Consider the following 118,255-nt stretch of genomic DNA (forward strand, 5'->3'; position numbering starts at 1 on the left):
AACAGAAGTCCTCAAGTGTCCCAGGCCCGTCCCACCACCGCAGCCCAGGCCTTGGGACAGGTGAGGCAAGTGTCCCCAGCGCACAGGAGCTCCGCTCAGTGCCCAGCCCGGGTCACGGCACTGAGGAGGGCTCAGCCTCTGGCTGGTGCTGCCCTGCGGTGGCCTCGTGGGTCTAGGGGCACAGGGGGACCTGGATCTTTGGGGACAGAGGGCAGACTGTAGCAAATTCTAGAACTTCAAGACAACCAACCCCTCCCAAACGCATCCCTCCCCTGCACACCCCTCCCCTTCTCCCCAGATATCCTCTCCCCTGCACACCCCTCCCCTTCCCTACACGCCTCTCCCCAAGGCACTCACACAGGAGGAAGACTCCCCCCTCCTGTCACCCTCGAGCAAAGACGGGCCACCAAGCTAGTGGGCCCGGCCCCTATATCCTGACAGAGAGTGTCAGGAGGGTGTCAGCTCCCGCCAGCTGAAGTCACACCCCCTCCTCACTCACACTTGCCACCGTCCCCTCCCCGAGTGTTCCCACTGCTTGGAAGGCGGCCAGCCCCTCCCCTGGAGACCTCCGGTGGCCCCAGGGACCCCACGGAGCTTACAGCGGACCGTGCCTGCCCCCAGCAGACTGAGCTTCCCGTGTGCCGGTGTGTGGAACTGCCCAGAGATTCGGGCAGAAGGGCTGGCGGGGTGAATGAGAGCTGGGGGTGAACCCCGCCAGGTGGCAGGCCAGAGGACACGGGGCTCATCGGTATGTTGGGTGGCACCTGGGTCAGCAGGCCAGGGCCCGGGAGGCGTCTGCGGAAGGCAGTGGGAAGGCTGTTCACACAGGAGCCCAGAGCCCGAGAGCTGACCAGGGCAGATTCTCTAATCAGACACCGTCATGTAATTAGGAGACCGGAGGTGGGACCAGAGGTGGGAATAATTACCACTGTGTCAGAAACCCAGACACCAGAGCAGGGAGCAGGGTGCTGTCCCTCCCAGGGCACCCGAGCCCTGTGCTTGGGAACTGAACCTGAACTGAGGGCAGAGGTCAGAGGCAGGGGTGGGATCCCGGGGTGGCAGGAGCTCTGCATTCTGAGGACATCTGCCTCAGCAGGACAAGCAGCGGATACCCCAGCTCCAGCTCCAGCCACGGGGTCACTGCCCTCTCTGGGCCTCAGTTTCCCCCTCTGCAGAGGAGGTCCCGAGTCAGGGCTCAGCTTGCCTGTGAGCAGAGGAACAAGAAGGGACAAGGCCTGGCAAGAGGCCCTGCAGACTCCTGGCCCAGGAGCAACCAGAAGACACATCTGAATTCAAAGACACCAGTAATCTCTGATTTTCTCCCAAGGACCTGGCAAATGACATTTCCCTGATCTCAGCAGAGCCTTGAGAAACACAAGCCAACATCAGGAACATGTGTCTAATTATGACTTTACCCTATGTTATTTTAGTGCCTTTAGAAGAAAATGCAGTTGACGGAGTCTGTCTGACTTCAAAACAAGGATGCTGTTCACGTAGGCCAAGGGCCTGGGGTCCAGAAGCAGGAGACTCGCTGCCCCGGGGAACGCGACATCAGAGAAAGGGCCGGAAGGCTGGCGTCTTGCTATCTCCACAAGCCAGCCAGCTCTCCCGATAGCCTGGAGACACGCGGCGACGGCAGCACCCTGGAAAGCCCGGGTCACGGGGTGGCGGCCACCAACCCACTGGGGCCAAGCAGGGGCTGAGCCCCCACATCGCAGCACAGTGACATCAGCCCAGGCGGCCGTCACGGGTGCTATGGCTGCGCCAAGAACGTTCCAAAAGCAGTTTGCTGAACACCTGACTTCCAGGCAACACAGGACCCTGACAGGCACGGCTGCCGGCGCCTGACTCACCACCCCGGCAGAGGCTGCCAGCACCGACGCCCTTCCGTGCCCAAGACAAAGGCCCCGAAGCACCACCGAGGCCTGCGACTGCACGCAAGCTGGCAGAGAGGCTTCGGGGCCGGCGTCAGGCTCACGCGTCACCGTCTGCCCAGGACCAGACCCGGGCCCATCCTGGCGAGCTCCCTGCAGACGGCGCCCCGGCCCATCCTGACACGCTCCCTGTCGACAGGGCCCAGCAATCTGCAGTCCAGAGATCCACGTACCCGAGAATGACCCGAATAGGAGCCGGCCCTGGTGGCCTGCCTGCTTGCGGCGGTCTCACAGACCCTGGGGGCCACGCATTCACACCGACCCCTTCCTCCTCACTGCCCCCCGCCCCGGAGCAGGCAAGCAGGGTTGCAAAGAAGGCACAGTGAGGGACACGGAGGGGATGTGCTGTGGGCACTTGTGAGTCGGGGTCCCGAGGAACCCCCCCCCCCCCCCCCCCGCTGGACACCACGTGTAGACCCTGGGCTTAGTCACCTGGGCCCACACAGGCCCACCATGTCCTGCCCCTCACGCATCCACTCATTCATTCATTCATTCATCCGATGTGCTGCCACCAGGCTGCGCAGCCCCGGGTGCCGCCGACCCAAGCGGTCAGAGCAAACGCTGCCCTGGAGTTTCGATCCCCGGGAAAGAAAGCACAGAGGACACGAGGGGGAAACATGGGGCAGGGCACGTGCAGGAAGGGAGAACGCAGGGTGGCGCGGGGTGGCGTGGCGTGGAGGGGGACCCTCTCCACCACATAAGGAAGCCCAGCCCGCACACAGCTCCTGCTCAGAGCTCTGCTGTCCCCTCTCCTGTGTCAACACCCCGCCCCAGTCTCCCCACGCCCAGCGCTCCCCCGCCCCACCTCACGAGCGGTGTTGGACTCTGGACGTGCACCCTCTATTCAGCTGGGGGTTCTGAGAACCCTGGTGCCCAGACCAGCCTCCTGGCCGAGTGCACCTCCACAGATGCACGTCTTCCTGGAACCTCAGAACGTAACTGTATTTGGAAATGGAATCTGTGCAATGAGTTAATTAAGCTGAGATCATACTGGAGGAGGGTGGGCCCCGACCCACGGGTGCATGTGAAGGCAGAGACAAGGAGAGTCCCCGGGCGGCCAACCAGCCTAAAGACGCCGGAGTCACTGGCAAGCCGCAGATACCGGAAAAGGCAAAGAAGTCCCCCCACGTGGAGGTCTCTGGAGCAGCATGGCCCTGCCAGCACCGACCCGACTTCCAGCCTCCCAGGAGAGAATACGCTTCTGGAGCTTGAAGTCACGTGTCTGGTAATCTGTTACCTAGGAAACAAATTCAGTGGGTGCCTCAGGCAAGAGCCCCGCCTGGCCCAGACTTGTGGGGAAAACACACGGCTGTATGTGTTTGGGGAATGTTCGTTATTCGGCGATCAGAGCAGTTGGTAACTGATACACATGTCCACCAAAAGAATGGGACAGCATCCGTAGCAACAAGAAGGGAAGAGAAGGAGGGGGGTGTTTAACAGGGAAGGCAGATCCAGGTGGGTCACGGGAGTGCAAAAGGGGGTCTTGAAGATTTCTGGCTGGGGGCCAGGGGAGGTAACGGTCCCTTGGCCTCCTCACCAGGAAAGCTTCAGAGGTGAGCCTGGGGACAGGGCAGGCAGGGCCCATCAGGGAAAAGGGACAGTCAGGGGCTTGGAGAGGAGCCCTTGGACTCAGAGGGACCTGGCCTGCAACGGGCTCACTGCTCCAGCCTGGCACGGTGCTTCGGCGGCATGTTCTCTGTCCCCTCCCCCACTGGTTCTGGTGCTGTGCACCTGGACAATAGGCACGGGGGGTAGGGACACCGGCCAGCTCTGTGGGGCCCACGGTGCGCCTAGTTGGGGACGTAGTCCCCAGCCAGCGCTCCGCGAGGGCCCTGAAGGCAGGTCCCAGAGCCGTCGGCCCACGCGCCCGAAGCGCACAGGGTTTAAGATGCACAACCAGTACTGGTCTATTCCGTGTCTCCACCTAAAGTCACCACCCAGTAACTCACGCCCATTGCACACACGGCAGAGCGGTGGCTGGAAGCTTCCCGTCCCGCTCAGGTCAGGCGTCCGGCCACACCCGGGGGGCCACATCTGGGGGGCACACACGGGACTGGAGCTCCCGTTTCCAACCCCACGAGCCCCAGATCATCTGAGCAGCAGCCGTCATTGGGGTCCGGTACTCTGCTCTGGAGGGGGACATGTCCCCACACGTTTGAGGTTTCTCAGCCCATTTCCTTGGGGTGAGTCCTGAGGTCGGCAGAAGGGGCAGCCCTCCCAGCCTCCCTCCGCCTCTCCCTTACCCACAGCTCGTGCTCTCAGAGCGGCCGAGGGGAAGGGCCTGATAAGGGCACGAGGGGGTGAGCAGGCCCAGCCGTGGTCAGACGGGGCTTGCTGCGGGACCAGGAAGGAGATTTTCTCCTCAGACAACACTTAAGAGCCTTGCGGCCACTGTCACCAAACGCAGACAACACAGAAAGGCGTGATGGGGAAACGCCCAGGCATCTGCACCGTCTCCCGGGCGGCCAGTGCCCTACTCCGTTTTTCCCAGCAGTTATTTTATTGCAGAAACAAGTTTGTCACAAATACCACTTTGTAAACAGCTTGTCTCACGTATGGAGAACTGGTTTCTGTGCTGAGAACAAGACCGTACCGTCCCTTAGGGCCTGGCGGTCCTGGCGACATGGCCACGCTGACCTCTGGCTGAGGGGACTCGGCTGCCACCTGCAGCCTCTGTGGTCTTATCTGTCCCTTCTGTGTCCCGTCCCCGTGATGTGTCCACACCGTGTGCTCTTGTGCGGAGAAGGGGTCCAGGATCCGATTCCATTCAGCCATCCGTTCCTGGACAGGCTCGGCGGACACTGCTGAGGTGTCTGTGAGTCGTGAGCACGGCGGCCACGCCACTAGAGGTCAGGGACAGATCAGCCACAGGACCCAGAGTGCCTGGCGCCCGGACGCAGAGGCAGCACGCCCAGGCTATTGCCCGCCTGTGAGGGGCGCTGGTACCCAGGCCCGTCCTGGGCCCAGAGCTGCCGCCGTGGGGGCCCAGGCCTCTGAGCCGCACATCCACGAGCTCGGGGCCTCTGGCCGGAAAAGCAGCCCCCTCCACATCCTCGAATCAAGGGTTTAAGTCTGATTTCCCACAGTCCGGCCTCCAACCCCGGGCTTCTCACAATAAATACCCATCCTGCTCCCGGGTCAGCCGCCGCAGGGCGGGACCAGGCCTCCTCCCAGCGTCCAGGCTGACGGACAGCAGCGGCCCTGCTCCCCTTAACCACAAGAGCAGGTGGAGGGGAGCAACCTGGGCTCGGGGCCACAGCGGGGAGAGGGCCGGGGGAGCGGCACGGAGACAAAACGGGAGAAGCAGACAGGAGATGTTCCATCCGAGCCCCCGGGAACCGGGAGGGCGGCAAGCGCCCCCCAAGCACGGAACAACGTGGCCGCGTCTCAGGATCCTGACGCCTGCCGGGCGGTAGGTCGTGCCATCCCGGTCGGCCAGCCCAGAAAAGCCCAAGAGCAGCCTGGAAGGAAGCCCGCAGGCCCACTGCCCGAGGTCACGCCACAGCTCATCCTCACGGTGGGCACTGCCGCCGGGTTCAAGGCGATGACAGCAGGGGCGGGTCCTCGGGGCTCACGGCACACCTCCGGACCGGGTCAGAGCTGGCCGCCGCCGTGCAGCTGCATCTGCTGGGCCAGCTGCTGCCCGACGGCCAGCAGGGGGCTGGCCCTGTAGGACGGACTGGCCAGCAGCTCCTGAAACCGGGCCCTTTCTTCCTCACTGAAAGAACGGAGATCAGAGCGGGTCAGCAAACCCCCCCACGCCTCGGTGTGGGGTGTTAGGAACAGGCGTCGGCACCGCCTCCCCTCAGCCACCCCACACTCAGGCACCTGGGGTGGGGCTGGACACTGGAGCGGGCGGGCCAGGCCAGGGGTTACCCCGGGACAGAGCACCTGGGGCCTAAGGGTCACCACGGGGAGGTGGTGGGGGGGGGGGGGGGGGACGGGGCGGCGCTAGGAGGGACTGTACGTGCCCATGGGTCCGGGACACCGGCCCCTCCTCCAGGGAGTGGGCTCTGGGCCCCCATCCCAGCCTTCGTGGGGAGCTGCTACTCAAAGCAGGAGGAAGCTGACAAACGTGGGGAGGCAGAGCCTGCCCGCGGCCTGCACAGGCGGCCTTACATAAGAGGCGCCCTCCCCCTCCCCGCAGCTCTGCCGAATCGGCAGTCACAGTCACGGAGGGGCGGGAGCTCCGCACCCGCCAGCCCGAGACTGGCCCTTCTCGCAGAGGGCGCCATGGCGACAGAGCTGCGATGGGAGACGGGACGGCTTCCTCCGGGGGTGGGGGTCCGGGGCCCCCCGAGTCCAGGTGGTGGCTGCCGCTCTCCCCCCCGCCGGTCTCTGAGCCCAGCCAGCCGCTCTCAGATGCGCCAGGGCCAGCTCGAGTCTGGTGGGCACCCCTGGGGGACGTCACCTCTGCACGGAAACTAAGGGGACCCGGTCCGAAACCTCAGGATGGCAGTTCCAGAAGCAGTCTGGGCAGGGGGGGAATGTGCCACAGCAGGAGCCGCCCGGCCTAGGGCAGGTGGGGGCAGGACAGGCAAGGCCAAACCTCAAGGTGCCTTCCTGGCTGTCGTCAGGGAGACCGTCCCCTCTGGACCGACTGCCCCAGCCAGGTGTCCGCTCCCGATGCCCGGGATGGCCGGGGGCTCTGGGCTCCAACGAGGACCCCCTAAGAGCTGGCAGCGCTGGTTCTGGTAGCTTCCGCTCCCTTTGCTGCCCACGGAAAGGGCTCCCCGGCCCAGCTGGAAACAGGCTGCTGCACGCCAAGCGGTCCGCGGTGCCCGAGCGGACCCGGGCTGGACGCCGGACAGCACGGGGGGCATGACGGGAGGAGAGGGGTGGGAGCGGCGGAGCCCCATTCGGGAGTGGGCCCTACTCACAGGAGCTGGAGCCTCTGCGCGGCACTCATGCGGCTCAACTCGGCGGGCCGGGGCCTCCTGCTCACCCTCACCCTGTTGGGGACACAGAGAAGCAGGTCAGCGCGGGCGGCCTGGACCCCTTCTCACCGTGGGGCTCCCCACAGGACCCAGCGCAGCCCACCTCCCTGGGGAGCCGGTACCAAGAGACACGTCTACGTGGCGGGCGGCAAGAAGGGCGAGAAAACCAGAGCCCAGAGCCAACACCTAAATTTAGCGTCTAGACCAGAAGGCCTCATTCTTTATTCATGTTTTCTGATAAAATATGAATGAAAGACCTGTCTCCTGAGTCCCAGAGAGCACCTGCACCCGCCTCTCCTCTCGCTCACGCTGACTCGAGCGCCCGCTCTCAGGCAGGGCCGCCAAGACGGCCACGTGCATCCCCAAGGGCCCGTCCCAGACTCCGAGCCTACGGCCAGGCTTTCCCGAGTCACCCTCCGCCCCAGGCCACCTCGGCTCTGCTCCTCTCGCTGCTGACCCTGCGTTCACCCAGGAGCTGGCCCCTCGCAGAACGGGCTGGCATCCCAGGCCTTGGGCCCCCCCCCCACTGGCCCCCCCCACCCGTCTATAAAATAGTAAAATCCACTGATGCTTCCCACAGCCCTCCAGCTCTGTCAGCAGAGACACATCTGGGAGTCCCCTCGGTGCCCGTGGGCCAGGTGACCCCCTAGCAAGGTGGGAGGCCAAGATGGCCACCGAGCCTCAGGGCACGGCTAGGACCCTGGTAAGCAGCTCCCGGGGGGAGGCTCCCGTCCTGCGGACAAAGGCAGACAGGGTGAATCCCCAAGGCCATCGGGGTGAGCAGACCCAACACCCCAGCACAAACCCAGCCAACCCCTCAGTCCTGTCCCCTCTGTCCAGACAGGTCCGGGCCTTGGTCTGCTTTGAAATGACCAAGGCAGAGAGCTCGTAGAAGGGCAGACGCTCACTCATGGCGTCCGAGCTTGGTTCTGGCTGCAGACCGAGCAGGGCAGATGGTGGCTGGACTGAGACCACCCCCCACCCCCGGCGGGAATGCTGTGCGGCTCAGAGCACACAGCCTGCTCGCTGCTCAGGTACCCGCACAGGTGACCCCAGCCTCACCAGCACTGCAGGCAGTGGCTCTGGACAACGGCTGACCCAGGACAAACCTTGGGAAAACCACTGTAGCCCTGAAGCCTCAGTTTCCCTGTCAAACAGGCAAATGCTTTCCTGGCAAACTCTGGGTAGCCAGGCCCGCAGTCCCAAGGCAGGTGACCCCCGGCACTGGTGTCCGCCCTTACCGCTGCCACTCCCCTGCCACTCCCCTGCCACGGGTGAGCCCACAGGGCACGCCCGGCCCCCAGGGGCCTCGGAAACCAAGTGTGTGGAAGAAACCCCAAACGACGCCAGTGGGAACACGCAGACTCCTGCGTAAACCCACAGCCCAGCAGGCAAACCCGAGTCCGCCCGGGGGGGGCCCCAGCGGAGCCGTGTTGCCGCCTCTAGCCAGCTCTCCAGCAGCAGCCACCGGCCCGGGGCCGCCCCGGGGTAGTGGCGGCAGCGGCCTCAAGACGTGGCCAAGGCCACCCGGACCCCACGGAGTCCCGCGGATGGGCGGCCTCGCCCCTGTGCCCGCTGGCCCGGTGGCTCGGCTGCATGGGGCTCCCCACCCGGTTCGTCAGAACGGAAAAGACGACCTTCACCTGACACTCTCTTGTCCAGAAGACTGAATTCTAGAGAAGCTAACCTTCCCGAGGAGCAGCAGGACTGTCTACCGTCCGCATGCTGGCTCGTGTCAGGAGCCCTCTGTGGCGCCCATGCAGATGGAGGCTGGGACACGGCCAGGGGCAGGCACGCTCCAAAAGCCCCGAGCCCCGGGCTCCCTGCCGCCATCGCCCCGGGAGGCCACATCACGGATGTGGAACAAGCTTGGAGCGGCCCGGGGCCTCGGTCAGGGTGTCCCGGTGGGTGCCTGGGGACCCCTGCGTTCAGGTCTGGGTGTCCAGGGTGCCAAGGCCATCCCCACAGCACGTCCTGTCCAACCCGGACTCTGGGGCTTGCCCAGGGGGTGGGGACAACAGCAGTCACGGAGCCATCTATGCCGTCCACACCCTCTGAAGTCACCCACTGGGGGGACCTAACCCCAGCGGCACAGCCTCCTCCCGGGCTCCGAGGAATCCGGCCACGGAAGGCCAGGAAGAGGCCCGGACGCTTCCCGTGATGAATGCTGATGGGCTGGGCCTGCTCTTGGCAAGATGGGGCTGGGGGCTCCCGGCCAGGCACAACCGGGCGGGAGGGAGTACAGGGACCCAAGGCAAAGCTTGCGGCTGCGGGCGGGGGGGGGGGGGGGGGGGGGGGGTGAGCGCCATCACCTGCGCACGCCAGACAGCGCCCCCATCCCGCCCCCATCGGGAGAGGCACGCAGAGCCCTCCTGAGCCCTGCCCCACGGGCCTCTCCCTTGGCTGACCTTGGCCCGGACCCTTTCGCCGTGACAGGCCAAGAGCAGGAACCTGACAGCCCTCAGGGAGTTCTGAGTGCCAGGGAATTGCTGAGCCCAAGAGCGGTCCTGAGGTCCCCAGACTTGAGCCAGTGTCAGGAGTGAGGACGCTATTAGGGCGCCTGGCTGGCTCAGTCAGTGCAGTGTGCAACTCCGGATCTTGGGGTTGGGGGCTTGAGCCCCACACTGCATGTGGAGGTTACTTTAAGAAACAAAAAACGAAGTCCTGTAAACTGTCCCTGCAACTTCACAGGAACACACTGGGGTGTGCACGCAGACAGATTTCCTCGTTCTAGCAGCAAGACGGACGGCAGCCCCTGGCAGAAAGGCTGACTCCAGGGCCGGGAGGAAATGCCCCAGGTGAGCCCGGAGCACGTGTAGACCCAGACAGGAAGGAAGTGCCCGAACAACACAACGCCACCTCCATGGGCGTGTCAGGGGGCACACAGGAGCCACCCGAAGGGGCTCCCAGCGGCCAGAGCCGGATCGGTCCCAGCGAGAGGGAGGGCGTGTTGGGTGACAGCCCACGGTGCAAAACACACACGCACGCGTCCAGACTGACATCGGCAGACGATGCAGGCACGCTCTGGTGCGCAGACTGAATTTCTTCTCCGGAGGAGGATCCCACGTCGTCTACGCGGCTGCTCCGTCCCCGGGGGGCCGAGCCCACCTCCCCACTCCTCGGGCGCGGGCTCCGCGCGGCGACTCCCTTCCGCGGGGGGCGGTGCGGGGAAGGGAAGGAGTCGCGTGGATGGGGACAGCCGGCAGACGCACCTCCGCCGGGTGACCACGGCCAACATCAGCGGTGACAGGCCGTGCCGATGGCACCCGCCCGGGCCGGGTGGGAAGAGGCAGGCGCTTCCCCCCAACAAGCCGCCACCCCAGTCCAGTCACGAGACGCCATCATGCCGCTCCCACTGGGGGACATGCCCCCCGATCCCTGACCCGTCCTCCTCGACACCGTCAGGGTCATCAGAGACACTGTCACAGCCCAGAGGAGAAGCAGAGGGATGGGATCAAGGTCACGTGGTGTCCTGGACGGGGGCCCCAGGAAGGAAGAAGGACATCAGGGGAAACTGAGGAAACCCGAATAAACTATGGGGTTTATCCAATGGCTATTTTAAGTGTATCACTTATATATCAATATTGGTGTTTTGATTGTGTCCAAGGCACCACGTAAGAAGCTATTAACTGGGAAGCCGGGCGTGAGGGACGGGGGAAGTCTCGGTCTCATCTCATCACTCTTCGGTAAACCTAAAACCGTTTCAAGATAACATTTATTCAAACAAACACACAATTCCCTGGTGTCAAGACACACCTGAGGAGGGACCGTGACCCCCCAGACCAGCCGGGGACCTTCCTACACCCAGAGGGCTGAAAACAATGTCAGCCACAGCAGCCGAGGCCACACGTGCTCCCCGCCGGGCCGCCGGCCGGGTGTTGGTGCAACTCCCCGCACCCGGGGTGAGCACACATTTCAGATGAGAAAACTCAACGCGGGGGAAGGACGCGTGACTGGGGCCACGTTTGTTATCAAGAACCAGGGTGAGGTTTGCATCTCGGGCCATCAGCTGTGACGGCCACCCGACTCCTTGCCGGACAGAATGCTCTAGATGCTTCCATCCCAGGAGGCGGCCTGGGAGCTTCCGGCTCTGCAGCCGAGTGGCCCTGAGCACACGGCCTGACACCCCCCACCCTCAAGCCTGTGAGCGGGGAGGGGACAGCAGAGGGACTGGCTTCTCTAGAGCACGCACAGCAGGGCGGCAGGAAGCGCTACCAGGACGTGTGTGTCTCGGACGGGGTACCAGAAGCAGGGGGCACGGTGCCAGGCTGCGTCTCTGGGGAGCGAAGCAGAGGGCACACGGGGAACAGAGCCCAGCAGCGGTACAGGAAGGACCCCCCACCCCCCCACCCCCCCCCCCGCCATGCAGCAGCCCTCCCGGCGAAGCCGCTCTGAGGCCCAAACGGCCGGCAGGCGCCCCTCCTCGACGTGCTGGCCAAGGGAGGCCCCACCACCTGCGGACCTCGCGGCTGGGTCCGTGGAAGCAAGGGTTTCCGCATCAACAACCGGGCCAGGCCCCTCTGGGGCCTTTGCCTGCCTACCCCTCCCCTCCGCCGTTTCTTCTCCCGCTCCGACCCCCGGCCCGGCCTCGCAGCCTCAAGTTCCCGAGGCAGCCGCACACGGACGCTCACCCTGCAGAACGCGGCCGCCGGCCACCGGCCTCCAGCTCCAGCAGCTCAGGGAGGGCGTCTTTCAGGGGCTGCAGGTCCCCCACCACCACCGTGGCCCTCCGTCTCCGCTCTGCCTTGCGCTTCTGCTCGGCCAGCTTTATGGCTTCGATCTCTGGGGAAGAGGAGACGTGAGGTCAGTGAGAGAAGCAGAGAATGAAGAACGGGCAGCTTCCTTCCTGCCGGCACCCTGTCCCAGAGGCACACTTCCTAATGGCAGAATGACGAGAGTGAGCCGCAGGCACGGAGGCCTTCTCCTTCTGGAAAGGGACACTAGCACGGCGGCCTGTGCCTTTTGGGGGCAGGAGCAGGGATGTGCGGTCAGAAGTGGGCAAACGGACGAGGATTTAAACAGCGAGTCACCGACGGCAGGGCCACATCTCCTGTGCTCTCCAAGCGCCTCCTGGGACCGGGAGGGAGGAAGTGCGTCCCCACGTAGGGGAGTTGATATTGTGGGGCCCCAGGAAGCCTCTGCACAGAAGTCGTTTCTAGAAACTGCAAGCACCCGCCTACCAGGGACAAGCCCTAAGGGAGGCTCCATCCACAGACACAGGAGCCGGCCCCCTCCGAGCCCACGGCACTAGGGCGGCGCCGCGCACCCCGAAGTCCCTCGGCTGTCCGGGGCCAGCTCTGAAGAGCCCGCCCCACCTGCTCCAAAGTCAGAGACACGCAAGCTGCCCCCAACCAGGCTCCCAGAGAGCCCAGGGGCCCCTGGGGAGTGAGGCTGCTCTCCCTGGCCCCAAGAGCCGGGCTCCGGGGGACAAGGATGGCCGCCCCTCAACGCCCCGGACCGTCAGGACCACAAGGGGACAGGTCGGTGCTTCCCATCCTGCCAGGGAGAGGATAAACAATTTACTGAGGTCCCATCAAACCAGGCGCCGCTTCTCCGGGAGGCAAACATCCTAGGACGGCTGCAAAGGCCAGGGCGGGCGTGCTGACAGACCGGCGCCGGGACCGAGGGCAGCAAAGCACAGGCCCAAGGCTCCGGGGAAGACACCTACACACGGCTGCACAGACGTTAGCAAATCCGAGTGGAAGTGCTTTAAATTAGTAACACGTGTTAACTAGCTGGAGCGTGTCCAAGGCACACAAGGATGATTCGACGCAGGGACGTCTGCCGGGGGGTCTGCAGCGGTCTGCTTCAACAGAAAGGCCACCATCGCTATAAGAAATGCCAAAAGGAAGATGCAAGAACTTACTATCCTGGGGACACCTGGGCGGCTCAGTCGGTTAAGCGTCCGACTTCAGCTCAGGTCACGATCTCACAGTGTGTGGGTTCAAGCCCCACGTCGGGCTCTGTGCCGGCAGCTCATAGCCTGGAGCCTGCTTCCGATTCTGTGTCTCCCTCTCTCTCTCTGCCCCTCCCCCGTTCACTCTCTCCCTTTTTCTCGAAAATAACATTAAAAGGTTTTTTTAAATTAAACAAAAAAGAACTATCGGCTCACCATAAAAGTTATAATAGAGCCATGAACGGAAGGACATTCTCTAATTTGGCAGGAGATTATCTACCAGAAACCTCATATTCTCTGGCAAAACATCAGAAGCCCCCACTCCAACCCGTCATGCACCTAGGGAGGGTGGGCAGCAGTGAGAACCCATAGGGCAGAGCTCAGCCGGCCCAATCAAGCCACCACAAAGCTGACAACAGACTCAAACTTCAACAGCATTTTTAACTGAACCTATGAAACTAATTCCAAATCTTATTCTAAAAAAAAATTTTTTTTTAATGTTTATTTATTTTTCAGACAGACAGAGACAGAATGCAAGTGGGTTAGGGGCAGAGAGAGGGAGACACAGAATCCAAAGCAGGCTCCAGGCCCCGAGCTGTCAGCACAGAGCCCGACGCGGGGCTCGAACTCACCAGCTTTGAGATCATGACCTGAGCCGAAGTTGGACGCCCAACCGACTGAGCCACCCAGGCGCCCCCCAGATCTTTTTTTTTTTTTTTAATTTTAAGAGAGACAGAGAGAGAGCAAGTGTGCACACTCACACAAACAGTTGAGGGGCAGAGAGAGACAGAAAGAAAATCCCAAGCAGCCTCAGCGTGGAGCCCAATGCAGGGCTTGATCTCAACCAGGAGATCATGACCTGAGCCAAAATCAGGAGTCGGATGCTCAACCAACTGAGCAACCCAGGCACCCCCAAATCTCGTTTTTAAAAGAACTGAATGGTAAGAGTAGCCAAAACGTTTTTTAGAAGAACAAGCAACAAGACAGTGGGCCTCCTGGACACTGAAGCAAACTGTGAAGTGACAGAAATCCCAACAGTGTGGCGTCACCGGGCAGGTGTGAAGGGCAGCCTTCCACCTGCTGTCCCAAAACTAAGCAACAATGAAACACGACAAATAAACAGAAACGTAAAGCCAGAAAACACAGGCGCCAGGCACTGATGTGCACGCGTGCACGCACATACACACGCACGAACACACACACACACACCCCAGGTAAATACAAAAAGGTGTGCGACTTTAATCTTGCACCACCAGCCGGCGGTTACCCCTGTATGGAACTTGGCAGTGAATGCGGTCTTCGGCTTTGCCCGTGTTACCTAAACGGTTCTGTAACTTTTTTACGTGGGGCTGAAACATTACCTTATCCTCAGATTTGGGTGCCCTCTCATTCCAGCCCGGGGGCTCAGGGAGTGAGAACAGTGAATTTAAGGGGGTGTCAGTTCCGTGCCAACCGGCTCAGCACAGGCGCTCCAGGCTGGCAGCTCTTGGCAGGGGCGACCTCGCCGCCGTCCCCACGGTCCCCGCCCGGCTGGCTCTCCCCTGCTTCTGCACTGAGCCCCAGAGTCGCTCCCGTCTCCCAGCCAGAGACGGGGCCGCACAGGGAGGGAGGCAGAGGTGCCTCCCTCCCACCTGGAGTGTCCTCCGAGGCCTGGACCCTGCATGCCCTCTTCTGGCATCGAAGCCACCCTTCTTCCTTCCAGGCAGGTAGGTAGCGGCCTCCCCTCCCCCCACGGGCTCCGCCATCTTTCTACCTAGGCTGGAAACAGCCCCCTTGGCGGATTTCTCTCCAAGGAAACCCTTCCGGGGGTGCTGGGACCCGACAGACCACACACTGACGCTTGTCCCCAGGAACAATCTCACGGCTGGCCCACTTACAAGCAAAGAGAGACAGGGAAAGGTCCATTCTACCAACTATGTGGTCTAGAGCAGCAGGTTCTGAGTGTTTTGGGGGTAGGTAGGAGGCTCCTCCTGCCCCTACGGCTCCCCCTCGGCTGGCTCTGGAAGGTTCCCAGAGACTGACACTCCTTTATCCTAAATGGTTTAATTTAAAACTAGCCTGATGGGGCACCTGGGTGGCTCAGTCGGTTGAGCAGCCGACTCTTGGTTTTGGCTCAGATCACTCAGGGTCATGGGATCGAGCTCCGCACTGGGCTCCGCGCTGAGTGGAGCCTGCTTGAGATTCCCTCTCTCTCTGCCCCTCGCATGCACGCTCTCTCTCTAAAATAAAAATTTTTAAATCACTGGGGCACCTGGGTGGCTCAGTCGGTTAAGTGTCCGACTCGATTTTGGCTCAGGTCACGACCTCATAATTCGGTGGGTTCGAGTAACGTGGAGCCTGTGTGGGATTCATTCTCTCTCTCTCTCTCTCTCTCTCTCTCTCTCTCTGCCCCTCCCCCACTCGCCCAGTCTGTCTCTCAAATCAATAAACTTGTCAGGAGAATGAACAGGAAAGTCACAGTCTGGAAGAAAATCTGCAACACGTGTACATGACCCAGGGCTGGCCTCCCGGACGTAAGAACAATTCTTGGAGCTCAGGAAGAGAAGGCAAAGAGCCTCACGAAACCACACACGACCGGACATGCCGTGCAAGCGGGAGTGGCCGGTGAAACGCCCGGTGGCGGTAACGAGCGCCAACGCCACGAGGAGCGGCTGACACCCTGCCTGGCACTCGGATGCCGCCGCGCCCTGGCAGAGCCGTGGCGCAGGCGGAACGCGCCTCCGCGGCCGGCGGGAGCATAGATGTACAACCACTCTAGGAAACGTCTGGCAGCTGCTTCTTAAACTAAACATACACCTGCCCTATGACCCCGCGTTCCATTCCCAACTACTCATCCCAGAGAAATGAAAACATATTCCACAAAAAGACCTGTGAAGAATGTTCACAGCCTTTTTCACGGTAGCTAAAAAGAGAAAAAGACCAGGTGTCCATCCGTAGGAAAGTGGGCAGCAAAGAGTACATCCAGATAAAGAAATCCTTCTCGGCGACAGAAGGGCACGGGCCATAGCTGCGCTCAGCAGAGAGGACTCTCAAAAACACCACGTGAAGCAAAGAAATCCAGACACGAAAAGAGTACGTCCTACGAGATTCCACGTACGTGACGTCTAGAGCAGTAAAATCTAGGGAGACTCACAAGAAATGACACAGGGGTCACCTGCAGGGTAGTCGAGAATGCGGAGCGAGGGGACTGCGTGGGAAGGCGCACGGGGACTCGCCGGCGACGGTGGCCTTCTGTGTCTCAAAGGGACTCTGGTTGCACACGTGTGCGCATTGGTCACAAATCGCTGCCTGGCCCTTCACTGCACCCAATTTCACCTCAAAATAAAAATGAAAACCCATCAACAGACGCTGAACCGTAGAACTATTTGGGAGAAAGTGTGCTGACGTCTGCCACTCAGGAACGTGCACAGAATGCGGGTGGTGGACAGACGGACAGAAACGGACAGACGAGCAGACGTGGGAAAGAAGTGGTGTCCACGTAAAACCGAGGTGGTGGTTTCAGGTTTCCCCGTAACATTCCCCCTGCTCCCGCGTGACATTTTTCATGACACAATACTAGGTAAGACCGAGTGGGGTGACGTGGGCACCGCCACAGCCCGCCGTTCCTGAACAAAACTGTGAGACAGAAGAGCTAAGTAACTCAAACTCAAAGAAAGAAAGAACAGCGTGTTAGAACGACAAGAACTGAGAATTTAGACCCAGAGAAAGTGGAAGAAACAAGTGAATACGGGAACCGACTCCTGGGACGGAAGAGATCGGAGACGGGAGCAAACACAGGACAGCGACCAGGGGCTCTGATGACGAGGGGCCCGCAGCCCTTCGCTAGTGAGGGCAGAGATCGGACTGGAGAAGATGTTTCACGGGAAACTACAGGTGGCCAAGACCGACCCAAGCAGTGAGACGAAGACACCAACCAGCGCGGGAAGAAAATTTTAAACATCAGCTCAACGCTGCAGCCCAGACACGTGCAGGGTCCCGGTGGCCGCCGTCTATCAGTTTTCCAAATCTAGTACACAGAGGACATTCTGTACGTCTCCGTGCCAGGAACCGTGACAAAGAAAATCAATGAATGAATCACTTCCTTAAGGAACTTCCCCAAAGTGACCAAAAAGTAAAATAATTGTGGGAGAAACAGGCAAATTTCCCTAGAAAATTTAAGAAGTATATTTTCTTTAAAACCTTCCAGGAGGGGCGCCTGCGTGGCTCAGTCTGTTAAGCATCCAACCCTTGATTTCGGCTCAAGCCCTGATCCCAGGGTCAAGGGCCCAAGCCCCACTTCAGGGTCCGCAGTGACAGCACAGAGTCTGCTCCGCCCTGCTCTGCCTCTCTCTCCCTGCCCCTCCCCCGCGCACGTGTGTGTCCAGACACACGCGCTCGCTCTCTAAAGAAACAAAAGATACTTCCAGCGAAAACGAATTTTAACCACGAGAGAATACACAGGGTATCACAAATGATTTTCAAAAGTCAACAGAATCACACTCGAAAGGTGCGATAAGAAACAAATTGCAAAGCAATCCTCACAAGAAAACCTTCAGAAGAGCATCAGTGAGCACTCGGCACCACGAAAAGTAACCCCGTCTTCCAAAAGGCGACCGGTGGGCAGAGAGACACCGGGTGCGGCGAGGCGGCCGCTGGAGGCCCTCAGAGAGAAGGACCGCGCGGCCGCGGCCCGCAGAAAAGTCCGGAAGGTCACCACTGGCGGGAAGGTGACCTCACGGACACCCTGAGTGGCTCTGAGGTGACACACTCACGACACGTGGGATCGCTTGCGTGCTGACGAGCCGACGCCGCGAGGAGCCCAGAGCGGCAGGTGCAGGGACGACGGGGACCGTCTGGGGGGGGCGTCAAGCCGGGAGGCGAGGGAGGTACTTACTCTGCAGCCACCTCTCACGCCTCAGCTTCAGCTTCTCCTTCTTGGGCAAAATGACCCGGGCGTCCGCACCTGGGGACAGAGCACATGGGGTGAGTGGAGCGCGTGTCGGGAGGGAGCCCTGCAGCAGTGTCCTTCTGAGGCCGCAGGCGGGCCTCACCAGCGAACCCTCCCTCCCTGACTCCGGGATGGCCTCCAGGACGGGCCACCGTGTGGCCGTGAGGCCCAGAGATGCCACACAGCTCACGAGCAGACACGCACTTTCTGGCTAGGCAGAAGCCTGTGCCCCCGAGCCGCACGGGCCCCGCCGTTTGGAATTTCCCTGCACAGGCGCTGCTCAAAGCCAAGGGGTCTCAGGGGAGTCCAGTCTAGGCAAGAGGTGGTCCCACATCTTGTCACCAAATCCGGCCACCGTAGTGAGAAAAACCCACTTCTCTTCACACGGCGCCTCCTCTGGGGGCCAGCTGTCCCCTCCCCTGCACTCGCTCCTGCTCCCCCAGCTCCGGGCCTGCCGGCTGTCCCACCACATGAAGACTTCGCCCAGCCTGGCCTCCCCTCCCTCGTCCCCCAGGAGGGCCTGCACATCCCCATTCTGTGGGCTATACTGTGTCCCCCAAATTCACGTGTTCAAGTCTTAATCCCCAGGACCTCAGAATGCACCTGTATTTGAAGACACATCTTTAATGAGGCGACTGAGGGAGAAGGTACGGTGGCCCCAGTCCAACGTGCCTGGTGTCCTCCTAGGAGATCAGGACACAGACAAGCACAGGGACGATGACGAGAAGACTCGAGAAAGATGGCCGTCTGTGCGCCCAGGACAGGGGTCCCGGGGGGAGCCAGCCCTCCCAGCATCTCAACCTCCACACTGCGAGGGAGTAGATGCTCGGCATCTGGGCGGCCTGGGTGTGGTGTCTGCTCCAGCCGTCGGAGCCACCCGCGCGGCCTCCTTCTCGGGAACAACGCAAAGCACCGCGTTGCCACCACCAGCCGTGCGGGAGGCCCGCCTGCCCACGCCCCCCAGGAGCTGCGGAGCCAGCCCTGGAGTTGCCAGGTGCCCAGGCGGGGGCAGGACGGCCCACGAAGGAAGGGGGCAGAGCTGTGACACTCCTTCACTAATTGCCTGAAGAAACCTGCTGCCCTTTAGGGCACATCTCTGGCAGCAACCCTACGAACGGGCCCCGTTTCAAGGACAGAAAACCCAGGCTCAGAGGAAGGCTCACAGAACTATGAGTGCGACCGGAAGGGAGCGTGACAGCTGAGCCCATCGGGCCAGCACCCCGGGGACCACAGTCCTGGAGGGTCCCGGAGACACAAGACTGGAATAAACCCTGAGCCACATGGGCACAGGTGAAGCTTCGCAGAGAGCTCAGATATCACACACGGCCCTGGCTGCAGGACACGAGGCTTCCCGGGTCCGTCTTGCTGACCCCAGGGAGGCCCTCTCCTCCTCGGCAGGTGGACGGGATGGGGGCAAGACAGAGGAGCCCCTGCCCCCAAAGCTACATGCGGGGGGGGGGGGGATGGGGGGTGGTGGCAGAGCTGACGCCACTGGGGCCTGTGCCACGCTGACCAGACGTGGACTCCCAGCTAGACGAAGATGGCCAGCCCGTGTCGGCGAAAGCCACGTGTAGCCCCGAGGGTGTGCCTGCTGGCGTGTCAGGTGGGGCTGGGACTCCCGTTCTCCGGGTCCTTCCTTCTCTAAGGGCAGGAAATGGGCGGGGCCGGGACTTAACCTGGGTCGCAGGACACCCCCCAGAGGAGGGACCTCTCACTGGGTACCGAGCCCCTCAGCCTCCGCATCCTCAAGTGAACAGTGGGGCGAAGAGCAGGTAACTCTCGGCACGATCCGTAGATTTACGACACAAAGCCCGAGAGATGGTTGTCGCCCTTTTGAAACTCTTCCGACCAGGGAGGGGAGGGCTGCCTGACCTGGGGGCAGCAGCAAAGCGCCACTGCCAGGCTCCGGGAGCAGAGAGGACGCAGCCTGCCGGCTCTCTGCCCCACGGCAGGGCTGTGGCGTGTGGGAACGTGGGCTGGAGGGCGCCGGGCCAGGCAACGCCCCACGCTGCAGCCAGGGTCTCTGCCTCGGGCCTGCTCTAAACACAGAGCGGCCTCCAGGCTGGCTCCACTGCCTTGGCCTCAACAGGCCTCCCCAGGGACAACGCGGCGGAGCCCGGGGCCTGTTCCACACGGGGCCGGTGCCGTGGGACACGCACATCTCCCAATTTATCTCCACTCCATGCAGATTTTCCTGCTATGACAGCAGATCCCTGATGCCACTGCCACAACAATCCGGAAACAAGTTCCGTCAGACAGACTTGTCACCTCAGGAACGTGCACAAACCCTGTAGCCCGAGATTCCCGGGAGAATTTAATCCCTTCTCCAAGACTAAGACCCTGCACGCCGTGGCCCTGTGTCGAAACTCCCGGACGTGCTGGAGCTGACCTACTTTTCTCTTCACCGCCCTGACCCCTTACTCCCCTGGGGAGCAGAGGCCCCGTGACTCGTCAGTCACCCTCAGCAGCTCAGAATGGGGTGGGTGTGAGAGGGTGAACAGAGGGGCTGCACGGTGTGGACGCCCAGGACCAACACCGCTCCAACCAGCAACCCCCACCCGTGTTGCGCCCGGCACCGCACCCACCATGGGGTCCGGCCGCCAGGCGCGAGCCTGATGCGAGGCAGGGAGGGCATCTGTGCAGCCTCGTGCAGGCGTCAGGGGCCTCTGAGGGTGGGGGGTAAGACGTCCACACGTCCCACTGACATGTCAAGCCACAAACGGGGTAATGACGGTGCCCACTGTGGGGTCAGGGGGCATCTGTTTGGGGCATGAGCCTGGGCAGCGGAGGCCAAGTGACCCGCACATCCAACAGGCGAAGGCAAGAGGGCGGCCTCCCAAGGAAGCATCTGACGGCGGGGCACGTAGGCAGCTCGCCCTCAAAGGCTCAGGGAGACACCTTCCCCACGCTCCTACAACTTGCTATAATTTGAAGTAACTTCAAAATAAAAACAAGTCTACGACCAGGGAGGACTGACTAACTCGTGGCCACGCTGCATCGGGGCCCCCACCCTGCTCTGCCCCAGGAGCCTCCGCCCGGCGGCCCGTCCCCACGCACTGGGGAAACGGGAACCAGACACACGGGCCCTGTGAGACGGCCGAGCGTGTGGGCAGTGAGGTCCCACAGAAGCCACCCGGAAGCACTGGCAGAGGGCCCCACGCGCCCAGGAGGGACACGGATGCTGCCACACTGGGCACGGGCGGCAGGGACCGGGACAGGCGCCACAAGCCCTGCTCACCTCAGTGTCCCTGCCGGGCCCCCCCACCCAGGGCATCCGGAGGGTTCCAGAAGCCCAGACCCCCAAGGACCGGGCAAAGTCCGCGTTCTGCACTGCGGCTACAGCCTGGACCGAGACCGATAAGAGGGAGGGCGCGGGGGCCGGTGGGCCAGGCGGACGGGCCCTGAGGAGAAGCCGCGAAAGCACAGGCTTCACAGAGAAGGTGGGATCTGGGGCGTCAGGGCTGCCTGCGCAGCCAGAGCCCGAGACCGGGCGAGGCAAGACGGCTGCCCAGGTGCACCTCGGGGTCCCTGGACGCGGTCGGAGCCGGAGCGGAGGCCACCTTGGAGGGTGTCTCTCGGGACTGTAGGAAGAGAGACAGGTCCTGGCAGGGGCGGGGGACCTGGCTCCGTGCCAGCCTTGTTAACGGAGATTCTCAAACACACGCAGGGGAGGGACACTGCGGAGAACCACGAGCGCTCCAGCTGCCCCCACTCCCAGCCACCTCGGTCACTTACGGCAAACCCCAGACACACCCTCTCCGGCAGCGGCTCTGACCCCTGCGCCCAGGTCCCTGCGGTCGGTGTCTGCCCATCAGAGTGTCCCCGGGGCCTGAGCCAACAGCTGTGGAAGGGGATGCCCCTGAACACTGGCACCACGGTCCGTGGGGGACACACCCCAGGAGAATGGGCTGAGATGGGTCTGAGGATGCCCAGGGGGACACAGAGGTGGCCTGTCCGGTCCACTAACCCCTGAAGCCCTCACCGCTCTCCAGTCCTAGCACCAAGCCCCTGCCACGGCCCCACACCGGGATCCCCTGGGCTCAACGCTGGACAGGCCACCCCCACCCCTCTGGGTAAGGACACCTCTTCCAGGCGGACGGGAATCCCAGTCAGGCCAACGGTGGCCCCACGGCATTGCCGAACTGGGTTCTCCTTAAGGACGCACTGACAAGGCCTCTGCCACAGGGGCCAGCGACCCGGGGCACCAGTTCACACCCCCTAGGAACTCCTGCTCCAGATAGAGCCCCAGAGAGCCCCCCAGGGTCTGCTCTGCTCTGGCTCACGGTTACCCCCACCTCACCTCTGTCAGCCTCACTCCTGTGCCGGCGGAGGTTAGAGGGTGAGGCCCTACGGCTGTGCTGTTTCACTGAGGGAGACGCTGAAGCCCAGGGGCAGGGCCTGCCCTGAACCACGCGGAGAGAGCCCGACGAGCACGTGCCGTACCAAGGCCAACAGGCCCGAGTGCGGCATGGGCGTGGGTGGCCCCGGTTCTGATCCTCGGGACGGAGTAAGCAGACCAAACCTCCAGTCGCCTTCTCCGTGCAGAAGCTCTCTGTGACCCACGACGGCAGAAACACCAGCCTCAGGAAAAGGGGGCTGGGTGCGATCACGCCGGCCTCTCTGGTGTCCATTAGGGGGGTTAAAAGTACCGCATGCAAACCTGGGCCCCAGTCCCTTCCAGAGCCACGATCCTGGGTGTGCCCTGACCTCCAGAACCACCTCCGCCAGAGTCAATGCTACAGCTGCCTCTCCGAGGGGGAGAGGTGTCCAGCAGCATCTCTGACGCGTGACAAAGGGACAGCAACTGCACACTCTGGGGCGCGTCGCCCCAGCCTGAGTGCCCACCCGAGCTCACTCTGGCAGGTGCCAAGAACACCAAGGCTTGGGAGGCCTGGCTGGCCCAGGGTGTCCCCGGGACCCAGTGAGCGGTTCACACCCATCCCAAGGCTCAGAGCAATTCTCCGGAACCTAAAAACAATACTGACAACAACCAACCCACCGACCATGCTGAGCACAGGAGGCCTCCTGGCCAGGCGGGTCGCCTCCCCAGCCTCAAGGCAGCAACCTCAGGTACAGACACCATGACTGCGGGCGTCCCGGAGAGAAAGCGCGGGCACAAACACAGGGACAGGCTGCTCTGACGGGAAAGGCTGACGGTAAGACGCACCCTCCTCTGGCAAGACACGGCTCTTTGGGGGAGCGACACAGCAGTCTCCTCGTCTGTAAGAGGGGAACCACCTCTGCGGCACACCGGCCTCGTGGGGGCCAAGTACAAAGTCAACAGAGCTCAGCGAGGAACCGGTGTGGCCGGCCCAGCCACACCCACACGCCTGCACCCCAGTGGCCCGCCTCCGACACAGCCTGCTGCCCGTGCGGGACGTGCGGAAGACGGGCCCTGGGCTCCTGGTGTTGAGTCCGGGGAGGACACGGTTGATGCGTTATCACAGGGCTTCTGCTCTCATGGAATTGGGAGGAGAGTCAATACATAATTAGTTCTCCTGTAAATGACATCAAGAAGCTATTCTCACGGCACCAATGAACGTGTGCAAACGCTCGGGCACAGGCAGCTGCAGGTGTCAGAACCGCTTCCGAGGCAGGTCGGTGAGACTAACCCCGTGGACAAGGCCATCTCGGGACACCGACACTCCCACCACACCTAAGACACAGATTTGGGGGAAATAAAGTGGGAATCGGTCCCGTCCCTCCGTACATCAAAATAAGGTCCCAAGTGATTAAATATATAAATAAAAAACAAAACCATAAAAGTACTGCAAAAGACACAAACGACTACAAAACACAAAGAAAACACCGATTTGACTACATACAAATTAAAAACTTCTGCAACAAATTATGTGAACAAACTCAAAAGGCATGACTGACAGGGGACACCTATACGTAACAAAACAGGCCTCTTCCCTCCTATGTAAATAGCTCTCCTGAATCAATAAAAAAGACAAACAGCCTAAAGAATAAGGTGCAGGAAGAGGCTGCTTATACGGAAACGTGGCTAATGGAACTTCTAAGGAAGCGCACGGTTTACAAACCTGCCCCCACTGCTCCCCCTTCACGTGAGCAGAGACTTAAGTCAGCACCAGCCGGCTCCAACCGGAGGCAGAGGCCCACTCGGGTGCCAAGCAGGAGCTCCCACGGGGCGGCGTCTTGAGAAAGCCATGAGGCGACGTCTACGGACGTTCATTGTCTTATAGGCTCCTTGTGTCCGATCCCCAGTCACCCCAGTCAGAGGCAGCACCAACACCTGGGGCCACGCGCAGGGCCTTGGGATGCAGACCCGGGAGCAAAGGGGCTATGTAGCTCCCAAAACTGGTCACTGGTTTTTTAAATGTCTGTGCATCTGACTCAGCAATTCCACTGCTACATTTTTGTCTACAAAGACATTCACCGGCACCCAAAGATGGGGGACCCGACATCCCCTCACATGACAACCCCAAGAGCCTTGCAGAGGAGCGAGGTCGCCTCATGCTGATGGGCAACCATGCCCGGCACTCAGTGAAGTGAGGGGCCGGGGCCGGCCATGCGTGCACACAGGGTGGAAACAAAGCCTGCGGTGGGGACGGCCGCGGGGAGTCCCCGCACTGAGTCTCCACACTAGCGTGTGCCATGCTCCCAACCCACTAGGGAGGGCAGTGGCATGACACCTACTCTAGGAAGGGAGCCACTGGTGGGCGAGCGCCGTGGGCTCTCCCAGAGGGAGGGGACTGGCCCAGCACCAGGCAGCCAGAGATGCAGCCACGCAGGGAAGGCCCGTGCTCCGCAGCACGGCAAGGCTGGGGCAGGTGGTCACCTATGGATGGTGCAGCTAGATTTCCTTCCCTTCCTTTCTCTCTTTTCTTCATGACTTACACTGCACCCCCATAAGGAGACAGACTTTAAAAAAAAAAAAAAACAGCAAAGATACCAAAAAAAATTGGGGACAAATTGCTCTAATCAAAGACAAAGTGTGGGGAGCAGAGTGGCAAGATTATTAACCAAAGAGGCCGCGTCAACATATTTACAAAAGCACACCCACCAAGTTTTACTGCTAAAGCACCCTTTTTGTTAATGAAAAACCTCTCCCGTGATGAACTCCCAGAGGCCACAAACAGTTGTATACATCAAAAGGGCAGATTCAACACCCTTAGGACCAACTTCTAACATAAAGACGCAGGATAACCTGGCTGTCCCTGCTTTCAGAACTGAAGACCGATGGGCAGCCGGTGGTTTCGGTTCTGCAGCCGCAAAGGGGGCCCCGCCAGCCCGCCGGGCGGGACCAGGACCCAGGGGCAGAGGGGCTGGGGCTGTCTTGCCGTGTTCTCCTCGGGGCAGACTGTCCCACCCCCGGCGTGACCAGAGTACCTCCTGGCTGCTCTCCCGCAACCCCTCACCTCTGCCAAGCTGGCCCATCTCCATCACCAACTCCAGGCCACTGGCAGGAGGAAGCAGGTGGGGGAAACCCTCCAGATAACAAGGCACCAGAGGGACAGTGCGCAGGACGGCTGTATTCCAAGTATGGAGGCAAACAGCTCACAGCCACGGCCCCTTTCTCTCAGGGAAGGAGGCCTACAGACAGCACCCCTACAGTCCAACCTGTGCCAGGCGGTGCCTCCGCCCTGGGACGCTCAGGCCGAGGTCAGTCTCCCTCAGGCAGGGGCTGGAGAGAGGGGACATCGGGCGAGCTGCCCCGAGGGCCACCCAAGCAGCGTGCACACAACATGCTCTGGCCTCCCCTCCACGGTGTACCAGGCACCAGCATGATCCTGAAGTGGGGCAAGGACAGGCCCTGCTGGGGGCTCCCCGCCAGAGACCGCACGCGCCCTCCCTGACCGCGGCCACCACCGAGCCCGCACAGCAGACGGGGGGAAGTCACGGGCAGACAGACAAGCGCAGGCCACGCTCAGGTTCAGCCGTCCCACGTTTATGTGACAGGGCCTCCCTCTGAGCGGTAGGGACGTGAGGACCCATCAACTGGGAAGAGGCCAGGAGGCCCCACCTCACAGATTTTGCCGAGCACCCTGCGGTGGGCCATGGAAAACAGCAGACAGGGTGCAGGTGCCCAAAGGGAGGCGGCTGCCGGGCCCGCGGGCACTGAGCCCCGATAGCACAGGACCATGTGAAGGAATGGCCTCCTCGCAGCCACCAAGGACACGAGTGACAGCACACGGCCACGGCGGGGGCTGCTGCCGGGCTCCACGTGCAGCAGAAAGGCGCCGAGAACCTCAAATAGCTCCCTGCCACCGCGTCCAGAGGGCCGGGGTTAGAAACAGCAGCCACGTGATCAGCAGCATCTCCCAACCCGCCCTCTCCAGCCCCTGACACAGCTGTACCCCAGGGGGAGCGGCACCCTTTGTGACCCAATGACCCCCACATGGCCATACAACTCCACACGCCCGATCGGGTCCAAAGACCACCGCTGGTGGGCAGCACTGTAAAGACAGCAGCCCTCTGCGGAAGGAAGGTTCTGGAGTGGCGGGAGAGGAGCGAAGGCTCTCAGGAGCACCCAAGGACCTGCCTGCAACTGGGCCCAGCTCTGCTGACGAAGAGCCCCAGGACACAATTCCAGAAATCCCCACGCCCACGGCAGACAGCCCTGAGGGGCACCATCCCTCCACACAGGCTGGCCGCCTCTCTGCATGGCCAGGAAGGCCTCCCGCTTGTGTGCGGACAACCGGACAAAGGCATCCCGCCAACCTCACAGGGGGCACCCAGGACCATCCCCAGATGGACATTCCCCCAGGAAGCCTGCCCCGCGAGGTGGGGACCCTGTCCGGACAAAGAGCAGCAAGGCAAGCTCGGCCGAGGGGCCCGCTGGCCCCTTCCTGACATGGGCCAGGCAACATCAGCTCTAACCAAGTCAGTCTGTGTGCATGGGGAGGTCACTCAGGGAGGTCACAAATGCAACACCCCACACGGGGACAGAGGGACAGCGGTCCCTGGCGGCAGATGTAGACTTGAGTCTTTCCTGTAATACACGGTACTTTTCCGATCACGAAGCGCTACCTTTCACAAAAGCAGTTTCAGGGGGAAGCCAGCCCCTACCTTCCAACCCTCGGCCAGGGCTCGGCACGGACGCTCGGTGTGGACTCGGGGCATCCGTTCACGCGCCGGCCCGGCTTCCGTGGAGCCAACGGCTCGAAGAACAGGACGAAGGAGCGCCATCCACAGCCCGGCCCCTCCTGCTCCCCTCAGACCCCAGAGCAGGCCCAGATCTGCTTCCTCCCCCCACCTCTCATTGCCCCCGCCTCCGGTGCATGGAGAGGTCCACTGCAGCAAGACGCTGGCCCCCGAACGGCTGCACCCCACCACCCGCCCACGTGTCTAAGAAGTCCTAAGAAGGTTCAATCCAACAAGCTACTTCGGTCTGATGAACACTCAGCCCGCCATGCTGCCAACGGGCGCCACTACCACAGGCTCCAGGAGAGAGGAGGCAGGGTCACCATGAGCCTCCTTGTCACCTGCGGGGGCCACGCTCTACAATCAGAGCTCTGCAAGGATGAACTCACAGGGCCCCCAGCAGCCCCTCTTGCAGATGAGGGAGCCAGTCACAGACGGCCTCCAGCCACCAGCGAGAAAGCGGCAGGCAGGATGTGACCCGGCAGACTGGCTCCTGACCACCTGCCAAGACAGCAGAGGGAGTTTCTGAAGCACGTGCTGCCCGGGACAAACACTCCGGCGCTACAGACGGCTCACTAGACGAAAACCACCAACACCGACCTGAGGCCGTGCGGAAACGCTCCTGGGCAGGGCCGGCCGTGGGCCACAGCAGGCCAACCCCGCAGCACGCCCCCCGCACGCCCACCCACGAGAACGCCAGGCTAAGGGGACAGCAATCCACAGCTCCCCGAGTGGAAGAGCTCAGCCCCCCAATCCCCCAGGACGACAAAGAGCATCCGACACGGGCGGGTCCTCACTCCTTCCACAGGAAGCAGCTCGGTGCCGGTCGGGGTGGGACGAGTACAGAGCTATCGAGGGTCCCAGGCAAGTGCAGGCACCGCCCCTCACCAGTGCCGTGTGCAAGCGCCCCCGGGGCTTGCGGCTGACCCAGACTAGACCCGGGCCCTCAGCCAGCAGGCACACCAAGGCCCTGCAGCGTGGCTCCTCCTCGTGGCCTGGCTGTGGAGTGGGGTGTGGCCCCTCGGTCCTGGTCCTCTTTCCCACGGACAGGCGGGACCTCGGACCTCAGTCCTGCAGGGTGGCTGCCCGGTTCACTGCAACGGTCCCCCTTCGTTGTGCTGGGGGTGGACACAGCTGCGCACGGACTTACCTGAGTCTACCCCGAGCCAAGCCAGAGACCGCTCACGGGAGGGTGGAGGGGCTCCTTGCTCAGAGGGGCTGTGACCATCCTCGGAGCCCTGGACCCGGTGAGAGTTGTGACCAGCGGGGCCTATACCCTGCCGCGGCTCACGCTGACCCGTGGAGCCCAGGCATGCCGGGGGTGTCCCACGTGGGCTGGGCAGACCTGCTGGCATTTGGATCACCAGTGCTGGGCAACATCGGGGGGAAGGGCTAGGCTGAGGCTCTGAGAGAGGGACCCCAAGAGAAGGCCTGGAGCTGGGCAGGGAGAACCCTGGCAGGAGGGACGCTCCAGCCTCCCAGGGTCTGGCCGGGGCCTGCCCGCTGCTCACTGAGCCCGTGCCTGGCGGGCTTCGGCGTTCAGCAGACGCTCACCACACTACGCCTACCCTGCTCTGGCCCAGCAGAGACACCTCCAAGCACCAGGCCCCCCACCTGCACGGATCTCAGCCCCCACGGCGCTCAGGGTGGGTGGGACGGGCACGGAGGCTCTCGCTGCTCGGCCTGACACAGCCGCGTTCCCCAAGCACAGGAGCTGGATGGGCGGAGGACGAGCTGCGGCCACTCTGGGGTGCTGCTGTGCCCCCCACTCCTCGGCACCTCATCCCTCTCAGCACACGCTGCGCACACAAGTCCTCGCACAGCCAGGCCACGCCCCCCACGGGCATCAGCCAGGTCCTCCCGTGGCTGGCCTCCCACGAAGAGCCCGTCCAGAGACGGGAAGAAGGTACCAGAAATGAAGCGGCTTTGGCTTGTCCCAAAGTGCGGAGGAAGGACAAAGTACACCCACGCTCCTCCTCCCAAATCCCTGACGACAGAGGGAGCAGGAAGCAGGCCCCGCGCCCCAAGGCCTCGCACCCAGGCCCTCTCAAGACCATCCGGGGAGGGCCCTTCCAGGCCACCTCCTTGACCTCGCCCTTCCCTGCTTCCTGTCGTTAAAAAGAACAGGCTGGAGGCAGACGGAGGCGAGAACAGCCGACAGGGGGGCCCTTCCTGCCCCACCCCGTGAGACTGCGGGCCAGCCACCCTCCAGCAGCCAGCAGGCCCAGAGCAGAAGACCGTGCCTCCCAGTCGTCCGCCTGCTCCGTGCACAGACCTTCGGGCCCTGCAGGTCAGGACGCCCCTGAAGGCAGGGGGCGCGCTCCCTGGGGTGGGTGGAGGCGCTCCCGCCCAGGGCCTACACCCCCAACAAGGAACCAAAGAAACGCCTAGGCGACGGCAAAGGGGCTCACAGCCAGCAGCCTGCAGCCACCGCCAGCGGGCGGACAGCGTGCACCGCCTACTGAAGAGCTCCGGGTGCCTCCACTGTGGGCTTCAAGACGGCACGAAGGCCACGAGGGAACCAGACACCCCCTCAGCCAAAGCAGCCCCCAGGCGGCCACCAGCAAGGCCCCCACGTTCCTGGCCTGGGCCCAGGCCCAGAGAGCAAGAACCCCCTCTCCTTGCACGTTTCACATTCGAGGTGGTGCGGGGAGAAGCCATGAAACTTTCTGGGTGGGTTTTGTCACACCCTCCCTCACACTAGAGAAGGAGGGAAAAGTCTTCGGAGGGGAAGCTTTACAAACTCCCTGAAGACGGAGCCTGGAAAGCCCTGGGAATCCGTGCTGGGCGCTCCTCGCCCCTCGGCAGGACCGGCCTCTCGGAATCCGGAATCCGGAATCCGGGCTTGGCCTGAAAAGAGACGCAGCTCTGCCGCCCTCTGCTGAACAGGCTTCACGCCTGCACCTGCTCCCAACTGAAAGCCAAGGTCACAGCACTGCAGCCACGGAGCCAGAAGACGAAGAGGACGGGCACACGTGCTCCGTGTGGGCTTCCCCTGCTCCGGGGGTCCCCGCAGCAACGTCCCTCCACCGCAGCCCGGGGCCGGCCTGGTCCCAGCGCCACCTCCCTACCCTCTCCCGCCACAGACTCGTCAGCCCCCAGAGTGCCTCCTGGCAGCCTGCGCGCCGGCCCAGCGTGTCCACCGTGCTCGGCAGTGATGCTGACATTCTCCCCTCCCACAGCCCTGGCCAGGCCCATCCTCCTCCAGGCCTGCCCCAGCCTGCCTGCCTCGCTGGGCTTGAGTCCCGGGGCCGGCACTGCCCGGCTCAGGCCCCGGACCGAGTACTGGCCCGACACCCTGGGTGCTTGTGTGAGAACACACTGCACTTGTCTCCTGCGACTCTGCAGCACAGAGAACGACACAGCTAGAAACAGGAAGGGCACAGGGTGTCTCGTGCCAGGGAAGGACGCGGGAGCTGGACGCTCACCCCAGACCTGCCCTGGGCCCTCCAAGATGGATGCAGAGGAGCTTCGAAGCCACTTCACGCCCAGACCCACGAGCCCACAGACCCCGACCCCCAGGGCAGAGCCGAGTTCCACCGGGGATGGGGGATGGGGGATGGGGGATGAGGGGGGGGGGGCGCCGTCTGCAGCAGGAACTAGGGGTGGCCTCTGGCTCTACACCACATCCTCCTGCCCCCACGGGGCGCCACAGGGGCCACAGGCCACCACACAGAGTCCAGGGGGTCCCCCACAGGGAGCTCAGCACCCCTGCCTGGAATGGAAGGTGGGCCCAAGGAGGGACAGACTCGGCTCCCCGGCCAGCAAGGCTCCCAAAAGCTCCACGTACAAACAGGAAAGACGCCACCAGCAAAGCACCCACGGGGCCAAACAGGCCCCTTAGTGTGAGCACAAGTCCGCACAAGGGGAGGAGGAGCACGGGTGTGCATGTGGGGCAGGGGGGGCCACAGGCGTGCACGTGGTGGGGACGTACAACAGGCATCTGTCCGCGCCAGGGGACGGACCTACAAGCAGGCCAGGGCTCCTCCCCGAGCAGGCTCGGCCGCCTCCGGACCACACACCCCTGCACGGGGTGGCCTCATGGCCAGAGGCAGACAGCAGTTCTATTTGTGACTCAGCTCAGGGTGAGGGCTCGTGGGAGAGACGCGTCTGCGCTAATCCAGGCCGGCAGACACCCTCGGCCTCACGACCCAGCAGGTGACTGAGCCGCAGCTGAGTCCTCAGATGCCACCTTCCACAGGGCCCGCACCTGCCCCGGGCCAGCAGCCCCAGCTCACACCCGGGGAGCCACGCGGCCCGTCGCCTCCCCGTGGGACCCAGGGCACCGGCCGGAGGGGAGGCGAGGTGACCCGGGCCAAGGTGGAAGAGCCGCTGGCAAAGAGGGAGGCGCGGCGGGGAGAGGCTGGAACACTGCCACCTGTCGCCAGAGGCGGCCGGACACCGCGGGCCAGCAGGGAGGAGCTGTGCCTTCTGCAGCGTTGAGCCGGGCACGGACTGAAACCAAGCGGGGTGTCAAACGCCTCCCGCCTGCTAACCCACCCTCACCAAAACAGGCCAAACAGGACAAAAACAGCACTACGTGTCCCGTGTGCAGATAAGCAACCGAGGCCCAGAGCAGACCCAGTGCCCCCGCTGAGAGCTGCCAGCTCTCCAGGCTCCGGAGCCCACGCTCCGAACCCTCAGCAGCCCCGCCCCAGGCTACCTGCCCACCTCAGGGTCCCCAGGACCCCTGCCTCCCCCTGAGGCCCTCACGGCTCTGCCCAACACACCCCATGCTTTGAGCTCCACACCCACGGTCCAGGCCCTCTCCTGCTGTAAATGTTTAATTTTCTGTATGATTTTAGGACATCTTGATATCCTAAAAATACACCTTTCTGGCTGGGGGCTAGCCAATTCCCATCTTCAGCCTCCTAACCACGCTGGCGCGTCTGCCCACGTGGCCCTGGGTGCTGTGTCCCCGTCTCCAGGACCTGAGAGTATAACACAATCCTAACCACGCTGGTGCGTCCATCCATGTGGCCCTGGGTGCTGTGTCCCCCTCTCCAGGACCTGATAGTACAGCACAATCTTTCCTGAGCTGCTCTCATCTCTTCTTGTGACCACAACTGACTGCCCAGCTCAGAAAGAAAACAAAGTACTTTCCTTCCTTCTCTCCTCCCCTCCTCCTGGCCACCTCCCTTATGGTTTTCAGGTCCCCATCACCCAGACTTCTAGTGTTCCCTTTGCTGAAAGTAACATCTTGCTCTTTCTGGGTGGCTGTGCTCCCTGAGCAGCCGATGCCACCTACGGTGGTCTGGAATGTTCTAAAAAGCCCTCCGACTCAGTGCAAAGGCAAGAGGTAACCGAGTTCTGTCTGCTGAGCAGAAGACTTGCTCAGTGAGTGCAAGGTCCCAGATCTGCCGGCAGGTCAGCTAACACACCAAGGTGCTGCCGTGGCAGGGGCTCCCACGGAGGCCCCCACAGGACTGCAGTGGCTGCTAGGACCCAATCAGGAGATGGCAGGGACTTGGCCATATATAGCCAGTAACCGGGAGGACCAGTCTGGGATCCAGGATCTTCAAGAGGAGACCAGAAAAGACGGGAGGGGCTTCTGAGCTCCTATAATGGCCAAGCGGGAGCCACTGGGCTACTGGCCGGTATGCACTGGAGAGTGACGAAAACCACGTTCAACAGGGCTGGGTGGGGTCCCAGGGCCGCTGGTGCTGGCTGCGGATACCCCTAAGGAGGGAACTCAGCCTCAGCCGGTCTCCCATGCAGGAGAGGCGGGGAGGGGAGGGAGGAGAGAAGTGGGGAGAGGGGAGCGGACCGTGTCCTGCAGGGAACCGGGCCAGCAGTGCCAGAGGGAGGCCCTGCCGTCACCCCACTCCCAGGTGGGGCCACATCATCTGAGCTCAGCAAAGGGAGAGTCCAGCCCCTACACTGTCACACCCCCCCACCCTGCACCATCCGTGAAGGGGACAAGGTGCACCGGCCCCTCAGACACGGGAGCGCTGCCTGGCCAGCACGGCTAACGGAGCCCCACGCAACTCCTAGGCAGGCCGCGGGGCACACCTGCCCAGCAAATGCCACGCTCACCTGACAGACCAAGTGAACAGATGCTCCAAAATCCAGCAGCCAACGATGCGGATCATCAGGGTCCCGTGCCGGTCTACACCTGCACTAACGCTCCGTCCCCACTACTCCCTCTGAACCTTCAGGGCACAGGCGTACAGACGGCTTCTCCCACTCTCTGCCCTGGGTCTCCACCTGGGGCCGGCCCCTCACAGAGACCCCGCTACAGGCAGGCCGGGAGCAGGCGCAGGACTCGGGGTCCCAGCGCCCAGACAGCCCGGCTGACCTCTCCCCCGCAGCGCCCACCTCTCAGGGAGGTAGGAATCTGTGTGCCCCGCGCTTCGGTGGACACGGCTCCCACTGAGACGTCGGTCAGCTGCCACAGGAGCAAAAGCCACACATTCCACGGCTACTTTTCGCCACACCTCTGGGTGGAAGGGAGACGTCAAAGGGCCACGGCAAGTGGCAAGAGCCTGGCGCTCATCAGACAGCAGATCTGTCCGGGCTCGGTCACTCCAGGCTGAGCCTCTGCTACCTTGGGCTGCGCACAGCCACAGCTATGCAGCCACAAACACGACACTCGCTCACAAGGACCACCGTGTGGAGCAAACGAGAAGGTGAGAGCGTGGGCCAAGCAGCCCCGTCCCCCGCCTGGCCGCCCGCCCACTCGGCAGAGCGCTCGGCCGGTGCAGGGAGAGACCCGGTGCCCCAAGAGGCAGGCGGCACGCCGGCCCAGCCCATACGACCAAACAGGCAGAGCCCATCCCAGGGCAGAAGACCAACAGCTTCACGACCACTGGGGGAGGTGGGACAGGGTGGAGGAGAGGCCACAGGGTGGCATGCGGGGGAAGACATCTGTCAGCTCTGGAGGAGTAACTTCAATGTAAAAAAACTCCTGAAGACGGGGCACCTGGGTGGCTCAGCCAGTTAAGCATCCGACGTCTGACCTTGGCTCGAATCATGATTTCACGGTTCCGGAGTTCGAGCTCCACGATGACAGCGTGGAGCCTGCTTGGGATCCTCTCTCTCTCCCTCTCTTTCCGCCCCTCCCCTGCTTGCGCTCTCTCTCTCAAAAGTAAACAAACATTAAAAAAAAAGTTTTAGGGGCGCCTGGGTGGCTCAGTCGGTTGAGCGTCCGACTTCAGCTCGGGTCATGATTTCGCAGCTAGTGAGTTCAAGCCCCACGTCGGGCTCTGTGCTGACAGCTCAGAGCCTGGAGCCTGTTTCGGATTCTGTGTCTCCCTCTCTCTCTGTCCCAACCCACTCGCATTCTGTCTCTGTCTCTCTCAAAAATAAATAAACATTAAAAAAAAAAAAGTTTAAAAATAAAAAAATTTAAAAAATTTTTTTAATAAAAAATAATAAACACATAAATAAAGAAACAAGCAACGTATAGGTTAACCTGAAATTTGCCCCAGCCCACACGTGAGCACATTAAACCCAGCCTGGCACGGTGCTACAAACACCCAGACCTTAGCCGCACATTCTCACCTCTCCTGATGGAAGCAACGCTCCTCGTGTCTGGGTCCAGCTTCTGCACCAAGGCACTGGGGTCTATCTTGGTCCCGGCAAAAACATCAGTGTTCACGAAAGCCCATTCCTAAGAAGGAAAGAAGACGTGAGACTTCCCTGTGGCTCCAGAATGCAAACGTAAGGCCGGACACAAAGCAGGGGGAGCCCTCAAGGCTGGGCCAGCTCCTGCTCAGAGGGCCTGGGGAGGTAACCCTTGCCCCCCCACCGAAGCTGAGCCCGGGGGCCAGTGGGGGCTCAGACCCTGGGGCCCTAAGGCAGCACGTCTTCCCGCCCCCCTCAAACCACCAAGTGGGCTTGGCTCTTGGCGTGCAGACCGTCTCAGACCAGACTCGGGACTGGCAGCGACTAGAAACACGAGCTCCACGTTCAGAAGCACCGGGACAGGAAGCAGATTCCCTTCCGAACCTGCGCCACCTCGTTCTTCCACAGCACTCTCCCCCGTTTCACAGCCACTGCTCCCCCTCAATCGTCTCCCCCCAGGTCAGCTTCCGACACACGATCAGCCCCACACGGAGACTTCAAAACCCTCCCGGTCACTGCCAGTCACACGCTGCTGAGCCCACCTCCCAGGCCCACCTGACTCATTTCGGGTCCCAGCTCCAGGACAGGGACCCCAGAGGGACTGGAGCACTGACCCCCAGGGGAGTCACAGACCAAGACAGGACTGGGGTGAGGCAGAAACTGGCCCAAGGTGTGGGCTTGGCCTGCAGCCCGGAGCTCGCACAGAACACCTGCGAGAGAAGCCCAGACTCGCTCCTCGGGAGTTCTCAGGGTGGGAGGGAAAGTCGGTAAATAAGAGACAGAAAACTCACAGGGGCAATGCTGGAGCCTAGGGGCGGCTGGGAGCACCAAGCAGGGAAGGCCAGCGCGGCAGAGTCCTCCCGCCAAGGAGGAGCCACAGGAGACCAGGGGCAGGGTGCACGCCGGGCCGCCCACGTTAGTGTGCACACGGCCAATCCCCGCTTCTTTCTGCACAGCCATTCAGACCCCGTTCACAGCGGTACTCCACATCCAACTGCTTCAAGGTTTCAGAACTCAACACGACAGGTGTCGATGCTGCGTTGTTCAGACGTCTTCGGAGGACCACAGTGTCGTTACGTGGCTAGGAACTAGGAGTCTACCTACTCCGTGTTGGAGCTCAACAGCTATCCCCTTCGTTCTACAAGTTCCATCAGTTGCTTCTCTCTTCTCGTCTGCCTAGTCTCAACGTTTTCTTTCCTCACTTCTCTTACTTCTACACTTTGAACGTACCTATTTCACAGTCTCCATCTGATAATTCCACTTTCTGCCCTCACGGCATCTAATTCTGATGCCGACTCTCACTCACGGTGGGCTGTTTCCCTCGAACTCTGGCTGTGTCCTGAGCTCAGGAGGATTTTGCCCACCGTGAGAATCCCACCTGGCCTGGCCGGCACAGGGATTAAGAGCCAGGGTTATATGGAACCTCTGCCAGATGGGCAGGGAGAGGGGTGTGGCAGGCTGTCTCCCAAAAACCATTTAACTGAAGAAAACTAAAAATCTCATCAAGAACGGAAAGAATCTATTGGGGCGCCCGGGTGGCTCAGTGACTTAGGCATCCAGCTCTTGATTTCGGCTCAGGTCATGATCTCAGGATCGTGGGATCGAGCCCCATGTCAGGCTCTGTGCTGAGCATGGAGTCTGCCTGTGATTCTCTCTCCCTCTCTCTACCCCGCCTCCCCCCATACCCCCCATCCTGCTCTCTCTCAAAATAAATAAACATTAAAAAAAAAAAAGGGAACAGAATCTATGGCTTAAGAGCTATGCCCTGTTATCCACCCCCACCTTACAGAAACTCCCTTGGGAGCTCTACTCCTGGCTCCCCAGCTCCCAGCTGCCAACGATCCCCCCACCTTGTGCCACAGGCACTAGTCCAAGAAGGTGAGCCAGACGGTGGGGATCCCTTCTCCCGCCCTGCCCCCACCTGTTGGACAGAAGCACCACCTGAGGCAGGGAAGGCTGGGAACAGCAATCCTCACCCCTCATCCCAGCTTCTCTAGGCCACAGGTACTAACAAGCCAAGAAGATGACGAGGGGCCGCCCCCCGGCGCCCACTTGTAGACAGGGGTGTCAACAGGGAGAAGCTGAGGCTGTCCCTGCCCCCCTCCTCGTGTGGGCACAGAGGTCCTGCCAGAGGCGGGACTTTATCTGGAATGGACTGTGGGGACTCACAAGTCTAGGGAGTCGTTGAAAACGCTGGCGATCCAGGCAGACGGTGGGGGTGTCCGTAGCTCCAAAACACCAGCAGCAACAAGGTAAGTACACAGCAGCGCAAGCGGAAGTTCAGCAGAGGCCACATCAGAAAGAGAGGCAAGCGCCCTGTGGGCAACGGTCAACGCTGGAGGCCCAGGCTGCCCCTCAAGGGCAATCAGAACCGTATGGGGCACACGAGAAAGTGCTCCCCAAACCAAACACAACACGGGGCAGAGGCCGACCGGCACAGGGGCCTAGGCGCAGCCTCCGAGCAGACACTGGCTCGGCAACAAGCCGCTGTGGCCCAGGGGCAACTCCCAGCGGCAGCAGCTGGAGGCTGCACGAAGCTCAAGGCTGTGCGGGGCCAGGAGTATCACAGCGAGTCTCCAAGCTGCTAGTCCCTGCTGGGAAGCGGGGCTTCCAAAATGTAAACTCCCTGAACTGTGACCGCAGCCCAGAGCCACACGCGTACATCCAGTGGTAAGAAGCAAACACCTAATGGGACACGGGGGCTCAAGCACAATCTTGGACCAGTAAGCGGCTCAGACAAACCCACCTGGTCAGGCTAAAAGATAAAAACAAAAGAGCATAAGCAGGGAGATGAGAGGCTGCACGCAGACCTCACATAGTCCAGAGCCAGGCCAATAAACAAGTAAAACGACCAGGCAACACCCCCCTCCCCCCCTCCCCGCCCAGTGCTAGGATACTTCACTACGAAGATTAATAAAGGGAGTTGGGACCAGCAGGGGGAGCTGCAGCCCTACTCAAGGTCAACTTGCAGGTCCAATGGGAAGAGACAGACTTGACCTTAGACCTTGCAGGTGGATAGCCTCTCCTATCCCAGCTGGAGGAAGAAAGGATTTCCGTACCCCCACGCCGCCCCCACCACAACTCAGCCAACAAGAAGCGAAAGGAAGCAGAGAAAAAGAACAGAGCCCTACGAAAGGAAATACGAAAGAAGAAGCCTTACAGAAAGATGAAGACAAACAGCCTCGCAGGAAAACGAATGGTCTTAGAGCACCATACTCATGCCTACGGGTGTCCCCGGTAAGTACCAGAGAGACAGAGAGGCAGAAAAATATCCAAAGAAATAATAGCTGAAAACTTGCTGAATCTGAGCAAAACACTAACTGATACGTGCAAGAAGCTCAAAGACTCCAAGTAGGATAAAGAAACTCCACACAGAGTAAGTACAAAGAGAACTACACTGAGACAGGTCAGAGTCACGTTTACAGGCAACGAGAACCACCCCCGACCTACAGGGAACCCCAATACGACGGACAGCTGACCTCACACACAATGGAGACCAGAACATGTGGGATCACATTTCAATGTGCGGAAAGACGAAAGTCAGCCAAGAATCTTACATCCAGCAAAACCATCTTTCAAAAATGAACGTAAAATAAAGAGAATCCCACATAAACCGAAGCCGAGACCATCTGTCGCTAGCGGACCTGCCTTCTGAGAAACGTTAAGGAAGTGTTTTAGGCTGAAAAGGAATGTTACCAGACAACAATCCAAAACAAAACAAGAAGCCTGTTAAAGGTAAACATATAGCTAATTACAAAAGATAACCGTAAGAACCTAAGGTCGGGTTGTAACACGTACAGACACAGCCTGCAGAACAGGAGCAGCACAGCAAGGGGATGAGAGGGAGGCAGTTACACAGCATGAAGGTCCTACCTTTCTCTGCACCGAAAACAGAAACACCCATAACATAAGCCCCACATCAATTGCTAAAGGACATGAAGCGCAAAGGTTCTTTTCGTGACCAAACTCTGCTTAACCCCCCCCAGTCCCCATGCAGTCTTGTCTGCGGTGCTCCGCGAGCCCCTCAGTTGACTTTTCACAATACCAAAAGCACGAGCAACAAAAGAAAAGAAGCTGGACCTTGTAAAAAATGAAAACTTGTGCTTCCAAGGATAATACCAAAAAAGAAAATAAAAAAAGACACCACCTCACAGAACTAGAAAAAAGTATATGCAAAGCACATACATCTGGTAGGTGTTTAGCATCCAGAATATAGAAAGAACTCTCGCAACTCAACAACGAAACACACAATTTCAAAATGGGCAAAGGACTTGAACAGACATTTCTCCAAAAAAAGATCTACAAATAGACAACAAGCTCATGAAAAGATGATCAACGTTATCGGCCCTTAGGGAAATGCAAGTCAAAGCCATGAAATACCACCTCGCGTCCATCAGAATGGCCGTCATCAAAAGCATAGCCAATAACAAGTATTGGTAAGGATTCAGAGGAAGTGAAACCCTCATGTTACTGAAGACAATGTAAAACGGGGCAGCCACTGTGTTAAACACAAAGTTCCATACGACCCAGCAATTCCACTCCCAATGTCCACGGCAGTATCGTCCACGATGGCCCCAAATTAGAAACCACCTTTCCACCAACTCGGGAACGATGAAGATAACGTGGTGTGGCGGAGTAGCAACCATACAATGGGGTGTTTTCACCCATAAGAATGAAACATAAACACACTGCTCTAGAAATAAGGACGAGCCTCAGAAAAAACTACCTGAAAGAAGCCAGACACACAAGGCCACAGCCGGTACTACACCATATACGAAAAGTCAGCGCGGTCAAACCTGCACACAACGGATGCCACCCGCAGCGGCCGCTCAGGAGTCCAGACTCAGCCAGGGCAGGGCCACATTCTCCTCCCCGACACTGGCCCTGGGAGCCAGCATTCACGTGTCAACCGCGCTCAGGAGCCCCGTGGACACCCACGCACACAAAACGGATTTTGGACACAAACAGCTAGCCGCAGGCAAACAGGAAGTGGACTCGTCGTAGCCAGAATGATGGATAGTAAGGATTTCTAGGGGCGACTGGGGGGCTCCGTCGGTCCAGCCTGAGACTTCGGCGCAGGTCAGGAGGTCACGGTTCCAGTTGGGAGCCCCGCATGGGGCTCTGTGCTGACAATGCAGAGCCTGCTTGAGAGTCTCTCTCTGCCCCTCCCCCACTTGCGCTTTTTCTCTCTCTCAAAAATAAACTTAAAATAAATACACAAACATTAAAAAAATAAGTACAGGGTTTCTTTTTGGGGTGATGAAAATGTTCTGAAATGTGTAGGGACCACCGAACTACGTTGTGAACCTAACACTAAAGAAGGCCCACTGAACGGGACACTTCACAGGAGCGAGTTTTAGGACACGTGAACGACACGGTGTTATTCCAACACGGTGTTCGTAAGGGCCAGACCGCGTGTTAAAACGGCAGCTCCGTCCTCAGCAGCTGAGCGTCCCTGGTCGGAACGGAGGTCAGGGCCGTAGGGAAGAGCAAACCAGGCTGTCCGCGCTCGCATTCCGCTCCCCGGGGCCCCGCCAGCCCCCCACTTCCAGGCGGCGGGCTAAGCGCGTGCACGCGCCCGCGGGCCCGCCCACGTTACAACACGTGGTCGGCCGGCCCACCACCACCGGCAGGAGGAAGCGCCGAGGCGAGCCGGCCAGAACCCGGACGAACCCCGAAAACATCACTGAGCGAGGGAGCGGGCCGCGCAGGGCCGGGTACGATGGGCGTGCCCGCCGCAGGGTCCCCTCGGACCTCGGTGCTCAGCCACACCGCCCCGGGGTCCGCGGAGGCCACTCACCTTCGCCCCGACTCCTCCGGCCGAAGCCTGAGCGGGGGCCGCCTCCCGGGCCGGGGGCGCGGGGCCGGGCGCCGCCGGCCCCGCAGGCCTCACCGCCGCCTGGTGCACCCGGGCCCGCAGCCCCCTCACTTTCCCCATGCTCCCGCGACACCCCCGGCCGGCCGGAAACCGTCTGCGCGCGCCGCACCGCCGGCCGGAAGCTGGTCCCGCGCGCCCCCGACCGGGCGGAAACCGGAGCCGGGAGGCGGGGATCCGCGCTCTCCCCGCCGGCGCCGCGCATGCGCCCGGGGCAGGTGTGGGCATTCGCGGGAATCCAGGCGGCCTCGCTAGCACCTGGGAGAATGATGGGTACCGCCGGGTCGGGGACCAAGCACGTTGAAAATACACGAGTGTGTTGGGATGCCTGACTCAGCCTGTTCAGTGTGGGACTCTTGCTTTCTGCTCAGGTCATGATCTCCCGGTTTGTGGGATCAAGCCCCAGGCTTTGTACTGACAGCTGCTTGGGATTCTCTCTCCCTCTCTCTGCCCACGCTCTCAAAAATAAGTAAATAAACATTAAAAAAAAATACATGAGTGTGTTTGCTACACAGCCCTTGTGCCCTCCAAAAGCACCGTGGGAGCAAAACAAGAGTCAGGACAGGGCGAGGGGAGGGAGGGGGGACTAAAGTGGGGAACTGAGAGGGAATATGGTTGAATCTAAGGGCACCCCAACAACCCTTGATTGATCTAGTCCATTTGTCTTAATTAACTTTGATTAGCTTAATTAAGTTAATTAACTCTAATTGAACATTTATTTCGTGTTCACCTTTTTCTACATGGTTTCATTTACTCCCCAGAACGATTCCTTGAGACTGGTGTAACTTGACCATTTAAATGGTAAAGCGATGCCAGATCGCAGGCTGGGAAGCTCCGGGACCAGGACCTGAGTGAGTCCTGCTCTTCTGACAGGCGCCTTCTGCTTTCTGAGCTCAGGGGCTCCCACGTATCCAACCCAGATGGTGCATTCAGGAAAACAACCTCTGGGTGGGTGTGACGCCCATCCTCAAGGAGCCCACTGTGCTGTTGGAGACAGAAAGCCGGCGAATCTAGAGCAAAGTATAGCACAAACCAGGATATGGATGGGGCCACACAGGAGTCCAGACTCAGCCAGAGCAGCGGCCACACTCTGTCTCCCCCCTTCTTCCCCCCCAACACTGAAAAGGTCCTGGGTGCTCGCACTCACCACTCAACCCTGTCCAGGAGCCCGGTGGAAATCCATCCACACGAAATGGATTTCGGAGAGGATTCTGCTGTAGGCAAAGCTAGGTGCCATTTCTCAGGAAGGACACAGAGGTACTCACCCAGCGGGGGTTGGACACATGACCACATGGGCCGCTTAAGGCCAAGATGACAGGATCTGTGATTTACTCAAGGCCACATAACCAGCTGGAATTCATATCCACTTATATATTCCAGGCTTTACTGAGGATATGATGCTCTAGAAAAGGCAAAACCGTGGCAAGTGGACACGCCCTACTTGGATTGATAGCAGGTCCCGTTCAGGGTGGTCTCTGGCCACGCCATGCAGGAGCCAACCTATCCAGTTCCAGAACATTCCAACAGTGAATGAGGCCATTTGTAGATGAAGAAGGCACCTCAGAGACATCAGACCAGAACACACAGGGGTGACTTCATAGTACGGACCCAGTCTGAAGCCACAGAGAAATGTGTCACTGGAAGAAACCCCAGAAGCCCTTCCCAGGCTTAGCATTCCCCACTCTGTAAAAGCCGTCCTGCTATTACCTGCCCGGTGGCCAGCGTGGATGTCTGACCAGCATCTGCCAGACCAGGCTGGTCTAAAGGAGAACCCAGCTTCCTTTAGCTAGAACCTCTTGCCCGGCTGTGAACAGCACTGGTTGTACTTCTGGATGCAGTGGGTGTCAGTCAGCCCCACAGATGGCTTTCTAGAATGTGGAGAAGGTGGCACCCACAACCCAGTCCACACCCATCCAGCAGCACCTACGACTTCTTTCAGAGGGTGTCACGAGAGAAGCCTTGTTCTCTGGTGCCGTGCCACAGGTCCACAGCTGTGCCATGATATAATATGAGAATGCAGAGGTGATTACTGAGGTCATGCGAATGCAAAGATGAGCTCATTGATAAGAGGGCATCGGCACAGGTGAAACTCAGCGGGCACCCGGAGGATCGTGCCGCTTGGCAGTCCGTGCAGGGAGGGAGGGAACGTTGCAGCAGGAGCTCCCTTCTAAGGGTTCCGGCATTGATGACCCAATCACTAACCCACTGGTATCCTCTACATCCAACCCGCCTCCTCTCCTGAGCCGTTGGGAGGCAGGGAGGCCAAGGTTTGGCTCCCGGCTCCAGGGACGCGGTCCCTTGCCTAACCCAGTGGTGATCTTAGCACCCGGCCAGCTCAAGGCCTGAGGGACAGGTTCAATTTTAGGGTTTGCTTTTTGCCTCTTCTGTGCAATGCAAGCTTTCTCGATAAAGGGAAAACAAAGTCCAACAAAATGAATCAGTTGGGAGTCGTTGAGAGTCCTGGGGCCCCTTCTCTCTCCATCTGTCCCATGGTCCCTCTGGATGCCCTCGTCCTATTCGTGCTTTCCACACCCTATCCTGCTATCCTGACGTTGCCATCTGCAGCTGGATCTCTCCATCTCACCTGAAAATGTAGTGAAAATCTCAAAACCGGATTCTTGCTTCTGATCCCAATCTGTCCCTGCCCCAGCAGTATATCTGCCTTCCAACGAACGCTACCCACGCAGCTGCCCGAGCCAAAAAGCGAGGTGTCATCTTCTCTGGCTCCCCCTCTCCCTGCCACATTCAACCCAACAGCCCCCTTCTCTCTACCCCAAGTCCCCCACCCCCACCCCGGGGCTCCTGCCTCTAGCCCTGCTCTCCGTCTCTGCTTGCAGCACCCCTACCTCCCCAGAGGGGCCCCCAGGCCGCGACCTCCGCTCCAAGGCCACCCTGGCCCGCCCTCCCCGCCGCTCCGCCCTTCCCACGGCTCAGCCGCGTCTCCGCCCGCCCCCTCCCTGCGGGACCCGGAGTCTCTGCTTTCTCGCCGACTCGTTCTTTCGTCGCGTGAGGGCGCTCGCGGGGCGTCGGACAGAGCGGAGCTGGGCTGGCCGCCGGGCGCAGACGCGGGGCTGCGGGGACGCGCTTCCCCAGGACCCGCCCTTGGGCAGCGGCCTCAAGACCTCGGGGCGCCGGGGTCGGTGGGGGGGGGGGCCCTCGGGAGGTGCAGGCGGCCCCGCCGCTCTTCGGTGTCCCCCGGGCCCTCGCGGAGGGACTTCCTGGCGAAGCAGCCGGTTTCCCAGACCCCCGGAAGCTGCGCTGAGAGCGGCCCCTTGCAGCTTGGCGCGCGCAGTCACGGCCCTGGGACATGGACTCCTAACCCTGCCCTCGCCACGTGCCCAGGGTCAGGACGTCCTTCCTGGGGTGGTCACGGGGGTGGCCACCAGCCTCCCGGCGGCAGCGCCCCGCCCCGCCAACCAGGTCCTCCAGCTCCTCTCCCCGTGCACTCGGCTCCCTTCAGCCCTGCCTGGCCGGATTGGGGAGGGGGGTGTCTCAGGATGCTGGGGCCTCACTCAGAAAAGGAAGATCCGGGTCGCACGCACCTAGGGAGGTGGCCAGGCATCGGAGCGACTTAGGCAAGGTAGGCACTGATGTGGAGAACAAAGGCTAAAGAAGAAAATTAAACTTCCTTATAACTTCGAGCCATTGACAAGTACTTGGGACGGGCAGAGTGACCTCCCTCTGGGAGTTTAGATGCCTCTATGTTAATTCTTTGCTGGGGTAAAAGGCAACCTTAGTTTGACATTAGCCCAACCTCCAGGATCCTGTAAAAACCCCTTGGAAACTTCCTTTATCTCTAACACACACACACACACACACACACACACACACACACACACACACACACACCTGCCAAAGGTATAGGTTAGCCGTCTTCCTCCAAGCATATGGCCCCTGGTATACATCTGAAGGGTCTCCCGAGTAAGGTTTTACTAGACAGTAAATGACCTTTTCCTAACAGCAGCAAGCCCCTCAAGGTCCTGAAACCTTGCTTCCAAATCCGTAGAGACTACCCTGTCCCTGACCCCCTCCCAACTTGAAAGTATATGATCAGTCACCCCTCACAGCCCCAGTGCAGCTCTTCCTGCCCACAGGTCCTGTCCCCGTGCTTTAAAAAAAACTACCTTTTTTGCACCGAAGACACCTCAAGAATTCTTCCTTGACCCCAACATTTTCTTTTTTTTTTTTAATGTTTTCTTTATTTTTGAGAGCGCGCATGAGTGGAGGAGGGGCAGAGAGAAGGGGACAGAGGATCTGAAGCTGGCTCTGCGCCGACAGCAGGGGGCCCAACGTGGGGCTTGAACTCACGACCCACGAGATCATGACCTGAGCCGAAGTCAGACACTCAACAACTGAGCCACCCAGGCGACCCCCCGACAGTTTCGCATCAGGAACGTCTGAGCCTGTTTACCCATCTCTGCAATGGGGCTGCCAGCGTAGGCTTCTTGAGGAGACCGGCAGAGCCCCAGGAAGCACCTGCCCGCAGCGCACTCCGTAGATTCCAGTGGCCCATAGAAGATAGGCGGCAAACACGTCCTGCTTCTCAGCTCAGGTTGGGGCGTGGGGACTCTTGGTGTCGGGGGTGGGCTTGGCAGGGGCAAAACCCTGCGTCTGACCCCAGCCCTTCCTGCCCGACCTGGGTGCTTGGGGTGACGGGCTGAGAGGGCAGCTCCCTTTCCCTCTCCTCCATCTTCGGGACCCTTCCTAGCATCGGGGACTAGCATGGGACACCCCGCTACAGGCGGGCGGCTGAGACGTACCCCGCTCTGCGCACGGTGGGCTGGATCCACCGGCTACAAATTGGAAGACTAAGGCAGGCTCTGAGTCCCGCCGTCCTCTGCCCGGCCCGGTTCCCCGAGAGGCCCTTCCTGGAGACCCAGGGGGCACGGCCGGAGGGTGGCTGCGTCAGGGCGATGGGGGTCACGTCGGCACTCGTGCACAGCTGCCCCTCGGTCGTACTGCCCGACAGAGGTGACTCGGTCCTGGCGACCCTGGCCCCAGGCGGGTGGGCACCTGACACGCTGGGCGGAGAGCAGAGAGCTGGGTTCGTGGTGGCCTCCACCCCGTGACCTTTGGCTTTGCTTCAGGGACTTCTGGAGTTAAAATGGCCGGTTTGAATCTCTGCGGGGCCGTTTGTCGTCTGAGCATCTCCATAACCAGACGAATTTCCGGGAGTGGGGCACTGGCGCCTCCTCTTGGCTCCTGGACGGCGCGGCAGGTCCCCGACCTGGGCGCCTGTGGGCGCAGCTTCCCGGGGTGGGAACCGCGCCCAGGAACGCCACAGGAAGCTCAAACAGGCTGGGGCCGTGGAGTTCCCGAATTTGGAAACTCTTTGGGCAAAAATGTGTCCGACTCACTGCGTGATGCCGGGGTCGAGTGCAGGAAGTGGTGACGGAGGGGGCGGGAGGAAGAGGCCCAGGGAAGGCGCGATTTCCAGGCCCGCTCTGCTCTGCTCTGCTCTGCCCCGAGGGGAAGCAGTGCTGCCTGGGCCCTCCGGGGGCGGCCCCAGGGCCCTGCACCCCAAACCCTCCAGCTCGGGTTCTGGCTTCTCCTTCCACCCTCTCTCCTCCCCCCTCCCCGGCCTAGGCAACCGCTAGGTTCTCTGCCTTTGTTTCACGGTCTGAGTAACGTAATTTATAGTTAATAGTCTTTTCTGGTTGTAAAATTAATACGTGGCTGTTGTAAACAATTTAGAAAATAGAGAAAACTATTTTAAACAGTTAAAATCCCTTTGATCCCCTTGCCCAGAGGTGCCTCCTGCCACCTTTTCCCGCCGCTTTCTGGGTCTTGCCTTTTTTGACTTGAAATTTTTATTGTTGCTCAAGTGCGGAAAGGGTTAGGTCTCCCTGGTGCCCATGCAGCACACAGCCTAGGGGCTCCGCCCGGCCCGGCCTGCAGCCCATGTGACCTTCAGCGGGCAATTCCCCTTGGGGATGGGGTCACACCTGGGTCAGGGCCAGTGTTCCCTCCCCCTGCTCCACCTCACTGTCACCCCACTCAGTCAGCTCCTGGGTGCCTTGCCAGAATGACATCTCCCTCTCTCCTACTGTCTGTCATTCATCAGCCCCCAGTGGGCTGGGCACCTGGCCCTGACACCTGCCCTGCCCCCGTCTTTCCAGGCTCTTCTGAGAGCTTCAGGTACTTCATCTCAGCGTCCCGAGAGGCGGACCCTTCACCCCCACTGTACAGATAGAAAAGACACCTTTCAGGAACCGGGCGACGGCCATGCAGCCACCAGCCCCGCGGGGACCCGGGACTGCAGCCCAGGCTTCCCAGAGCCCAGGCATGTGGGCCACCACTGCTCCCCTGCCCGGCGGCCTCCAGAAGCAAGACTGACCCGGGGGCCCCACGAGGGAGAGGTGCCGCTATTCCCTTGAGGGACAGAACAGGAAGGAGGAAGAAGACTGCTCCCCAGCCTGCAAGGTCTCCCCAGGTGAAGAAGGGTGAGATCTTTCCGGACAGGTCCTTCTGGGCTCTCGACTGGGGCCCACAACCAAAGGGGAGGGACGGGAAGCAGGTGGACAGAAATGGAGCACTTCATTGGAGTGCTCCCAATGGAGACTGGGAAAGAGGCTCCCAGCCCCAGCCGGATGCCCGCAAGGGTGATGTGGACCCAGGTGGGGCAGGCACACGATGGATCACCACCTCTGGGGTGTGGGGGGAGTTGGGGAGCCACTTGAGATGCCTCATTCTCCCCTGTGGAAGAGGAGGAAACTGGAAACCGGTGGGAGAGGCCAGGGGAGAAGCTTTCTTCGGAGAGGAAAAAGGCCCCTAGGGTTCACTTCAGCTTCAGGTGCTCCCGGTTCTGTCCCCCACCCCCCCCCCCAGCTCTGATGTTCTCGTCAGCCTCCTCCCCAGCACCAAGTGCCTTCTGGGTGCAGGCCTGGTGGGGGCCTGAGGCTCAGAGTCCGGTCTGGGCTGTGTCCCCTGCTGATGATCAGACCACCACAGTGTGTGTTAGTGGGTCACGCAGGCCCCACCCCAGGCCAGGATCCGGATCCAGCAGGCTGGGCGCGGACCAGTGGGTCTGCATTCCTGACAGGCACCCAGCCGAGCACCTAGGCCGGGATTTCCAGGTCCTGGGTGTAGTCCCTCCTCTCCCACACACTGTCCTCTGTCCCCAGAGAGTCACTGGTCTAGAGCAGGGTTCTGCCTGTTTTTGGGTGCAGCTAAGCTCATTTACATACAGATGGTCTGTGGCTGCTCGGGTGCCACAGGGGTCGAGCTTCTGCTGCAGCCGTGCGACCAGCAAAGCCAAAGTCATGCAGGACCTGCTCCTCGGTCACCTTCTCAGGGCCAGGCGCTGTTCTGTGTCCCCACTGGCCTGGAACTCACCCAGGGATGTAAGGCCAGTGATCACTGTCCTCGCTGGCCAGCAAGGGGCCTAGGGCCAGAAGGGGCCGCTTGTCACCCAGCCACACAGCTAGGCAGCCACCGGGTCCTTGTCCCTCACCTCTACACGACTGACACGACACATTTGTGGGGGAGACGGCATTCGGGCTGGACCCTTTAGGATGGGAAATGCAGGGGCAGGTAGGGAGGGCTTCAGAACTGACCATTCAGGAGAGATAACACAGGTGAGTTCAGGGATGAGACAGGTCATTACATTTGGCTAACGCATGAAGCCCTGGTGGCGGAGGGAAATGGCAGCTTTCTGGTATGCCGTGCCCGGGTGGCTCAGTCAGTTGAGCCTTCGTGGTTCATGAGTTCAAGCCCCGCGTTGGGTTCTGCACTGACAGTGCGGAGCCTGCTTGGGATTCTCTCTCTCTCTCTCTCTCTCTCTCTCTCCCCAAAATAAATAAATAAGCTTTTAGAAAAAAATAAAAGAAAGTGAGCCTGCTAGAAACCTTCCCAGGGAGCCTGGCTGGAAAGAGTGTGAGAAAGTTTCTCACATGTTCCTCCAAAATCTCAGCCTGCCCTGAAAGCCACCTTCTGGGGCAGGGCAGGGCCAGGTGCTGCCATGCCCAGTGGCCCTGGAGGCCTCGGTGGCCGTGCCTTCCTCTGTATCCTTCCTTCATGCTCTCAACATTCGGGGAAGCCAGGTTCTCATTTGCACTGCATTTCCAGGAGGAAATGGAGGAAAGAATTTAATTCCTATCTATTACATGCAAAGAAACCAATGCAGAAAAAGCAAATTGTTTCCCCCCAGGTTCAAAAGTTAAAAGGTAGAAGCAGAAAATTCAACAAGAAAAAAATTGAGATATAGACACTCCCCTCAAAAAAACCCACCAAAAACCAAACAAACAACAACAACAACAACAACAAAAAAAAAAAACTTGCTATAATTGTATTGGAAGCTCCATATCGCTGGGAACTTGTCTCTGTCATCTTTTTATGATTTGCTACTTTACGTTTATTGGGCACATGCTGTGTGTGCCTGGCCCTTTGTGGGATGCTTTCACATGTCTTCATTTGTCCTCACAATGAAGGGAAGGGGTGAGGGAAACTGAGACCCAGAGAAGGAAAGGGATTGAGTGTCAAGAGACTACTACCACTCCCAGTGGCTTGTCTGTTGGACCCCAAGTGAAAACTGCTCTCTTAGCTCAGCATCCATGCCCCCAAACTAGGCCCCTGGGGCAAGAGGAGCTTAGAAGGCAATCATGAAAACTGAGTCAATTAACATAGGGTCAGAAGGTGCAAAGTTGCTTTGACAAAGGCAGCACAGACTTTCGGTGAGCACACGCTACTAAAGATGTCCACAACTGGCTATATTTGGCATTGGTAGAAACCATAAACTGAACAGGAAATGGCAATTTGATAAGCATCATAAGGAGAGGAATGACCCTGGGACCTGGGTTAGGGCTAGGTGGCCCCTTTGACCTACTGGAGCCCCATGGGTCAGCCTGGTATTCGTAGCGAAAGGAGAAATTAGATTCTAGGGGCCTGGGAAGGCATTATGGCCTGTTGTGGTGATGAGGATGTTAGCTCCTCACACCCCTGCCCATCCCTCACATCTCTGTAGAACAATAAACAGTTTCATTTTTCATCCAGGCTCAGTACTTTTATTATTCTAACCACGTAAATGTGCACTGCTGAGCCAAGTGGACATTCTAGAATTACATCTTCTTCTTTATGCAACTTTCTGGTTTTCCCCCAGAGTTGATCATTGCTTAACTTTTTCTGGCTCAATTTCCTTTGAATTTAGAGCCAAACTCTTCTGCCCTCCAACAGGTTTTCGGCGTCAAGCCTGTTGGTTAATCTTTCTGTTCTGATGAGTGTTGAGCAGCCCCCTCAAGCTGTCCTTCCTTTAGGTGAGTTAGGAAACCAGGAATGCTTCCCCATGGAGGGAAGCTTGACATGAAGGTAGTAGTTGGGTGGTAAGTGGGGATGAGGGTACCTAGGCCAGCATTCAGGACAGTAGGTGGCTAGAAATGACTCTAACCTCTCAAATATCTTCCCTACTTTCTATGCTCACCTGGCTGCCCCAGCACCTATGTGGCCTGGATTACAGTAAGCATCTCCATTGCCCTGGCAGAATGGCTTTTTGCCCGTTTGTAAGGATCTGTGGGAGATCCAGTGAGAGAACTATCTGGAGCACTTACGAGGGCAAACACTGTTTTCCGCTCTGTTCTTCTCACCCCCACTGGAGCGTGCTTGCCTCCAGCCTCTGCAGCTGTCTCTGCTGGCTCCTCCACCCCCTGCCTCTCCCACAAAAGGAGCAACAGCTGAATCAACATTGCAGAAGGAAGTTACTGGTGGGAAGAAATTAAAAAGAAAACAAAAACAAGGATGGGGGAAAGGTCAGGAAAAGGCAAGAGCTGGGCCAGAAGGAAGTTAGCAAAGGAGTGCAAGATAGGGGGGTGTGAGCTGGGAAAGAGTCGTCACAATCATGCTGTTGACCCGAATGCCATCATGACACCCTCTCGAGGGCCAAGCTTGCTTTCTGCCTTTTGAGTGCCGGGCGGTTCTTTCTCTGGTGCCTCCTCTGATGGGTGGGCCCCAGTTCTCACATCTTGCTCATCACACCCACACAGCATCGTGGGCTGTGGTGCCTGAGCCTCCAACCTTCTCCCAGCATCAGCTAAAATGCTGCAGCCCTGCCTGGGATTCACCATAAAAGGAGCCCGGAACCCTTTGCCTCACATTCTCCATCAATAAAACGTTTCTTAATCTTCGAACTCTCACAAAGGAGCCCCCTCTGGTCCTCTTGGTGCTGTGTGTCGTGCGGATGCTGCTGGGTGGGAAGTGGGGCTGGGGGTGCCCAGGCCAGTAAGGGGATGGAAACATCCTTCCTCTCATCTCTCCCTCCTTTCTACATCACTTGACTGTCCCCTGCCCCCAACCCCATGCCGGGACCACTTTGGCAGATCCCTACTCGTTCTGCCTTATACCACTGTGATGTGCTTGTCCCTGAACTGGACCGTGTCATTCTGGAGGGCACAGGCTGTGTGCTCAGTGTTAGGCCAGCCACCACGACCTCAAAGAGCACCTGAGGAGATAAAGTTGACTTACTGGAAGGTTTGGTGAAAGTGACTGCAAATGGAATGTATTGGCTGACTTAGGGGAGAAAATTATTCCCAGAATTCTGTTGTCTCATCCCTGGCCTCAGCTTTTTCCGAAATACAAAGCCTCGTCTTCTCTCTTGTGCTCGTGCCCCGCAAAGGCCTCCAGAGTTTGGGTCATCATGTCCTTGGTTTCACATTGTTATTCTTTTTTTTTTTTTTTTTAATGTTTATTTCTGAAAGAGAGAGACAGAGGGCAAGTGGGGGAGGGGCGGAGAGAGGGAGACACAGAATCCGAAACAGGCTCCGGGCTGTCGGCACAGAGCCCGATGCGGGACTTGAACTCCCGACCCGAGCTGAAGTCAGACGCTTAACCGACCGAGCCACCCGGGTGCCCCTTACACTGTTATTCCTGAATGGAGAAACTCCTTCACACGAACCCCAGGACTCCCCGTCTGCCGCTTTCCTGCCAGAGCCGCTGGCACCAGGCCCTGCTCTCAAATGCTCTGTGGTGCTGGAGACTGGACACGCCATGGTTTATGTAGCCACTTCCCTGTCACCAGATGTAATTCAATTACATTTTATACCGATTGTGTCCCCATAAAGACACGAATACCTTGTAGTCCCGGTTGTGGCTGTCAGGAAAGGGTGCTTCTGAGACGAGCAAATGGTGTGTACGTTATACATGTAAATACGTCGTGCCATTGCCTCTCATTACCTCACCATCTTTAATCGGTCTTTGCAAATTTGCCCTTGTGGGAAATAGTATCTTGTTATCTTCGCAGTGCCCGCTGAGTCTCTGTTTTGCTGGCTTTCTGTACCTCCCCCTGGCTTTCTTCGCTTCGCGTAATGCTTGGGATTCGTTCATGTCATTGAATTTCTTTTTTTTTTTCTTTTTTTAATTTGAAAGAGACAGAGCATGAATGGGGGAGAGGAGCAAAGAGAGAGGAAGAGAGAGAATCTTAACCAGGCTCCACACCCAGTGCAGAGCCCGACGCAGGGCCCCATCTCACAATGCTGGGATCATGACCTGAGCCAAAATCAAGGACTGGTTGCTCAACCGACTGAGCCACCCAGGCGCCCCATGTCGTTGAATTTCTAACATGTGCATCGAATACCATAAATTTCCCTCGAGGCACTGCTGTACCTATATTCTGTGGATATAATATGTGGTATTTCATTTGATTCCATTCAAAGTATTTTCTAATTTTTTTGAAAAAAAATTTTTTTAACGTTTATTTATTATTGAGAGACAGAGAGAGACAGAGCATGACTGGGGGAGGGGCAGAGAGAGAGGGAGACACAGAATCTGAAGCAGGCTCCAGGCTCCGAGCTGTCAGCACAGAGCTCGACATGGGGCTCGAACTCACAAACTGCGAGACCATGACCTGAGCCAAAGTCGGACGCTTAACCGACTGAGCCACCCGGGTGCCCCAAAATATTTTCTAATTTACCTTGAGGCTTCCATTTCACCCACAGATTACTCAGGAGTCTGTTGTTTCTGGGCACCTGGGAGACTCAGTCAGTAAGCATCCAACTCTTGATTTCAGCTCAGGTCATGATCACAGGGTCATGGGATTGACCCCATGTTGGGCTCCATGCTGGGCGTGGAACCTGCTTGGGATTCTCTCTCTCTCCCTCTGCCCCTCTCTCCAACTTGTGTTCTCCCTCTTAAAAAGAAAAGAAAAAGAAGTGTGTTATTTCTTCGGAGATTTTTCTAAATCTTTCTGTTGCTTATTTTCTGGTTTAATTCCAGTACAGCTAGAGAACATACTGGGCACGATTTCACTTCTCTTCAATGTGTTCACATCTATCTTATGGCCCAGGAGACAGTTCTCCTGGGTGAATATGACACACATACATCCGCGACTGCTGGCTGGAATGTCTTCGGTCCTAACTGCTGATGGTGTTCTCAGATCTGTGTGCTCGCTGCACTTATCTGCCTTTTTTTTTTTTTTGTAGGCTTCACACCCATCGTGGAGCCCAATGCAGGGCTTGAACTCGCAACCCTAAGATCAAGACCTGAGCTGAGGTCAAATGCTGGATGCTTCACTGACTGAGCCACCCAGGCGCCCCTGTCTGCTTTCTATAACTGAGCGCTGAGAGGGGCATTGAAGGCTCCAGCTGTAAGTGGGCGTTCACCCCTTTCCTCTCAGCTCTCTAACGTTTCTTTGTGTGTTGTGAGCCCTGGTGTTAGATGTGTGCCTGTTTACAATCCTTACATCTCACTGGGTTGACCCTTTATCGTTAAGTAAAGCCCCACCGCACAACTGGTGGTTTTCACTGCTGTGACGTCTACTTTGCTCGACAGGCACATAGTCCTTCCCGTTTTCTTCCGATTCGCATTTCCATGGTACAGCTCCCCCTCCCTTCTTCTCTCCCCACCCGCACCATCACACTCAGAGTGCGTTTCTTACAGCCGGAAGAGCTGGGACGTGTTTCAGAAACCCTATCTGCTGCTGTTGGCCTTGCCATCATTATATTTAGGCCATTTACGCTTAATGTAATTATTGGAATGTTTGGATTTGGATCTATTGTTTAAATCTTTGTTTTCTGTTCTCTTTGTTTTCCACTTTCCTTTCCTTCTCCTGCTTTCTTTTGGATCGTAGGAATGTTTCTAGCTTTGCATTTTAATCTATCAGCTGGCTTCCTGACTAAGTGTTCCGCTGGCTGCTCTAGAACTTATAATATGTGCCTTATACACTGCATTATCTACTCAAAAATTAGTATTTTACCACATCTGGGGGAATGTGGTAGAACTTAAAAACCATGCGGATTCCTTTACTGCCATCCTTTTGCTGGTGTGTCACGTATTTTGTATCTTACATGCATGGAACCCTCACCGGACAATGTTATACAGCTGGCCACTGAATAACACAAGTGTGAATGGTGTGAGTCCATCTATGTGCAGATTTTAAGAATCAATACAGTATAGCACTGTAAATGCATTTCCTCTTCCTGATGATTTTCTTAATAACATTTTCTTTTCTCTGGCTTACTTTATTGTAAGAATACAGTATATAAAACATATAACCTACAAATATGTGTTAATCGACTTGATCGACTAAGTCAAAAGTCATACATGGGTTTTTAATTTTGGGGTGGCAGTCAGCACCCCGAACCCCTGCATTTTTCAGGAGTCAACTGTAATTTTCTTTCTTTCTTTCTTTCTTTCTTTCTTTCTTTCTTTCTTTCTTTCTTTCTTTCTTTCTTTTTTTAGAGAGAGAGGGAGACCCAGAATCCAAAGCAGGCACCAGGCTCTGAGCTATCAGCACAGAGCCTGACGTGAACCTCGAACCCATGAACTGCAAGTCAGATGCTCAACCAACTGAGCCACGCAGGCGCCCCGAGGAGTCAACTGTAATTTTTATCAACATATTTTAAAGACCTTAAGAAGAGAAAAGTAGCCTCCAAATACAAAAATTGTATTTACGCAGATATTTCCCATTTCTGTTGCTCTGTCTTTATTCCTAAATGTCCACATTTCTGGTATCATTTCCCCCTGAAGTCTTAAGATTGCTTTTAGAGCTTACCTGCTGGGGACTAATTTTCTTGCTTTGCTTCTGTATGACAATGTCCTTACCTCTCCCTCTTTCGTGGGGAATGTGCTGCCGTGGAATCCAAGGCCAGCAGCCCTCTCCTTTGATCTCTGTGCCACTGTCTTCTGCCTCTGTGGTTTCTGGTGAGAAATTTACAGCTACTCAATACTTGTTCCCCTGCGTGTAATGTGTCATTTTTCTCTGCATGGTTTTGAGAATTTTCTCTTTATCTTTGGTTTTCCGCAGTTTGAGTGTGATGTTTAGGCTTGATTTTCTTTGAGTTTATCCTGTTTGAGGTTTACTGGACTTCTTGAATCTGTAAACTTATATTTTTCAGCAAATTTGGGAAGTTTTCAGCCATTATTTCCTCAAATGCTCTTTCTGTCAACCTTTCACTCCTGTCCCTCTGGGACTCCAACAATGCAGATGCTGGAACTCTCGATGGCATCCTGCAGGTGTCCGGTCTCTATCTTTGCCAATCTCTTTTTTCCTCTTTGTCATTCATACTGGTCTTCAAGTTCACTCTCCTTCTGTCTGTACCATTTTCCTAGTAAGGCCATTCGGTGAATTTTTTATATCTGTTATTGTGTTTCTAAATGTAAATACCCATTTTACTCTTTTTCATAGTTTTTAAATCTCTGCTGAAAATTTTTCACCTTTGTTTTTGTTTCCAGAGTGCTTTCCTTACTTAATGGAGCGTATTTATGGTAGTTGACTTCAATGCTTTATTTGATCATTTCAACATGGTGGTCATCTCAGAGTTGGCATTGTTTATTATCTTTTACCTTACAAGTTCTTGCCGTTTTCTTTGGTATTATTGTTGTTTGAGTACTTCCGGATTGTATTTTACACATTTTCAATATTGCTTAATTCTGGATCCTATCACAATCTTCTCCAACATTGCTCATTTTGCTTTTGCTGGCAGGTCAGCTTGATTAGGGCAGAGCACAAATTCAGAGCCACTTCCTGTGGGCTCTGCTTCCCGCATGAGTTTAGTTCTCAGGCTTTGTAGTGCTATTTGGACCCATCTCACACTTGCATGCCCCTGGGTCCAGTCTTTGACCTTGGGAGTGGTCTACACCATGACTCAATTCTCAAAGCCTTTCCACACATGTCCAACCGAGGGGTGAGCCTGGAACTTGATACAAAGCTTTATGGGATCTCTTTCTTGACCCCCTTCTTATCGCCCACGTGCCCTGGCCTCCAGAGGCCTCCTTCCCTGCTCCTCTGGCCGTCAAGCAGGAGTTGTGACCCTCACCCCCTGCCGCGTGTGTCCTGTGCCTGCGTCACTCTGGGCCACAGTGAGGACAGCAGTAGCTTCTGCTGTTATAGCTGATGCTCCCACCTTCCTGGGAGCCCAGGTTTCGGGCAGGAGTTTGCCTCTGGGGCAAGACCGAGATGAAGAAAATGAAGCAGGACATCTTCCCCTCCTCTCTGCACCCATCAAGGCACTGCTTTCCCAGGCCAGGGGCCAGAGAGGAGGGCTTCTCTTGGCCACGCGCACCGTGTTGTTCTGGGGTGCAGAACACCTCGAGCTAAGCCAGGGGTCCTGGGCGGGGGGCAGGACATTCCCCTCCTATCAGCCTTTCATCAGGGTTTGATTTCTCACCCCAATCTGTCGGAAAATCGCTCTATTTCACCCTGCGTGATAGCGTTAGCTGCGATGAGTGGTAGAGACGGGGTGGAGCGTGCCTGCTTTGTCTCAGCCGGGGCTGGAAGCCGCTGGTGGCTTTTTTCTCCTAAATATTCTCCATTTTGTTTTATTTCCTACAGCTTCATTGGGGTAGAATTTACATGCCAATATTCACTAATCGTAAGTGTATACCGTGATGATTTTAGCAACTTTACGGGGTTGTGAAATCATCACCACAGCTCAATTTTAGCACATTTCCATTACCCCACACGCTCCTCTAGCTCGTGTGTAACCACTCCCTGTCAGTTCCTTTTTAAGAAAATGAAATATCTCAAGACTACAGAAAAGCGTGAAGACCGGCGTCACCGACACCCACGTACCTGCCATCTGAGTCTGCCAGATCTTAACATTTGGCCTTACTTTGCCCAGTAGTTTTTCTCCTCAAAAATATCAAACTGGGGCACCTGGGTGGCTGAGTCGGTGAAGCGTCTGACTTTGGCTTGGGTCACGATCTTGCGGTCTGTGGGTTCGAGCCCCGCATTGGGCTCCGTGCTGCCAGCTCGGAGCCTGGAGCCTGTTTCCGATTCTGTCTGTCTGTCTGTCTGTCTCTCTCTTTCTCTCTGCCCCTCCCCCCACTTGCACTCCGTCTCTCTTTCTCTCTCAAAAATAAATAAACATTAAACAATTAAAAACAAAAAAAAAAACAACTATATAAAACTGAAAGCCTCCGCACTCCGTTGCAGGACCACTGCCCCCTGGGCCCTCAGAGGGGCTGGTGAGCGGGTGTATTGCATCCCACCACACACGTCCTTCTGCAACTCGTGCGTTAAAGAACCTCAGTGTCAAGGTTTTGAATGGCGTCCTGTGGATACATACAGCTCCAGATTAGTAGTTACATCGCTGCTTATTCTCTCCCTGCGTGAGCCCGCCACGGCGTGCTGCCGATTCCTCTCCAGATTTGCCTCCAGTTTCTCAGGGGGCGGCGTTTTCCATCGATGCTGTCCTCTGGTCAGCATCTTCTTTTCTTATACCGTGTCCCTGAATTTGGCCGCCTGTGACTTCTGTGCTTTAGAACATGTTGAGATTTGGGGCGCCTGGGTGGCTGGTCGGTTAAGCATCCAACTCTTGGTTTCAGTTCAGGTCATGATCTCAAGGTTCGTGGGTTCGAGCCCCACCTCTGGCTCTGCGCTGCTGGTGTGGAGCCTGCTTGGGCTTCTCTCCCTCTCTGCCTCTCTCTCTGCCCCTCCCCTGCCATCTCTCTCTCTCTCTCTGTCTCTCTCTCAAAATTAAAAAGAAAATGTTGAGATTTCCTTTGTGGCTTAATACATGATGTGTTTGTCAATTAGGGAGAAGGGCGTCCATTCCCCAAATCCTCCGTAGGCCTGACTTGCATTTCTGTTTCATCTGTTCATTTCTGAGACAGGTGTGTTCAAGATGTTCGCTGCGTCTGCTTATGTATCTGTCAGTTTCGTTCTATGTATTTCGCAGCTATTTTGTTCAGCACAGGAAGACCTGTGACTGCTTTCTGTGTGCATTACAAACTCCGTGCCCCCATCGTTCCTTAAGCACTGAATGCTTTTGGCCTTGAGTTGTATCTTTTGAGACCATTAAAAAAATTTTTTCTTTGACACTTATTTAGTTTTGAGAGACAGAGAGAGACAGAACGTGAGCAGAGGAGGGGCAGAGAGAGAGGGAGACACAGAATCCGAAACAGGCTCCAGGCTCTGAGCTGTCAGCACAGAGCCTGACGCGGGGCTCGAACTCGCGAACCGCGAGATCATGACCTGAGCCAAAGTCAGACACTTAACCGACTGAGCCACCCAGGCGCCCCTAAAAATTTTTTAAATGTTTATTTATTTATTTTTGAGAGAAAGAGAGAGAAAGAGTGTGAGTGGGGGAGGGGCAGAGAGAGAGGGAGACACAGAATCGGAAGCAGTTCCAGGGCTCAAAGTCACAGACCGTGAGATCACGACCTGAGCCGGAGTCGGACACGCAGACTGAGCCACCGCAGTGCCCCTTAAGAAGGCTTTTGGATGGCTCTCAGATATGACATGAAATATTTCTTATCAAATTGTCCATTGACGAGTGTGAGAAGCGGCAGTGGCCCCGATCTCCCGTTCCGGTTCCGTAGGATTTTTGTTTCAGATCGTCGATACTTTCACCGCTGTTTATGAAACCAATAGTTACGTACGCTTCATCATTTCTGCGAATTTCCTTGCTCACTTCTGTGGGCTCACCGCGTACCCCTGCCGGGTTTATTCGACGGAGAGCGTCTTCTGCGCAGAGAGTAGGGAGCTAGGTGTCTGAGTCCTGGCTCATCTGAACATGCCTGGTTTCATTTCTTTGGGAACCTAATCCATTCATGTCTCCTCTCCTCCCCGCCATCCCCCCTCCCAGCCCCCCACCTCGTGGCATTTTCTTGCCCTCTGTTCTGTCCTCCGAGGGCGTCAGAAGCCTCCTGAGGGCACGCAGCGGCCTCTCGCCCGGCCGGTCGGGACCCGGAGCCCCTGTCGCTGGCACGTGCCCCTCTCTGTCCACGGGCCGCCGCTCCTGGGCTCTGGGACTCCGCTGGGTGTGGGCATCGGCACCACGTGTCTCCGTCTTCCAGCCTCCGTGCCGACGCCGGTCCTGCACTGCCCACCGGCTCACTCTCACCCTGGCATTCTGCTCCTCGGTCCCTGTCGTGCTTTTTATTTCCGCGACCGAGGTCTGGGTCCCCGGCACCTCTCCCTCTCGCCTCTCCTGTGAGTGCAGTCTGCGGGCCGGGCCCCTGCCCCTGGGTGCGAGCCCGAGGTCCTCCGTCCCTGCAGGGCACGGCCACGGCCTCGCCCAGGGGCGGGCCCTGGGGGCCACCACGCTGGTCCGCGGCGTGCTCCCCCCTCTCGCTGCCCCTCGCCGGTGGGTGGTGCGTGCACAGGGCAGGGCGAGGGGGCTTGGGCCGACTTCCTGGGACACCCCCACAGGGAGCCCGTGCAGAGCTCGAGGGCTGGGGTCTGATGGGCCACCTGTGGTGCAATCAGCCACTTGCAACTACTTCCTCCAAAGCAGTGGGAACAGGAAGCACTGTGCCCTCACCGCCGTCGGGGCTCGCGGGCCGTCTTCCCCGCGACAGCCCAGCCCGGTAAAGAGCGGAGCCCCCTCCCTGCCCAGCCGGGACACCCCACCGAGGTCGCCAGGGCATCAGCGAGGTGAGGGGACGGGGGGGGGGGGGGCAGGGGTCGCTTTCCTAAAGGGGGACCGGTTGGGCCCGTGGCTCTTCCCCGGGGAGCGGCCCAGCCCTGAGGGGGGGCCCTGGTCCCCGCCACCCACCGTGGGCTCGTCCACTCCAGCCAGGGGGAGCGCTGTGCCCCCCGTGGTCAGAGCCACAAAGAGGCGGGGACGGCTGTAACTGGGGACAGGACCCAGGCGGGAGGACGGGGCGCAGCTCCGGGCCTCGGTCGCTGGGTCTAGGGGCTCTCGACAAACCACACGCACTTCCTGAGCCCCCGACACGGGGGCTGCGAGGCGTGGAGCCCGGAGGAGGCTGGAGGGCAGGCGAGACCCCCCCCCCCCCCCGGAGGGGCCGGGCCGCGGGAGCGCTGGCGGGCCTCGGCTCGCCTCCCTTTTCCTGCCCGAGACCCTCCTCTCCACGCCTCTGAGGCTGGCTGTGGCGGTCTCTCCTCCCGCGGTGTGTGCGGTGAGTGTGAGCGAGAGCGGGGGTGCCTGTGGAAGGGTGAGAGGGTGCACACGTGTGTGCGTGTGTGAGAGCATTGTGTGAGCAAATGTGTGTGTTTATATAAGTATTTGAGTGTGAGGCGTGTATGTGTTGCCCGTGAGGTATGTGAGAGTGTGTTGTGTGTCAGGTGTGTGGAGGTGTGGGGGGTGTGGGTGTGCGTTGTGTGTATACTTGTGTGTGAGTGCATATGTGTACGGGCGTGTGTAGGTATGTGGGTGTGTGCAGGTGTGTGTTGTGTGTGTACTTGTGTGTGAGTGTGCGTGTGTGTATGAGGGTGTGTATGGGTGTGGGGGTGCATGTAGGTGTGCGTTGTGTGTACCTGTGTGTGAGTGTGCATGTGTGTCTGGGCATGTGTAGGTGTGTATGGTGTGTACTTATGTGTGAGTGTGCAGTGTGTATGGGGGTGTGTAGGTGGTGTGTGTGTGTGTAGGTGTGCATTATGTGTGTACTTATGTGTGTGTGCATGTGTGTATGGGTGTGGGGGTGCATGTAGGTGTCGGTTGTGTGTACTTGTATGTGAGTGTGCATGTGTGTATGGGCGTGTGTGGGTGTATAGGTGTGCATTGTGTGTGTGCTTGCGTGTGAGTGTGTGTGTGTGTATGAGTGTGTAGGTGTGTGTGAACGTGGGGGTGCAAGGGGTGTGCACCATGTGTGCGCTTGTAAGCGTGCACGTGTGTAGGTGTGCATGGGTGTGGGGGAGTGTAGGTGTGTGTAGGTGTGCATCTGGTACGTGTGCATTTTCCTGCTGAGGGGTCCACCGCTTCTCTTGGACCGTCAGAGGTCTGCAAGCTCAGGCCAAATGCTGTGAAGGTGTCGTGTGAGAGCTGAGTTTTGGGGACAGACATAGGTGTGTGACTAAGCCTCCCACAGCCAGGCTCCTGGGGGCCTGTCCCGAGGCCTCCTGGGAGTGGGGGGCCTGGAGCCGCGTCTGGGCCCCGGGGTCCCCCTGGATCCCGGCCGACACCGCCCTTCGGTCCCCTGGTCTCACCTCGTCCTGGCTCCCGTCCTCTTCCCCCAACCCAGGGCTGGGGTCCTGCTCTGCCGTCCCCGGCTGGGCTCCCCTCCTTTGGGGGCACCTGGGACCCTGAGTGGGCGAGGAGGAGGGGCAGCCAGGGGCGGGGCGGAAGGCGGGGGGACCCCAGGTTCTGGTGGCAGCGGCCGAGCCCACACCTCAGTGCTACATCCCAGGCAGGCACAGGGTCTCCCTCTGTGGGCACCTGATGTCCAGGTGACTGAGGGTTGTGCTGACTCCAGTGGCCCATGTGGGGTTTCTGTGAGGTTAGGGATCAGCTCCGCCGGGGAGAGGACGGGGTGGGAGGGCTGGGGCGGGCTGCTCAGAATGGGAGGGGGTAGAGTAAATCATTTCCCGAAGGCTCAGCCTCTGGCCTCTGTAGCAACCTGGGTGGAGCTCCCTGCCCTACAGTCGTGGCCGTGGCCGTGGCCATGGCCGGCCTGCCCTGTGCGGCAGCAGGAGGCCCAGGGCAAATTACGGTCATCACCTGGGGCTTTCACGAGAGACGGGAACACTGACCACGGGCCTTGCAGACTGTTCCGAGGATGCCGCCTGCTCTCCGGGGATGGGAAGGACCTGTGTGCACCCCGGAGGAGGCCCCCCACCCGTGACGAGGGCCACCGGTAGTTCAGACTCCAGCTGACTCCACAATCGAATGTATAATTCAAACCCCACTTCCCGGGGGGTCAGGCAGCCAGCAGCGCCCGGCTTCCGCGTGAGCCCCCGGCCCGGGTCCCCGGCGCGGCACAGACGGACAGACACGTGGCCCGTTGGGATATATCCACTTTTTCTTTTCCCGCGAACCTTGAGTTGCCCTGAACAGGTGCTTGCCCACTTTCACCGCTGTGCGGGGCCCACAGGGTGGGCTTCACGGGCCGCTGTCCAGCTGCACAGGTGGACGGGAAGCCCGGCTCTTTGGGTTGGCTACTTGGCTGCTAGCCCGCCGCCTTGGTCAAATGTTTGTCAGCCGGCTGTGACGACTGCCCACCACCTTTCTTGGGACATTTGCCTCTTTATCACTGACTTTTTAAGTTTATTTATCTTGAGAGAGAGAGAGGAAGAGAGAGAAAATCCCATGTGGGCTCCACATGGTCAGTTCAGAACCCGATGTGGGGCCTGATCTCATGAACCGTGAGATCATGACCCGTTTTGAGTCTGTCTTCTTGGTATTTCCTTCCTTAGTTTTATGCTCAGAAGGTTTCCTGACTCAGAGATACACTCTTCTGGTTCTGTTATCATTTTATGTCCCCGAATTCCACGGAGTTTACCCAGCCTCTGGTGTGAAGGAGGCCCCTTCCTGGGGAACCCCCACTTCTGCTCATCCCCTTTGAAGGCTGGGGTGCAACCCACTCCCTGTCTCTGACTCAGCCCCGGGCCACGAGCCAGGGTCACCCTGTCCCCCCCCCCCCCAAGCAGCACCGCTGCCATCTTGACCCTTCTTCCCCAAGCTGCTTGGCGATCATCATACCAAGGTCGTTGCCTTTTCCCAGGAAGCAGGTCCGATCTGTCGATTTTCGTTTTGTTCGCTTTTCCCATTCATGACTTCTGCCCTCGTCTGTGTATTTCCTGCCTCCCTTACCAAAGCTTTCCTGCTCTTTCCCCCACCTCTGCATTTCCGTCCCCGTACGTGCACCTGTCCTCACCTGCAACCAAAGCACATTGGGCATCTGTTTTCACGTCCCATCCTGCACAGAGGGTTTTCACCGCACAGAGGTGGAATTGCACAGAGGATGTTGTCTGCAAATATAATTTTGACTTCCTCTCTGACCTGAGAGGTGTTTATCACATTGTTTTAAAATTTCTTTTTTTAACGTCTTTTTATTTATTTATTTTTGATGTTTATTTATTTTTGAGAGAAAGAGAGAGAGAGAGAGAGAGAGCAAGAGCAGGGGAGGGGCAGAGAGAGAGGGAGACACAGAATCCGAAGCAGGCTCCAGGCTCTGAGCTGTCAGCACAGAGCTCGATGCAGGGCTCGATCCCACGAACCGTGAGATCACGTCCTGAGCCGGAGTCGGACGCTCAACCGACAGCTATCCAGGTGCCCAAAGTTTTATTTATTTAAGTAATCTCTGCAGCCAGCGTGGGGCTGGAACTCACGACCCTGAGGTCAAGAGCCGCATGCTCTCCTGACTGAGCCAGCCGGGCGCCCCTGAGCTCTTTAAAATGTCTAGTTGATACGTGGGAGGGTGTCTCGTCTTCTTCCACATGCTGAGAAACTGGCCCTTGCAACGTGTGCCGTCAGACTTCGCGGGGTGAGGTGGGCAACGGTCGACGTGCCTCGCAGACACTTTTGTAGGGCTGGGGTCCAGGGAGCGTACAGGCCCTGCGTCCTCTGGCCTCACTGCGCTTTCTGTGCCCTGGGTCTGTCCGGAGCCTCCGTGCTCAGCAGGTGGTGGCTCCAGCCGCCCCCGCGGAAGCCAGCTTCTGTCCATTCTGTGTTTTTATAGAACGCAGAAGCGACTCCATATCCATACTCTGCCTTTTGGTTTAAGAAGGCTGGTGCCTGTTTCAGATCCCTGGTAGACATGGGCTTTTTCACCATGAAACAGCTTTGAGTCCGCAGGCTCCGGGGATGAGTACCGCATGGGGGCGGGGGGGGGGGGGGCTGCCTCCCATCTTTGAACTTCCTCGCCAGAGCCTTCCCCCTCCCCCACCCTCCATCACCTGATTCGGGCCCGTAAACCCAGGTCGGTGGGTTTTCTGACCCCACAGGCCTGAGCCGTCCTGATGGCCAGTGAGCCCTGGGGACCTGGAGTGGCCTAACGTGAGGGTTCGTACTTTTGCAAAACCTTCATCTTTTGATGTGATGTGGGCCGGGAGGGAACGGTCAAGAAAGAATTCTTAAGACGTTTTCTGTGCAAGAAGGTGGTTTTATTAAAGCACGGGCACAGGACTGTGGGCAGAAAGAGGGATACTGGGGGCGTCAGGAACAATTGGTTATATACTTTTAAGTTGCGTGGGTAGAGATAGAGGAAGTTTCCGAAGGGATTTTCTTCTTCATTTTTTAAATGCTTATTTATTTTTGAGAGAGAAACAGTGTGCGAGTAGGAGAGGGGCAGGGAGAGAGGGAGACACAGAATCCGAAGCAGGCTCCAGGTTCCAGGCTGTCAGCACAGAGCCCGACGGGGGGGCTCGAACCCACGGACCGTGAGATCACCACCTGAGCCGAAGTCGGACGCTCAACCGACCGAGCCACACGGGCCCCCACACTTTTTTTGCCTTTTTTTCCGCCTCCTCTTTGACGGGAAACCTGATATGACACCAGCTTACTGTCCTGAGTCAGACCCTGTGCACTCCCTCGGCATGCTGCCCGAAGTTTTTTTCTTTCTAATGTTTCTGCTTTTTCTTGTCTTTTACCAAATATGGGTTGTGTTTGTGTGTGAGAGATTGGGGTGGAATGTAGCGTGTCGTTCTTCGGATGCTCCCTGCCCTCTCACCTGGCTGTTAAGGGCTTTACTCTTGCCAAAGGAGACCCTGGTCAGCTGCGTCCACTGGGTGCCTCGGGGCCCGGGTCTCTGGGTCTGGGGGGGCCGACCCTGCCCGTGACTCGGGAGTCACCACTTCCTGCAGTTTGGACCCAGGCTGTGCCAGCAGCCTCCTCGAGGGCAGAGTCCTCACAGCCGTGGAGGGCCTGGGGTAGCTCAAGCTGCCTAGACTTCGGGTTTTGCACCGGAGGGGCTGCGCTCGGGTCCGGGTCCGGGGAGGTGAGGCCTGGGGGCTGCTAGAGCAGGGTGCCCGCGCCTCAGGACTCCTGGCTGGGCCCTGGAGCCTGGGGTCCCCCTCCTTGCCCTGCTCAGCCGGGGCCTCCCACTTGCCCTCCAGCTCCCGAGCCAGGGTCCTGACGAGTCGGGTGCCCATGGGTGCCGGGGTGCACTGGAGTGCTTTCCAAGCCTGCCCCCACCCAGAGCTGCGGTCTCACAGGAAGCCGAGGCAGTGTGCCAGGGCGGCCATCAGGGCTCGGGCACCCACACCCTGTGCTGTAGCGGGAGCCGGGCTGCAGGACTGCACTCAGAGGGGGCCCGGTCTGTGTGGCTCCAGGATGCTGGTCTCAGGCGAGGCCTGGCCTCTGAGGGCCAGTCCTGCCTGCCGGGCAGGTGCACCGCAGCCCCGCCCCCTGAGGCCCAGGGAGGAGGGGCCTCCACCCGCCCCCACCCGCCCCCACCCCCCCCCCCCCCCCCCCCGAGGCTGAGAGGAGGGCTGGCTGCAGGCCAGAGCCACCCTGTGTCGGGGCACCCCGCCCACCCTGCCCCCACCCCACCAGGCTGGGGGACACGTGGGTCCTCCGTGGCCGCCCCCATCTCCTGCAGGCCAGGATCGCGTGGAGAGAGGGCAGCCACAGCCCCCACCCGGCTTCCTGTGGTCAATGTCAGGACATCACAGCCTGTGGGCCGTCTTACCTCTTACCGTAATCAAGGCTCCCTCCCTCTCTGTGGGAGGAGTGTGTCGGGAAAACGGGAACCCAGGTTTACATCCTGCCGCTGGTCTCCGTTCCCCATGCGAGGACCCCAGGAGCTCTCGTGCTGGTTGTTGTGAATGTTTGGGGTCCAGTCTGTGGCCACAGGAGAGCACGTGCCCCTTCCCCGGGGCTGTGGCACGGGCTTGCCCTGCGGGAGCGCAGGCATGGTTGGGCACTTGGGGAGGGTCTCCACCCTCCACTTGGCCTCCTCTTTAGGGGGCCGCTACCCACAGACCGAATGTGCCTGGGGCGGTGGCCAGGTCAGCCCCGGGCTGGTCTGCACTGGCGGTCAGCTGTGGAATTTTGGAGGGGCCAGATGGAAACCGGGACCGGCCTCGCCTGAGCCCCACGCACCCACAGTGGGAGACAAGGGGCTTTCTTTCGTGAACGGGCTTGGCCGCAGTGAACTGAAAACTGCTGCCCGGGCCCATGTGGCCACTGCTATGACCCAGGAAGCCACAGTGCCACGTGGCTTCTGCAATTTTGACCCTGAACAGGAAGGATGGAGTGTTCTGTTTTGACATTTCTGGGTCCTGATCATAATATTGGTGGGGACCAGGGAGCAGGGGCACCTCCAAAAAGATGGGAACTTGAGACTGGACGGGGCTAATACGCACGGGAACCCCGCCACGGGAGCAGGGGAGCCCCGGCTGGTTCTCCGTCACCCAGAGCCTCTGGGTGCAGAGACACGGGTTACAGGGGTGCAAACGGGGACCTACCTACAGGCCGCATCTGAGCCCAGCAGGCAAGGCAGGGACCATGGGCCCTGGGTCAGGGCCTCTGCTGGCCCCGAGGTCACCCTCCTGGCCGGCCACCACCAGGCAGTGTCAGGGGGCGGGGAGCCCCAGGGCCTCAGAGGCCTGCCCTCGGGAGACGAGCCGGCCTTCACGTGACGTTCTGGGTGGGCTGTACTGATCTTTTAACGTTTATTCATTTTTGAGAGACAGAGTGTGAGCCGGGGAGGGGCAGAGAGAGAAGGAGACACAGAATCCGAGGCAGGCTCTAGGCACTGAACTGTCAGCACAGAGCCCGACGCGGGGCTCGAACTCACTCACAGACTGTGAGATCACGACCTGAGCCGAAGTCGGACGCCCGACCAACTGAGCCATCCAGGCGCCCCTGGATGTTTGCTTCTGGTAGAATGCGACCCCCTTCCTGCCTGCTAGCTCCCGATTCCTGGCTCCCCTACACCTTGTTTGCCTTCTTGGTCTGGTGGAAAGACCACGGCCAGCTGAGGATTTCTGAGACCTGGGGCATCGGTGCTTTGGGCCCAGCCAGGATCCGGCACCCCCAACCCGGGGCGCCTTCAGGGGAGGGTGGCATCCCGGCGAGGGAGGTGTTGCCCATCGGGCGGTGGGTTAGAAGGTGCCGGGTCTGCCTTGAGGAACCAGAACGAGAACCTGAACACCCGTCCCCAGCCTCGCCCCAACGACCTTGCATCTGGGAACATCAGGACCCGGCAGTGTCGGGGCCCTGTCCACGCCGAACGTCAGGTGCTGGGTGTTTAAGGACGGCAGGTGTGCGTCAGGAAACACAGAACGCTGGCGGCCTAGGGCTGTGGCCTCGGACAAGGCAGCAGAGGGCTCCGCAGCACCCACTTCCCCTCCCGCAGGGGCGTCTGAGCAGGGCGGCTGGCTAGGCTGGCTCCCGGCAGGTGCGCCCATCATACTGGTTCTGCAGCTGCCAGGAGGCCCCGGGCCAGCCCAGGCTCTGCTCTGAGATCGGCACTCAGTTCACTGAGGACTCGGGCACACGGTGGCCGCAGCCCCCATCCACGGGTGCAGCCTCACACATGCAGCGTGCAGTGTGTGTGTGTGTGTGTGTGTGTGTGTGTGTGTGTGATGGGTGCAGCGGGGGGGGGGGGGGAGGGGTGTCCCGGGTGTGCGCCTGCGTGCACATGTGTCCCTGGAGGGAGGCCCACTCCCTGCTCCTCCCTGGAGGCTGGTGGGCTCAGCAGTGAGCCCCACGCCGCTCAGGCCTCCTTTCCTGCTGCCAGCACAGCCCGCCTCGGGCACTTGGCCTCTCCCGGGGGCTGGCCACCCCGGGGCAGCAGGCACAGGGCCTTCGGGCGCCGCGTCTGTGGGCCAGCCAGCCGGAGAGTCTGGAGAGTGTGGGGTCCGAGGCCCCGTCACTGAGACCCCTTCCGTCCCCAGGACATGCTGTGCCAGCACTTCCCGCTCCTCACCCTGGTGGGTCTGCTCGCCCTCTGGTCCGGTGAGTTCCGTGCAGGCAGGGCCATGCGGTCCTTGCCGGGGGGGGGTGGGGGGGGGGGGGAAGGGGCTCGCCCCTTTCCTCCCCCCCCCCACCCCCCGCATCCTCCAGGGCCGAGTTCCAGCCTTGGAGGGGCGGCGCCCCTGGGAACAAGTCCCAGGAACGGGCCTCAGTCTCCCTGCACTCCCCCTCCCGCGAAGCCTGGTTTCCTCCCACTCCTCCCGGTGCTCCGGCTGCCCCTCCTCCCCCACCCACCCCCTGACCCGCACCCAGCTCCGCCGCCCCGAGTGCCCGCGGCTCCGTGTGGGGTTGGCCAGCGCAGGCCGCCGCTCACGGAGCCGCCTCATCTTGCCCCCAGCCCTCGGCCAGCAGTGTACCAAGTTCAAGGGCAGCAACTGCCGGGACTGCGTGGAGTCGGGCCCCGGCTGTGCCTGGTGCCAGAAGCTGGTAAGAGCCGCCTTAGGCTGCGCCCGCCGAGGGCCCCCACACCTGGCCTGCCTTTCCCCCCTTCCCACCCCCCCGCCGGGCGCCCTCTCTCTGCCTCTGGAGCTGCTGGCACCCAGGGGCGCCCACCCCTCTGTTTCCAGGGGGACGTGGGGGGGGGGCAGGCACAGCCCAGGGGCACGGGACTGTCAGAGGGACAGGCAGACTTGGCCGCACCCGGGGCAGCCCCAGGGGAGGCGGACCCCTGCTCTGTGCCCCCTGCCCAGGCACGAGCCCTGACCACAGACCACAGACCACGAGGAGACACACAGGGAAGTGGACACAGCTTTCGGGGGAGAAGTTGTGGGCGGTTCTGTGTCGGGACCTTAACTCCTCCGCTGCGTTTTTTTCGTTTTTATGTTTTACCCATAATAAGACCTCCAGGGCACAGTCCCTAAATTGACAGTTCCCGTCCCAGGCCCACCCTCCTCCTAGAGAGAACCCCTCCCTTGAGGGACCCCCAGCTCCTGACCACATCCTCCTCCCCTGGGACGCCCCCAGCTCCTGACCACGCCCTCCCGCCCCGGGGGACCCCCGGATCCTGACCGTGCCCTCCCGCCCCGGGCACCCCCGGATCCTGACCGTGCCCTCCCGCCCCGGGGACCCCCGGATCCTGACCGTGCCCTCCCGCCCTGGGGGACCCCCGGATCCTGACCGTGCCCTCCCGCCCCGGGGACCCCCGGATCCTGACCGTGCCCTCCCGCCCCGGGGACCCCCGGATCCTGACCGTGCCCTCCCGCCCTGGGGGACCCCCGGATCCTGACCGTGCCCTCCCGCCCCGGGGACCCTGGATCCTGACCATACCCTCCCACCCTGGGGCACCCTTAATTCTTCATACTTCAAGGGTCCTTAACCACAATGCGTCCCCTCAGAGTACCACAAAACACTTTTCCAAGGTTCCACACTGCCCGTGGCACCTCATCACCCCTGCACGCTCTACGCAAAGTTTGCCAGTTGTTCCAATAATGCCTTCGATGGCATCTCCCTCTGTCTGTGTGGTGACCCAGGGTCACGCTCTGCACGTAGGTGTTCTGTCCCCCTAGTCGCCTCCAATCCAGGGCGCCCCTCGCTCTGCGTCATCACGTCATTGACATTTCCCCGGAGTTCAGGGGAGCAGGTGTGTGCAAGCCCTCAGCGTGGGCTTGCCCGGCCTCCCCTCCGATTGGGCCCAGAGCGTGCGTTTTGGCCGGAGCCCTGCCCGGGACTCGTGCTGTCACCGCGTCCCAACACTGGTGATGCCAGTGTGGACCGCCCAGCCGAGGGGGCGACTGCCCGGCGTCTCTGCCGTGATGTCATTATTCACTCCTTGCGGTTAGTAAGTAATTGTGGGGAGATGCGCCGAGGCCAGGAAACATTCCGCTCCCCGCCAGGCTCACACCCGCTCAGGTTGGCACCCGTAGGTGATTCGGCACGAATCACTTGTCATTTGGAGGGCTGCCAAGTGGTGGCGTCCACTTCACGGACTCCCGCAACGGCTCCTACAGTCTCTTCTCTCTCATCAGTGTGGACCCCGTAGATTTTTATTTTATTCAATAGCTTTACAATCTATCGCCGTCATTCTGAGGCTCAAATGGTTTCACATTTGGCCACTGGGACCCTCCCCCTCCCCCCCCTCCCCCCCTCCCCGCCAGCCTGTGCCCTCATCACTTTTTTTGAGCACTTTCTTACTCCAGAACAACCAGACGCTCCAGGCCCAGCCGCACTCTCCTGGCCCCAAGGGTGGGATCAGACATTGCTCTGGAGGTTCTGGTTCCCTTTCTCGAGAAGCCTGCCTCCGGATAGCTGCAGTACACGTCCTCCTTTTCTCAACCCTACGAGGCGGGGGCAGCGGCTTCCGAGTTGCCAGCCCGCACCCCGGCCACCAGCAGCCTACAGAGAAGTGGGGTGTGGTGGGGTCTCTCTGCTCGGATGCGGCACGGCCACAGCCCGGGGGGGAAACCTCTGCCAGCCACTTGGATTTCTCCCTTCCCTTTCGTGGGCTCGTTCCGTTCCTTGGGGATACAGCTGGCCTCGCTTCCTTCCACGGGGATCCCGTTTGGGACTCTGTTCCTGTGGATTTCGCTTTGTCTCAAGTACTTCACGCACCGACAGAGCTCCAGAGGGACAGACAGGCAGCCCAGGAAGCGCCAGCCCTCGTGGCCCCTCCGTGGCCCCGGCTGTACCGGGCCGGCCTCCCGCGTGGCCGCCTTACCCTTCCTGAGCCTCCTTCTGTGAAAGGAGCAGAGAGCCGCACACCTGTCTTTAGCGTGTCCTCCCTTGGTGCCACCGAACGCGGGCCCTTCTCCTGCCCCGTGCTGTCAGAACCCAGGGGTCTTCGTGGGGTCGTGAGGACACTGCCCTGGACCCAGGGCTCCCCGGGTGCCACGTGCCTTTTCTCAGGGCAGAGCCTCCGATGAAGGCTGCTGAAGGGCGTGGACACCCCTGGCCGGGTGCTCCCGGCTCTGGGGCTGCTGAGGGACCCCGCCATGGGCCAGCCGGGGGCTGGAGACACCGGTCCTTCCGTCATCTCTGCTGCCGGAGGCAGTGGAGGGCAGACGGCTGGTTCCCAGACCGGGGGGGACCTAGGAGCCCCACGGAGGGGCCACTGGAAGGCAGGTGTCTTCCCGGCTGCCCAGCCTCCCGCCCACCCCACCCCCACAAGGACACCTGTCTTGAATCCCAGGTGGGAATAAGGCGGGTCAGCCTCCTCGAGTGACCCCGAGGGCCAGTCTCATGCAGCACCCACAGTGTGGCCCCCACGTTTTCTCCACCCTCCTCCTGACTCCTGACCCCCGATCCCACCCCCAGAACTTCACTGGGCTGGGGGAGCCAGACTCCGTTCGCTGTGATACCCGGGAGCAGCTGCTATTGAAGGGATGTGCAGCCGACGACATCATAGACCCCAGGAGCCTGGCCGAGACCCACGACGACCAGGAGGGCGTCCAGAAGCAGCTGTCCCCACAGAAAGTGACACTCTACCTGAGACCAGGTAGGCGTGGCCTCGGCCACAGACGAGGAGCATGCGTGTAGGTTGCTCTGGGTGCCAGGGCCGACCGATGGCCCAAGTGTCCATGTGCCAGGTCGGACAGCAAGGTGGGCAGGAATCCAAGGACGGTTGGAAACCCCAAGGATGGAGTCTGAGCACCCCTGTGGCCCCGTCCCCTCTGCCTGCAGGAGGGCGCCCCCACACCCACCACCCGTGGCTATGTGCCTCTGCTCTGCGTCCTTTCCAAAAGGGAGAAGCAACCATCTGGGAAACACTCTTCTGTCCCACTCTCAGAATGCCAGGTGCTCTTGGCAGAGCAAAGGCTCTGATGAGTCCCGTAGCCAAGGAACTCGAATGACTGTTTAAATCAGTGTTGCTCAAACTGACTTGACCGCAGAACCCTGTCAGTGCCCTAAGAAGTGCCCTTTGGGAAGGTGGCTGTGGTGGAAGGAGCAGGACCATGCAGTGCACAGGCCAGGGCAGGACGGGGTGGAGTCTGTCCCTCAGCCTCACCTCCGTGATGGCAGTCCTGCAGGGAGCTGGGGGCTGGAAGCGGGACAGAGAGACAACTCAGTCACGCCGTCCCTGATCTTTGGCGATTTATTGAGCATCTGCTATGTGACGGGGCGCCCTAGGTCTGGGACAAATAAGCCAGCAATCACATGAGAACGTGTTGTGACTCAGACAGGGGCCAGAGGGGACGTGATCGGGAAGGGGGCCTGCACCGGGATGGCTGGGTTTGCCCCATGCTGGGGGCGCAGAGCGTGGCTTGCAGGGACAGCCAAGTAGACGTGTACCTCGACAGCGCCTGACGAACGAGCGCTCAGCGGTGTGCGTGGTCCAAATGCTCCATCTAGCTGGGCGCCCTGTGACTCGTCCACGGGCCACGGAGAAGGGGGCAATAGTGAACATTTCGGGACCTGTGGGGGGCAGGTCAGTGCCCCTGAGATGCCTTCTCTGTGCCCCATCCCTACCGACAGGTCAGGCGGCTGCCTTCAACGTGACCTTCCGGCGGGCCAAGGGCTACCCCATCGACCTGTACTACCTGATGGACCTCTCCTACTCCATGCTGGACGACCTCATCAACGTCAAGAAGCTGGGGGGTGATCTGCTCCGGGCTCTCAACGAAATCACCGAGTCGGGCCGCATCGGTGAGGCTCCCCCCCTCAGTCCTGGCCGGCCCTGCTGCCCCGGGGCCTCTGCCAGGCAGGGCACTGGGGGGGCTTGCCAGGGCCCCACGCAGGCCACCCCGGGGGCCACCCCCGGGCGCTGTCAACGCCATCCAGCCCTCCACCTCCTCTCCTTCCTTCTCCTTTGTTTTCTGATATGTTCAAAAAACAAAACCTCTACCGTGCTACTCATTAAAAAAACAAATAGTCAACAGAGTAGGCCGGGGCCGCACAGCAGTCACGCCGGCAAAGACAGAAGCCGGCAAACCGGCAGCGTCCTGACCTGCACCGACTCACTTGCCACGTGCGAGTCTCGGGCACACACGTGCGTAAGGCAAAGGAGACGCCTGACTCCCCCGTCTGCCTCCTCCCGAGCCGTGTGCAGGGACGCACGGGCACACCCTCCATCCGTGCACATGCGCTCACACGCCGTGCGTGCACGTGCTCACACTCGTACACGATCACACTCGTGCACACGTGCCCTGCTGCGCAGTAGGAAAACAGAGGCTCCAGGGCGGGCTTCCTGCCCACCCCACTCGTCCCGCCCACCCCTCAGGCTTCGGGTCCTTCGTGGACAAGACGGTGCTCCCCTTCGTGAACACGCACCCCGAGAAGCTGAAGAACCCGTGCCCCAACAAAGAGAAGGAGTGCCAGGCGCCGTTCGCCTTCAGACACGTGCTGAAGCTCACCAACAACTCCCACCAGTTCCAGACCGAGGTGGGGAAGCAGCTCATTTCCGGAAACCTGGACGCCCCCGAGGGCGGTCTGGACGCCATGATGCAGGTCGCCGCTTGCCAGGTGAGGCCCCGCCCAGCCCGGGTCCCCACACCCCTTCCAGGGGAGGCCCCTTCCACCCTGGGTCCCCAGACCAACCCCAAAGGGAGACCCCCCCCCCCCAGCCCCCGTCCCCAGACCCTCACCAAGGGAGGCCCCGCCCAGCCCGTGTCCCCAGAGCCCACCCAAGGGGAGGCCCCGCCCAGCCCGGGTCCCCAGACCCACCAAGGTGAAGCCCCGCCCAGCCCTGGTCCCCAGAACCCCCCAAGGGGAGGCCCCGCCCAGCCCGGGTCCCCAGACCCACCAAGGTGAGGCCCTGCCCAGCCCTGGTCCCCAGAACCCCCCAAGGGGAGGCCCCGTCCAGATCTCCAGACCCCACCCAAAGGGAGGCCCCGCCCAGACCTGGTCCCCAGACCTCCCAGGGGGAGGCCCCGCCCAGCCCTGGTTCCCAGAACCCCCCAAGGGGAGGCCCCGCCCAGCCCGGGTCCCCAGACCCACCAAGGTGAGGCCCCGCCCAGCCCTGGTCCCCAGAACCCCCCAAGAGGAGGCCCCGTCCAGATCCCCAGACCCCACCCAAAGGGAGGCCCCGCCCAGACCGGGTCCCCAGACCTCCCAGGGGGAGGCCCCGCCCAGCCCTGGTTCCCAGAACCCCCCCAAGGGGAGGCCCCGTCCAGCCCCGGTTCCCAGACTCCACCCAAGGGGAGGCCCCGCCCAGATCCCCTGACCCCACCCAAAGGGAGGCCCCGCCCAGCCCGTGTCCCCAGAGCCCACCCAAGGGGAGGCCCCGCCCAGCCCTGGTCCCCAGAACCCCCCAAGGGAGGCCCCGCCCAGCCCGGGTCCCCAGAACTCCCCAAGGAGAGGCCCCGCCCAGCCCCGGTCCCCATACCCACCAAGGTGAGGCCCCGCCCATCCCTGGTCCCCAGAACCCCCCAAGGGGAGGCCCCGTCCAGATCCCCAGACCCCACCCAAAGGGAGGCCCCGCCCAGACCAGGTCCCCAGACCTCCCAGGGGGAGGCCCCGCCCAGCCCTGGTTCCCAGAACCCCCCAAGGGGAGGCCCCGCCCAGCCCGGGTCCCCAGACCTCCCAGGGGGAGGCCCCGCCCAGCCCTGGTTCCCAGAACCCCCCGAGGGGAGGCCCTGTCCAGCCCCGGTTCCCAGACTCCACCCAAGGGGAGGCCCCGCCCAGATCCCCTGACCCCACCCAAAGGAAGGCCCCGCCCAGACCGGGTCCCCAGACCTCCCAGGGGGAGGCCCCGCCCAGCCCTGGTTCCCAGACTCCACCCAAGGGGAAGCCCCGCCCCGGTCCCCAGACCCCACCCAAGGGGAGGCCCCGACCAGCCTTGCTCCCCAGAACGCCCCCAAACCCAGGGAGAGGGAGCGTCCCCTGCCAGGCGTCCCCAGGCATGTGCGCTAAGTGGCCGTGTCTGCCGCCCCTGGCCCCAGCAGGCCTCCCCCTGCCCCCTGCTGACCCTGGCCTTCCCGCCCGCTGGTCATGATGTAAATGCACGACTTGACTCGGACGATTCCAATCTCCCAGTGTCTCCTGCTGCTCCCCAGACGCACATTTCCATTTCCGCGTGCTGTCCCGTGGACGACACGGGCCGCTAACGTCCCCGGGCTTGCCCTGTCCCTTTGCGTGTCCTCAGGTTCTGTCATCTTTTGTGTCTGCCACGTTTTTACACGGTAGTAAACGTTTCCGTGAGTGTTTTCTTTCCTTCTGTGGGGTATTTCCCACTCCCTGGTCGGAACCCCCAGCGCGTCCTGCGCGTGGGCGCGGCCATCGGGAGGTTGTCCCGCAGACACCTCAGGAGCAGGCCACGGTGCTAGAATCCGGCCTGGACACGGGGACCCCGAGCCCCGCGGCCGGTCCCGGCGGAGGTGCTGTGTGAGAGGGGCCGCCTGGCTCCAGCCCCCGCGCCGCGCTCTGCCCACTGGGGAAACCGAGGCCGCTGACTCTGCTGTGTTCTCAGGAGGAAATCGGCTGGCGCAATGTCACCCGGCTGCTGGTGTTCGCCACGGACGACGGCTTCCACTTTGCGGGTGACGGGAAGCTGGGCGCCATCCTGACCCCCAATGACGGCCGCTGTCACCTGGAAGACAACATGTACAAAAGGAGCAATGAATTTGTAGGTGGCCTTCTAGTCCTGGGAGGGAGTGGGCGGCGCGGGGGTGGGGGGGGGGGTTGGGAGGGAAGGCCCACCTGGGCTCCGCCCCAGGGGAGCAGGGAGGCAGCGCTAGGGGTCCGGGGGGCTGGCGCAAGGGGGCCACACCTCAGGCGGGCACAGCTCCTCGTGGGGCACGCCGCCCCTCAGCATGGAGAAGCTGGGCATCCTCTGGTCTGGAAAGGTCAGCACCCGTCACAGGAAGTTGCCCTCACCTGCAGTGGATCGAACTGCACCGTGGAATCGTCCGGGGGTGGGAGGCTGGGCCTCTGGGCCCCAGGTGGGAGCGGCCGGATAGCCTGGTGGTGTGTCCCTGACCCCCGGGACCGGCTGACCAGGCGTCTGTCTCCCCACCAGGACTACCCGTCGGTGGGCCAGCTGGCTCACAAACTGGCTGAAAGTAACATCCAGCCCATCTTCGCCGTGACCAGGAGAATGGTGAAAACCTATGAGGTCGGTGGCATCGGGTCCTGAGCAGCAGGGCGGGCACGGGCATGTCAGTGGTGCTGACACCCTGCGTCTCTACGGGCTGAGCTGCGCTTGGGCGGGCGACGGGCGACGGCAGGCGGGGGTGCCCACTCTGGGCTCTGTGCGGTTGGAGGAAGGAAGAAGGATGTTCTCTGTCGGTGAAATCCAGTCACCATGTTTCCATTTTTGCTACAACGTAGAAAGTCTTTCTGCAGATCAGAGGCTTCCTTCTTGTTTTATGTCCCAACACGTGCGGTTCACGCGTTTATCAGGCACATATGGGCAAGTGCAGGACCTCAGGCCGGCGGCATTTCACCAGGAAGCACCCCCGGATACCCCGCAGAGCCCTGGGCCCCCGCCAGAGCTGCCCCGCCACTCACAAGCCAACTCTCTCGCACACTGACACTTCCTTCTCTGCTTTGGGAACCCTGGGTCTGTCCTGATTTCACGGAATTACTGTTCTTGTTCCATTCTTCTAGAACATGGGGAACTTTCTGTTCCTGGGGCAGTTTCTCTTCCGTCCTTCCTGCCCTCGGTCCGGCACCGTGTTTGTTTTGCGTGTGCACACAGCCGGCTTGAGGCGGGTTGGCCTCCTCTCAGCTCTGCTGGGCTGGGAGAGCACCTGCCAGCCCCTCCCCCTCCGTGGGAGGCGTGGGGCGCCGGGGAGGGGGCGTCGCAGAGTCAGCAGCTCCTGCTGTCAGTTCTCCAGACTCCAAAGGAGGACAGGACCCTGCAGGGGACGCAGAGGAGGGGGAGGGGCAGGTGTCTAGCAGCCGTCCTGGGGCAGGCGGGCAGTGGAAGCCTGCCCGACCACAGGGACAGTGGCTCAGCGCAGGGCCGATGGCCGGGGGCTTCGTAACAGAAGATTGCCCACCTGTGCTGGCTGCGTGAACGTGGGCAGGTCGGGACCTGGAGGCCGTTCTACCAGACGTAGCAGGTCCCAGTAATTTGCTATTGGGACAGGACAGCGTGGTGATGGGGTAGAAGCTGAAGCAGGAGATTTGAATCCCAAACCCACTAGCATGAACAGTGCCCTGGCAGATCTGAGCCTGTTTCCTGACCCCGACTCATGGGGCTCTGGGTGAGGGACATCGAGGTGACCCAGAGCCTGTGAGGAGAGCACTTGTTGCACTGTCCTTGGTACACCTGCATCAGAGTGGAGGCAGGTCAGAGGACAGGAGCCCGGCTTCCCGGAGTCACGGTGGGGTCCCGCCCCGGGGGGGAAGGGGAGAGGGCAGCAGAGGCCAGAGGGCGTTGGTGGCCAGGCCGTGACAGTCCTTGTGGACTCCGTGGAGGTGACTGGAGTCTCTCCGGGGAGTTACGGGAGGGCGTTGGGTCAGAGAAGTGACTCAACCATCGGTTCTGTAAGTGAGCCATGATGCAATCTTCCGGGAGAGGTAGTGTGAGGGGAAGGAGGGAACACAGAGCTGTCCGGGCGGTCCAGGTACGCCACACTGCCCACGTGCAGGTGCCACGGGACCAGCTGACCCGGGTCCTACTGGAGCCGATTATTACAGTCCTGCTTAACAGTCTTTTTTTTAAAAAAATGTTTAAGTTCATTTATGTATTTTGAGAGAGAGAGAGAGAGAGAGCATGAGTAGGGGAGGGGCAGCGAGGGAGAGGATCCCAAGCAGGCTCCACGCTGTCAGCGCAGAGCCTAAAAAGGGGCCCGAACTCACGAACCGCGAGATCATGACCTGAGCCGAAGTCGGACACTTAACCGACTGTGCCACCCAGGCGCCCACACAGTCGTTATTAAAATTAAATTATATCAACACATTAAAATGCTCAGAACTGATCCCATCCTGGTGGTTTTGGCACGTCCTACGACTCTATGCCCTTGGTTGTTTGCACCTGATACAGCCGCATGGTGGGGACACTCTCACGGCGGTGAGGCGCGCTCTTCCCAGCTCTGTGTTCAGTGACGTCACAAGCTTGAGCTCGGCCGAGGGGGCGTGTTTACAGCGAGGAAATCGGCAAGTGCTCAGCTTCTGAGCCACTGACCACACGCTGTCTTAACTGAACGTGATAAGATATCTGGTGGGGGACTCTCTGGGCCATTTTATGACCAAGAAGGAAACTGGGGTGTTACGGAACCATGGGCTCCCGTGGCCCCAGGGCTGCAGCTGTGACCGTGTGGTCTGTTTACCTAACAGAAACTCACCGAGGTCATCCCCAAGTCAGCGGTGGGGGAGCTGTCAGAGGATTCCAGCAACGTGGTGCAGCTCATTAAGAACGCCTACAATGTGAGTCCCCCTGGCACTCAGCCGGGGTCCCTGGGGCTGTCGCAGGCACCCCGCCCTCCCTGCTGCAGGTCAACAGAAGGGTGGGCCCGACAGAAGTGCCCTGCCCCCTGGGGCCACCGTCAGGCCTCCTGGGAAACGAGCCTGGCTCTTCCCGAAGGGCAGCCGTGCCCTCCCTGGGGATGGAGCGGCTCGTCCCATGCCCGAACCTCGCCTCCCCGATACGGAGCCCCCTTGTAGGCCAAAGTTCCTGGTGGCGAGAGCACCCGATGAGGGTGTCGAGTTACAGCCCTGTCGAGGGGGTTCTGTGTGTTCCATGTACCCTTGCAGAGCCCCTAACCCCCAGAGCAGTACCTCTTGAGCACCAGCCGCTGCCCAGTGTTTCTGTCTACACACCGATGGCACGGTCACCTGTCCCCGCTCACTCACTCTGACTCTGTTCCTCTCTCTCCCTCTCTGTCCCTGTCTGTCTCCCACTCCCTTAAATGGGTTTTCCAGCTCCTACCCTGTGCCAGGCACTGGGCACTCAGTGGTGGGCGGGACTGTCAAGTCCCCGTTCTCATGGCCGCGTCTGTCCCCATCTGTGCCCTCCTGGCCTCTCGCGGGGCCATGGCGTTGGTAACCTTGTTCGCACCTGCACAGGGCACAGGACCTAGCGCCTCCCCAGCTCTCAGCGGGCATGTGGGGGGAGGAGGGAGGGGTGAGAAATGGAGAGGCCTCAGAGCCATTGGCCAAGAAGGGCCCGGGGACAGCGGGAGGAAGCTCCCTAATCTGTAGCCGTTTTTTGCCGGCAGAAACTCTCCTCCAGGGTCTTTCTGGACCACAACACTGTCCCCAACACCCTGAAAATCACCTATGACTCCTTCTGCAGTAATGGAGTATCACAGGTGGACCAGCCCAGAGGGGACTGTGACGGAGTCCAGATCAACGTCCCGGTGAGGCCCCATTCCGACTGTCGGGAAGGTTCTCTCCCAGGGACAGCTAGGAGTGCACCCAGGCACACGGGGCAAGCACAGGGACAAGCAGGGGGTATCACCCTCAGCACACTGCTCAACACAGGGCTCCCGGGTGCAGGAGGACAGAGGGGATGGCAGCGCCCCCTGGGGCAAGATGCTGGGCAGTGTGTCCAGCAAGGAGCAGAGTCCTTTCCACACACCTCAAGTCTGGTCCGGTTTCCCGATTTGTGTACGTGTGTGTGTGCGCGTGTGTATATGCGTGTGGTGTGCGTATATATGTGTGCTGTGTGTTTTGCAAAGATACTAAAGCATGGGCCACACAGATGATTAGATAAAGACATTGATATTTAAGTTATTTCCATAATATTTTGAATTTATTATGACCACGAGAATTAAATTTTCCCTTTTTCTGGCTGTGAACTAATATTCAGCAAAACACCGCTTTTATTGCAGTTTTAAATGTGACATTGGAATTCCTTCAGATATGTTACTCGCTAAATGTCACACATAAATTTTTACTGAAGTGTCTCCCCTCACACTGGGTGGACCCACACAGGGATTTATTCAATCTTATGATTGGTGATTGCTTCTTATATATTTTTCCTGATATTTCTGCTCTACCTTCGTGGCCCCAGTGGCAATTCATTTAAGTTGGTCTGGGCCGTGCCTTGCTTTTGACGAGCCGCTGCCCCCCTGAGCTCTGTGCTGGCTGCCCGCGCAGGGAGGGTGGTGGGGCTTTGTGCTGTCGCACCCGGTTCCTGTGGGGCCTGTATTCAGGGTCAGAGCACAAGTCCATACCCAGGATCTAGGGCCTCCTGTGGGATTCTGGCATCCTAGCATACCAGACATAAGGAGAAAATACACGTCCTTTTAAGTCATGTAATCTCCTTATTAACACGTGTGTGATAAAAAAATTCTAGAGAGCCCCCCCTCGCCCCAGCCCGAGTCCAGGCGGGAAGGGATGGGCGCGGGGTGGGGGGGGGGCGGGCCTCGGGTGAAGGAATGGGCGGGGCTAGGGTGAAGAGATGGGCGGGGCTCGGGTGAAGGGATGCGAGGAGCTCGGGTTAAGGGATGCTCGCTGGGATCCGGATGGGCTGGCGGGGCTCTGGTGGGCCTGCTGCCCCCACGTTCTGGCACCGCGGACGCCGGCTCTCCCGACGCCCTTCTCTCTTTTTTCATGTCAAGTCCCAAGTCCTGGAGAATCGCAAGGTGTCTCGTGTTCTTCCGTCCTGTGGCTCCGGGGCCCCTGCAAGGGCCCCTGCAAGGGCTGGTACTCTCCAGGCCTGGGACCAAGCACACACCCCTTGCCTACTCGGGCCTGGCCCCGGGACAGACCCCTACGTCCAGGCGAGGGCGAGGACATGGGAGCGGGGTGGGAGCCTGCTGTCCCGGCCTTGCCTGAGCCCTGCTCTTCTCCACCACAGATCACCTTCCAGGTGAAGGTCACGGCCACAGAGTGCATCCACGAGCAGTCCTTTGTCATCCGGGCCCTGGGCTTCACGGACACGGTGACCGTTCACGTCCTTCCCCAGTGCGAGTGCCAGTGCAGGGACATGAGCCAGAACCGCGGCCTCTGTGGTGACAAGGGCTCCATGGAGTGCGGCATCTGCAGGTGAAGTGGTGCGGGCAGGTGTGGGGCAGGTGTGGCCCAGGGCCGCAGCTCTGGGAGAAGGGGGCCTGACCCGGGGCCCCTCCCGCTGCAGGTGCGACGCCGGCTACATCGGGAAGAACTGTGAATGCCAGACGCAGGGCCGGAGCAGTCAGGAGCTGGAGGGCAGCTGCCGGAGGGACAACAACTCCCTCATCTGCTCGGGGCTGGGGGACTGCCTGTGCGGGCAGTGCGTGTGCCACCAGAGCGACGTCCCCAACAAGAGTATCTTCGGGCGCTTCTGCGAGTGCGACAACGTCAACTGCGAGCGCTATGATGGCCTGGTCTGCGGGGGCAAGGGTGAGCAGGGGTGAGGGAGAGCTGGGGTGAGGGGGAGCGGGGACGCAGACGGAGGGACGGGTGGACCCGGGTAGAGCCAGGTAAGCGGGGCTGAGGATGGGAGGGGGGAAGGGGGGAGGGACGGACCCGGGTGGACCTGGGTGAGCGGGGGGGGGGCGTGGACGGGAGGACCCAGTGAGCCCGATGCAGCCGCATGGGGCTAAGCAGGTACAGACAAACAGGCGGACGGACTGATGGACGGGTGCGGGCCGGATGGGCGGGGCCGAGTCTCGGCTGCCGTCCTGCAGAGCGGGGCACCTGTTCCTGCGGCAAGTGCTCCTGCAACCCGGGCTTCGAGGGCTCCGCGTGCCAGTGTGACAGGTCCACCCGGGGCTGCCTGAACCCCGACGGCTTTGAGTGCAACGGGCGCGGCCGCTGTGTCTGCAACGTGTGTGAGTGTGACACCGGCTACCAGCCGCCCCTGTGCCTGGAGTGCCTGGGCTGCCCGTCGCCCTGCGGCCGCTACTTGTGAGTGCCCCGCCCCGCCCGCCCGCACCCATGCTGCTCTCCAGCTCCCGGGTCCCCGCAGCTCTGCCCCCGGACTCCTCCGGGAGCCCCTTCCTCCTCCCCGAAGCCTTCGCCCGTGTCACCCCACCCGGGAGCCCTCCTGGCGCCTGAGACCCCGTGCACCTGCGCTCAGCCCCACGCTCCTCTCCTGCGCAGGTTGTGCGCCCAGTGCCTGAAATTTGACCCGAGCCACTCGGGGAGTAACTGTACCTCGGTGTGCGGGAATGTGGGCCCGCTGAGCAAGCCCCCGGAAAAGGGGCGCACGTGCAAGGAGCGGGACGTGGACGGCTGCTGGATCACCTACACGCTGCGGCAGCGGGTTGGCAGGGACAGCTATGACATTTACGTGGATGACAGCCGAGGTGAGACTTCCGGGGTGGCCCCAATGTCTCCCCGCTTAGAAGGCCGGCCTGGGGGTTGGCGAGTTGTCCACAGCTGTGGTCCTCCTGGACCGGCCCCTCCCTGCCTCACCGGTGACACCTGAGAGGCGGTGCTCCGAGCCAGGGGACGGTTCTCAGGCTGGTTACCTCCTACTTGACAGCTGACTAGGGCTTGGAGCTGTGGGTCCCGAGAACTGGGCGAGGGACAGCTGTGTGAGGACCCCTGCGGGCTTTTGGAGATCCCCGCGCTGAGATCTCAGCCCTGGAGGGGGTCAGCTTTCTAAATGCTGCCTGCAGTCTGTCGCTGCAGCCCAGGGCCGTCCCTGGCCCAGTAATGGCTAAGGACACGAGGACGCCAGTCCTGTTCTTGTGGGGTCTCACCTTCCAAGGGGATGGAGACACGCTGGGCCAACACCTGAAATGCCAGTACTCGAGACAGCGCAGGACTGTGGTCAGGGTCAAGAGGTGCAAAGACGGGAGGGGGGCGGTGCCCCAGAGGTCAGAGGTCAGAAGGTCTCTGGGAAGAGGACCCTCGCAGCTGAGACCGCAGGATGAGGGCAGCCACGCAAAGCGAAGTGAAGGCTGGGGGTCAGAGGCCCTTGGCGCTGGGTCTTTACGGGCCCCGGTGAGTCCCGGGAGGCATTTGGGTCTCTCTCCAAACATACCAAGAGGCTGTTGGCAGTTTTCAGAAGAGTGAGGGACAACTCTGAGCTGCATTTTCGGACGTGGACCCACAAAGGGCCTCTGCGTGACGCAGGCACCGAGGCGCTGACAAGGCTAGGTGTGGAGGTGGCGGGGGCGTGGGGACAGAGCCTGCGCTTGAGTGGAGCATGGGGACGGGGTCGGGAGCAGCGGATGGTGTGTGGGGGTCGGGTCGGGTTTTAGGGGGCACACGTTGGGTGACGGTGACAAAGCACGTGTGGGTGTTGGGACTTAGGGACACCGATGCCCCTTGGGGTACGTTCTGGGGTGGCCCCCAGGGGCATTCAGGGCACACAGACGCTCAGCACCCCACTCCTTTCCTACTCAGAGAGGTTGAGGGGACGGACAGAGGCCGGGGGGCCGAGGCGCTCAGGCGAATGCAGCAGGTGTGGGCAAGCCATCCGCCAGTGCCCAAGTGGGACTGAGACCCGCACCCAGCTCCCCTCCCCGCGGTGGGAACCCCAGAGGGGCAGGTGGGGCTCAGGCCCTCTGTGTGGCCTGGAGCTCACGGCCTGAGTCTGGGGCTGCAGGTTCCGGCCTGCCAGGGTGGACACCTCTCGCCAGGTTTCTTTGACGGGCAGATTTCGGTCCCACGTGGTTTTGTGCACCCTTGGCCAAGTTGTTTAACCTCTGTAGGACGCCGAGGCCCGCTAGAAAGGTCAGGATGATGGAGCGCATGAAAACACGGGCACCCAGGGTCAGGCAAATAAGGGCCCTGTTCCCTGGGTCAGGGGCTGAGGCCTGACACACTGCAGCCCAGAGCCCTGGAGGAGGAGGGTGGGGGCCCCAGGACGCCGCCATTGGTTTCCTCAGGAATGCTTTCACTAGGCGAGTCCTCATCCCTCACCTCTGCTACCAGGTGTGTCGGGGGCCTCGGGCACCGCACCTGCCTGAGTACTGACTCAGTCTCAGTAGGTTCTGGTGACGGGGCCACCGGCTGTCCATGGTGGCAGCTGGCTCAGGAGGCTGGTGTCCTGTCCAGGCTGCCCTGGCTACTGGCGTCCTGGCCCCACTTTCTTCCCGTGTAAACGAGGGGCCTTTAAGTTTCATCCGGAACCACAGGGCCTGGTCTGTGCCCTGCCCTGCCCCTTCCCTGGCCGGGGCCTGGGGCTGTGGTTCACTCCCCCACCTGTTGCCTTGATGGTGAGCCCAGTGGTGGGAAAGCTGTGTCCCCCTAAGCACTGGACCGTGTCCTGGGGCAGGGCACACGTGGGGCCCGAAACACTCATGAGTGCGTACTTCTCCCTTGCCTCAGAGTGTGCGGCGGGCCCCCAAGTTGCCCCCATCGTGGGGGGCATCGTGGCGGGGGTCGTACTCATCGGCATCCTCCTGCTGGGCATCTGGAAGGTTCTGACCCACGTGAGTGACCTCAGGGAGTACAGGCGATTTGAGAAGGAGAAGCTCAAGTCCCAGTGGAACAATGTGAGTAGCTGTCCTGGGGGTCAGGCCCCCCCCCCCGCCCCTGTGACCCCCGCCTCTGTGACTTCTGTCCACCTGTCCCCGAAGCTCATCCTTAGAGCTGGGACTGTGGGAAGGCCACCCCCACTCCTGGCTCCTTCTTGTCCTGCACTGACGAGTCGCGTCGCTTTTCCCACCAGGACAACCCCCTTTTCAAGAGCGCCACCACGACAGTCATGAACCCAAAGTTTGCTGAGAGTTAAGAGCACTTGGTGAAGACAATGGTGTCTGAACCGACCGGATGCGACCACCCCCGAATCACATCTCCTCCGTCGGGTCCTCCACGGACACAGCTTACGACGCTTGAACATTTCACCCATTAACCAAAAATCCACTGTTTTTTTCTGCTCTCAGAACAATAGATATGGCCAGGTGACAACAGGGACCCATCAGAAGGAACAGCCTCCCCCTTCTGATGTGTCTGACCTTTTCCGTAGAGACTTGAAGAAGGAATTGCTTGGGTCTTTCAAGGTTAGATGCGTTTTCCCGCATAAAAGAGTGGTGGGCTCATTAAAGGCAGCACAAATTTATTTATACTTGAACTTCTCAGGGTATAAGGTTCCATCCCATTGAGTATACTGTTTTTCAGTCACGCGTGTAGAAACAATTAATAAAACTTCAGAAGAGGCTGTCTGTGGGCTCTGTGCACGCTTAGAGGACACGAGTCGACTGTGGGCCGTGCCGTGGGGGTCTGTTCTCTTTCCTCCTTCCTCACCTGCTGGCCTGTGTCCATGGCCCTCTCTGCCCCCGTCCCTGCCCCACCTCCTAAGCCTTCAGGGGCCGTGTGGGGAGCTGGGAGATGAGCGTCTCACCACCCCCCCTCCCCCCACCCAGCTGTCTGCACCTGCTCCTGGGGGTGGGGCAGCGGAAGGCAAGCCGAGAGGAGCGTTTGTGTCTCACGGGCTGGACAGGGCTGACCTGGAAGTCCTGCCCGCCCAGCGCCGCACGACCGAGTGAAACGGCCCGGTGTCGCGGGATCGCTGTGCGTGTCGGTACCCAGCGGTGGTGCCCTGGACACGCGAGTTCCCGCCAGTTGGCACAGGTCGGCAGGCTGGGTGTGGGCCGGGGTCGGAGCGGCGTAGGACACGGAGCTTAGAGCAAGGCTTAAAGACGTGAAGCCGAGCCCCTCGCACTCTGACCTTCGGCTGCCAGCAATCCTCGCTGCTGGTGGTTCCTTCTGCCCCTCCCCCTCTCCCGCCAGGGCGTGGGCGCCACGCCGGGCTGCTCCAGCACCTCCTGCCCGTTCGTGCCTCCGGGCCTCATGCCAGCCCCGGCGACAGCCGTCCTCCTCCTCCGGGGCGCACGCCTCCCCTTCCCCGGGCCGCCCCTGACGGCCCACCCCATCCAGGTCCCCTAGAAATCGGCCAGGATCGCGTGTCCCACTCCAGACCGGCCCTGTTCACGCGGCGCATTTGAAACAGAATAGCAAAGTCGCCTTTTCCCACGTGAGGGGCGCCACATCCTTCCGGGCCTAGGAAAAAAGAGCCAGGATTGATTCTACTCCTCCGAACTGTTAAAAATCCAGTTGAACAAAATGGAATCGTGGTCACCCCCGGGCTCCCCGCCCTATGAATGTTGGTGGCCCTGCCTGCCCAGTCGCTGTGACCTCAACGGCGCCCCTGTGTGAGTCGAGCCCATCTCACACGCGGCCTGCCTGCCCAAGGTCCTTCCTCTCAAGCCCAGTCACATCCGAGGGACGTCGGGCATCTTTCCGCCAAACTGCTCTCCTTCCTCGGGGTCCCTTCCCTGTGCACTGTGTCCACACACGCTGGGTGGCAACCTCACTTCCTCTTCTTACAACCAGGGCTGGAATTCTCTCATGGTGCCCTGTGTCCCCTCCATCCCCAGACCTCCAGCTGGGGTTCCCACTCACTCTAAAGGTACACCCCTGTCTGTGGGAAAAATTGTCGAGAAATAACTTCCAGGGGCGCCCGAGTGGCTCAGTCAGTTAAGCATCCGACTTTGGCTCAGGTCACGATCTCGTGGTTTATGAGTTCGAGACCCGCGTCGGGCTCTCTGCTGTCAGCACAGAACCCCCTTCAGATCCTCTGTCCCCCCGTCTCTGCCCTTCCCCTGCTTGTGCTCACTCTCAAAAATAAATAAACATTTTTTTTTTTTTTAAAGAAAGAGCTTCCAGGGGCGCGTGGGTGGCTCAGTCAGTTGAGGTCCGACTTTGGCTCAGGTCATGATCTCGTGGTTCGTGAGTTCGAGCCCCGCGTCAGGCTCTGTGCTGACAGCTCAGAGCCTGGAGCCGCTTCAGATTCTGTCTCTCTCTCTCTCTCTCTCTCCCCCTCCCCTGCTCATGCTCTGCCTCTCTCTGTCTCTCCAAAACAAATAAATGTTAAAAAAAAATAAAAAAAAAAAAAGAAAGAGCTTCCAGTTTTGGGACTGTTCTCTTTCACCTTCCTATTTATAGACGGCTTTGAGACTCAAGACCAAAACCATACATCATTTATCTAAGCAACTTGATGTCTGTTTCTAGAATATGCATGTACTTCAATGAGCTGACATCTAGTGGGTTTTGTTTTATCCCTTTTCAGTGGAAGGGATACCGTGAGAGTGTACCGTGGGTGTGTTTTGGCCGTTTCTCCTTCACCAGATCAGTCTTGGCATCCACACGACCTGTCTCAAAACTAGGACACTGCTAACCCCACAGGTCAGGTAGGGCCTAGCCCTCCCCCAACCACCTTCCGGGGGCGGCTCAGAGCAGGGAGTGAGCCCAGCTTCCAGGCTTCCAGCTTTTGGGGGTCTGTGTGGTAAACAGTGCAGAACTGTGCAAAGCAAGCCCACGAGCCCAGATCCAGAGTTTGGGGCTCCCGGACACGGGCCGGTGGCTGATCCAGAATTCGGGGCTCCCGGACACAAGTCGGTGGCTGGTCCAGAGCAGCAGGTGGCAAACACGGGGTGAGAAGAGAGGGAAGGTGTCAGAATGACCTGGGTGCAAGCCCACGGCTTCTCTAAGGGCCTGATTTATGAGGTGGGGGGGGGGACAGTTTAGATTTCTTTCTCAGTCAGCACGACTGTAGGGAAAGTGTGTTTGGACCCAGAGCCTGATTTACAGCCCGCCGCCCCTGCACCGGGCGCCTGCTCTGGGAATGACTACGCTAGAGGAAGACCATCTCGTCCTTGACATACCGATCAACTTTCCTGCTCCCCACGTTCCTTTACGACAAAACCCGTGACTCCTGCCTACACGCGGCTCTACGATCTCCCGAGCTTTCACAGGATGTCAAAAAAGTATACAAATGCGGGGGCACCTGGGGGGCTCCATCGGCTAAGCCTCCAACTCTTGATTTCGGCCCAGATCGTGATCCCACAGTTTGTGAGATCGAGCCCCACATCAGGCTCTGTGCTGACAGTGCACAGCCTGCTTGGGATTCTCTCTCTCTCTCTCTCTCTCTCTCTGCCCTACCCTCCCTCAGGAGCTCTCGCTCTCTCAGGATAAATAAACATTTAAAAAAAGTATATAACTCTGGTAAAAACTGTTCATTCTCCAGAGCACCTCCTTCCCTGTGAAGACCGTGTTTCCTGGACGAGAAACTGTCCTAACCTGGGCTCAAAGAAAACTCTCTTTGTCTCTTTTGGAGATTCTAACGTTCTGTTCACTTTTGTTGACACCAAGTATCCCCGTGGGCCTGGGATGTCCCGGCCTTAACCCTGAAAGTCCTCCCTCCCAGCAAATCACGCAGTCCAGGCAAAACTGGACAGTTGGCCACCTCCGACACGTGTGTTTCTTCCACACCATCGAGCGAGTGACTCAGTTCTCTGAGGACACTGACTGCGTGTCCCACAAATCGAACTTCATTCTGATACCAGATACCTGGACATGGCATCAGATGCCACAGGTGAGGGGCTCAGTCCCACGGAACTGCTTCCCGGCCTTCAGATGCAATTCCAGCTTGTCGCCTGGGCTTCAGGTAATTGGCTACAGATCAGAGATCCAATTAATTTGCTAGGGTGGCTCACGGAACTCAGAACAGCTTCCGCTCTGGATTACCGGCTTATTGCAAAGGATGTGAACGAACAGCCAGATGGAGAGACGTGTACCGGGAACGGGGGAGGGGTGTGGGGCTTCTGCATCCTGGGGGCCACTCTCCCCACCCCTCCACATGCTCCCCGACCCAGAAGTTCCCCAAACCCCAGTCCTTTGGGGTTTTTATGGAGGCTTCATTACACAGGCATGATTAACTTGTCGGCCACTGGTGACTATCCAACCTCCAGCCCCTCCCCGCTCCCCCCTCCTCCGTCAGTGGGGTGGGACTGAAAATTCCAGCCTCTGCTCACAAGGTTGGTCCCCAGGCTTTGGTGCTTTCCAAAAGTCCCCTCTTTAACAGAAACTCAGATGCACTTGAAAGGATTGTCGTAAGTAACAAAAGATACCTTCATCACTCTTGCTATCCAGGAAACTCCAAGGGTTTTGGGAGCTCTGTGCCAGGAACATTAAGACCAAACGTCAATTTTTGATCCTATCCTATATCCCCATGACCCTAGCACCCCCCACCCTGCCACAGATCTGCACCGGTGGGGGGCGCCTGGCTTTGGGTTCCTGACTTCTATTGTAAATGCTAACTGTGTGAGGGCCTCTTGCTGTACATGACCTGGGACACTTTACTTGGGCAGGTGGGGGACCTAGAAAGGTTCACGCTGGCAGCACTGGCAGCTCAGGGGGCTCAGCCCGGCCTGCACCTGCGGAGCGTGAAGCGTCAGTGTCCCTCTCAGGCTCGGGCTTCATTGCTGGGGGGGGGGGGGGGGGGACCGCCTGCAGCATGGCCTGTAAGTGCGCCCCGGCCGTGTCAGTGCGCAGCGGGCCGGGGGGGGACTCGGTGACCCAGAGCCCCGCTTCTCAAAGGCTGTTTCCTCACCGCAGGCCCAACTTCACCTGCGCATTTGTTAGAGACGCAGACTCTCGGCCTGGCTGTAGATCCGCTGAGTCAGGGGCTCTGCGGTGAGCTTAACAGTCTGGGTTTGTCATGTTCTGCATGTGCTTCTGAGGCACGATTGAGAAGCCCTGGGCGAAACTGGAGGACGAGTCTAATCACGGACATAACGGTGGGGTATGTGGGCGAGGAATACAGGTGTGTGCAGCGGGGAGGCCCCCTTGGGAGGGGTCGGCCCTGCTTGGGCGCCTTCTCTGGCAGGGCCAGCTGAAGCCAGGCCTGAGCTGATACCCCGAGGCAGTTTCTGGAAACATGGACTGCAGAATGGTTGCCCTCAGGCCCTGTCCTGGTTGTGATGTATTCCCGATAGTTTTCCAACGATCCTTTTGAGAACTTCGCACCTTGTGCCCGTGGGATGGAGAGGAGCTGGAGGGGACTCGGTTGAAGCCCCGCCTCCAAGTCTAGCCCTGCCTCTGGCTGGCGGCGTGACCTTGAAAAAGTTGTTTCCTGTCTTGTCACATTACGGGTGGAGGCTCACTAGAGCCCCCTCTGCCCGCTTCTGAGGACTCTGAGAGGCTGACACAGAAAAACACTTTAAGAATCGAGACCGCTCACAGGGGATGGCTGACCAGAGTGTTCCGGGTCTCACGCCTCAGTCCGGGCCCCACACGGCAGGAACCAGGACCAGCTCCAAAACCCAAGCAGGTAAGAGCCCCTTGTAGCTCTCTCTGGAGTCGCTGCGCGTCCAGGTGCGTGTTCCGTAACATCCCTTGATCCAGCCATGGAAATGGGCTCTGTCCATCCCTCCCTCCGCCCCAGAGTCCCTTGGAGCCCCCGCCTATCCAAGAGCTCCTAAGATCCCTCCAAGGCCATCCAAAGTCCCAGCCCCTCAAGTGCTCCCTGTGTCCTCAGCTGATCACAGAGATCTAATGTGTTACCTGTTTCAGGTAGTAGCTTTGCTCTTTTTTTACAGGGCCTTTTGGAAGTAATTCCTTAACTTACTAAGAGGAATGCACTCTTTTTTTTAATGTTTATTAATTTTTGAGAGAGAGAGAGAGCGAGCATGCGCATGTGCACCAGCACCAGCTGGGGAGGGGCAGAGAGAGAGGGAGAAAGAGAATCCCAAGCAGGCTCTGCACTGTCAGCACAGAGCCCAACACACAGCTCAGTCTTAGGAACCATGAGATCTTGACCTGAGCCAAAACCAGGAGTCAAATGTCCAACCCACCAAGCCACCTAGGTGCCCCAAGAGGAATGTACTCTTGATGACAAATAAAATCAGATGGCAGGCACACTGACCACAAATAAAAACAACTCTGGTGAAAATGCCCAGCAAGCCACTCCCATATGCACAACTCCAGGGTGGGGACCCTGGAAATGTGAAATCACCACGGCTCTGGATTCCACCCAATGACCAGTCTGGTGTTGGAGGACAGCCTTTCCCATCGTGCAGGATTTGACCATCACTTCCCTTAAATTGATGCTGTTGTGACTGTGCGGTCTGATTCTTTGGCTATCTTTCTTGGAAAAATCATACGCTCTTTTTAAAAATTTTGTTTAAGTTTATTTATTTGTTTCGAGAGCGCGTGCACACGAGCCAGGGAGGGGCAGAGAGAAGGCGAGACAGAATCCCAAGCAGGCTCCACGCCATCAGCACAGAGCCCGATGTGGGGCTGGAATCCATGAGCTGTGAGATCATGACCTGAGCTGAGATCAAGGGTCGCAGACTCAACCGACTGTGCCACCCGGGCGCCCCAGTCATACGCTTTTTTTTTTTTCAACGTTTTTTTATTTATTTTTGGGACAGAGAGAGACAGAGCATGAACCGGGGAGGGGCAGAGAGAGAGGGAGACACAGAATCGGAAACAGGCTCCAGGCTCCGAGCCATCAGCCCAGAGCCTGACGCGGGGCTCGAACTCACGGACCGCGAGATCGTGACCTGGCTGAAGTCGGACGCTTAACCGACTGCGCCACCCAGGCGCCCATCAGTCATACGCTTTTAATTGCACGTGGCCAAGAGGAGTCATTCCGTTTCTCTGAAAAGTTATCGCAGGTGTGCCTCTCATGATGTTGCTTGAGTCTCCCCTGGAAGCTTAAAGCTCTTTGACAATCGAATGCAATTGAAGTAACGCTGCCACTTCCTCCCCGCTTTCAAAACAGGAAACGGACTCTAGATGCCAAGTATTTTTTGAACATCCATGTTGTTGAAATGTTGCAGAACACAGTTGGGTTTTAAAATGCTACTGCTGGGTATTTAAAAAAAAATGCTATTGCTGGGGCGCCTGGGTCGTTCAGTTGTTGGTTAAGCACTCAACGCTTGATCTCAGCTCAGCTCTTGATCTCAGGGTCACGAGCTCAAGCCCCACGTCGGGCTCCACGCTGGGTGTGACGCCTCCTTAAAAAACATGCCAGTGCTGATGGCGCCGTTTCAAATGCAGCAGTGTCCATGGAGTCTTGGTTTACAAACGTCCAATGTCCTTCGACCATCATTAAATTGTTTGTTGTGTGTTTGCGCTGTTAGGACGAAAACGTGTTGGTTTCTGGGGCCATATATCTAAACCCAGGTAGGTGTTTATTCCATTTCCAGTGGAAATGGAGTTTTTAAACGTCTGTTTACCTAAACAGCAGATCCAAGTGGAGATATTTGGAGGTATTTGCAGTAGGAGAAGTGGGTCAGTTTACTACAGTTAAGGGGCCTTTGCTGCCTTACCCGTACAGGAATCCTTGTCACTTCACGAAAAGTCGAACAAAGTTGAAGACATACTCATTAAAACATTCAACGCTGGCATCGACACGATGTCACGGGCCCGTGGTCTTCATCCTTTCATCCTCTGTGCCGCAGACCAAGACCAGCACCACGGGCACCCAGGCTAACTTGGGTCGGCCCTGAAGTGGAAGCTGGGAAGAGCTAACGCTGAGGCTGTGGGTCCTCCCCGTGTGTGATCTTGTGATCTCATGATGGTCAGTACTGCTGTGAGCTCACAGAGACTGAGTACCTGGGGGGGGTGGGGGGGGAGGTCATAGAGGTAGAACCTGGCCAGGTTCATTGCTAGCCCTTGATGCACCCCTTTCTTCTGGCCCTGAGACCTTGGCCAGTTATCCACCCCCTCTGGGTGCTTTTCCATGACGGAATGACGGGACACAGATGATGGGGCGCTGCCTTCGGTCCTTGCACACAGAAGGAGGCACAAATACACAATTACCAACTACTCTTTTGATTGAGAACAGTGCTTGCACCCCGGCCCTGGAGGTTAAGGGCAAGCTAAACTCTAAGGGCTGTGGGCCCCCCATTCCGGGAGGGGAGGCATGGAAGCTTCCAGGCCACACGTTGGTCTTGATCCTCACGTTAGACTGCGGAGCTCGCCGGAGTTGCAGCAGAGGCAGGTGTGGGGCAGCAGTGCCACATGCCTGCGAACAGCGTGGGGGCCGGGAACAGCAGGCTGGCGGGTGGCCCACCGTGGGCCCTGCCCTGAGCCCCCGGGGCCTGGGGGAGCCGGCGGTGCGTGGCCCGCTTCCCCGGACACCAGCCACGTCCCCCTCCACTTTGGTCACGGAAACAGTCTGCAGAGCGAGCGGCCTCCTGCAGTACGCATCCCTCCTCGAGCAGGCTCCCGAGAAGGCACCACGAGGGCCAAGGCTCTGTTGGGGTGTGGAGACGGGGGAGCGGGCCCAGATGCGTCTCCGCGACCACAAGGGGCGAAGCCCGAGGCTTCTCTCAGGTGACAACTTCACTGCGAGCTGTTCTCTGTGAGCACAGGTCCCGTCCAGTGCAGCCCGAGCGCGGGGACCAGCCTGGCACCGACGGCGGCACTACCGGGCCCCGAGGCCACCGCGCCGGACTTCCGCACGGCTTTAGGGTCCAGCCCACCGCGCCCCCGACGCCCCTGAACGCCCCTTGAGGCCGCGCACGCGCACTGAACCGCAGCGAGCCCGGCCCAGACTGCCGCTTTTCAGCCGCGCACGCGCACGCGCACGCGCACGGAGTCCCGTCCCCGCCGCTCCGGAAGGCGGGGAACACAAGCCGCGGGGGGCAGGCCGGAGGACTGGGGGCGGGGCGAACAGGGAATCGCGGCTGCGCACTCGCCCCTGCCGCTCGCCCCGCCCACTTCCGGCGTGCTGCTCTTTCAGGGGGAGACTGACTAGCCCGTCCGCGGAGGTGGAGCGCGTAAGGCTGACGTCTGACGGACCGACGGCCGACGAAAGGGGCCGCAGCCACCATGGCGTTCGGCGGCCCTCGCGGGCTCGTGCCCCGCTGGGAGTTGCCTGTTGGCGTGGCCGCGCTGCTCCTGCTGCTCTTTTCGGTGACCGCCGCTCAGGAGCCGTCCGTAGCGGGTGAGGGGCTCGGGGCGGCTGAGAGTTTCTGGGCGGGGCTGGGAGGTGGAGAGGGCGGGGGGGGGGGTGGGTCCCGGGGCGGGGGAGGAGGTGGAGGGGGCGCTGCGTCCCCGGGCGGGGCGGGAGAAGAAGTGGAGGGGGCGGGGGTCCCGGGGCGGGGCGGGGGTGGAAGTGGAGGGGCCGGGGGTCCCGGGGCCGGGGAGGAAGTGGAGGTGGAGGGGGCCCCGTGGCGGGGAGGTGGAGGGGTGGGGGGGGTCCTGCGGCGTGGCGGGGAGGTGGAGGGGGCGGGGAGTCCCGGGGCAGGGCGGGGGAAGAAGTGGAGGGGGCGGGGGTCCATGGGCGGGGCTGGGGAGGCGGGGGAGGGGGCGCGGGGTCCCGGGGTCCCGGGGTCCCGGGACAGGGAGGTGGAGGGGGCCCGGGGTCTCTGCCGCGCCCAGTCGCTGCCCCAGGCTGCGGCCTTCCCGTTGGTCTAGCTGCAGCGGGGGCGCCGGGAGGGGGGCAGACCGGCCTTTTGTCTTGGTTCGGTCGCGGGGCGGTGTCAGCGGGACCCGCAGGATCATCCTGAGTACTTTGCCCTCCCTCTTAGTCTCACTCGACCCTCTCTGACCGAGCGGGCGGTTAGTTTCTGAGTCAGGAAGTGGAGCTTAACCCGCTGGAGCCCCAGCGCTGGTCGGTAGCCGGTGTCCAGGGGCCAGGCCCCTTGAGGCGTGGGTGCCGGGGCCCCACTCCCCTCGGGAAGGAGTACTCGAGTTACTGCATGGCTCAGTGGAGTCAGGAGAGCTGTAGTACCGGCCGCTTTGAAGGAGCTGACTCTGCTTCTGCACTCAACAGACCTGGCGTGGGGGTACTTCCTGGGTTTATCTCCCGTTCTTATCAGCCGCCCTGCCAGGTGCTGGGACAGCGGTGGTGACCAAGAAACCCTGAGTGCTGGGTGGGTGGGTGAGAGGCTGCTAGGGAAGGAAATGCATGACCTAGGGCCAAGCTGAGGGCTCGGAAGATTCCAGAAATGGAGTATTGCCGGAGGCTGTCCTCCTGCCGGCCAGTGGAGGGGGGCCGGTCCTCCGACTCAGCCTCCGGGCCTGGTGGCAGGTCAGGGAAACATTTAAGCTGGGGTGTGTCAGAAGTGTTGCCCTGGCTGCTGTGTGGGGGGTACCCGTGTGATCACTGGTGGTGGTGGTGGTGGGGTCACCGGTAGGCCTCTGGACCTGTTTCCAGGGCTCCACAAGCAGGACTGACTTGGGGCCAGTATTATCCCGGCTTGTTGAGTTTTGCCGTGATTCCAGTACAGGACTGGTTTTCTTCTGATCTACTTCCAAATGTGTGTGTGCCTGTGACACTTGGGACGTAGCTCTCTGGACGTTTGTAAGGAGGCAGTGGAAACGCGGTGCACAGAGCTCTTCTGGTTGGGATCGGGTTCCAAGCGCAGACGTGGAGTGGGTACCTGTTACCGCACCGGAATGGATAACCTGCCGGAGATGGGTCTTTCTCAGGGGCTGGCGGGTGTGTGTCTGCGTAATTGGAGGGGGCGGGTCAGGAGTGCCCCGAAGTGACGTGTTTGACCGCTCTGCTTTTTAACTGCCCTGGCGTTCCGAGGTGAGTGGCGGTGTCCTTTGGTGACTTTCATTAGTTTTTTAATTAGGGAATTAGAACGGTTGCCACGTGGCACTGCACTTACTGTCGGTTCAGCCGCCCCTCCGCCCTTGAGCTCACGGTGGTTACTCGTCCCCTGGACTCGCCCCGGGTCCTCCGGTCCTTGGGTCCTCGGGGGAAGGTGGCGGACTGTTGTTTCTCCTGCAGCAACTCCTTCACGCGGGAGGAGCGGTGTGCCGGGAGGGTTTCCCACTCAGGTACCCTCGGGTCTCGTTTGCCTTTCCTCGGACGGGGGCACTGTTGGGGCGCTGAGGTCCCCCCTTCCCCAGAGCACGCGCTGTTTACCGCCCGTCGCCCTGTAGGGTGTGACTGTGGCGTTCACATCACTGGTCCCCCTGCGAGGCCATCAGGGCGCTTCGGAGAAACAGCCGGCAGGGGGTCTGCAGCTGTGGGGAAGGATGTGTCGTGAGGGGTGGGCTCGCGTGGCTGTGGAGGCTGGGAGGTCCCGGGACCTGTGTCTGCAAGTCGGAGCCCCGCGGAGGCTGCCGGGGTTCCTCCGTGTCGGAGGGCCCGGGAACCGGGAGCCCCGGTGTCTGAGGGCAGGAGAAAGCGGTCGTCCCAGCTTCGGCAAAAAGAGTAAATTCACGGTGCCTCTGCTTTTGTGGGGGCCCCTCTGTGGGCTGGGTGCTGCCCACTGGCCACGGTGAGGTCGGTCTTCACTATTAAGCCAGCCGATTCGAATGCTGACCTCCTCTGAAACACCCGCCCAGACACACCCAGAAATGTCTGCCAGCTGTCTGGGCACCTGAGCCCCGTCAAGGTGACACGTAAGTCAACCACGACAGGCGTGCAGATTCAACGAATGCGTCACAGCGGTCCCACGCTGACAGTTCCTAACGTCCCACTGTGTGTTGGCGGCATGGAGACGTTAGGGACCCAGGATGCTCTGAAGGTCTTTAGAGCGAAATTCCTGAATTTACAGAAGCCTCCGTGGCCCTGTGGAGCCCACCTCGTGTGGGGGGTGAGACTCCATCCCCGCGTCTCCTCCGTACCTCGGAGCTGCTTGAAGGACACAAAGGAGCTCAGCTGTGGCCTGTGCAGGTCGGGGGTGGGAGCCCGCCCCGACTGCTCCTTGCGAACGGCACAGGATTGGGGGGGACGCGCTTCCTCACCTGCCCGTCTGTCGCCGAGAACCACGGTGTTTGAAACCAGTTGTAAGGGCCTTCCAGTGTGTATACATGTGGTGCATGTTATTTGTATGTTCAGACGGTCCCCAACTTTCAAGGGTTCGGCTTAGGATTTTCGGCTGTCAGCGGCGCCAAAGGATGTGCGTTGAGTAAACACGGTGCCTGGAGTTTCCACACGCCGTGTCACCCCGGGGCTGGGAGGCCACGCGGTCCCCGCACACCGACGACCGTTCTGGGCCCACACGGTCTGCCTGTCACTTCAGTACGGTATTCGGTCAAGTACTCGAGACGTCCACCCTCCTTGTAAAACAGGCTGTGGGCCAGGTGGCTGTGCCCGTCCCCAGGCTAACGGAAGTGTTGTAGAGTTTCGAGACCCGGGAATTACACGGAGTTTTGATAGGAAATTTCCCCCTTTGAATGGGTTTCTGGGGACGAAACCCCATCATAAGTTGAGGAAGACGTGTACCATGCCGCTCAGCTCTTCTCTATTGGGACAGGAAGGTGACCAGGACTTTCGTCTAAATGATTTTTCCACCCGATTCTCAAGTGACACGGATGGCATAGGTGCTCTCTGTCGCCGTGCAGAGGGAGCACAGTGTCCGATGAGGGATTGTTGTGCCGGGGGCCGGCCAGGTGCCGCCCTCCTGCCTGTGTGTGACGCGGGCTCAGTAAATGCAGTAAATGCGTACTTGCTCGTTTCTTTATGTTTACAGGACAGATCTCGTCACACCCCTGCTAGTGTGTGCCTTTCTCTATGTAATCGGTGGCCTCACCCGGAACTTTAGGGAAGTACGTGGGTTAGCGTATCCTGACAGAAAGACCTTTTTATCAGAGTGAGTGACGCCCGAAGGTTTCTAATCATTGGTAAACAGACTCTCAGTGGGGGACTTGTGGAACGGGCGTGTTCACACACAGCGCTGGACTCCGGAAGCAGGAGGCCGTTGTGCTGGTCTGCGGCCATCAGCATGTGGTCTGTGTCCCGTGCCCGAGAAGGCCAACCCCCGCCGTCCGCAGCAGCAGCAAGTGGGCTATTTTCCTTGCCAGCCATGCAAGACGGTGAGGTGTTTTGTAAGGGAGAGAACAGAACGACCTTTTCCCGGTGCTGGCCCTTTTCGGGAAGACTGTCCAGTGTAGGTGTCTCTGCTTGTGTTGAACGTGTGCCCGGTTGGTGGTCGTGGCGGGGGCAGGCGGAGGGCTGGTCTCCGTTGACTCCTACGGGTCTGTGGTCCCAACACCGTGGGGTGGATGAGGTTTACGGTGTGTATCTCGGGGTGTAGTTCACATGAGTCCAGCTCTCAAAAAGACTTTACAAACGAAAACAAAAAAAATTCCCGTGAAAAAGTTCCCGTACCCGACCCCCCTGCTCCCTGTGGCCACTCAATTAAGATTGACGAGAGGTATGTCTTTTCTCGTAGAATTTTTCGACAAGGATTTGAGGGGCGCCTGGGTGGCTCGGTCCGTTGAGCGTCCTACTTGATTTCTGCTCGGGTCGTGATCCCAGGGTCGTGAGTTGGGGAGCCCTGCGTGGGGCTCCCCGCCGAGCACGGAGCCTGCGAGGAATTCTCTCTCTCCCTCTCTGCCCCTCCCCTGCGTGCGTGCTTTGCTCTCGCTAAAGGAAAGAAAAAAGGACTTGAGTCGGTGTGACAGGCAGTCGTGCAGATTTTCACGGTGGCTCCTTGCCTGACTGTGTAGAAAAGATGTCGAAGCTGCCGAAACCTTGAAGGAATAAATCGCACAGCAAACTCCGCATGCCTTTCTGTTGTCAGCATTTCCATGCTTGCCTTGCGCTCCCTCCGCGTCTGCTTGTTCTCCCCCCTCCAGACCGCCCGAGGGTCCGTCAGGGTCCGTCGTCCTGCGGCCCTCCCCCTTCCCCCCTCGCCCCTCATTCTCTGGGGCGGGCCTCCTGTGCGTCATGGGACTATGAGGGTCAGAATCAGACAGTTGGCATCGACAGGACTCGTGAGTACTTGGAGATGTAGCGTAGGGCGTGTGTGTACCCGGTGTACCCGGTGTACCCGTCATCCCAGTAGTGTCATTCCGTCCCCTGCCCGCATCCAGGACGGTGCGGGGCTTCTGGCCAGCATGTCTCCCCACCCACCCAGCACCGCTCCCCAGTCTGTTCCCAGAAAACGACTCTGTAGAAGGAGCCCCACTTGGCCTTGCCTGGTGTCCTCTACTTGGATTCCAGTGCCTTTGACGGACTCCACCACACACGGCTGTGTCCTTCCCCCTGCACCCCCGGGGGCGCCTGCTGCCGCTGTGTCCCTCCGTCCTGTCATTGTACCGCCGATACTCTGGGCACTTGTAAGGTGCATTTTGTCTTCATAAGCGATGAGACTGGGGAGGCGCTCCGAGACCGCAAGTGTCTTGTCACCTCACAAGCGCGCGCGGTGGTCTTGGCGTCCAGGTTTCCCACGATGATGGCAGAGCTGCAGGCGGTCAAACCCCCTGCTCCTGCTCCTGCTAGTTGGCCTTCTCCGTACTTACTCCACGTCCGGGTGAAACCCTGGAGTGTTCAAGAGGCTGGAGTCCGTGACTGTCAATCCCTTTGATTTTAAATTGTCCCCGTTTGGCAAGGAGGACCCCCCCCCCACCCCCCCCGGCCTTCAAGCCGGCCTTTGGGTCCTTTAGTTATTTTGTTATCCGCTCCTAAGTTGGTGCCACTTTGTGATGCCGCAGTCTGTCCAGGGCTGATTCTGTCCTCTCTGTACCCCACTTCTGGGATCAGCTGCTTCTCCGAGGAGCCCTGGCCCCTTTCCTGGGGAACTGTGTCTAGATACTGAGGCCCCCCCGCTGCCTGGCCCTTTGGAGGACGGACAGAGGGAGTGCTTGGATGTGGCGGCCGAGTCCCCGGCCCTGGCACAGCCGGCCCGCCTCCGGGCTCCAGGGCACGGGGCTTCTGAGACAGACGGTGCTGTTCCTGTCCCTGTCCTGGCGCCTCTGCGACCCCGCCTCTGAGTGGTGCTGGCAGAGATCGAGGGGTTCTGTGACTTGTCTGTTTCTTTACCTCCGTGGAGCTAAGTTATGTCTGTTCTTTTTCTTTTTTTTTTTTTAATGTTTAAATTATTTTGTATCTGGGGTGCCTGGGTGGCTCAGTTGGTTGAGCGTCCGACTTCGGCTCAGGTCATGATCTCACAGCTTGTGAGTTCGAGCCCCGCATCGGGCTCTGTGCCGACAGCTCGGAACCTGGAGCCTGCTTCGGATTTTGTGTCTCCCTCTCTCTCTGCCCCTAACCCACTCGCATTCTGTCTCTGTCTCTCTCAAAAATAAACATTAAAAAATTAAAAAAAAATTATTTTGTATTTGATAGCACACGAGAGAGATGGGGAGAGACAGAGAGAGAGAGAGAATCCCAAGCAGGTTCCCCACACAGCACGCCCAACGTGAGGCCCGATCCCACGGCCCTGGGATCGTGACTGAGCAAAAATCGCGAGTCAGGTGCTCGGTCGATTGAGCCCCCCGGGCGCCCTGAGTCCGTCGTTCTGAGAACAGTAGTTGGAAGTCAGCTTTAGTGTAAAGCCAGTGGCGTGCCAGCGGAAAGACGGCCGTGGGATGGCCCGTGACAAGCGGGCTTTCGTTTTAAACAAAGTGGGATCGTGCTTAGCACGTGGAAGGTAGAAGGGTTAGGCTTCACGCGCCTGAGAGTTAGTCCCGCTTCGCGGACGTCATGAGCATGCATGTGACTGAAACGGGAGCTCCTCCCCTGGGCAGACGGGGTCACGCGTCACGAGCGCGTTCACACGCGCGGGAGAGTGGGAAGACCCGGCGGCGAGCGCTCCCTCGCACGCCCGCCACGTGGGTGTCGGCTGTTCACGTCTGGCTGGGTCTCCTCCGTCGTGGGGCCCGTCCCGGCCCCTCTGGTAAGCTCGGCGAAGTCCGCGGCAGACATCCTGCGCTCGTCCCGGTACCTCCCCGCGCGCGTCGTGACCTGGAGCTTCACGTTTGTCTTTTCCTTTGGAGACAAATCTTGCGTGCGGTGAAACACGGGAGTCTTACGTGTGCCGTTGGGTGAGTGACGCCCACGTGACCCCCGTCACGCTCCAGCACGCGCCCATCTCTCCGGAAGGTTCAGGCCGCCGCCGTCCCTTTCCCGGTGCAGATGAGTTCGCCGGCTTTGCAACCGCACGCCCGTGGAATCCGGCCGGTGGTCGTCCGTGTCCGGTGTCCGTCGGTCCACGTGACGTGGTGAAGGCTCCGTGTTCCGTGCGCGCGGCGCACTCCTCGTGGCCGAGCGCCGTTCCGTCGCCACCGGTGTGCCCACCTTCTGTACGCGCGCATCTGGCTGTCGTCGGCTTCCCTGGCACCGTAAAGTGGGCACGTTTTCCTAGCGTCTTGAGCGAAGCGCTTGGGTGCGATGGCTGAGGCTGAGCCACCTCGCCTCCCGCCGCCGCGGCGGACAGTGCCCTGGGGCTCCGCCTCTGCGGACTTGGCCTTGTCAGCCCTTCCAATCTCAGTTTCCCCGGCGCCTGCAAAGTGGTCGCTCCTTACGACTGGGGCGTGCGGTTCCGGTGGCTCACGAGGTGGCACGGACCTCTCTTCGGAGTAAGCGTGTGTGCTCAGCTCTGGGTGCGGAAGACGGCAGCTGCTTGAGAGCGTTTGGACGTTTTTCCCCCCGGCTGCGAGTTCCGGGGCTGTTGGCTGGGTGGGGTGTGACCCTCCCTGCCGTGAAGAGCGGCTGGAGCTGGCGGATTCCGGGGGGGCTTCTCCCTCAGGTCTGGGCGGGACTGGCGGGGGCCGAGGCCTGGCTTTAGTCCCACGGGCCTGGCATTGCCGCGGCCTTTGGTTCCAGAGACTGTGCCGATGAGCCAGCGGGCCTGGGCCAGTTGGGTGCGTGCTACGCGCCCACTTCCGCTCCTCTTCCCCGAAGGTACGTACCGCCGTTGTGCCCCGAGGCCCCTTTCTCCGCACGACCCCTTGCAGATGGGACCCTGGGGCTGCGTGTGCACGCTCCCCGGTGGCCGGCCTGCAGCAAGGCTGGGAAACTCCCGCTGCTGTACCTGGGAGGCTGGCTGCTCGTCTCCGTGGTTCAGAGCGCAGACTGGGTGCCTCCCTGGCCGCCTGGGCCGGTGTTTCCAGTGAGCGGTTCTCAGTGACCTGTTTGTCCTTTGCCCGCAGCTTGTTCTCAGAACACAAACAGGACCTGTGAGGAGTGCCTGAAAAACGTCTCTGTAAGTAGACACCCCCGCTCTCCACGACGGGGTGGGGGGGTGGGGTCTTGTGGGTGTTAAAGGTTCTGCCGTCTGGGGTTTGTGGAGATAGTTTCTGTAATGGGGGTCGAATGCCATTTTAGTCTTTCTCAGGAGTAGTAAACCGTCTCGTGAGAACTGCAGATATCACCTGAGCGTCATTAACACGCATGCTTATCTCCTGACCAGGTGTCTGGGCTTATAAACTGGGTTGGGCCCCACGGCTGGGAACACGTGTGAGTGGGCAGGAGGCCTCATTGAGGCTGGTGGGCTTGGTGATGGTGGGGGGGCGGTGTTCAGAAGCAGGATGGGGGAGTGGAGGGCAAGGGGAACGGAGAAGGATGGGCACTGGGCTGGGCGTCACTTAGCGTCTAATCTGCAACTGTGAACCCGTGGCCCGTGCTTTCGTGTCGATGCCACTAGAGCATAGAGGCCTGTTGGGGACAGGGACCGTGACTCTGTTTTGCACATGGAACCCCAAGATGGGGCCGGGAGCGTCCTGTGAGTTCCCAGAGGCCCCGCCTGCCGTGGTGCTCAGCCAGGGCTGGGGAGTCTGCTTCCCCAACCGGCCTGCCCACAGGAATGAGGGCCGTCCACGCACCGTGGGCCCCCCAGTCCTCGCAATGTGTCCCGCGTTCTCCATCAGTTGTCCTGGGTTGGGGTGGATGCTCCTCCCTGGGCTTTTCACCTGGGAACGGGGAAGGGTGAGGGCAAGGAGAGATGCGGGCCCTCAGCCCGGAGGGCCTGGCGTCCTGGGCTCAGACTGACCAGCTCACCAGAATTACAGGGAAGACTGGGAGCCAGGATGCTCCCGTGCTGACCCTGCGTGACCTCGAGCAGGAGGGCAGCCGCCCTGTAGCAGGTCCGGTGCTCTTGGCGGTCTCCTCCAGGTGGACCATCCTGGGATCTGACACACAGCCACGTGTGTGGCTGGCCGTCGGGGACCAGCAGAGAGGCACGTCGGAGAAAGTCCGCCACCGTGTGGGGCCCGTCAGGGTCCCTCTGCCCCATCCCGTGTGGCTCCCCGAGCAGTCCCTGGGCTTTGACGCCTTTGTCTGGGACCGTAGGGGAAGCTCCCTCCAGTCGGGTTTTACGAGGATAGTTTAGAGCCACGCAGCCTGTCCTCCCTTCCCTGGCAGCGGGGAACCCTGTGAGGCAGGTCAGGACAGACGGGCCGGGTGGTTTCTGCCCTAGGATGCTGGCCACGCTTTCAGAAGAGAACTTGCTGACCACCTGGCAGCGTGTTGGGTCGTAGGGTCTGAGTGGACCCTTGTGTTTGCTGGTTAAAGACTGAAGGGTGTTGCTACCGCAGCCTCAGACCTTACTGTTGGTAACCCTGAACTTGCTCACCTGTCTGCGCGTTTTCCTGGTGGCACGGCTTTTTAGTGGCGGATGTCACCGTCGGAAGTCCTCCCGGCCGCAAAGGAGCCTGGTGTCCTGCCTCGCTCTGGCTTCAGGAGTACGCACTTCCGCGGCGGCGTCCGGTCCAGCCCTTCCTTCTGTGGGAGGACGTTGTGGGGGCACACGCACCCCCATCTCAGCAGGCGGGCGGGCAGTAAGCCTGAAGGCGTGGGCCCGCTCTGGACGCAGACGGGTCCGGTCAGAAATGCAGGGTGCAGGGGCCGCAGGAGGCCTGCCCACACGGGTCCTCAGGCGCACGCGGGTTTCTGGAAGGACAGGTAGGGGCCTGGGAGGCCAGAGGGGAGGCTGAGGGCACACTGTGTGCGTGCCCTGTCAGTGCCACCTGGATGGCTCACCGCGGGCATGTCACTGCAGTAATCTCGGGTCCTGGGAGGGACGCTTTGAGCCTTAGTTGCGTTGTCTTTAATGGCCAGTGCGGCCGGAGAGACCACAGGTAGGATCTTTGTACGGCGATTGCCAAGGTTGCAAAAGTCCACCAGCAAACGTGTAATGAGCGTGGTCCCGCCTGTCCTCCTGCAGACGATCCGAGACGGTGTGTCGGGAAGGGAAGGAAGTAGGGGGGTGGGGCAGGTAGGCCCTGTGGAGGAGGTTGAGGGGCGTGTGTTTGGAGAAGAAGGTTCCGGGCACAGGGAGGAGGCCGTGCAAAGACCCCGGGCGGGAAGCCACCTGGCGGCCTCCAGGACTGCACGGAGGCCGAGAGGCTGGGCATGGTGCCCGAAGGAAGAGGGTCTGAGTAACATCGGCCCTGGTGGGCAAGGCGGGGTGGAGCTGCTGTGGCGGGGTGAGGACCACGGCCTTCCGGTCAGCCACTGAGGGGGAGCAGACGGTGTGGCTGGGCTTGTATCCTGGACCGTCTGGTTCTTTGGTGTTTACGCTGCGTTTCTGGGGTTTGGCAAACATTCGTCTCTTTCAGTGCCTTTGGTGCAACACCAATAAGGCGTGCTTGGACTACCCCGTGACCAGGATCCTGCCACCCAGCTCCCTTTGTACGCTGAGCTCTGCACGCTGGGGCGTTTGCTGGGGTAAGTCTTCGTGTTCACGGAACTCTTGCAGAATCAGTACTGTCTGGGAGGGTCTGGGTGTGCTCAGTTAGCATAAGCTGCCAGAACACGGGCTCCCTGCAGGAAGTCAGGAAGCCAGTGAGAATGCGTGCTTTCTGGGAGGGCAGCCAGGGGTCCCCGGGGTGCCGGAGGCCCACTTGCGAGGCAGAGGGAAGAGGGTCAGCTTGGGGACTGCGTCTTGCTGGCGTCTGTGTGCCTGGAGTCCTGCTAGGTCAGCACGGTCAGGTCCCTGTGTTTCTATGTCCCTTTCTGCCTGCGTGTGGTGGATTCTGTAGGCGCTCTCTCTTGGGGGACGTCAACCCTTTTTGAGATCCCACAGAGACCAGTCCTGGACCAGGGAGCCCTTGGCACTTTGAGCATGAACCGTTGAGGTGCTTTTATTTCTACTTTCTCTAGAAGGTGATTTGTTTAACGTTTATGCGTTTATCTAAAAAAACTTTTTAACGTTTATTTTTTGAGAGCACACGCATGCGCACATATGAGTTGGGGAGGGGTGGAAAGAGAGGGAGACAGAGAATCTGAAGCAGGCTCCAGGCTCCGAGCGGTTGGCACGGAGCCCGACGCGGGGCTCGAACTCATGGACTGCGAGGTCATGACCTGAGCTGAAATGAACCGTTGACGCTTAACTGACTGAGCCACCCGGGTGCCCCCAAGGTGTTTTAAAGTTGAAGCATAACTTCTAATGATGCGCACACACGTTAAGTCTCCCTTCCTGTCCTCGTATAACGTAAACACACACGTGTACGCACACACGCGTACGTTCAGCGAATTTTCACACGAGTCCACAGGTAATCCGCACTCAGCAAAGCATGTAGACCATTCCCAGCGCTCACAACCTGTCCCTGTCGGGACCGTGGGCAGCCAGTGCACTGACCTGCCACCCCAGGGAGTGCTGCCCGCCCCGCCCTTCACTTAAAGTAAGCATGCTGGTCTGTCCGACTCCCCGTTCGGGGGCATGTCTGAGACTCGTGCGTCACGCGTACCGGCTGCCTGTCTCGCTGCTGCTTGGCACCCTGTGCCCACTCTGCTGCCGGGGACGCCCGGGGTCCCCGTGCTGCTGCAGACGTGCTCGTGGGCAGCCCCCCACTCACTCCCGCTGGGCACATGCTGAGCAGCGGGATTGTGGACTCATCGCCTTTCAAGAAGGGCTCCTTCAGGCGACCGGGGCTCCCGCTTGTCCCACATCCCTGCCAGGGCCTGGGGTAATCTGTCACCTTCATTTTCGTCCATCTGGCAGGTTTGAAGTGGCATCTCATTGTGGCTTTGATTTGCTCTTCCCTCATGACTGACGATATTGAACACCTTTCAGGTGGGGGCATTTTTGATCATTGGCCTGTGAAATGAAATTCCCACCTTAGGGCTGTGGGGCTGGCCGTACCCCTGACTCGGGACAGACAGAGCCACAGCAGGCCACAGCAGTTTGCGGTTCGTGGTGACTCAGCCTGGGGGAGGGGGACAGGAACTAGCCAGGGGTTGTGGGGGGCAGGCTCTGCCGTGCTCCTGGTTCCCGGGAGAGCACGTGCTTGGTTTAATTGACCCCGAGGGCCAGGGGGGCACGGGAGCCTGCTACTTGCCCATCGGGGATAAGTGGGAACCGCTATGGGTCCCCGCATGCACCGCAGAGGATTGGGTAGGGTTATTTGGCCGAGGACCTGCTCTGTGGGAATAGAGTGGGGGTGGGTGGGGCTCATGCCATCTGGGGAGACTGGGGGCCCCCACATGTCAGGGAGCACCAGATCTAGACCTCGTGCTGTGGGTGCTTTACAATTCTTTCACCCACTTCTCGGCAAAATTCTTCTGGGGTTTTACCTGTGATGACTTTGAATCTGTGTTCGTTTGGGGGAAAATAAGATCTTTACCATGTTAAACCGTCGTGCACAAGCAGGGTTGGTGTTCATGCACAGAGGCCGTCTTTCCGTCCTCGAGTAGCACGCCACAGCCTTCCCGCCTAGGGCTGTGGGGACAGGGGCCCTTGGTACTTTCCTCCGTCACGACCAGATGTCTGTTTTTATTTTGTAACTGGTTTTAGCTGCTCGTCAGAAATGCTGTCTTGGAAGTGGGGGGGGGGGTGGTGGTGGTAGATATATTTCAGAACCAGCTGTCTTACTGATCAGATTGGCTCTTAAAGTTCATTATTTTGAAGTTCTCTGGTCAGAAGATGATGCCATCTGCCAACAAAGGTCTTTTCTTCTTACACCTGTTCCTGCTAATTTTTGTGATGCCGGCACTTCCAGAACAGGTCAAAGGAGGGAAGAAAACACACGATCTAAAGCCCAGAAGGCATTTCAGATGTAACACCTGTTTCTGTTTAAAGTAGTTGAACAGAGATGCCTGGGTGGCTCCATCGGTCAAGCCTGTGACTCTTGGTTTCTGCTCAGGGCATGATCTCGCAGCTCGTGGGTTCGAGCCCCGTGTCGGGCTCTGTGCTGGTGGTATGGAACCTCCTTGGGATTCTGTCTCCCCTGCTCTCTGCCCCTCCCCCGCTCACGCTTTCTGTCTCAAAAGTAAATAAACATAAAAAAGAAAAGAAAGTAGCTGAACAAAGCACAGAGTGTGTGAGGCCAGCGGCCGGCTGCATTGAACGTGAGGGTCTGTGCGGGCCTGAGTGGGGTCTGAAGGGCGCCGGGCACTGGGGGTCGGCCTCCCTCTCCCACCTGGCAAGCCCCGCCCAGCCACCAACGGGAAACCGGGAAACGGGGGAGACTCGAGGGGACCAGCTCTGCGTGGCGGCCAGACTTTCTAACTTCAGTGCCAGGAACGCTCCACCATCTGGGGTGGGGGGGAGTTCGCTCTTGAAGCCTCTTCCAGGGCTGACTTAAGTGGATGAGTGAAAACTCGAGTTCTCTGGTTTGAATTAAGTAGAAAAATAGGGACTGGTTTGGGTTTATAAATCCTTAAAAGAAGTTGAAAGAATCGAGAACCTTGTTTTAACTACTTGTTTGCCTCAGAAGTTGGGTCTTGACAGGAAATGACAAAATCCTCGAGCAGCCGTCCTCAAGCCCCGGGTGGGGCAGGGGCTGGGCCCGCAGGGCTCACAGAGTCTCCCCGGGGGCAGTCAGCGCACTTGACCCTTGAACAACGTACACGTGAGGGACACTGACCACCCCTCCCCCCCCACATCCTCGAAAATCCGCGCACAACTTTCGATTCCCTGAAAACGCATCATCTGTTGACGGAAGCCTTACGATCACGCAGGCAGCCGATGAGCACCTGTGTTGTGTGTTGTGTTCTTCCACACTGTGTCCTTGCCGTGACGTGGGGGAGGTGTTCGTAAGGAGATCTCAGGAAGAGGAGGTACGCCTGAGTTCTGCCCCGTAGGTCTTGAAAATGCACGTGTTAGGGGACCCACGCAGTGTGAACCGTGTTCAAGGGCCAGCCGTGTAGGGCCGTGGACTTGGATGTAAATAATCAGTTGAGCTGCACGGGGCTCCCCTTCCGTCTGGAGGAGTCCCTCAGGGCGGGCCCGCTTTGTTACCGTCTGTCAGGCTCGAAGCGCCTTCGGACCCTGTGGCCTGGGTCTGCGTGGTTGGCCGGTAAACTGTTCTTAAGTCCCACGAACACGCTGAGAGACATAGGCGGGGCCCCTGCGCGGGCTGCGGCCCGCCTGTGGGGGAGGCGGCGGTCCCGCTCCCGTCCTGACCCCCGGCTCCCTCCCGCTGGGATTTGCAGTGAACTTCGAGGCGCTGATCATCACCCTGTCGGTGGTGGGGGGGGCCGTGCTGCTGGCCTTGGCCGCGTGCTGCTGCGCGTGCTGCTGCCGCAGGAAGAGGAGCCGGAAGCCGGATAAGGAAGAGGAGAAGGCCGCGCGGGAGCGCGAGGAGCGCAGGGTCCGGCAGGAGGAGAGGTGAGGTCCCCGTTGGCTCGGGAACCCAGCCTGCGCGGCCCTGGGAAACGACCCCTGCCGTGGGGTGCGCCCCTATGGGTTGTGGCACAGGGCGAGGGAGGCGGGTCTCCTGTCCCTGCCCGTGGAACGGGATGGTGGCCCGGAGAGGCGCTGCCGCGTCAGGTCAGCTGCCAGTGGGGGCTGAGGCCCTGCGGGTTTCTGCGCTGTCCCCGCAACGCCGTGTGCCCCTAAGTAAAAACTAACGTTTGCGTGTTCCCAACCTTCCTCAGAATCTGACGTCAGGTTTTTCTTTACGTGAAAAATATTTTTAAAAAATACAGTCTTGGATATTTGAATTTCTTTTGTTGAAACTCAGAATCAAAGGACGTGATGCTGACACAGCCTCATGCTGCCTGGCCTGGCGGCTGGGCTTGTCCCCACACTGGTCCCTGGTCTCTTCCCTGGAAAAGAGGACAGACCCCCACTCTGCTGAAGGTACATCATTTAACATTGTGTTATATTTTGGTGCTAAGTGAGATTTCTTTGTCTTTTTAGGAGAGCAGAAATGAAATCCAGACACGATGAAATCAGAAAAAAATACGGTAAGGATCGACTGACTGCACGCATCTTTTGTTTGTCCGGGAGTGGGTTCCGGGCCGTGAGACGTGACTGTAGGGTCTGGGCTGAGGCTTCCGGGAGGAGCGATTGGTTCTAGACCGCGCGGTCCGGAAGGAGCTAACTCCACGGAATGTCTGGAAAGGTGAAGCCTTAGGGTGTTTACTCTCAGCTGGATTCCTGAGCGCCGTTTGCTGATGAGGGGGCGGAACTCGACGGGTCCCTGTGGCCTCCCCTGCGCCTGGTGCTCCCACCGCTCCCGCACCTGACTGCGGGCCGCACGCCTTTTAAAGGAGTTAGCCAGAGGTCTCCATGCCGCCAAGTGATTCATCTGGTTTTGGTTTTTGTTTGGAGGGATTTGGGGGGGATACTAATGTTTTAGTCCGCGAGAGCATTAAATCTGCTCCCGGGTTGAGTTGGTTCTCTGCTGATTCCCACATCCGCGTCCATGCTGTTGTTTGGGGCTGTTGGGATTGCTAGAAGTGGCCGCACTGCGCTCTCGCCGATGACCGCCGCGGGGCCTCCAGCTCTGGGCCGCGGTGCTTTCGTGGACCTCACGGCCTGAGCAGTGTTTGCTGTGTGTCGGGTGCACCTGGCAGCTGGGCTCAGGGCTGAATCTGATTAGGAAAATTGCAAAATCTCTTCTTTCCTTTTTTTTTTTTTTATTGGAAAGTTTGTTTTGAGAGAGAGAAAATCCCAGGCAGGTTCTGCACTGTCCAGAGAGGCCAACGTGGGGCTCGATCCCACAGCCCTGAGATCACAACCTGAGCTGAAATCAACAGTTGGATGCTGAACCGTCCAAGCCACTGTGCCCCTCAAAATCTTTTCTAACTAACGCCCTCTTCTTGGAGTTCTGTGTCTGTACAGGGAACACCCTGTTCTCGTGGTGTTTTCAGGTCCTGTGCACTAGAGCAGTGGGTCCTGGAGCCTCGGCTCCCTCTGGTGGGCTGCTGGCCGTGCGGTTGACTCGGCACCCCCACCCAGCACTGGCTGGCCCCTCCGTCCACGCAGGCCTCCTCTGACTGTCACGCCCTTGTGCGTGTGGCCTCAGGCTCGGGTCGACCCTGCCAGCCGCCGGGTGTGGGTTCTGGGGCCCGAGGCTGCCCTGACCGCCCCTCCCCCTGCCGTTGGGTCTCCTTGGTTGCAGGTGAGATGTCCAGCAGCCGCCAGAGCCTTCCCTCGTGGGCTCCCGCCCCTCGGCTTCCTCTGCCAGCTGGCCCATCAGGTCCCCGGTGCCCACAGCACTCACCCGGTTGCTCGTTCCCAGCCTAGGCAAGGGTGGGGTCCCGCGTGGGTGATGTCGTGTCAGTGGTCGTGTCGGCACGGTGCCGTCTGTCCCCGGTGCCTCTTCCAGGCGCACGTTCGTGCCCAGTGAACGCCAGCTGTCCTTGGCACGGGCACCTTGCTTCACGATACTGAAGTGTTGAGAGGAGCTTGTTGGCACCTGACTGACGTTACCGTGCACGGCGAGAGAGACGCGTTCGCGTGCACTCACACACAGACTCCACCACGGTGCCTTTACCGCCACGCACGAGTAGCGCCTAAAGTCTGCCCCCGCTGCCGTGTCCCACTTGCCCGGTGTGTGCGAGGCCAGGTGGCGCCTCGGGCCGGGGCTCCTGGCGCGGGGCCTTCTCCGTGACCTTCACCGAGGCCCTTCACTCCTCCGTTTTGATGGTGCGCCAGGCCCTGAACTGCCCTGAGGAAGCCAGCTTGTGCCTGTTTACGTAAAGCCCACCTAACGGACTGGACTTTGCAAAGACCCAGCCGCGTGGAAGAATTCCCGGGGGGCCCCCAGGGGGGAGACGGGCCAAGGCACGCGTACCAGCATGGAGGAAACCCTTCTCTTGGTTTCAGAAGGCGTCTGGTTTCCTAATCACAGCACGGTCTCTCCCCTTTAAACCAGAAGTAGAGCTGGGAGCTGTTCCATCCGTCCTGCTCCAACACGACTGTGTTCGGCATCTGGCACACGGGCTCCCTTTACCAGAACCGCCGTGGGCTTCCTCCCAAGGCCGAGGCGGCGGTCCTCCCCAGACGGGCCACCCTCCTGCCTCCGCACTGGCTGCCCTCCCGCCCCGTGCCCACCCCCTCCCCCCACCTGCAGCACATACACTTGGTGCAGCGGCTCCAGAAAAGTGTGGGCGATACAGGTTTTTAAAGAGAGGGAGAGGCTGTGTGTTCAGAACTGCAAAGAGAAAACTCCTAGGCCTGAGCGTTTAGCACCAGAGATGTATTTTTACAACTGCGTTATATTAGCCACGTCAGAGCACTTGGTGGTGGTGAAGTGGACAGTCACCTCATTGTTTTGTAGCCTTAATTCTAAGGACATTTAGGGTGCTTTTGTTAATTTCTGTATATTAGCCAAACGCTGTGGGGAGAAATAATGGCTGTTTCTTAATTCCTCTTTGAGAGAATTAGCCAGTAAGTTTTTATTTCTTTAGGTTTGTTTTTCTTAGGATGATTGTTTCTGGTAAATTTTATTTCAATTTTAAAGTCACCTGTGGTTTGACTTTCAAAAAGGTTAAGCGTAGGGGCGCCCGGGTGGCTCAGTCGGTTAAACATCTGGCTCTTGATCTCAGGTCATGATCTCACGGTTTGTGGGATCGAGCCCCTCCTTGGGATTGTCTCTCTCTCGCAAAATAGATAAATAAGTAGAAATAGTTGCAAAAAAAATAAAAAGGTGAAGCGTGGTGCTTGAACCTGCTCCAAACACCCTTTTTCTTAGAGCCACAGTGAGTGTTCACAAAACACTGAATTGTGTTGTGTCCTTGGACTTCGTTTCCTGCCGTGTGAGCACATTTATAACCAGGTCTGTTTTGTTCCAGGTCTGTTTAAAGAGGAAAACCCGTATGCCAGGTTCGAGAACAACTGAGCCACGCGCCCAGCAGTCCCCGCGCGGCTCCAGGGAGCACGGCGCCGCCGCCCTGCGGACCCGCGGGCTTCCGTTCCCTCTTCTGTATCTGTATTTAGTCACTGCAGACACGAAGCTTTTCAGGGGGGTCGGTTGGTTGTGTTGTTACTTCCAGGAGGCAAAGCCCACATCCTGCTACCCTTCTCCGCTGGCGAAGCCAACCGCGGACGGGGCAGCCGGCCTCCGTCCCGCCTTCTGTCCTCGCGTCCCTGTGCCCGACGGCGCGCTGTGCGCGCGCGGCGGGGGAGGAAGGGCCCCTGTCACCCCGCCGCCCTCCCATCACCCGGCTGGCGGCTGTGCGCCCTGCGTGGCAGCCCCCCCGGGGAGCCGGGCACCCAGACGCAGTCTGCCGGGCCGTGCCTTCTGACCCCAGCCGCTCTGAGCAGCGTCCGGGAGAACTTAGATTCACCTTAAATCTGTGTTTTGTTCCGTTCCGTTCCATTCCGTTTCAAATGAGTCTTGGATTTCATTCCTCCACCAAAGGTGTTTCACCAAGAAATTTTACTGTCAAAATTCAGACCGCTTACAGGACAGTTTTTAAATTTTAATTTGTATTTTTACCGGAACACCAAGATTTTTTTCCAGTGAAAACTTGAATGACAAATGAAGCATTAGAGCCCCCTGCGGGGGCAGCAGCAGGTGCTCTGGGCCGTGGGCCTGGAGGGGCCATCACCGCCCCGCTCCCTTTTCAGCCCTGGTGACGGCCGGCGCCGGGTCCTGTGTGTGGCCACACCAGGCTCTCCCTAGTCAGGCCGTCTGCAACATGGTCACACAGGGACCACGGGGTCCCCAGGCTGTCCGAGGAGGAAGGGACCATGCCCCGTGGGCCCCTCTGCGGGGCTCTGCCCACTGGGGGGTCGGGCAGGGTGTCCAGGGCCGGCCAGAGGGATTTCCCCGTGCTACACGGAGACACTGCTGACTGCCCTGCTTGTCACACGACCCCTAGCTTGGAACCGCACTCTTCTGGCTGGGACGCTGTCCGTGGCCTCCGGGTACACCCTGCGGTGCCTTCCGTCGGCCCCAGGCCTTTCAGAGCAAGATCTGTGGCTTCAGTAAATGACCACATCCTTCCTATCGGGGATGCAGACCGTGGAGTAACTGTGTGAACTGCCTCTCTTCACTCTGAAAATAGTCCCGGTGGCCACCGCCACATTGCTTTGGATTAGGAAGACGTTTAGCTTCGGGGAGGTGGGTCGACAGGCGCATGAGACAAACGATGTGTTCCGCTTTCGCACTCGTGACTGTGCCGTCGGGGACCGCTCTCCGTGTCACGGAAGGTTCTCATACAGGTCAGTGTGATCCAACACCCCACACCCCTCGACAGCCCCCCCGCCCCCAACCCCCCCCCCCCCCCCCCAGCCACGTCGGCCCGTGCCGTGAGGTGACCGCGCTGTCCTGCAATGTCCATAAGCTGAGACACTAACTGTACAAACTCTTGACTATCTCTTTCTGACTTCTTGGGCATTTGATAGCAATTTGAAGTATTACGAAACATTCCTAAGTATTTTATAGCAGCCTGCAGATTTTGACTTTCTACTTTTATTCATAAGAAAAACTCTGTAGCAGACTCCAGCAGCCTTTGTGTTAATACAGTAATGTACGTGAGGTCACGCTGTGTCGTGAATGGTGTGGGGCTGTGCCCTGTTCACACAGCGCATTTAGTCCCTTCGGGGTACCGAGGCCACACCAGCGCATCTGGGAGGCTGTCCTGGTCCCCGCATTTTATAAATAGTCCTAAGAGCACCACGTGTTGTAACCTCAAGGAGACCGTCAAGTTCAGAGTGCCTTAATCTTAACCAGTTTCCAGTAAGTGGTTTAATACACGCTTTGTTGAATCTACTGTGTCCTCGTGTCTCATTTCTCGTGGCGTTAGCATGATCACCTGGAGGGCAGCAGGTAGCCTACAGAGAGATTCTGGCCCGCCCCGGGATGTGTGAGCAATCGCGGCTTCGGTGCCATGGCCCAGGGGGCGGCCGTGCTCTGTCCCCAGGTTGCCCTCCCCCTCCCCTGCCGGCCACCCCCAGCTGTCTGCTGTCCACGAGGCAGGTTTTCTGCCCTGCCCCACCAGCACCTTCCTTCTGCTCTGCTGGAATCGGATACAAAGAACTCTGGGAGAAAGCAGTTCTGGCTTTGAGCTTCGTGTACTTGGCTCGGCTGCCGATAGAATCCCTCCCTCCCTCCCTTCCCCGGGGTGGGGGGGGTCCTCACTGCCCGGCTACTGGGGAGCACCCACCCCTCTTCTGAGTTGCTGCTGGGCTGGCTGAGCCTCTGGGACTTCCTCTGTGCTGCGAAGGCAATGTTGTGCAGGTAACGTGTCCGCCAGGGCCGTGGTCCCTGTGGGAAGTGTGAGCCCACCCACGTTGCTGTGCCGCAGCCATGCTCAGCCACAGGGTAACTCCAGGATCTTCTGGGAAGTCTAGAACGGGGGAGTGTGAGGTCGAGATGTAGTCCTGGGGTGTCCCCGTGCCTGGCACGTCCCTGGGTGTCCAGTCCACTTGGGAAACTCACTGGTCTTGCACTCGTCAAAAAAATTTGAGGAGGCGCCTGGGTGGCTCAGTCGGTTTAGCATCTGACTTCGGCTCAGGTCATGATCTCACATTTTGTGAGTTCGAGCCACTCATCGGGCTCTGTGCTGACAGCTCAGAGCCTGGAGCCTGCTTCGGACTCTGTGTCTGTCTCTTTCTGCCCCTTCCCCACTCGTGCTCTTTCTCTCTCTCTCTCAAAAATAAACACCCACGATTGGATGGGTGATCGGTGGCCACCTCCCACCAACTGGCTCTCGGTGCCCTTCCAGAGCCAGTCTGCGTCACGGGGCTCCTGGTCTGCTCCGCCAGCACGTGGATCCGTGCACGTGGCCGCCGCCTCCCCAGGGGCCTCGGAGCGCCTCGTCCCACTGTCTGCTTGGCAGGTGCTGGCCGTTTCCATTCCTGTCTGTCCTTGCTGCTTTGTGTGAGCTGTGGGTCAGTTTCTAGGAGTAGAATTCCGGATCACGGCGTCCGTGATGCTTACGAAAGTGTTGGCAGGATCTGCCCATTACCCTCCAGGCAGAGGACAGCCCCCTCGAGGAATCTGTGCCGTTTCGCAGTCTGGAGGTAAGCGGCCCCGTGTGACTTTGCCCAGTCCTCACCTGAAGGTAGGTTACTCTGAGCAGTTGTCAGGCTGCGTGCCTGTGCGTGTGGTGCGGTCGGGGACGGACAGGCTGAGCCCAGGCCACGCTGGGGTGCTGGCGTTGACGTGGCTGCTGGGTCGGGTCCGCTGCTACAGGAGGTCTGGGGCTCCCTGCCCCATCCACACCCCAGTGCCCTCCTGACTGCCCTGCTGTGCAGGCCACTGACCCCGGCGACCGCATCCCGGTCAGGCCGTGGCTGATTCGGTGGCGGTTCTTGGCGTCTACCCCACCGGGACCAGCAGGCGCCGGTGAGGCCCGGGACTCGTAGACAAACTCACGGTGGCCGGCACTTAGCAAATACCTGCATGTCTCACGGTCATCGCTGCCACCGGAGAGCCGTCTCTGGCCACGTGTTCGCTTCAAGGAGCCAAGGGATCTGGCGGCAGCCACAACTTTGGGGCTTACGGGGCCCCTGGTACAAAGGTGTCTGGCCAAGCCCGCTGGGGGCAGGGGGCACTGACTCCCCGCGTGGGTTGCTGGGAGCGGGTGAGGGCACAGTCTTGCCACGCCCCTCATCCCCAGTCCCACGCACTCTGCTGGGGACCCAGCCCCCAAAATGGTCTTGGAGTCCAGAGGATCTGCCCAAGTGTAAAAGCGGCTCGAGCTGCTACGTCGGGTGGATGGTAGTGCGTCTGGTGCCTCCAAGTCCGGAGACGTGTCCCCGCTGGCAGGGCTCTCCCTGTGCCTCTGGCCCCGGTGGGCAGGAGCAGGGCAGCCAGCCTGACGGGGACGTGACACCGTCACCCCTCCTCGATGCCACTGCCGGGAGTCGGTCAGTGCGCAGGGCCTGGGCGTGCCCCTCCCCTCCCCAGGGCCACATCTGGCACGTCCGGGGTCAGGAGCTGCGATCCCGCGAGCGATTCCATCCCGCCATCTCTGCCGCTTCTCCTGGGAGCCGAGAGGAGGCTCCAGTGTGGATCCCTCCCGCGCACAGAGCAGACGCCGACCCCACGGAGGAGCCCGGGGGCGCCAGCGCGGCCTCGCATACTTGATGGGTTTTCTGCTCGCAGAGCTAAAGGATGATGCTTAATTTGGTTTCGGACCAGCTGTCTCCTTTTAAGCCCTGAAAACTAAGGATGATCCCTCCCCACGGGTAAGTCACTAAACGCAGTCCGTATGACATTCTTTTTTGTTTGTTTGTTTTATTTATTTTTGAGAAAGCACAAGCAGGGTGGGGCAGAGATGGGGGGACAGAGGATCTGAAGTGGGCTCTGCGCTGACAGCAGTGAGCCCGATGAGGGGCCGGAACTCAGGAACCGCGAGATGGTGACCTGAGCCGAAGTCGCACACACGGCCGACCGAGCCGCCCAGGCGTCCCTGTCCCTGTAACATCAAGTCCTTTCACAGATTCTAGCTCCCCGTAAGTGTGAGGAGTTTTCTCGGAGAGTGCACACTGGGATGGGGTTTTGCAGGCATTTGGGGTGAGGTTGGGATGCTGGCTAGGCTGGACGCATCATAATAATTGAATTTTTCTAAGAGGACGTTGTTTCCCGGCTGCCTCGCGTGCTCAGGATCGGCGAGCGCCGTCCCTGCCGCAGCTGCTGGCCGCTTGGCTGACCGCCTTCATGCTTCCTTTGGTCAGAGCCCTCTCTGGGGTCTCCAGTCTCTGGCCTCCTCCCCTCTCTTGGAACTTGATCTTACGGTTTCGAGGTTTTATACGTATTCGTTCCTCTTATTCTACTCACAAGTGACCCACGATTGGCAAAATTAAGTCACTGAGTATCTCAGACAGGGCAGAGCACTGGAATTTTCTGTATCCCTAATAACAGCTTTGCCATTTTTCTTGTTTTCAGCATTTTTACAAAATCATGAGGGTCACCTCTGGCTACTCAGAGGGTCTCAGACACTCACGTGTAGAGGGCAAGGGGGGGTGGGGGAGGGGTGCTGCCAGCTGGGATCCCAGTGGCAACTGGGACACGGGACAAAACCTGAAGAGCAGTTAACTCAGCATAAAGCATAGTTGACTCAGTCAGGGTAAAGGGGACTTCACTCGGCTTAAAAAATTATTAACTAGGCATAAGGTACGGCTAACTTGGTATGAATAATAGTTAACCCAGTGTAAAGAACTGTTCACTAGGCGTAAAGAGTAGAATAGTTGACCTAGTATAAAGAATTGTAAATTTGGTGTAAAGAATAGGAGAGTTACCGCAGCGTAAGGGATGCCGTGTGCACCACGGACCGCTGCACGGCACCAGCGGGGGAGCTTGCCCCTCAGGGCTGGCACCTTACCCCTCGATGATGGGATCTTAGGAACCCAGAGTTCAGGGTGGGAGTGTAAGGTTGGGTGACTTCCTCAGAGACCTGTGCTCGTCCCCAAGGAGGTTCCCACGGTGCTGCTCTCCCGGGTGACTGCCTCCCGGACGCAGGCCCAGGGAGGAGGGGCAGGCAGGGGAGGGGACCCAGCCCTCGAGAAGCCTGCGTGCTCAGCCCCGGGGCTGGGATGGGGCGGCTCTGAACTCCAGGGGCCCAGGTGACATCCTTAGGACGAGCTGTTTGAGAGGGCCCGAGGGGAGCCTTGTCCTGTGCTCGGAAGATGCAGTGCCCTTGGGTCAGGATCAGAGCGGGGCAGGCCAGGCACTGTGGTGGGGGCGGCTGGTGCCCTCCTTCCCCTGGACAGTCTCTCCCAGGTCAGCAGTGACCCCGACTCCGCATTCCTCCTCTTCTGCGCCACTGCCTGACCCCATGTCCCGTGGCCTCTCACCACAGCCGGCCCAAGTCAGACCCTGTCCCCCACCCCGCCCCACGGTGTGCAGAGCACTGTGGAGTCCGTCTCTGCTCTAGCCTGCACCTCCTCCTCTGCTGCTACTCTTGCCCTGCGGCCTCCCATCCACCCCGGCCTGAAGGGCACCTTCAGGCTGCAAACCTGATGGGGGGACCACTCAAACCTCCCACAGCTCCCTCCACACTGAGAATAAGACTCGAGGTCTTTGGGTGGCCGAGAAAGACTCCTGGGTCTCCCCGTCTGCATCTCCCCACTCCTCCAGGCACCGACACCCTTGGTGCCTGGAACACACCAAGCCCACGCCGTCTCAGCCTCTGCTCCCTGGAGCACCTAAAGCACCTTCCCAGGCATCCTGGCAGCGCCCACCCACATTCCCTCCCTCCATTCCGTACACTTCTCTGGCCGCCTACCTGAAGAACTGTCCTGTGCTACATATGATCTGTCCCCCGACTCAGGTCTACTCTTTTGTCCTTTTGGCCACCTAATGTAGCAGGGTTTAACTAGAGCAGTGGGACCAGTAGGATATCTGTCTATCTACACACCCATCCATCCATTCATCCATCCATCCACCCACACACCCATCCACCATCCACCCACTATCTACCTATCTACCCCCTGCTACTTCTCATCCATTCATTCATCAATCCACCCACCCACCCATACATCCACCAATCTAGTCCACTCATCTACCCATCCACTCATCCATCTGCCCACTCATCCATCCATCTGTCCACTCATTCATCCCTCCATCCACTCACCCATCCACCCACCCACTCATTCATCCATCCACCCACCCACTCATTCATCCATCCATCCACTCATCCATCCATCCATCCATCCATCCATCCATCCATCCATCCATCCATTCCTCTATCCACTCATCCGTCCATCCATCCATCTACTCATCCATCCATCCATCCATCCATCCACCCACCTACCCACTATGTACCTGTCTACCTCCTACTACCTCCCATCCATTCATTCATCAACCCATCCATCCACCAACCTAGTCCACTCATCCACCCATCCACTCACCCACCCACCCACCCACTCGTTCATCCATCCCTCCATCCACTCATCCATCCATCCATCCATCCCTCCATCCCTCCACCCACTCATCCATCCATCCCTCCATCCACTCATCCATCCATCCACCCACTCATCCATCCATCCATCCATCCACCCACCTACCCACTATCTACCTATTTACCCCCTACTACCTCCCATCCATTCATTCATCAACCCATCCATTCACCAATCCAGTCCACTCATCCACCCATCCACTCACCCATCCACCCACCCACTCGTTCATCCATCCATCCATCCATCCATCCATCCATCCATCCATCCACTCATTCATCCCTCCATCCACTCATCCATCCATCCATCCATCCATCCACCCACTCACCCATCCATCCACTCATCCACCCACCCACTTGTCCATCCATCCATCCACTCATCCATCCATCCATCCATCCATCCATCCATCCATCCATCCATCCACTCACCCATCCACCCACCTACCCACTATGTACCTGTCTACCTCCTACTACCTCCCATCCATTCATTCATCAACCCATCCATCCACCAACCTAGTCCACTCATCCACCCATCCACTCACCCACCCACCCACCCACCCACTCGTTCATCCATCCCTCCATCCACTCATCCATCCACTCATCCATCCACCCATCCATCCCTCCACCCACTCATCCATCCATCCCTCCATCCACCCATCCATCCATCCACCCACTCATCCATCCATCCATCCATCCACCCACCTACCCACTATCTACCTATTTACCCCCTACTACCTCCCATCCATTCATTCATCAACCCATCCATTCACCAATCCAGTC

The 118,255-nt window shown here is 59.6% G+C and overlaps 3 protein-coding genes and 1 long non-coding RNA gene across 4 annotated transcripts; 3 read left to right on the forward strand and 1 right to left on the reverse strand.

Annotated features, from left to right (window-relative positions):
- Window positions 1-4,293: 4,293 nt before the first annotated feature.
- Window positions 4,294-40,318, reverse strand: SLX9 (SLX9 ribosome biogenesis factor). Its single transcript, XM_042955992.1, has 6 exons — window positions 40,169-40,318; window positions 34,306-34,414; window positions 17,641-17,709; window positions 11,503-11,653; window positions 6,815-6,886; window positions 4,294-5,652 (listed from the first exon to the last, which is right to left on the reverse strand). The coding sequence occupies exons 1-6, from the start codon at window positions 40,304-40,306 to the stop codon at window positions 5,529-5,531; spliced, it is 663 nt and encodes a 220-aa protein (XP_042811926.1). The 5' UTR covers window positions 40,307-40,318; the 3' UTR covers window positions 4,294-5,528.
- Window positions 40,319-44,545: 4,227 nt separating this feature from the next.
- Window positions 44,546-52,678, forward strand: LOC122198515. The gene is made up of 3 exons (XR_006193025.1): window positions 44,546-44,795; window positions 46,363-46,676; window positions 52,648-52,678. It is a non-coding gene; the product is annotated as an uncharacterized LOC122198515 (long non-coding RNA).
- Window positions 52,679-58,892: 6,214 nt separating this feature from the next.
- ITGB2 (integrin subunit beta 2) lies at window positions 58,893-84,133 on the forward strand. The gene is made up of 16 exons (XM_042955000.1): window positions 58,893-59,045; window positions 67,194-67,254; window positions 67,610-67,698; window positions 70,522-70,702; window positions 71,680-71,850; window positions 72,425-72,666; window positions 74,612-74,767; window positions 75,161-75,256; window positions 77,428-77,517; window positions 78,309-78,449; window positions 79,895-80,082; window positions 80,174-80,418; window positions 80,706-80,925; window positions 81,121-81,326; window positions 83,302-83,468; window positions 83,645-84,133. Exons 2-16 carry the CDS (start codon window positions 67,197-67,199, stop codon window positions 83,705-83,707), a joined length of 2,313 nt encoding a protein of 770 aa, XP_042810934.1. The 5' UTR covers window positions 58,893-59,045; window positions 67,194-67,196; the 3' UTR covers window positions 83,708-84,133.
- An 8,378-nt stretch (window positions 84,134-92,511) lies between these two features.
- LOC122229673 (PTTG1 interacting protein) lies at window positions 92,512-112,340 on the forward strand. Its single transcript, XM_042955038.1, has 6 exons — window positions 92,512-92,713; window positions 100,606-100,658; window positions 103,012-103,120; window positions 106,829-107,003; window positions 107,538-107,584; window positions 110,420-112,340. Exons 1-6 carry the CDS (start codon window positions 92,599-92,601, stop codon window positions 110,464-110,466), a joined length of 546 nt encoding a protein of 181 aa, XP_042810972.1. The 5' UTR covers window positions 92,512-92,598; the 3' UTR covers window positions 110,467-112,340.
- Window positions 112,341-118,255: the final 5,915 nt, after the last annotated feature.

The sequence above is a fragment of the Panthera leo genome, chromosome C2 (genome assembly GCF_018350215.1).
Source record: "Panthera leo isolate Ple1 chromosome C2, P.leo_Ple1_pat1.1, whole genome shotgun sequence".
In the NCBI taxonomy this organism is placed as follows: domain Eukaryota; kingdom Metazoa; phylum Chordata; class Mammalia; order Carnivora; family Felidae; genus Panthera; species Panthera leo.

Excerpts from the sequence above, each read along its gene's own strand:
- SLX9 (XM_042955992.1), bottom strand. The coding sequence starts at position 40,306 with ATGGGGAAAGTGAGGGGGCTGCGGGCCCGGGTGCACCAGGCGGCGGTG. Across the intron at positions 11,654-17,640 it reads GCGTGAGAGGTGGCTGCAGA|AGATCGAAGCCATAAAGCTG; the intron begins GTAAGTACCTCC and ends CCTCTTCCCCAG. Across the intron at positions 6,887-11,502 it reads CGGCGGCCGCGTTCTGCAGG|GGTGAGGGTGAGCAGGAGGC; the intron begins GTGAGCGTCCGT and ends TGTCCCCAACAG.
- ITGB2 (XM_042955000.1), top strand. The coding sequence starts at position 67,197 with ATGCTGTGCCAGCACTTCCCGCTCCTCACCCTGGTGGGTCTGCTCGCC. Across the intron at positions 75,257-77,427 it reads GAATGGTGAAAACCTATGAG|AAACTCACCGAGGTCATCCC; the intron begins GTCGGTGGCATC and ends TTTACCTAACAG. Across the intron at positions 80,083-80,173 it reads ATGGAGTGCGGCATCTGCAG|GTGCGACGCCGGCTACATCG; the intron begins GTGAAGTGGTGC and ends CTCCCGCTGCAG.
- LOC122229673 (XM_042955038.1), top strand. The coding sequence starts at position 92,599 with ATGGCGTTCGGCGGCCCTCGCGGGCTCGTGCCCCGCTGGGAGTTGCCT. Across the intron at positions 92,714-100,605 it reads TCAGGAGCCGTCCGTAGCGG|CTTGTTCTCAGAACACAAAC; the intron begins GTGAGGGGCTCG and ends CTTTGCCCGCAG. Across the intron at positions 103,121-106,828 it reads ACGCTGGGGCGTTTGCTGGG|TGAACTTCGAGGCGCTGATC; the intron begins GTAAGTCTTCGT and ends TGGGATTTGCAG.